The sequence below is a fragment of the Bufo gargarizans genome, chromosome 3 (genome assembly GCF_014858855.1).
Source record: "Bufo gargarizans isolate SCDJY-AF-19 chromosome 3, ASM1485885v1, whole genome shotgun sequence".
In the NCBI taxonomy this organism is placed as follows: domain Eukaryota; kingdom Metazoa; phylum Chordata; class Amphibia; order Anura; family Bufonidae; genus Bufo; species Bufo gargarizans.
Window position 1 is genome coordinate 454023665 of NC_058082.1, and position 144179 is coordinate 454167843.

Sequence of the window (144179 nt, forward strand, 5' to 3'; positions counted from 1 at the left end):
AAGGTGTACAGGAAACAAGACAACACCAAATGAATATATGACTCACTGGATCCAAAACTAAGGAACAAAAAGGGAGACCCCTGCATCAGACCTGGCACTCTCCCTGACTGCTCAGCCTATGCGAAAATCCCAATGGTAGATGATCGCATATCCTCTTACCTCGACTGTATAACACCTGAACACCCTATAATAGTGAGGGGACACGACCACCGGCTCCCTACACTAGACACGGAGGGAGTCAGGGTCACCTGGGATCCAGCAAACAGAAAATCACAAATGAATGTACAACACTTATCTTGTAAAAGACTGGGAAATAGGATCAGCATTCACACACACTCCAGGAAGTTGTATAAACCGCACACTAATGCATTATGGGGATGAATTTAAAGGGATGCAATCAGTCCAACTACATGACAGCTCAGAGAGGCTAACGAGATGAGGAACTGAAAACCAAAACAAAGTAAGTTCAAGGAGGAGGTTCTGAAAGGCATCTGTCAGAGCTTCTCAGATGTCTGGTGGTGACAGTAGGTGACAAAACAATCAGTTATAATCAAGCAAAAAGTCACCTTGTGGTGTTGGTGGTAATTCACACCATGCGGCAATTCTGCCTCAAAGAGTCCTTGACCATAGCAGCACCAACCTGTTTTCACGCCAAACAGGTAGCAAACCTTCATCCAGACACAAGGCTCCCAGATCCCAACACAGAGACCTGGCTTCTGTGCCCAGCTGCCTATTTAAGGACAGCCAGGTGCTGCCAAAACTCAGACTGGCACTTAAAATCCGGTCCAGTATTTGACCTCACCTGGCTGTAAATCAGCTCAGCAGCACATGCTGGGAGGAAAATACCTGTTTTCCCAGACGAAACCACTCACTATGTCACTATATATATATATATATATATATATGTGTGTTTACAGCAACAATACCCACAGTGTGGCAGCAATCTACCTGTGTTAACTTGAAATTGAGTGTCGCACCTCAATAGTCCATTTACGTATTTTCAGTAGCTGCTTTCAATTTAATTAAGCAGCATATATATGTGACTACTGCAGCAATAGCCATGGTGTGGCAGCAATCCACCAGTGTGTGTTAAGTTGAAGTTGGACATCATACCTCAATTGTCCATTTACATATTTTCAGTTTCCACACGGTCACAATTAATTTTTTTTTTGTTAGGGGGTGCTTTCAATTTAATTAAGCAGCATATATAAATGATCACTGCAGCAATACCCACGGTATGGCAGCAATATACCTGTGTGTTTTAAGTTGAAATTGAGCATCACACCTCAATCGTCCGTTTACGCATTTTCAGTTTCCACACAGTCACAATTTATTTATTTTTTGCCATTGCTAAATGTAATTAAACCAGCATCTACCGGTGTGTATTAATGAAAAACTGAGCGTCAAGCCTCAGTTATCCATTTATGTATTTTCAAGTTTCCACACAGTTGGAATTTAAATGTGTTTTGGGACTCATTCAATTTAATCAAACCAGCATATAAGTGATCAATAAAAATACATATGCCAGCATTGGTATCTGTGAGGGATAACAAATTTAGGCCTAAATTAGTTTCCCTTTATTTCTGTATACACAAACACGTTTCCAATCAAAATATTTTTTATTGGTAACTGATTATATTCAAACTAGCAGCATGATTACTAAACCAATAGACAGGGTAGCACTCAAAAATATTTGGGAGTGATAAAGAATTTAGTCCCTAATACATTTCCCTATATCACACGTTTTTAATCAAAAAAATTTTTGGGGGGGAGGATGTTGATTAGGGCTCATTCAGACGGCCGTATGCTGTCCGCAAAAATACTGAATGCTATCCGTTTTTTTGCGGATCCGCAAAAAAACGGATCCGCAAAAAAAAGGATAGCATTCAGTATTTTTGCTGACCCATAGACTTCAATAGGGCCATGTCCTGATTTTCACGGACAAGTATAGGACATGTTTCATTTATTTCGCGGAACCTTGGAATAGAAAAGGGCCCCATAGAAGTGAATAGGTCAGCATCTAATCCGCAAAAAAACGGATCTGCATTTTTGCGGATAACATACGGCCGTCTGAATGAGCCCTTATAGTCAAACTAGCAGCATATATACATGATTACTACACCAATAGACAGGGTAGAACACAAAACTATCTGGGAGTGATAAATTCAAGCCCAAATCCGTTTCCCTATTTCACACTTTTTCTATCTAATTTTCTTTTGGGGGGGGGGGGGTAGGGGGTGGTTGATTAGAGATGTTTATTGGAGATTAGAGATGAGAGGTTTTGAAAAATTCCATCTGGCAGCTTTGTCGAAGTTCAACAAGAAATTCGATTCGTTCTGAATTATTTTCTCACGAATCACGATAAATCAGGTATACCCAGGCCAATCTGTCTATAATCATATTCTTCATTCTTGGTGGGCTAATCTCAGTGTGAAGGCTTGGAAGTTAAACTGCAAGGAAAGTATAGGAGACTAAACTATAGGCTCTCTATAGGATCTTTACAAAACTCCAGACTACTCTGCCTTAGACTTTACTGATACTGAAAATAAGAAACTGCTGATGTCAGAGGCACACATCTACTCGAATGATGTCCTGTAGAGAAATTAACTTCTGCTTATACTTCCATTTATATTTAATTTAAAAGATGAGTGAAAAAAAGAAATGTTGCTTAGACAAAAGCAATTAACAGTAAATTGTACTCTACTTATTGTGTGTCTCCTTTGATAAATCTCCCTTCATTATTGCCCCTATCCAATTTTCTCTTGCTATGTGATGAATTTTCAAGAGATTTTCAGATAGGAAAGTAATATTTCTAATGTAACATAACAAAAATAAAGATGTAACCGGATGGTTTAACCCTTTAGTGACCACGCAATTTTTTTTAAAATCACATTCCATTAGTTAAAACAGTTTTTTTCATCAATGTACTTGTCTTATTTTTTGCAGGATAAGTTATAGTTTTTAATGCACCATTTTGTGAACATGTAATGACTGATTAACCCCTGGGTGTGACTTAAAGACAAATGATGTACATGTACTGCATGGTGATCGAGCGCGTGCAGCAGCTGCGCCCGTCCATTTTGCTGCAGGGGTCAGGCAGTCACTGATAGTTGGACCTGTATGTGCCAGCATCGGTGAAAGCACCAATGCCGGCGCATTAACCCTTGCACTGCCACGGTCAGCGCTGACCGTGGCACGTGTGGTATCCTGCCGGGGTGGCCATCGGGTCCTCACGCTGCTTTGACAGGGACCTGATGCAGGGAAGGCAGCCCGATGCCTTCCTTAGTCATAGTGGCTTCCTTCCTTGACAGCCTGTGAGCTCCAGCCCCCTGGATCTCACAGGCAGGAAGCTGTAAGTGTATTACACTGTGTAATACACTTACAGCCAATTCATTACAATACAAAAGTATTGTAATGCATTGTAAAGGGGATCAGACCCCCAAAAGTTGATGTCCCCGAGTGGCACAAAAAAAAAGTGAAAAAAAAAAAAACGTTTAAAGAAAAAAGTTTGACAAAAAAATTAAACGTTTCAAGTAAAAGAAAATGTCCTTTTCCAAAAATAAAGTAATTTAAAAAAAAATAAAATAGGTAAAAAAAGAAAAGTAGACATATTAGGTATCGCCGTGTCTGTATCGACCGACTATAAAAATATCACATGACCTAAACCCTCAGATGAACACCGTAAAAAAAAACTGTGCTATAAAAAAAACATTTTTATGTCACCTTACATCACTAAAAGTGCAACATTAAGCAATAAAAAAGGCGTATGCCCCCAAGAATAGCACCAATCTAATCGTCACCTCATTCCGCAAAAAATTAGCTCCTACCTAAGACAATCGCCCCCCAAAAAAACTATGGCTCTCAGACTATGGAGACATGTTTTTTGTTTCAAAAATGCTTTTATTGTGTTAAATGTAAAAATAAAATAAAAAAGTAGACATATTAGGTATTGCCGCTTCCGTAACAACCTGCTCTATAAAAATACCATATGACCTAACCTCTCAGATGAACATTGTAAAAAAATTAAATAAAAATGGTGTCAAAAAAGGCATTTTTTGTCACCTTACATCATAAAAAGTGTAAAAAATGATGCCAATCTCCCAATCTCCCAGAAAAAAAAAAACTATGGCTCTCAGAATATGGAGACACGGAAACATGATTTTTTTGGTTTCAAAAATGCTGTTATTGTGTAAAACGTAAATAAATAAATAAAGTTTAAAACATATTAGGTATCGCCGTGTCTGTAAGAACCTGCTGTATAAAAATATCACATGAACTAACCCCTCAGATGAAATAGAAATAAAAACGGTGAAAAAAAAGCAATTTTTTGTCACTTTACATCACAAAAAGAGTAATACCAAGTAATCAAAAAAATCATACGCACCCTAAAATCATACCAATCAAACCGTCATCTCATGCCTAAAAGAATGAGACACTGCCTAAGACAATCGCATAAAAAATATAAAAAGTATGGATCTCACAATATTGAGACACTAAAATGTTTTTTTTTGTTTCAAAAAGGCTGTTAAATAAATAAATAAAGTATACATATTAGGTATCTCCATGTCCATAAGAACCTGCTGTATAAAATATCACATGACCTAACCCCTCAGGTGAACACCATAAAAAAAGTGTGCCAAAAAAGCCATTTTTTTTCACCTTACATCACAAAAAGTGTAATACCAAGTGATCAAAAAGTCATATGCACCCTGAAATAGTACCAATCAAACAGTCATGTCATAACTAAAAAAATTTGCCCCTACATCAGACAGTCGCCAAAAAACAAACAAAAAGAAAAATATGGATTTTAAAATATGGAGACACTAAATAATATTTTTTTTTCAAAAATGCTTTATTATGTAAAACTGAAACAAGAACCAAGAAAAGTACTCATATTTGGTATTGTCGCGTCTGTAACAACCTGCTCTATAAAAATACCACATGATCTAACCTTTCAGATGAACATTGTAAATAACAAAAAATTTAAACTGTGCCAAAACTGCTATTTTTTGTTACCTTGCCTCACAAAAAGTGTAATATAGAGCAACCAAAAATCATATGTACTCTAAAATAGTACCAACAAAACTGCCAACTTATACCGTAGTTGCCAAAATGGGGTAATTTTTGGGGGAGTTTCTACTCTATGGGTGCATCAGGGGATCTTCAAATGTGACATGGCAACTTAAAATTATCCCAGTGAAATCTGCCTTCCAGAAACCATATGGCGTTCCTTTCCTTCTGCGCCCGGCCCGGTGGGGTGTTTCTGTTAACTACAGGATCAGGGTAATGAATATTGAGTTTTGTCTGTCTGTTAACCCTTGCTTTGTTACTGAAAAAAAAACAAATTTAAATGAAAAATCTGCCAAAAAAGTGAAATTCTGAAATTTCATTTACATTTTCCTTTAATTCTTGTGGAACACCTAAAGGGTTACTAAAGTTTGTAAAATCAGTTTTGAATACCTTGAGCGGTGGATTTTTCCAAAATGGGGTCACTTTTTTGGAGTTTCTACTCTAGGGGTGCATCAGGGGGTCTTCAAATGTGACATGGCAACTTAAAATTATCCCAGTAAAATCTGCCCTCTAAAAACCATATGGCGTTCCTTTCCTTCTGCGCCCTGCCGTGTGCCTGTTTAGCAGTTTATGACCACATATGGGGTGTTTCTGTAAACTACAGAATCAGAGTAATAAATACTGGGTATTGTTTGGTTAACTCTTGCTTTATTACTGGAAAATATGGATTAAAATGGAAAATCTTCCAAAAAAGTGAAATTCTGAAATTTCATCTACATTTTCCTTTAATTCTTGTGGATCACCTTAAAGGGTTACCAAAGTTTGTAAAATCAGTTTTGAATACCTTGAGGGGTGGATTTGCCAAAATGAGGTAACTTAGAGTACAGTGACTGCACCGGGCCCCTCCACGAGTTGCCGGCCTCCAGCCCCTCCTCCCTCCCCGCTGATACATCACAGCCGTCGATGTATCAGTGTTGGCAGAGTACAAATGTCAGCATTCACCCCATAAGACGCATTGGCATTTTCATCCCACTTTTGGGCGTCTTATGGGGTTAAAAATATGGTATTTTAGGAGGTATCACTATCTGTTTTAAAAGCAGAGAAATAGAAATTTAGAAAATTGCCAATTTTTCAAATTTTGGGGGAAATTTTGTATTTTTTTATAAAAAAATAAAAATATTTGGACTCAAATTTACCTATGTCATGAAGTACAATATGTGAAAAGAGAAAACAATCTCAGAATGGCCTGGATAAGTAAAAGCGTTTTAAAGTTATCACCACATAAAGTGACACATGTCAGATTTGCAAAAAATGGCCCGGTCCTTAAGGTGAAAAATGGCAGGGTCCTGAAGGGGTTAAAGCCAGCTGTTTAGTTAAAAACCCCGTTGTTTACGTCAGTAAAAAGGCGTATTAGTGGTCACTAAGGGGATAAATAGCAGCAGTACATTCAAGCATATAGAATTTCTCCAGCAGATTGAAAACTAAAGACCAGGTACGTACAAGGTTTCTCTTCCTTTCTTCTGTATTTAAAGGTTGCTTGCGATTTGTTTTTTTGTTTTTCCTAATTTATTTTTAAATAATATCTGCAATATGCAACTGTGCAGTGTTTTTATGCAGTAAGATGGACAGCTGTTAGTAATTCATTTTTAGTGCAAAGAATGAAGACATTGGAGAATGACAGCTTCCCCGTGTCTGTTTGCAGGAGTTTAGAAAACAGTGATACACTATGGGGATCATTTATCATGACCGTCGTTTTAGACGCAATCTGCGCCTGAAATATACCTAATATGGGCGTATTTCAGGATAATAAATGATCCCCTATATATATCTGTTTTCATATGAGTGTTTTTCAACACTATTACATCAGTTTTTTCTGGAATAGTGTCAGACGATTAACATATTCAAGATTTTATGAAAAACTCCTCTCTCCAGATCACATCTCACCACCTGTGCACTTGACCCAATCCCATCCCACCTCATCCCTAACTTCACCACAGTGTTTACCCCAGCCCTAACTCATGTCTTCAACCTATCACTAACTTCTGGTGTCTTTCCCTCTGGTTTTAAACATGCTAACATTACACCCATCCTCAGAAAGATTTCACTTGACCCATCTTCTTTGTCCAGTTATCGCCCCATATCACTTCTTCCTTATGCCTCAAAGCTACTTGAGCAACATGTCCATTATGAACTATCCTCTCATCTCTCCTCCTGCTCCCTTTTTGACCGGCTACAATGTGGCTTCCGACCACACCACTTAACTGAGACTGCCCTCACCAAAGTCACAAATGACCTACTAACAGCCAAAACCAAAAAACATTACTCTGTCCTCCTTCTCCTTGACCTGTCCTCTGCCTTTGACACTGTCGACCACTCCCTTCTGTTACAAATGCAGCTTGCCAGGGCTCCCTAAGGATGATGCGGGTGTGAGTGTACTAGTGATAAGGTGCCGAGGATAGTAGTACTCACAGTTTAGTTGTCCCTTGCGGCTGGCAGTGCAGTGGATGGGAAGACAGCACAAGATCTTCCGGGGCAATCTCTGTTGCAGGGAACACCAGCCAGATGGAAGTTGAGGTGCCCTTGATGGTGGTAATGTTTAGGATGCTTGTGGCGGCTGGGCCCCTGTGTCCGTGACGCCAGCACCGTTAGGTGCAAATGTTGAGAGTAGTAGTTAAGATGATATGGAATAAAGAGACTAGAATTTTAAATAAACTCCTGGTATTTTACTGAAGCTGATCCACAGGTTATCAATGTATGAAAAGTAATTTACATCAGAACAGCTTTTACAATGATTCCCATTAGTTCTCAGAAGTTGCATGGGGGAATAGTCCTTGATGATAATCAGTCTTTCTCTCTCTTAATGCTCCAAATTGGAGGCTAATGCTGTTTTTATTGTACTGTATAATCCTATACTTCAGTTTCCTTTTATAGGAATGCTATATTCAGACAAATGATCCTTTTGTCTTTAAGTATGGTGGGTAGCTGATAGCTTGAGATCTCTCCGCCTAATGCAAATGAGGCTGGAGTCACATACACGACAGTTACCTTCCTTTGTCAATACCTTCATTACCTCTGTGAGTTGTCTGGAGATACTTTGATCTTTTCCCTTCTATGGGCTGGTACATAGAATTAACTATGTAGGTTTTGTAACCCTCCAAGATGGAAGCTGAGGTGCAGGTTGTCCTCAAGCATCAAACACAGACCTTCTTCTTCCTGCACTGTGCACACACTGAGTGTAGGGCGGAGTTAGCCCTGGCAGGCTTGTTAGAACCTCCCCCTCCCTATGCAACTTTATGAGAACAGATTTCAAGCACAGTTTACATGAAACACAAATCACAACATTAAGCAGTGTGTTTCAGGACACTGCATCCCCCCCTTCTTAACGTAAGTCGCCCTCAAAGCACTCTTGCCACAATGATGCATCACCTGAAAAACACAAAAAGAGCATGCATGCATATACACAATACCATTAGCCCATTCTTGTGGTTTCTCTTTTCTTTGGCTGCAAGAGAATTGGGTTAGGCACATATATATCAGGAGCATCACAATATAAAATGACAAGGGCCGTAGTTTCTCTTGAAACTGGGGAACTGGGGTGATGACCTGGTACAGCGAACAGTAAAGACCAGGATAGTCCATAAAAATGAAACAAAAAGTAAACTACTCAGGAGGCTCCCAGGACATGAGTCCTTTCCATGGCATTAAGCAAGATGGTTGGAGAACATCACGGAGGGCTCTTGTGCGTCAAAGTCCATCTCCGGGCACATGACTTGAATGTTGCAAAACAAGGGCAAAAGAGTCCTTAGAGAGTCCCTTAGAGCAAGGCAAATAATCAAAGCAATGAGTCTCTTACTCTGGCTCTGTAGCTCCAAATTATTCAAGCATGTAGTCACAGTTGAACTAGAAGGGCTGGAAGTCTCCTCCTCGGCTTCTGTTGTAGGTACCCCCTAGTGGTCCGGTCGGATCTCCAAAGTAGCTGTGGCTCTATAGGTCTTGGTTCAAGGTCCCTTGGTACTTCTTAAGCTTCTCAGGATCCTTCACAAGGTACTTCTTCCATCTGAAGTAGGGCTGTATTAGTCTTGGCGGAAACAAGAAAGTTAAGTCCCGGCATAAGAAACCACTGTTTTGCAATAGACTGTGTTGGTTCCTCTGGATCAGGTGACTTTTCAGACACTTGCTCTGTGGAAGGAGTTTCTTCTTAGATTGGAGCTTCTTCCTTCAAACATGGTTGCGATGCACTATTTGTGGTGCTCTGTTCTCCTTGGTGATTTCGTAGATATCAGTCTCAGGATTGGGAATAGCTGTGATGACGTAGGGTTCTCTTTCCCATTTCTATCTAGTTTACTGGTGCAATGATTATTTTTCAGCCACACATGGTTACCAATTCTTAAAGGTTCTGCTTTTGTAGACTGATCATAGTCTTTCTGTTGCTTTTGGCGTACATTCGCCATGCGAATCTGAACAATCTTTTGGGCATTAGCTAGGCGTTTTTGATGTTTTCTGACCCAATCAGATCGTGGTAGAGGACTGATGGAATCTGGAACTTGTACATCCAAGGTGAGATCTGAGGGTAATCTTCCTTGACAGCTAAACATAAGGTAATATGGAATGTATCCCGTAGAACAATGGATGGTTTTGTTGTAAATATACATCAATTGAGGTAGTAGAGTTGGCCAATCAGTTCTTTTAGCAGGTGGTTCAGCTCTGAACATCTCAATCAAGGTTTGATTCATTTTCTCGCAAAGTCCGTTACCTTGAGGATGGTACGCTGTTGTTCTCATCTTCTGACAATTGTGAAGTGAACATAGTTCATGGAAGAGTTGGGATTCAAAGGCAGATCCTTGATCCATGAGAAGTTTTTCAGGGCATCCATAGGGCAACAGGAAATTCTTCCAGAAAATGTTTGTGGTAGTTTTGGCTGTCAAGTCTTTAACAGGTACAGCTACTACAAATGTGGAGTAGTGATCAATTATTGCCATGGTGTAGGTATATCCTGAGCGACATGGTTCTAGCTTTACGTGATCAATGACCACTATTTCTAGAGGTTGCTTATGATGGGATGTAATGGTGCTCTTTGGTCATGTCTTTCACTTCTTCCAATGGCACAAGTAGAACATTCTCGACACCAATTTTCAATATCTTCTCTCATTCCAACCCAATAAAATCTTTGGCGGATGGTAGCTTCTGTTTTTTGAAAATACAAATGGTACAGTGGCTCAGACATAAAAAGGCGCCATATAGGAAATAAAATGTATAAAATCATACAAATTACAAAGTGGAAGTCACTGTAGCTCGCCTCCCAATGTATCAATGGGATAGATGGATTAGTGACAGTCCGCAATATTATAGCCGACAAAGTTCAAAAGGGTTTACAACAGTCCACAATGGTAAAGACAACTCCAAATGTGGCCAGATGCCGCTGTTACTTCAACATAAGGTAATACTTATATGAATTGCTGCAGCCTACTGCCCAATGAGCAGATGTAAACTAAAAACCAAACAAGTGGAGTGTTATATCAAAAGATGTCATTTATTATAAAATATAAAAAATGGAGAACAACAGGATGTAATACAGTACACGGAGAAGCACAGGGTAAGTCAAATCAAAAGAACCACCATGAGGCTGCGCAAAGTAATGCACAGATAGGTACGATCAAAAGGTAAGGCTAAAGCTAAGGCTCTGGGAAACCAAAGAAGTATCACATATAATGGTCTCCCCAATAGGGGTATGGTACACAAAGCACCACAGACGAAATGTAGTAAACCCAAAGTCGTAGCTAGCATACACGGATTAATATAGGCGTCACAATCAGCCCAATAAGGTAATATAATAATGAAAGATCACTTGGCTGGGATCAAAATAATAAAACTGGTATACGCCTAAGTGCAAGGGACCCAGCGTGGACACATACAGGGGTACCCCACACACAATCTAAAACCGTGCTAAATACAGAACGTACCTGAGGACATGGTGGCAAATTGAATGACAAGCCCTGGGCGCGAGACCTCGACGCGCGTTTCACCTCGTCAGGAGGTACTATATGATGCATGAGCAGGGTATATATAGAACATGGTAGGGGTGGGGCGATGGACAGAAATTACCTGGATTCGGCACATCTGCGGACCACACAAACGGGCGCGGGAAGCTCCATGATACGCGGCGCCAACTCTCAGCGCATCCACGTCTGCGCACCGCGCATGCGCGGCGGCACTTGCAGACGTCACGGAGCGCGTCGAGATGGCGTCACCCAGCGCATGCGCACCCCGCGACCCCCGTGGAACGCAGGTGAACCGCAATCCGCGGCTCTGAAAGAAACTAGGGGATGGAATGTAATCGCACGATTGCCACAATGCTGCAGGCACACACCTGCTGTATCCCCACCGGGCCCCACGCTCACAGGAAATGATATATACGGAAAGGACCATCAATGGGCATATAATATGAATCAAAGGATAATAAATAGTGACATGATCATAAATGTAACAAATAATAATGTGACTTCCTGATATGCACATATAGTGACATATCAGATAGAAAAGTGACATGTAAGGGGTCCATATAAATAGAACCATAATAATGGCTAACTATAGCATAACCCTGTAACTCACACACAGTGATGAATAATAGAAAACATAACAATAGAACCGCAGTACCAGTATAGCGATCATACAGATGATCTAGTGGTGTGGTGAATAAAATCAAAAATCTTATCAATAAAAACATCACATATATAAGAAAGTGCTATCAGTAATATACATATAATCATTAGTATGCATAATCCAGAATATGTCCAGTCAGGTCATATGGGTCAATATTACCATCTAGGCCGTAATTCACCCATAGTTAGATACATTCTCCGTCTCCTTCTCAAATATGCATGATGATATAGTCTCTCAAATTACAAGACAAATTCATGTAGTCAAAGAGACAGAAGCGTAAAGAACATGTAAGCCTAAAAGATGGATGTGGTAAAACAATTCATACGAATAAAAGAAATCATCCCATTATATTACTAAAAAAAGAATAATATTGTATAAACAGCTGTATAATATAGACCCGCTGTGATAGTGGTAGAGGGTGGGGGCGAACAGGGTGGCACCCCGGGCAGCAAAAGGCAGCCTGCGGGGTCACCCCAGGAACACCCAACCGACCACCCAGCAAAGATAACAAGAGGATACACAAAAGTCCTGAAACGGAAAGGGGTGACCGGGGTGACACCACCGGCAGCAAAGGCCGCCGGCGGGGTCAGCCGAGACACCCCCAGCCGCCAAGGAAAAGAGCAACGAGAGAAGCAATGTGGCCGTGGCAATAGTGGAGTCGGAGCGACCGGGGCGGCACCGCAGACGCCAAAAGAGCCGTATGCGGGGTCGACCCGGGCCCCCACAACCCCACAAGGAAAGGAGGGCCACGGTGAAATTGGCCCCGCCCATGTGGCAACGGGCACATCAAATATCCAACAAGTCCTCCCCAAGAATATAGCAATGTCATAGCAAAGATCTCACTGGCTAAAATATGCCAGACAGATCTATACCCATGTATTCTCGGAGCACCATGTAGTGCCCCGCCGTATATATATATACTAGGAGTAATAAATATCATGTAAATGTGTTGCTAGGAGGTCTTGACGAACATCCTCTCTTGTGGCGGCCATGTCATCACCATAGGTAGCTCTGTCCATCGTCACCAATTCCACACAGAAATAATGGCATGATCTCAAAAAGAAAAAAATAATAACAATATTATAGAAAATACAATATAATAAAACAAAAGAAAAAATATATACCCTGCAATAAAATTCGCGCAATTTTCATAGAAAGGAAGAAAAACTATTGGATTCATTAAGGCCGTATGGAGTGACGGTATCAAGGTTGACAATCCACCTAGTCTCTCTACGAAGTAGAGCCACTTTAATATTACCGCCTCTAGACCCTAGATGGATTCTGTCAATACCCTTCACCGTCAGTCCCCCTGGATCGGACCCGTGAAACCTGCGGAAATGTCGTGGAACCGCCTGCAGTGACTCCCAATCTCTCTCAGGGATTTCCGCCGCTGCTCGAATCCTACACACATGTTCCAAAACCCGTGTCTTCAGGGCTCTCTTTGTCATACCAACATAAAAAAGATTACATGGGCATGTGATCAGATATATCACAGCCTCAGTGTTACAATTTATGTTGTGTATGATCTTAAAGTCTTTTCGGCCTGAGGAGTCACTGAAGGCGGTAGAACGAATCATATACCTGCAGGCGGCACACGATCCACAGGAGAAGGACCCCCACTTGGGACCTTTACTGCCAAAAATACCCCCCCTGGGTGTGGGGACATAGTGACTCTTTGTGAGGATGTCACGCAAATTGCGTGACCGCCTCCACGTAATCTGGGGATATGTGGGAAGGCATACCGCCAGATCACCATCTGTGTGAAGAACCGGCCAATGTCTCCTCAGAATGTTCTGAATATACCTCCATTTCGAATTGAAAGGGGTAATAAATCTCACACATGTGTCCCGGTTATCCCTTTTCTGAACTCTACTCACCAACAAGGAGTCTCTAGATGTTTTTTTGGCTCTTTCATAGCCCCGCTGTATGGTATTGTATTGATACCCTCTTTCGAGGAATCGTTGTGTCAGCACGCCGGCTTGTTGCTCGAACTGCTTATCACTGGAGCAGATCCTGCGAGTTCTTAGGAACTGCCCTGTAGGTATTGCCCGAATCATATTGGGATGGTGAGCAGAGGAGGCGTGGAGAAGGGCATTGACGGCAGTGGACTTCCTGAAAAGATCAGTGGACAAATGACCGTCAGATCCCTTAGTGATCATTATATCCAAGAATTCGACATTCGTAAGACTGTATTTCCAGGTAAGTCTGATATTGCGTGTGTTCTGGTTGAGGCAGGCCAAAAAGTTTTCCAAGGCTGGAATGGTATCTTGCCATAGGAAAAACACATCGTCTATATACCTAGACCATAGGAGTGCGGCATCATATCCAGGCGTTTCCTGGACGATCTCTCTCTCCCACAGCCCCAGGAACAAGTTGGCATATGCGGGGGCACACGATGCCCCCATAGCTGTCCCCTGGAGCTGTAGGAAGAGGCGGTCCTTAAATAAAAAATAGTTATGCGTGAGCATAAATTCTAACAATGTCAGAATAAACTCAATCATACCATTGTCATAATCTGACATGGTCAAAAAGGATCTGGATGCCCGCACTCCCTGGTCATGGTATATAGACGTGTATAACGACTCAATGTCGCATGTGACAAGGACCACATCTGGATCAACATGAATCCCATTTAGCCGTCTCAGCATGTCGGTGGTATCCTTAACAAAAGAAGGAAGGGTTTCTATGCTTTTCTGGAGAAAAAAATCAATAAACCTTCCCACATTGGTGCACAAGCTGCCGATCCCCGAAACGATTGGACGTCCGGGAGGATGGGTGCGGCTCTTGTGCACCTTAGGGAGCAAATATAGGGTGGATTTGACCGGGAAGTCAACTCTCAACCCTTCCATCATTTTAGTAGTAATAATGCCCTGCTCACAGGCTTCTGCAAGAATATCATCCAACTCATTCTTATAAAGTGTAGTGGGGTCCCTCTCAATTCTACGGTAGCATTCCTTATTATTGAGCTGCCTAAAAACCTCTCTTTCGTACATCTGCACAGGCCATATCACGACATTTCCCCCTTGTCAGCAGGTTTAATCACCACATCTCTCAATTCCTGTAGCTCCCGAAGTGCCTGTCTCTGTGAACGAGTCAGATTGTCTTTTCCAATATGTACATGGTCTATATTTAGATCTTGTTTAACTAATTTCACAAAGACATCCACCGCGGGGCACAATGTTTTAGGGGGGAATGTACGCGAGCGCCTGTGCAGATGTACGGGAGACCTACTGGGCACAGTAGCCATCTGATCCTCTAAAAGGGATTCCAGGTCATGGATCGCCTGCCTCTCAGCCGGCGACATCGAGACAGTCGCATCGTGACCACGACTAAAGTGCTTCTTAAATAGAAGCTTCCGAGCAAACAATTCCAGATCTTTAACTACCTCAAAGTAGTCAAATCTACCCACAGGGGAGAAGGATAGCCCCTTCTGCAGAACTTGCTGTTGTGTTAAAGTGAGACTAATGGTAGAAAGGTTAATTACCTTCAGTTCTGTACTCTCTTCCCTCGGCCATTCCCATTCCAGTGTTTCCGTTTGTATACTGGGGTACGTAGATTGTACCCTCCCCTTTCGGGATCCGGACCACGTGCCGCAGCCGGGCGTCCTTCTAAAAAAGGCACGCCACATTCTTCTTCAGATGTTGAAGACACCAGAGATTGGGAACGTGAACGGGATTCAGGTCTAGGGTTGGTACGTTGCCACCTAAATACTTTGTTCTGCTGGTAATCCCCCAGATCTCTCTGGAATTTTTTGGTTTTAATAGACTGAATCTCACGCTCCCACTTGGCAAGATCTTCCTCCAAATTTTTGTCAAATGATTCCAGTTCTTCCTTAGTCAGGAGTAGCTGGATACCGTCCTTATGGCCGTCAATATCCTTCTCCAGAGCCTCCAAAGCTCTACGATCTGCCCCAATGAGCAGCTCAATAAGGGTTTGAGAACATTTAGTGAGGGTTTCCTCCCATTTGGTGGTAAATGTGGGGTCCTCCCCCTCCAATGTGGGAAAAATTTGAACCCTAAGACCTCGTGGTATGATATTCCTATTTAGGTAATTTTCTAATGCGGCCTTGTTCCACCACAACTTGGTCCGTTTTTTCAGGGCCTCTCTGATCTTAAGCTTAAGTTCCTTGCTATCGCATTTCTCCGTGTCCTGTGCCGTAGTATCCCCAAATACTGTTCCCAACTGTGACAACCAATTTTTGTCACGTGCTCGGAAATCCATGTATGAGGAATTGCCTGAAAATATATATAAATACTATTAACCTACAAAAAGGCAGCTCTGTCAACTAAGACAGCTATAGTGACCACTTGTACCACATCCAGAGTAAACTAAAAACCAAACAAGTGGAGTGTTATATCAAAAGATGTCATTTATTATAAAATATAAAAAATGGAGAACAACAGGATGTAATACAGTACACGGAGAAGCACAGGGTAAGTCAAATCAAAAGAACCACCATGAGGCTGCGCAAAGTAATGCACAGATAGGTACGATCAAAAGGTAAGGCTAAAGCTAAGGCTCTGGGAAACCAAAGAAGTATCACATATAATGAAAGATCACTTGGCTGGGATCAAAATAATAAAACTGGTATACGCCTAAGTGCAAGGGACCCAGCGTGGACACTGATGTAGCCTGCAGATGTAGCCTGCTGTCCAATGTGTCCAGGCTCCGTTGTGAGTGTAGACAATATATATACAGTATATTGTATCTGGTTAGGGCATAAGCATAATATATATGCGTAGTACATACAGGTCCTTAAAAAAAAATTAGCATATTGTGATAAAGTTCATTATTCTCTGTAATGTACTGATAAACATTAGACTTTCATATATTTTAGATTCATTACACACAACTGAAGTAGTTCAAGCCTTTTATTGTTTTAATATTGATGATTTTGGCATACAGCTCATGAAAACCCAAAATTCCTATCTAAAAAAAATTGCATATTTCATCCGACCATTAAAAGAAAAGTGCTTTTAATACAAAAAAAGTCAACCTTCAAATAATTATATTCAGTTATGCACTCAATACTTGGTCGGGAATCCTTTTGTAGAAATGACTGCTTCAATGCGGCGTGGCATGGAGGCAATCAGCCTGTGGCACTGCTGAGGTGTTATGGAGGCCCAGGATGCTTCGATAGCAGCCTTAAGCTCATCCAGAGTGTTGGGTCTTGCGTCTCTCAACTTTCTCTTCCCAATATCCCACAGATTCTCTATGGGGTTCAGGTCAGGAGAGTTGGCAGCCCAATTGAGCACAGTAATACCATGGTCAGTAAACCATTTACCAGTGGTTTTGGCACTGTGAGCAGGTGCCAGGTCGTGCTGAAAAATGAAATCTTCATCTCCATAAAGCTTTTCAGCAGATGGAAGCATGAAGTGCTCCAAAATCTCCTGATAGCTAGCTGCATTGACCCTGCCCTTGATAAAACACAGTGGACCAACACCAGCAGCTGACATGGCACCCCAGACCATCACTGACTGTGGGTACTTGACACTGGACTTCAGGCATTTTGGCATTTCCCTCTCCCCAGTCTTCCTCCAGACTCTGGCACCTTGATTTCCGAATGACATGCAAAATTAGCTTTCATCCGAAAAAAGTACTTTGGACCACTGAGCATCAGTCCAGTGCTGCTTCTCTGTAGCCCAGGTCAGGTGCTTCTGCCGCTGTTTCTCGTTCAAAAGTCGCTTGACCTGGGGAATGCGGCACCTGTAGCCCATTTCCTGCACACGCCTGTACACGGTGGCTCTGGATGTTTCTACTCCAGACTCAGTCCACTGCTTCAGCAGGTCCCCCAAGGTCTGGAATCGGTCCTTCTCCACAATCTTCCTCAGGGTCCGGTCACCTCTTCTCGTTGTGCAGCGTTTTCTGCCACACTTTTTCCTTCCCACAGACTTCCCACTGAGGTGCCTTGATACAGCACTCTGGGAACAGCCTATTCGTTCAGAAATTTCTTTCTGTGTCTTACCCTCTTGCTTGAGGGTGTCAATGATGGCCTTCTGGACAGCAGTCAGGTCGGCAGTCTTACCCATGATTACGGTTTTGAGTAATGAACCAGGCTGGGAGTATTTAAAAGCCTCAGGAATCTTTTGCAGGTGTTTAGAGTTAATTAGTTGATTCAGATGATTAGGTTAAAAGCTCGTTTAGAGAACCTTTTCATGATATGCTAATTTTTTTAGATAGGAATTTGGGGTTTTCATGAGCTGTATGCCAAAATCATCAATATTAAAACAATAAAAGGCTTGAACTACTTCAGTTGTGTGTAATGAATCTAAAATATATGAAAGTCTAATGTTTATCAGTACATTACAGAAAATAATGAACTTTATCACAATATGCTAATTTTTTTAGAAGGACCTGTATGCGTAGATGTTCAGTACATTACCCCTCCAGACGGCGTGTAGTATAATTCAGTCCCTTTTGAAAGGATCGGGTCTGCATGCGGTCAAAACCCCGGGATAGATGTCTAGGACCTTCCGGCTTGTTCACGTGATCCCTGGTCACGTGATATGGGTTCATCCACGTGATCAAGTGAGAGGCGGTGTCGGAGGCTGTATCAGCATATGTACTACGCATATATATTATGCTTATGTCCTAACCAGATACAATATATATATATTGCCTACACTCACAACGGAGCCTGGACACATTGGACAGCAGGCTACATTGGCACATTGGGCAGTAGGCTGCAGCAATTCATATAAGTATTACCTTATGTTGAAGTAACAGCGGCATCTGGCCACATTTGGAGTTGGTTGTCTTTACCATTGTGGACTGTTGTAAATCTTTTTGAACTTTGTCGGCTCTAATATTGCGGACTGTCACTAATCCATCTATCCCATTGATACATTGGGAGGCGAGCTGCAGTGACTCCCACTTTGCTACCTCACACCGAGGTGATAGCGATATTTGTTATTGACCACCTGGAGTTTGCTGAATTTGCTGGTTCACGTCTGCAATATACAGTGATCTGTAATTTGTATGATTTTATACATTTTATTTCCTATATGGCGCCTTTTTATGTGTGATTTAATTTTGTCTTGATTCTTTATTTACCTATGTTATTTGATTAAATATAATTTTAATACTGTATTGATCACCCATCTGGTTCCAGATAGGCGAGTGCCCCCTACCTATATACTTATCATTTTTAGCTTCTGTTTTTTGTACACCAAAGTGTCCTGACCTGTCGTAGTACATTTCGAGGACAATTCTGGCATCTTGACGCAGCACTATAATTTGATACAGCGGATCATTGGTGATGGGATCTAGGGTTCTTCTCATTATTAGTCCCTTTTACATGAAGAGTTGCTTTCTGTGTCTCCATAGCTTGAGCAGCTTTAGATCTGCATTGTTTCTGCTGATTTTTTCTGGTGTTCTTCCACTAGTAAAGAAGTCTTGTAGCTCACCTAATACTCTGCTCCCTGCTTGCTATTTGTTCCATCTTTGTTTTTCCACTTGGAATTCTGGATTTCTCTGTTGTTGGAAGTTGAGGACTTCTTTACCTTGGCCTTTGATCGTGATAGGATCTTGTTGAGCAAAATGTTTATAGAAAGCTGGCATCTCTACTTCTTCCCAATTGTCTTCCTGTTAAGTAGGGTCTTCTGTGGTAGGCAGACGAGATAAGGCATCTGCATTTTCATTTGACTTGCCTGTTTTGTACTTGACCACAACGTAGTAGTTGGCAAGACGTGAGGGTCCGCCAGTGGGTTGTTATCAGTATAGGCCGCAAATGAGGTTGCTGTGAGGTAGTCTTTACATTTTTCAGTGACAGCCCACACAAGTGCGAGGAATTCCAGCTTGAAGGGAACTGTAGTTCTGGTCATTTTTCTAGGCACTTCTAAGAGATCTGCTAGCATAAGCAATTACTCTCTCTTTACCTTCTTGCAGTTGAGACAGGACAGCTCCCAGGCCTTTCTTACTGGCATCAGTGTAGAGATGGAATGGCTGTTGGTAATCTGGATAGCCTAAGACAGGTGGTTCGGTCAACTTTTTCTAAAGGAGTTGGAAAGCGATATCTCTGTCTTCATTCCACCCGATCGGTATCTGGGCTTTCTGATACTTCTTGGGATGTCCTCTCAGGAGTTCTTGTATCGGCTCAGCAATCTGGGCGAAGTGAGGAATAAAACGTCTGTAGTATCCTGCAAAACTAAGAAAACTTCTCATCTCTTTTAATGTGGTAGGAGTAGGCCAATTCCGGACTGAGGCTATCTTCTCTGGATCTGGCTTAACACCTTCAGAACTGACAATATGTTCCAGGTACTTGACTTCTGGTTCCAGTAGGTAGCACTTAGAGGGTTTGATCTTCAGTCCGTGCTTGATGAGAACTTGAAAAACTTCTGCAAGATGTTTTAAGTGGTCTTCATAGCATTTAGAGTAGATGATGACATCATCTAGGTATAGCAAGACAGTTTCAAAGTTCTTGTGGCCTAAACAGCGTTCCATTAGTCTTTGGAAAGTTCCAGGTGCATTGCAAAGTCCAAACGGCATATACAGGGAGTGCAGAATTATTAGGCAAGTTGTATTTTTGAGGATTAATTTTATTATTGAACAACAACCATGTTCTCAATGAACCCAAAAAACTCATTAATATCAAAGCTGAATATTTTTGGAAGTAGTTTTTAGTTTGTTTTTAGTTTTAGCTATTTTAGGGGGATATCTGTGTGTGCAGGTGACTATTACTGTGCATAATTATTAGGCAACTTAACAAAAAACTAATATATACCCATTTCAATTATTTATTTTTACCAGTGAAACCAATATAACATCTCAACATTCACAAATATACATTTCTGACATTCAAAAACAAAACAAAAACAAATCAGTGACCAATATAGCCACCTTTCCTTGCAAGGACACTCAAAAGCCTGCCATCCATGGATTCTGTCAGTGTTTTGATCTGTTCACCATCAACATTGCGTGCAGCAGCAACCACAGCCTCCCAGACACTGTTCAGAGAGGTGTACTGTTTTCCCTCCTTGTAAATCTCACATTTGATGATGGACCACAGGTTCTCAATGGGGTTCAGATCAGGTGAACAAGGAGGCCATGTCATTAGATTTTCTTCTTTTATACCCTTTCTTGCCAGCCACGCTGTGGAGTACTTTGACGCGTGTGATGGAGCATTGTCCTGCATGAAAATCATGTTTTTCTTGAAGGATGCAGACTTCTTCCTGTACCACTGCTTGAAGAAGGTGTCTTCCAGAAACTGGCAGTAGGACTGGGAGTTGAGCTTGACTCCATCCTCAACCCGAAAAGGCCCCACAAGCTCATCTTTGATGATACCAGCCCAAACCAGTACTCCACCTCCACCTTGCTGGCGTCTGAGTCAGACTGGAGCTCTCTGCCCTTTACCAATCCAGCCACGGGCCCATCCATCTGGCCCATCAAGACTCACTCTCATTTCATCAGTCCATAAAACCTTAGAAAAATCAGTCTTGAGATATTTCTTGGCCCAGTCTTGACGTTTCAGCTTGTGTGTCTTGTTCAGTGGTGGTCGTCTTTCAGCCTTTCTTACCTTGGCCATGTCTCTGAGTATTGCACACCTTGTGCTTTTGGGCACTCATGCCACCATAGAGGTGCAGCCCATGGACTATGGCTGTCTTTGATGATTTTTGAATCCTTCATCTCCTGGGTCATCATTTTTACAGATTGGTACATAGTTGGTGGTATGGGCCGGTACCTTTCTTTAATTGGAGGGTATGAACCAGTAGGGATCGTGTGCTTAATTACACTGACCTCTCCATAATTTGAAGGATGTTTACTGAAGGCTTGATGATATTCCTTGACGACTTTTAAGACTCCTTTAATTTGTTCCTCAGGCGTAGAAGCATCTCCCACATGGAGTTCTGTCCACCAAGATGTCTTTGGAGTATTCAGCTTTTCAGTAGATTGTTCAGTCATAGCTGCAGGTACACTGATGACATCTTGAAAAGTGGCTTGTAACAATTGAGCACCAGGGCAATGCTTGGTCAAAGTTATAAAGTTATTACTTAAGTTCAGGAGACAAATTGGCACTTTAGCTTGAGAACCAAGGCTGTCACTAGGCTTCTTGCTACTTGCACTAGAGGATTATCCTCCAGGTTGATGGGTTCTACCAGGGCTTGATAATCCTGACCTTGAACTCCAAGGGCAGCTCGGCAAACATAGGAGTGTTTCAGCGTTGGGTTTCAGGATTACTGGTTGGTTATCTTTGATACAGGCTCGGCAAATGTCTCCTTTCTCATTAGCAAATTTCTGTTATGCACTTAATACACGGATGGTCTGTTGTATCGCCTTTTTGGAGGCAAGTGAAGCGGTAGGCATAGACTTGTGCAAAGCTTCAAGCGTTTCAGTATAGCAGTTCCTAAGGACATTCATTCCTAGGACTACTGGAGGGTTGTTATCTTGCACAACAATAATACCTTGTTGGGATAGTGTGGTTCCTCCCACTTGAAGAGTTGGCTCCCAGTACCCATACACTGGCACAGATTTGCCATTGCTGGCTATAATGCTCAGCCAGGATTCTGGTGGCTATGTCAGATGGTTTTGGTCCCAGTAATCCTCAAAGGCAGTCTGTTGGATAGGTGTGACTTGGGAACCGGTGTCCAATAAGGCAACAAAGTGAACCCCATTGATACAGAGAACCACTTCTGGATAGGAGCCCACATAGCTGGGCATCCAGCTGGGATCTTCTGGCTCTACTGCTCTACCTCCCGAGGGGGTCGACCTTTTTAACTGCCAGCACATCATTTCTGTATGACCTGGCTTGTGACTGTGTCTACAAATGGGTCGCTTCGACTCGTTAAAGCATTCAGTGGGGCATTTACCAGAGTTTCTGGCATAAGTCTGTTTATAATCAGGAGGGAAATGTTTCCTTGGTGACGGTGTCTCATCCTGACCATTCTCATTTTTGGCATACTTTCTCCAGAATTTTGATTAGGAAGTTAACTTGTTCTGTCAAAGCAGCAAATGCATCAGGAACCGGGGCTTGGGTTCCTGACTAAAGGTTGACATTTTGGAGATATAGTTGGCTCATGCACAGACATTTCAACAGGCCTAGCAGGTTCTGGTTGTGGGTCTTTCCCCAGAATACTGATAGCTAGCTCTTTGAAGTCTAGGAAGGTAGAACTTAGGTGCTGTGCAGCTAACATTTTTAACTGTCATTTTAAGGTTTCTGTCCTAACACCTTCAATGAATTGTTCTTTCAGTGTTTTATCTTGATCCTCTGCTTCATGGGGGTCTACTTGTATAACATCTTGCAGGGCATGGGAAGGAATAATGCAAGTCACCCGTACATACTAAATGGTAAAACACTCGGTAACTCTGACATGGAAAAGGATCAGGGGCATAACTATAGGGGAAGCAGGGGAAGCGGCTGCTTTGGGGCCCTGACACCAGAAGGGGCCCATCCAGGAGGAGGAGGACTAAAAGATTTTGTCAGCGCCCCCTCAACAGTATTACACAATGAAATGATATACAGTGGCAGTATAGATAGTGTAGGAAACAGATGGAACAGCTGCCGGGCCTGGTCTGAGAGAGCGATCTTTACTAGCCACAGGAATGGGGGCGGCATGAAAGGAAGGGGTTGTGAAAAAATTACTGGGGGAGGGGGGCCCCATTCAAAAATATGCTGTGGGGCCCAGTAATTTCTAGTTACGCCACTGAAAAGGATCTAGTAATTTTAATAAACAGCAAACTAAGCTGCAAAAACCAGTGTCAGGCAGCTGCTGCCAAGGCCAATAAGATAATGGGTTGCATCAAAAGGGGCATAGATGCCCGTGATAAGAACATAGTCCTACCACTTTACAAATCGCTAGTAAGACCATACATGGAGTACTGTGTACAGTTCTGGGCTCATGTAAACAAGGCAGACATAGCAGAGCTGGAGAGGGTCCAGAGGAGGGCAACTAAAGTAATAACTGGAATGGGGCAACTACAGTACCCTGAAAGATTATCAAAATTAGGGTTAAACACTTTAGAAAAAAGACGACTGAGGGGAGATCTAATTAATATGTATAAATATATCAGGGGTCAGTACAGAGATCTCTCTCATCATCTATTTATCCCCAGGACTGTGACTGACGAGGGGACATCCTTTGCATCTGGAGGTAAGAAGGTTTGTACACAAACATAGAAAAGGATTCTTTACGGTAAGAGCAGTGAGACTATGGAACTCTCTGCCTGAGGAGGTGGTGATGGCGAGTACAATAAAGGAATTCAAGAGGGGCCTGGATGTATTTCTGGAGTGTAATAATATTACAGGCTATAGCTACTAGAGAGGGGTCGTTGATCCAGGGAGTTATCTGATTGCCTGATTGGAGTCGGGAAGGAATTTTTTATTCCCCTAAACTGGGGAAAATTGGCTTCTACCTCACAGTTTTTGTTTTTGTTTGCCTTCCTCTGGATCAACTTGCAGGATGACAGGCCGAACTGGATGGACAAATGTCTTTTTTAGGCCTTATGTACTATATTACTATGTTAGGGTTTCCTGTAAGGACAATGCAAAGTCTCTAAGTGACTCACCAGGCTGCTGTCTCTTGCTGAACAATCTCATCTTGAACTCTGACACAGTCCTGGATTAAAAAGTGGTGTAGCGTCGTCCAAATATCTGCTCCAGGGTTTTTCTCTCTGAGCTGGGCCAGGATTTCACTTCTCTGAGGGCAGCACCTTCCAATTGTGCAAGGAGGATTTCCATTTGTTGTTCTGCTGACACCGGGTAAACACAGCCAAAAAAAAATCTTTAAATTTGCCTTAAAGTATGAGCTTCCCCAGCATATCGTGGGGACCAGGGTGCCCAAAAGAAATAATGCATTGTTAAAGGCATAATGCTTGGAGCTGCAGCGGCTGGTGATGCATTAGGACCAGCTGCAACTACTGCCGGGGACCTTTTGAGGTCAGGCTGCACACTATTTCCTTGTTCACATTGCAGTGACAGGCCTCCAAAATAATGCAGGTTACATATAGTTTTACACACTTGTTGCGTTGCTATGGGCAACCGCTACTTTGTGGGTGTCTGGACCTTTAAGAGACGTTGTGATGCTTAATACAGAGGAGTATCGTGTTCTGTAAGGCAGATTATGCTCCCAAACAGTCCCGCTTAAGGTTAATTCTTCCCATCAGCACTCACTATTATATTTGTTCGGTGGAGAAGGGCTGTTGATCTCCCTACTTTTTTTTTCGTTTACCCACATGTAGTCTTGCGTCACTTCTCATGCGCAGCCCTCCCCCTAGGTCCGTTCTGCAAGGCAGGAGAGGCGGCGCTGGATTCATAAGTACTGGCAGCAGCGCTGGTATTGGTACAACGGGAAGAAGTTATTTTACATAAGAGGATTGGCTTCTCTTTTCCCGCCGCTAACAGGGCGTAGCTCACAGTAATGGTGCAGTACCACTAATAAAGCGACTGCAGGCGGCCATTTTAGGTTCAATGTATAAGTCCATCCACTGACAGCAAGCAATGGTAGTGACACAGAAATATGCGATTTTTCCACTTTTGACAATAGGACTTTGTAGCAATAAACTTGTATAGTATGTCCATGCAATTCCAAGCGATTTGAACAATTCTGCAGCCCAATAAAACGTGTATCAAGCAAAGTTTCTGAATAAAGCAAGTGGGGCTTATTCTCATAAGGTGACGGCAATATGGCACACAGTTATATTGCACGAATCCTGTTCTTTATATAGTTCGCATAAGGCGCAGAGGATTTTATATCCTGTTCGTAGTGACGCCAATTCATGCAGCGTGCCAGGGATCCCTAAGGATGATGCGGGCGTGAGCATACTAGTGAATGAGGTGCCGAGGATAGTAGTACTCACAGTTTAGTTGTCCCTTGGGGCCGGCGGTGCAGTGGATGGGAAGACAGCACAAGATCTTCCGGGGCAATCTCTGTTGCAGGGAACACCAGCCAGATGGAAGTTGAGGTGCCCTTGATGGTGGTGATGTTTAGGGTGCTTGTGGAAGTTGGGCCCCTGGTTCGTGACGCCAGCACCGTTAGGTGCAAATGTTGAGAGTAGTAGTTAAGATGATATGGAATAAAGAGACTAGAATTTTAAATAAACTCTTGGTGGTGGAAAGGGCTGATGACATACAAATCTACCTACTGATCCAGTATGATCTGTGATACATTTGTATTGTTTTCTACCTCTATTACATGTTTAATTAAGTGTATGTGAAATTAGCCACAAAAAACTATTACTTCATAGATTTTCTTTCTAAAAGGCTATTTAAGCTCAGTGTCATGTTTATACTGGCTATGTTTGTATTAAGGATTGAACTTTGATATTTTTGGGACGGTAGATAAACCCGAATATTTCTGGATTTATTTTGGATGAATCCACTAAAACGTATACCTTCCAACTTTTTGAACGGACAAAGAGGGTCACTTATGGTTGATTGTGTGAAAGATCCATTTTTCATGCATGTCTATAAACTTTAATAGTTTTCTCTTACAAAATAGCGCAAAAATAATCTGTTGCATCAAATAATGAAATAATATACAAGATGGACTCGAATACACAGAGAGGAACCAGACAAACACTTTCTGGATCAATATTGTGACTATAATGATGTAAATCTATACTTTAGATGAAAAAGAAGAAGATTTAATGAGCAGAGGGACAGAGGGACGAAAGTAGGGACTGTCAATCCAAAAGAGGGAAACTTGGGAGGCCTGAAAACTGTGCTATTTTAGTGCACATGTCAGCGGGAAAAAGCACTAGGGAGGAAGAAGAAGGGTTCTTACATGACCCTGTGAGAAAGTGGGGATGAGGGGCTCGCCCTGATTGGCTCCCAGGCTGACAGCAGAATGAACAGGACGCCATTCTGTGCTGGTCTGTGAAAGAGGGGTGTTACAGTGTCTACCAGGAAAACAATCAGGGGCAGTCAGAAATCAATCAAGCTTATTGTCTGGGACAGTGAAAGGAAAGTCTAGGATTCCAAAGAAGAATTCTGTGTGTTGTGTACAATAGAGAGAAGCAGGACAGCTGACAGACAGGGAGAGAGAAGATGGGACCTGTGGCTGTGTCTGCTATCAGAAGTGCAGGAGCACCTCAAAATAAACTACCTGCAACTAGAGATGGCCTTTCGGTTCGCTCGGCGGTCGTTTCACAGCGAAGTTTGCTCGTTCATGGTTCGCCGAACAGGCGAATATATGGTGATGTCCGCCGGCGCCATATTCTTTTGCATTGTGCTGAACTTTGACCCATGACACATCCATCAGGTGGGACAGGACAGCCAATTGAGACCTTTCAGCATATGGACACCCCCCCACCCTATAAATAAACCTGATCTAGCCGCCATTTTACATTTAGTCTTTTGCCAGTGTAGGGAGAGGTTACTGTGTGGAGCAGGGACAGACTGTTAGGGACACCAAACGCTAGCTAATAGGGCCACAAAAGTCCTTTAAAGGACTGGTATAGGTGTGCTATCGATAGGTGTGACATACTGAGGGGTGTAATATACTTATAATATACTTTCTAACATAGAAAGTATATTATAGAGCAATTGTATTGTGCAGCATTTGTATGTGGTTCTGCTGAGATACCGCAGCTATACAGAGGGACAAACACTATTGGAACAACTAATTGCAACTGGTGTGATATACCAGTTGCCCCCCAAAAAAACTGATTGAGGCAGGGGTGTGATATACCTATAATATACTTCCTATATAGTGCATTTGTATTGTGCAGCATTTGTGTGCGGTTCTGCTGAGATACCGCAGCTATACAGAGGGACAAAACATCTATTGGAACAACTAATGGTACAGAGGGACAAACACTATTGGAACAACTAATTGCAACTGGTAATATACTTCCTATATAGTGCATTTGTAATGTGCAGCATTTGTGTGCGGTTCTGCTGAGATACCGCAGCTATACAGAGGGACAAATGATATTGGAACAACTAATTGCAACTTTTGTGATATACCAGTTTCCCCCAAAAAAATCTGATTGAGGGAGGGGTGTGATATACCTATAATATAATTTCTATATACTGCATTTGAATTGTGCAGCAGTTGTGTGCGGTTCTGCTGAGATACCGCAGCTATACAGAGGGACAAACACAATTGAAATAACTGGTGCAACTGGTGTGATATATCTGTTGCCCAAAAAAATAAACTGATTAAAGGGTTCTATATACTTGCTTCCACAAATACTGCTCTTCTATAGGGACTTTGTCACAGGGTCATTTTGAAAATGACAGGCAGAAGAAGAGGCAGGCCATTCCACAGGGGTGGTAGGGGTCGAGCAGGTGCACCAGGCCGGAGCCTAAGTGGGAAGTTGCAGAAGGTGCGTGCGCTTACATCGAAGGATGCACCAGAGTTGGTTGAGTGGCTCACTCAGTCTTCTGCTTCTGCACCCTCCTCATCCTCTGTATCAGCACCCTCCTCACTCTCTGCTGTGTGCACCCCCAAAGACACCACCACCATCACCACCATAGCCCCTCCACTTGAGTCAGAGGAATTATTTTACCATTCATTCCCAGACCTTACCAATGCGCAGCCATTCTTGACATCGGAAGAGGAGGTAGCAACAGCCGCCACCCAGCGGTCTGACGACAGTACCCAGATCAGCCCAAGGAGGGTGGTCCCCGCTGTTGCTGCCTTCTCTGAGATCTCTAATGTCAGTGGTGGTGAATGTGACGATGATGACGTGTCGATGGACGTCACGTGGGTGTGCACAAGAGAGGAAGAGGAGGGGAGTTCAGAGGGAGAGACGGAGCAGCAGATAGGGAGGAGAAGTAGGCAGAACTCGTAGTGCACAGGAGGCCAAAAGCAGACTGCAAATGTATCTGGAGCAAGCCATCCACCATGCATGGTCACATCTGGTGCTCCCAGGACGCCGGCACATGGCTCCGCAGTGTGGGATTTTTTTAACATGTCAGCTGCTAACAATAGTGTTGCCATCTGCAGCCTGTGTTGTCAATGCATAAGTCGCGGTAAGCCCAACACTCACCTAGGGACGACCGCCTTAAGAAGGCACCTGGCCTCTCATCACCGAGCCCAGTGGGAGCAACGTCCACGTCCTGCCTCTTCTCCTTCTCCTCTCTCCTCCCATTTGTCCTCCACTCCACCTTCCACAGTGCTGTCGTCACGTTCATCTGGCAAAAGGCAGGCTTCCATGGGCAAAATGTTCACCGGCCCACGGAACTGCTAGCCCGCCAACTACTGCCATATAAACTGGTGGACTCGGAGGCCTTTAGAAAATCTGTGGCCATTGGCACACCGCAATGGAAGGACCCCGGAAGGAAATATTTCTCCCAGAAAAGCATCCTAGAGCTATATGGCCATGTTCAGCGGCAAGTGAATGTATCTCTGGTATACAGTGTCGGTGCCAAGATACATCTGACCACAGACACGTGGTCTAGCAAACACGGGCAGGGAAGTTACATAACTTTTACTGCCATGGGTGAACCTTCTGATGGGTGTCAAGCATGCAACCCGTGGTACCCGTGTGGATTTGGTGTTACCGCCACGGATTGCATGCAGGCCTGCCTCTTCTTCTTCTCCTCCTCCTACTCCATCCTCCGTCCCCTCCTCAGCTGACTCCTCCTTTTCCACTGCTACCGCCTCTTCTGCTGCACCCTCTCAGCTCCCCAGAACCTATTTGACGTGCCAGGTATGATGTTGCCATGCTGTGCTGCGGCTGTTGTGCCTGGAAGACAAAAGCCACACCGGTCCTGCATTGCTTTCAGCTCTGCGGTCACAGGCCGATCAGTGGCTAACCCCGCTCAATTTAACAGTTGGTAAAGTGGTGTGCGACAACAGTGCCAATCTGCTGAGCACGCTGAAACAGGGCAAAATGACACACATGCCGTGCATGGCACACGTCCTGAACTTAGTCGTGCAGCGAATCGTTGCCAAATACCTCAGGGTCCTGAAACGTCTTGAGGCAGGCCAGGAAAGTCTCTGGCCATTTTAGAAGATCTTACACAGCCATGGCTCACCTTGGTTATGTTCAGCGGCTACACCATTTGTCCGTCAGACGTCTGATTTGTGACTGCCCGACACGCTGGAACTTCACCTTGTATATGCTTGATAGGCTGCTTCAGCAAAAACATGTCGTTAATGACTACCTGTACAAACTCTGCGGCAGGACAGGTTCAGAGAGCTTGTTTTTTTTTCACCGCGCCAGTGGCTGCTCATGTGTGATTCATGCAGACTTCTGTGGCCATTTGATGAGATCACCAAACTGGTCAGTCGCAGCCAGGGCGCCATCAGTGACATTGTACCTTATGCCTTCTTTCTGGAGCGTGCATTGCATGTTCTCATTGATCAAGCCGTCGAGGAGCAGGAAGATGATGAAGTCGCAATGCTGAATGAATTCCCAGGGGGTACTACTCCATCTGAGACAAATCAGCAGGAGTCTGAAGAGGAGTCAGAGGAGGATAGTGCCTGGGAGGAGGAGGAGGAGGAGGAGGCGCAAGAAGAGCAGGCTTTAAACTTTTTGGGGATCCCTGGTGTTGTCCTTAGATGAGGGGAGGAGACCGAGTATGATATTCTCCTGGGCGAGGAGCCAGGCCGCTACACAGCTTTCAATTTAGTGCAAATGGGGGCCTTTATGCTCCAGTGTTTGAAGAGGGACTCCCGTATAAAAAAAGGACCAGTACTGACTGGCAATGTATTTTGACCCCCAGTACAAACACAAAATGGTGGACATGTTACCAGCATCACAGAGGGCTGTCAGAATGCAGCATTTCCAGGCCTTGCTTCAAGAGATGCTGCATTCTGCTGTTGCTGGTGCTGGCAGAGGAATTTCCACCCACAGAGAAACAGTTGCGAGTACCAATCCTACAGAGATCTGTTGGTTACTTCGGATATGAGATCATTTTTTTTTGTTGCAAACCATCGACAGCCGCCCTCCTGATCCAGCCTCAGGGAACGCCTAGACCATCAGGTGTCCGACTACATCGGGTTAACGGCCGATGTGGACGCTCTGAGAAGCGAGGAACCCCTTGACTACTGGGTGTGCAGGCTTGACCTGTGGCCAGAGCTGGCACAATTTGCCATGAAACTCTTGGCTTGCCCTTCATCCAGTGTCCTGTCCGAAAGGACATTCAGCGCAGCAGGGGGGATCATGACCAATAAGCGCACTAGCCTAGCTCACAACAGTGTGGACTACCTCACATTTATAAAAATAAATGAGGCATGGATCTCGGAGGAATTCAACACCTGTGTAGACCACGTTTAATTGAATTTCCTCATGCCAGCCCACACATATCCGCCACCACCCAGAACGAATAATGGTCCCTGTCTTATGAAAATACAGCGGCATAAAAGGCCTTTTCTGTCCGGTGAATGCCTAATGTTTGGGGCCTCGGAGGAGTTCAACACCTGTGACGACCACGTGTTATTGAATTTCAACTATTATCATTTGGGGTTTTTTTAAGAGGGGAATTTTGTTAGCCATGTTTTTTATTCAATTTTATATTTTTTGTTCTTTTAAACATGTATTTGACATGTTTTTTTACTGGCCTGCAGTAAAATTGATATCGAATGACCGTCTAATATACCTCCAGCCACATAATCACTTGATCTTTTATGTACGGTGAATTCATAATTTTTGGGGCCTGTAATCTAACTGGCCAACAGTAAAATTGTTATACGGTGACCGCCTAATGTACCTCTAGCCACATTATCAATAGTTTTTTCTGTATGGTGAATGAATAATTTTTGGGGCCTGTAGTCCACTGGCCTGCAGTAAAATTGATATCCATTGACCTACAGCCACATAATCACTTGTTCTTTTCTGTACATTGAATGAATAATTTTTGGGGCCTGTACTCCACTGGCCTGAAGTAAAAATGTTATCCAATGACCGTCTAATATACATCCAGCCACATAATCACTTGATGTTTTCTGTCCAGTGAATGCCTAATGTTTGGGGCCTGTACACCGTGGCCTAAAATAAAAAAATGTCTAGGCTCCAGCAGGCCACATTTTTGACAGTTTCCCTTTAAGACGCATAAAAATGGCCCCTGAGTAAAATATTTTTTGTGGGAATTTTTGCCATTCATTCCCCTCTGGTATGTCACTGTCCATGTTGTGGGACAATGTGTGCACTTCTTGTAAGTATTTGGTGGCTGAAATAATGACCTGAAGGTTTTTCAAGTTCGCCTGCTATTAAAGTAAATGGAGCCCGCCATGAACTTGCAGTACGTGAACATTTGACCGTGTTCGCAAATCGTCCCGGCCGATGTTCGTCCATCACTGCCTGCAACCAAATACTTTCATATTTTGTTTCCCCATTTTCACAGAAATCCTTTTATTGTGGGGCTGAAAATATAGTTAAGCAGTATACAGTGTATATATATATATATATATATATATATATATACACATACACGTGTTTACAGCAGCAATACCCAGCTGTAAATAAGCTCAGCAGCACATGCTGGGAGGAAAATACCTGTTTTCCCAGACGAAACCACTCACTATGTCACAATATATATATATATATATATATATATACGTGTTTACAGCAGCAATACCCACAGTGTGGCATAAATCTACCTGTGTTAACTTGAAATTGAGCGTCACGCCTCAAAAGTCCATTTACGTATTTTCAGTAGGTGCTTTCAATTTAATTAAGCAGCATATATACGTGACTACTGCAGCAATACCGATGATGTAGCAGCAATCCACCAGTGTGTGTTAAATTGAAGTTGGACATCATACCTAAATTACCCATTTACATATTTTCAGTTTCCACACGGTCACAATTTAAATATTTTTGTGGGGTGCTTTCAATCTAATTAAGCAGCATATATACATGATCACTGAAGTAATACCCACGGTGTGGCAGCAATCTACCTGTGTGTTTTAAGTTAAAATTGAGCATCACACCTCAATCTTCTGTTTAAGCATTTTCAGTTTCCACACGGTTGCAATAATTTTTTTTTTGTAATTGCTAAATGTAATTAAACCAGCATCTACCGGTGTGTATTAATGAAAAATTGAGCTTCAAGCCTCAGTGATCCATTTACAGATGTGTTCAAAATAATAGCAGTGTTCTTAAAAAGTTAATAAAGGTCAAAATCCTTCTAATAGCTTTTATTCCCATACACACAAATCTATTGGGAACACTACACATTCTATTCCAAATCAAAACATGAAGAAAAATATATCAAATTTGTGTTGTTCCTCTAAAAAAAATTGAAGAAAAGTGAAAAATAGCAGTGTTTGTATTCTTCTTTACAAACTCAAACATTCACTATATAAACTGAAAAATGTTTGAAGATTTTGCTTTCCTTTGAATCACTTAACTAATATTTAGCTGTATAACCACTGTTTCCGAGAACTGCTGTACATTTGTGTTGCATGGAGTCAACCAACTTCTGGCACCTGTGAACAGGTATTAAAGCCCCAGATGATTGGACTACATTCCACAGTTCTTCTCTATTTCTTGGTTTTGCCTCAGAGACTGCATTTTTTATGTCACCCCTCAAGCTTTCTGTTGGATTAAAGGGAACCAGTCACCAGGATTTTGTGTATAGAGCTGAGGGCATGGGTTGCTAGATGGCCGCTAGCACATCCGCAATATCCATTCCCCATAGCTCTGTGTGCTTTTATTGTGTAGAAAAAAACGATTTGATACATATGCAAATTAACCTGAGATGAGTCCTGTTCCTGACTCATCTAACATACAGGACTCATCTCAGGTCAATTTGCATATGTATCAAATCGTTTTTTTACACAATAAAAGCACACAGAGCTATGGGGACTGGGTATTGTGGATGTGCTAGCAGCCATCTAGCAACCCATGTCCTCAGCTCTATACACAAAATCCCGGTGACAGGTTCCCTTTAAGATACGGGGATTGGGCTAGCCACTCCATAACGTCAATCTTGTTGGTCTAGAACCAAGATGTTGCACGTTTACTGGTGTGTTTGGGGTCGTTGTCTTGTTGGAACGCCCATTTCAAGGGCATTTACTTTTCAGCATAAGGCAGCATCACCTCTTCAAGTATTCTGATGTATTCAAACTGATCCATGATCCCTGGTATGCAATAAATAGGCCCAATATCATCCCCCAAAACATCCCCATATCATGATGCTTGCGCCACCATGCTTCACTGTCTTCACAGTGTACTGTGACTTGAATTCAGTGTTTGGGGGTCATCTGACAAACTGTTTCCGGCCACTAGACCCATCTTACTTTCATCAGTCCACAAAATGTTGCGCCATTTCTCTTTAGGCCAGTCAATGTGCTCTTTGGCAAATTGTAACCTCTTCAGCACATGTCTTGTTTTCAACAGTGGGACTTTGCGGGGGCTTCTTGCAGATAGCTTGGCTTCACATAGGCGTCTTCTAATTGTAACAGTACTCACAGGTATCTTTAGGCCTTCTTTGATCTTCCTGGAGCTGATTGTTGGCTGAGTCCTTGCCATTTTGGCTATTCTTCTATCCATTCGAATGGTAGTTTTTCACTTTCTACATCTTTCAGGTTTTGGTTGCCATTTTAAAGCATTTCCAATCATTTTAGCTGAGCAGCCTATAATTTCCTGCACTTTATTATATGTTTTCCCCTGGAACTACTCACTTTCCTCTGAATTTCAGAGAGAAATGCACTGTAACCAGCATGTACAACATTTTCTGCCTTCCTTCCTTAACCCTTTCATGACCAAGGGTCATTGATGCCCCAGTGTCCAGGTCAAAATTTACAAATCTGACATGCGTCACTTTATGTGGTAATAGCTTTGGAACACTTTTACTTATCCACGCCATTCTGAGATTGTTTTCTTGTGACACATTGTACTTTATGATAGTCATATATTTGAGTCAATATATTTCACCTTTATTTATGAAAAAATCCTAAATTTACCCAAAATTTGAAAAAATTCACAATTTTCCAAATTTCAATTTCTCTGCTTATAAAACAGAAAGTGATACCTAATAAAATATGTATTACTTAACATTCCCCATATGTCTACTTTATGTTGGCATCATTTTGGAAATATTTTTTTTTTTTAGGATGTTAGAAGGCTTAGAAGTTTAGAAGCAATTCTTACAATTTTTAAGAAAATTTCCAAAACCCACTTTTTAAGGACCAGTTCGGGTCTAAAGTCACTTTGTGGGGCTTACATAGTGGAAACCCCCATAAATGACTCCATTGTAGAAACTACACCCCTCAAGTTACTCAAAACTGATTTTACAAACTTTGTTAACCCTTTAGGCGTTCCACAAGAATTAAAGGAAAATGGAGATGAAATTTCAAAATTTCACTTTTTTGGCAGATTTTCCATTTTATAATTTTTTTTTCTTTAACACATTGAGGGTTAACAGCCAAACAAAACTCAATATTTATTACCCTGATTCCGCGGTTTACATAAACACCCCACATGTGGTCGTAAACTGCTGTACGGGCACACGGCAGGGCGCAGAAGGAAAGGAATGCCATACGGTTTTTGGAAGGCAGATTGTGCTGGATTGGTTTTCTGAACGCCATATGTTTTTTATTTTTCTGCCGATCGTCTTGTGCAGGGGCTCATTTTTTGCAGAAAGTGTTTAGTTTTTATTGGTATCATTTTTGGGTACATAGGATTTTTGTGACCCAAAAATTGGCTGTTTTGGAACAGTTTTCACTTATTTATTTTTACAGCGTTCATCTGAGGAGTTAGGTCATGTGATAGTTTTATAGAGAAGATCGTTACGGACGTGGCAATACCTAATATGTATACTTTTTCTTATTTATTTAAGTTTTACACAATAATAGCATTTCTGAAACCAAAAAAATGATGTTTTAGTGTCTCTATAGTCTGAGAGCCATAGCTTTTTTATTTTTTGGGCGATTGTCTTAAATAGGGTATCATTTTTTGCGGGACGAGGTGACGGTTTGAATGGTACTATTTTGGGGGTCATACACCTTTTTGATCGCTTGCTGTTGCACTTTTTGGTGACAAAAATTGCTTTTTTTACACAGTTTTTTTTTATGGTGTTTATCGGACGGGGTCTATCATGTGATATCTTTAAAGTGACGGTCGTTACGGACGCGGTGATACCTAATATGTGTAGTTTTTTTATTTTTCATTTTTTATAGGAAAAGGCAATTTATTTTTTTAATTTTACATTTTTATTTTTTTACTTTTATTTTTCTTTATTTCTTGAAGATCCAGTGGGGCTGTACTATACTTTGCAATGCTCTTGCATTGCAAAGTGTAATACAATCAGATGCCCTGTAGGTGGCAACAGCGGCCGCTTTTGCAAAACGTCCGGTTGCCAGGGCAACCATCGGGGCTGCCATCGCAGTGCAGCAGCCCCGATGGTGGAGAGAGGGAGCCCCCTCCCTCTATTAACCCCATGGATGCCGCTGCCGCGGCATCTATGGGGTTACAGGAGAGTGTCAGCATAGAGCTGACACTCTGATGATGGCGGCGGCTCAGGAATGGAGCCGCCACCATCAAACACAGCAGGGGGGCAGACCGAACAGGGGGCAGTGCTGGAAGGGAGGGGGAGGGTGTCACGGCCAGTTTTCCCTCTAAGCTGCGCGGGTGCGCGACCGCGCAGCAACTATTGTGCCCCCGCTCATGTCCGCTCAGCACCCGCTCACCCTGCCGCCGGCAAAATGCCTACACTAATGCCCACACTCAAGATGACGTTTTCAATACGACCTGTGACTGAGGCTCAGCGTGGCGCCGCCTACACATATTACCGCTCTACTGCTGCGGCTCCTCCTTTTTCTGACCGGAAGAGGAGAGGAGGACTGGACTGAGCACGCAGCAGCCAGGCGAGGTAACGTCAGCGGCGTCATCTTAGAGGCTAGAGTGGTTTTACTGTCAGGGTAACCCATTGGTAAAAGCTCAGCAAAGACATTATTTGAACTCATGGGTTTTCACAAGGGCATAATAGACTGCGCAGAAATGTATCCATCTGAGGCTCGGGGTCCAGGGGCCCCCTGGGAGTCTGGGACCCCACATACTGCAGCAATATAATACCATGGGATACCCCAGATCACACAGGGTTGTCAGACATTAACCCCTCACACTTCTTAGCTTTTCTTCTTACAGACTCTTGTTATTTGGTTTAGCTGATACACTCGAACATGTCCACAGCTGTGGCTGCGTTACATTTACAGGAGGTTACAATTGTTTCATCCTTTTGGTTCCTGGTGCTGCCCTCCGCTATGATGCCCTCACCTAAAGGACCCTCATCTACAGTGCCATCGCCTATAGCACCCCATATACAGTGCCATCACCTGTAGCATTCCCATCTACCATGTAATTTAATCTTGCCAAGAACAACAGCGTGATGGAGCTATACATTACCGTGCTAAAATGAATAGCACTATAGATGACTACAGTATACATTATAAGCCCTGTACCATGCTGTACAATATACAGTATAATCCATACACCATAGTGTACAGTATACAGTATAATCCCTGCCCCATGCCGTATGATATACAGTATAGTTCATATACCAGTGGGCTTATGCCTTTTGATCAAAACGTACCCTAATGCCTCTTGTACAGCATGAAGTATGGGGGGCTGTACACTTTAATATTGCACTGAGAAGCGAGTTTAATTAGCTCTAAGCATAGCATTGTGGATGTGCGATCCAGTTCTGTTTCTCCCCTTGGTATGCACCATGCTGTACAATATGCATTATAATCCATACACCATGCTGTATAATATACGGTATAACACCTACACTGTGGGGTTATTGTGTATATTGTACGGCATAGTGTATGGATTATACTGTATATTGTACAGCATGGTGCAGGGATTATATTGTATATTGTACAGCATGGTGCATACCAAGGGGAGAAACAGAACTGGATCGCACATCCACAATGCTATGCTTAGAGCTAATTAAACTCGCTTCTCAGTGCAATATTAAAGTGTACAGACCCCCATACTTCATGCTGTACAAGAGGCATTAGGGTACGTTTTGATCAAAAGGCATAAGCCCACTGGTATATGAACTATACTGTATATCATACGGCATGGGGAAGGGATTATACTGTATACTGTACACTATGGTGTATGGATTATAATATATATTACACAGCATGGTGTATTAACTATACTATATATTGTACGGCATGGTGCAGGGATTATAATGTATTCTGTATCGCATGGTGCAGGAATTATACTGTATATTACATAGCATGGTGCAGGGGTTACACCGTATTGTACGGGATGGCACAGGGGTTACACTGTATGCTCTTTGATGTGACAATTATCCTAGGTTTTCCTATCGCCCACCTTCGATGGCGCTGTGCCCAGCTCTGAGCTGACCCCGCTCAGCAGCTGCCAAGGCTTAGAGGGAACACTGGTCATGGCCAGCAGGAGGAATGGAGGGGGCGGACTCAAAGAGGGGCACTGTTGACACAAGATGGGGCACAGATGGAGGGGGCACAGTTGGGGGGGCTGCACAGATCGGGGAGGCTGCATGGATCGGGGGGGGGGGGGGGGGGCACGAGGACACTGTGATTTCAGGCTCTGATCTGCAGAGCTCAGATCAGAGCCTGAAACCGGCATTTTTTCACTGCCGGGATCCGATTGGTTAGTCTGCACAGACTAACCAATCGGATCGATTGCCGGCAAGGGGCCACTCTGATTGGTCCCTTGCCGGCATTACTGCATTGTATGCTGTCCGTGACAGCATACAGGGCAGGGGTAGAAGCTTTAATCCACACGCTTTGCATCGCTTAGATTAAAGAGCTGCCAGAATGTTTATATACGTGGTAGCTGCACGGGGTATGTGCAGCTATCACGTATATATACGGATTGCGGTCAGTTTGTTTCAAAATTGTTTCAAAATTAAACATTAAAATAATAGTTAAAAAAAGTGAGAAACACTGCACAACCAAGAATAATGAGAAAAATAAATAAAATACAAATCCCTATTGAAAGAATAAAGAACTAACCAGTTAGTGTCTGTGAAGGTTCTCATTTATCCAGGTCATGGTATATCTGTAAAGAATAAATCAAGGCAACTGGACTTACTCGTTCTAAACACAAGATGGACAACATTGTGTACGCAGTCCAGTGCAATAAGGAATGCTCAGAACTGTATATCGGCGAAACAAAACAACAACTACATCAGCGTATGGCTCAGCATAGAAGAGCCAAAACCTCTGGTCAAGATTCCGCCGTGTACTTACATCTAAAAGAAACAGGTCACACCCTTGAAGACAGTCAAGTACGTGTTTTGGATAAGGAGGCCGATTGGTACAAACGAGGTGTGAAGGAGGACATCTACGCAAAAATGGAGAAGCCAAGCTTGAATAGAGGCGGGGGTGGGGGGTGGGGTTAGACATCTATTGTCTGCCACATACAATGCTGTCTTGACCACCTTTTTCTGGGAGGTCATTATCACCCACTGACTCCAATTAGGATAATGACATCAACACCTTTGACCCCATGCTAGGTGTAATGACCTCTGACCCCATGCTGGGTATAATTACCAGATGTTGATTCAGTTACATATTTATTCCCAGACAATTCTTGTACAGTCACTCAGAATTAAGAAAGCTTTCGTTGGAAGAACGAGTGAAACATTTTCAAGAAATCTACAGTAAGTCCAGTTGCCTTGATTTATTCTTTACAGATATAACCAGTTAGTGTTCAGGATGGCACATTCCTTAAAGGGGTTGTCCAGGACCAACACCCAGTGGTACTAAGCTGGGCCACGTGCCACTTGGGGACACATCATCGCTGAGTCCAGTCAGTGGCTGCAGCAGCAAATCAACCATGCAAAAGTAGACAGATAGGGACTGAAAGTCCAGTGAAGACAACCTGAAAGCCACTGAGCCAGAACCGAGCAGCCTAGAATAGTATAGACTTCTTCACAGGTACCGCTGGGTGAGGGCGGGGAATAAAAAAATCTTTTAAGCCCGCCACCTCCTATATTTTGAACTGCATAAAAAATGCTGTTTTATGGCTTTTTTTTTTCAATGTGTGATACTTATCACAGCAACAATATACTTCTTCATAAGGGTCTAACTAAAACCACAGAATCTAGAATATACCTTTTATTACATATCATTAATAGTCAAGCTTCTGTATCAAACCCCATAAGTATAGCAGTCCAATGGTCTTTTACTCACCATTGAAGAGCACGACAGAGATGAACAGATATGCAGTGATGGCTGACCTCTGGCACTCCAGCTGTGGTGAAACTACAACTCCCAGCATGTTCCATTCATTTCTATGGAGTTCTGAGAACAGCCATGCAAGTATGCATCTTGGAGGTTGCAGTTTTACCACAGCTGGAGTTCCGGAGGTTAGCCATGCACACGACCGTATGTATTTTGCGGTCCGCAAAACATGGATCCACAAAAAAAAGCGGATGACATCCATGTGGCATCTGTATTGCATCCGTTTTTTTGCGGATCCATTGAAACAATGCCTGTCCTTGTCTGCAAAATGGGCAAGAATAGGACATGTTCTTTTTTTGCGGAACGGACATGCGGACATACAGAAGTGGAATGCATACAGAGAATTTCCTTCTTCTTTTTTTTTTTTGCAGACCCATTTAAGTGAATAGTTCCGCATATGGACCTGTAAAAAAACGGAACGGAAACGGAAAAAAAATACATTTCGTGTGCATGAGCCCTAATAGGGAGTAGTGAGATCATTCAAGCCTATATTAAACTATATATTAAAGTTTTTATATATAATATATTTTTTGTTTGTTTATATATACAGTATATATATATATATATATATATATATATATATATATACACTGTAATATATAGAGAAAGAGAGAAAGAAGGAGAGAAAAAATATATATATATACAGTGGATATAAAAAGTCTACACACCCCTATTAAAATGTCAGGTTTCTGTGTGTGATGTAAAAAAATGAGACACTTTTTCCACCTTTAATGTGACCTATAAACTGTACAACTCAATTGAAAAACAAACTGAAATCTTTTAGGTAGAGGGAAGAAAAAATATAAATATAAAATAATATGGTTGCATAAGTGTGCACACCCTTAAACTAATACTTTGTTGAAGCACCTTTTGATTTTATTACAGCACTCAGTCTTTTTGGGTATGAGTCTATCAGCATGGCACATTTTTACTTGGCAAGATTTGCCCACTCTTCTTTGCAAAAACACTCCAAATCTGTCAGATTGCGAGGGCATCTCCTGTGCACGGCCCTCTTCAGATCCCCCTACAGATTTTCAATGGGATTCAGGTCTGGGCTCTGGCTGGGCCATTCCAAAACTTTAATCTTCTGGTGAAGCCATTCCTTTGTTGATTTGGATGTATGCTTTGGGTTGTTGTCATGCTGAAAGATGACGTTCCTCTTCATGTTCAGCTTTCTAGCAGAAGCCTGAAGGCTTTGTGCCAATATTGACTGGTATTTGGAACTGTTCATAATTCCCTCTAGCTTAACTAAGGCCCCAGTTCCAGCTGAAGAAAAACAGCCCCTTGGCATGATGCTGCCACCACCATGCTTCACTGTGGGTATGGTGTTCTTTTGGTGATGTGCAGTGTTGTTTTTGCGCCAAACATATTTTTTGGAATTATGGCCAAAAAGTTCAACCTTGGTTTCATCAGACCATAACACCTTTTCCCACATGCTTTTGGGAGACTTCAGATGTGTTTTTGCGAAATGTAGCCTGGCTTGGATGTTTTTCTTTGTAAGAAAAGGCTTTCATCTTGCCACTCTACCCCATTGCCCAGACATACAGTATGAAGAATACAGGAGATTGTTGTCACATGTACCACACAGCCAGTACTTGCCAGATATTCCTGCAGCTCCTTTAATGTTGCTGTAGGCCTCTTGGCATCCTCCCAGACCAGTTTTCTTCTCGTCTTTTCATCAATTTTGGAGGCACGTCCAGTTCTTGGCAATGTCACTGTTGTGCCATATTTTCTCCACTTGATGATGTCTTCACTGTGTTCCATGGTATATCTAATGCCTTGTAAATTCTTTTGTACCCTTCTCCTGACTGATACCTTTTAACAATGAGATCCCTCTGATGCTTTGGAAGCTCTCTATGGACCATGGCTTTTGCTGTGGGATGCGACTAAGAAAATTTCAGGAAAGACCAACTAGAGCAGCTGAACTTTATTTGGGGTTAATCAGAGGCACTTTAAATGATGGCAGGTGTATGCTGACTCCTATTTAACATGATTTTGAATGTGATTGCTTAATTCTGAACACGGCTACATCCCCAGTTATAAGAGGGTGTGCACACTTATACAACCACATTATTTTGTGTTTTCTTCCCTCCACCTAAAAGATTTCAGTTTGTTTTTCAAATGAGTGGTACAGTTTATAGGTCACATTAAAAGTTCTAAAATGATTTATCTTTGTCTAATTTTTTTACAGCACAGAAACCTGACATTATAACAGGGGTGTGTAGACTTTTTATATCCACTGTATATAGTATCTTCGGAAGTACCATAATTTTAGTGACAGTCTCCCTACCCACAATGCCTCATGCTTTAGAGCTGCAGATCTGATTCCACCTCCTTGAGAAATGGTATATAAGTGGAAGTGTATAATGATGAGACAGGAAATAGCAAGATTATGCTCAATCCCTTAGGTGACCAGGTCAAAGTATACTGATTTGCAAAGTGGAAATAGTGTCAGCATCCAGGTTGATCCACAATACTTGTGATTTTGTAATATTAAGTTCATAATAAGACACCTTACTAAACAGATCTAATACTCTCAACGCTGATGGGAGAGAGAAGACAGGGCTCCCCAGCCTTAGCAACATGTCATCGGCAAAGAGTCCTGTCTTGTGTGTAGAGAGGGATACCCAAGAAACGCACCATCCCTGCCAAATGCTCCTTTATTAACATAAACAATAAGGGAGATAAGGGACATCCCTGTCGGGTCACATTAATAATAGTATATCTCCTAGAAATATAACCTAAGGTTAAACTACAAGCTTAAGGAAAAATTATAAAGACATGATCAAGGTATGTGCCACTCCCGTGATTCCGAACTTAGATACTACTTCAGCTAAATAACCCCAATAGACCCTATTAAACACCTTCTCTGCATCCAATGAAAAAAGCAGAGAAGGTGTCCAAGTCTGCACTAAATGCCCCAATATATCTAAAAGTCTGAGGGTCCCATCTAGAGACATCTTCCCCTTGATAAAGCCCACTTGGTCCTGATGGTCCCTAAAAAATAATCTAATACGCAAATAGGTGTGATGGGCATGGGAAAACACGTGTAGTCCCTCTCCATAACATGTTGCAACCTCCAGACATCTAGGTAACCTTCCCTTTGCGTTAGGTTATACAAAAAAGTCAGAGAGTCGGGAGCAACATTAGCTGTGAAATCAAGAGAAGGCTACATAACCTTATTGAAATCCCCTACTCAGAGAACAGATTCCTTCATAGGCCTGGGTTACACCGCGACTTTGCGATGCCGACGGAATGCCTGCCAGTTAGTATGCATGCTGCGGTTTGTGTCCAGACGATTCCCGGCATTGTCTGCTGGAACAGCCCAATGGGATTTACACTGGAGGTGTGAAACTAGCCTAAATCTTTCAAAGCATCCTCCATTAAAACAGCGGAAGGACGTTGTAGTTCCACAACACCTGGTGTGGCACTATGTGGGAGTTCCACTGCCATGGAATGTCCTGCTGGGGTCTGCCCAGGATCATTATAAGTTGTGTGGTACATACCTCTAGGAGAGTAAACAATCAAAGAACAAGCTGAAGAGCCGGAGAAAGTCAGTGAGCCACCATGCTGCAGGCCTTCTGGTACGCTCTGTTGAGTCCTTGTGGTGGGAAAATATTCAGTAAGGCGAGCTGAAGACTCCCTCATCTTTGTTTTCCCCATCTCCTCATCCACTGCCGAACCGAATAGCTCTTTCAAATGATTAATTATTTTGGTAATGAGTCGCTGTGTGCTGCTTTAGGGCCCAGGAGCAATAGAGCTGACAGAGATGTGTCAGCTCTCTTCATTAGCTCCTTTCACTTCACTAGGAACAGACTGACCTACACTATGCTGACTCAATCCTCTCTAGCGGAGAGGAAAACAGCTCCATCTAGTGGTTGATGGATACAGCCTGTTATCTCAAATCAGCCATTACAGAAATACACAGCAATTTGCATACATGACAAGACAAATGTACTTTTGCACTTTGCATATAATGCGACTGTTGGATCAGGAAGCTGCATTCATATGGCTGTGTCACCACTGCAGCCAGTCATTGGTTGCAGGCATCAAACTAGATGTTGAAACAAAGGGACCAGAACACAGGGGCAGGGGAGTGAAGGAGCCGGAACTCAGCTGCAGAAAGCAGGTAAGTATGCTTCCCTCCGCAGGTCTGGCCAGGTGTGTGATCTGCCTGAAAAGCTCTCAAAGATGAAAAGCCCCTTTAGTACATCATGTCTAAGAGTATTGATTGCTGTCATTCTTCAGTCTCACTCTTGTGCACTGTACACTAGGATATATGTGTTTTTTATAGGCCACCATCTATTTCCTGTCAGTATTTATTCACTTTTTGTATGCACTGATGTTATTATAGTATAACATTTATAGACTATACATGTCTTATATTATTGTATTCTATATGTGTTTGTAGGGTGTTTATGCAGTATGACTAGGTACATTATAACTGGTTTTATCTAGTCAATTTATATTGTGGCTGTTGCACATTTACCCTATCGTTCCCTTTGATGGGAAGGTATGTTTCTCTTGTCTGGACATATAACATTTTGCTCTCTCTGATAAAATGTTGTCTTTGGCTCTGTCAAACATTTTTTTATGTTATTACGGCCAATAAACTCTAACCTTGTCTGTTCCAGAAGTCTTGGTGTTTATCTAGGTGTTATGGGTAAACTATACTGTTTCATTGATGTTCTCTCTGGACTGCAGGTTGTATTCACATTGCATGTTTTATCAGTTTAATGTTAAAATCACGGCAAAATGTTACCACATCCTGTGAATACATTGCAAAAGAAAAGTTTCATTCTGACATACAGTATAGACCAAAAGTTTGGACACACCTTCTCATTCAAAGAGTTTTCTTTATTTTCATGACTATGAAAATTGTAGATTCACACTGAAGGCATCAAAACTATGAATTAACACATGTGGAATTATATACATAACAAAAAAGTGTGAAACAACTGAAAATATGTCATATTCTAGGTTCTTCAAAGTAGCCACCTTTTGCTTTGATTACTGCTTTGCACACTCTTGGCATTCTCTTGATGAGCTTCAAGAGGTAGTCACCTGAAATGGTTTTCACTTCACAGGTGTGCCCTGTCAGGTTTAATAAGTGGGATTTCTTGCCTTATAAATGGGGTTGGGACCATCAGTTGCATTGTGGAGAAGTCAGGTGGATACACAGCTGATAGTCCTACTGAATAGACTGTTAGAATTTTTATTATGGCAACAAAAAACCATCAAGCGCTACAAAGAAACTGGCTCACATGCGGACCGCCCCAGGAAAGGAAGACCAAGAGTCACCTCTGCTGCGGAGGATAAGTTCATCCGAGTCACCAGCCTCAGAAATCGCAGGTTAACAGCAGCTCAGATTAGAGACCAGGTCAATGCCACACAGAGTTCTAGCAGCAGACACATCTCTAGAACAACTGTTAAGAGGAGACTGTGTGAATCAGGCCTTCATGGTAGAATATCTGCTAGGAAACCACTGCTAAGGACAGGCAACAAGCAGAAGAGACTTGTTTGGGCTAAAAAACACAAGGAATGGACATTAGACCAGTGGAAATCTGTGCTTTGGTCTGATGAGTCCAAATTTGAGATATTTGGTTTCAACCACCGTGTCTTTGTGCGATACAGAAAAAGTGAACAGATGGACTCTAAATGCCTGGTTCCCACCGTGAAGCATGGAGGAGGAGGTGTGATGGTGTGGGGGTGCTTTGCTGGTGACACTGTTGGGGATTTATTCAAAATTGAAGGCATACTAAACCAGCATGGCTACCACAGCATCTTGCAGCGGCATGCTATTCCATCCGGTTTGCGTTTAGTTGGACCATCATTTATTTTTCTATAGGACAATCACCCCAAACACACCTCCAGGCTGTAAGGGCTATTTGACCATGGAGGAGAGTGATGGGGTGCTGCGCCAGATGACCTGGCCTCAACAGTCACCGGACCTGAACCCAATCGAGATGGTTTGGGGTGAGCTGGACCGCAGAGTGAAGGCAAAAGGGACAACAAGTGCTAAGCATCTCTGGGAACTCCATCTCTGGGAAGACCATTTCAGGTGACTACCTCTTGAAGCTCATCAAGAGAATGCCAAGAGTGTGCAAAGCAGTAATCAAAGCAAAAGGTGGCTACTTTGAAGAACCTAGACTATGACATATTTTCAGTTGTTTCACACTTTTTTTGTTATGTATATAATTCCACATGTGTTAATTCATAGTTTTGATGCCTTCAGTGTGAATCTACAATTTTCATAGTCATGAAAATAAAGAAAACTCTTTGAATGAGAAGGTGGTCTGTACCACTTTTGGTCTGTACTGTATATGCCGTGCAAGCTAAGCACACACCATTTTTATGGTATTTTTTGGCTGTGGTTTCTGATAAAATCTAGCTTTTTTTTCTTACAAAAAAGCATATTTACAAACGACAGGCATATGACAGAAAGCTGTTCATATTCTTTATGTCTAAAAAATATTTTACCTTTTTTATAGGATGGCAGCCATTTTGTTGGTATCTCTTCTGTTTTGCATTGCCTTTGGGCATGCTTTCTCTCTGTGTATGCTGACTGAATATATCATGTATGTTGAGAAGGAGGAGTGTGCTTACTGTATTGCCGTCAACACCACCATATGCTCTGGATACTGCAAGACAATGGTATGTGTGCATAATAATTTTATGTCTAAAGCCTGTTAAAAGAATCTAAATATAATTTCTAATCGGGTGTCTAATGCTTATTGAGATTATAATGTGATAGAACCCACAAAACCCCATATATAATAAAAAATAATTTATCTTGAATTTAGTTCTGCAGGGGCATACACAGGATTTTCTCAAGGTGGTTGGAGGGGAGACTGGTAATATAATTATAAAACAATGAAAATGCCATATACATTAGATAGAAGTTGGTTGATTGTTGAACAGCAGATGAACAATAATCTGGTGAACGATCACTTCGCAGATACAGTCATACACATTGTGGTCCATATTGGCCTTTATTACTGGGGGGGGAAAAACTTGAACATTTTTATTTTATTTTTTTAATCACCATATTCTGAGCCCTATAACTTTTTCTAGTTGTGTACAGAGCTATGTGAGGGCTCATTTTTTTGTGGGGAGAGCTGTACTTTTCAGGGATACTATTTTAAAGTGTGTTTGACTTCTTGATCACTTTTTGACAAAAAAAATTGTCAATTGGCCATTTTGAATTTTTTACTCCATTCTCCGTCCAGGATAAATATTGCTATATTTTATTAGTACAGGCGGTTTTGCACAAAGCGATGCCCATGATGTCTATTTTTGTATCTGTTTATGTATTTTTGGGAAAAGTGGAGTGATTTAAAGTTTAATATATTTTTTTTTTAAGTCACCCTGGGTGACTATAACTGGCAGTCATTAGGGCTCTTTCACACGAGCTGATGCCGTGTGGGTAATCTGCTGCGTGAAAGAGAGCAAAGCCCCGTTCCGGACAGCAGAGACACGGAGCATTAACATGATTAATAATGCTCTGTGTCTCTGCTGTCCAGGACGGGGCTTGACTCTCTTTCACGCAGTGGATTCCACGCACAGGATCCGCTCATGTGAAAGAGCCCTTAGATTGCCCGTTAAGTTCTGCTGGCCAGTATTGGTATATTCCAGTATTAGCTATCGGAGCCTTCTTGAGGCTCCGAGCTAATACTGGGTTATAACAGGTTCCTCGATCTTAGCTCCTGCGTTTGCACCGCCTGGTCACATCTGACCTTATGACTGATCGCCTACATCTGCCTCGGGTCTCTCCTGTTTGAAAAAGTGGAAACCCGGTGGCTATGGCGCCTGCTGCACCCACCAACTTTAAAGTGGCAACTTCCTCCGTACATGTACGGTGGAGGTCGCCAAGGGGTTAAAGGACATCTGTTAGCAGATTCCTACTTTTTTTTAATCAGATCATTTTTATTAGTTTTCAATATATATTACAAAGAATATAGCCATCATACGTTAAAGTTACATCAAGGAGTAGTTCTCAACAATTCAATGTACATGTACATCTACAAACATATTATGACATGTAATAATGCCCCCTTCAACATGAACTCCTATCCCATCTACCCTCCCACCCATTCCGGTATCGGCTGCATCTTTACCCCGTGACATTATTCAATCGCACAAACTCCAACCATGGTTCCTACAGCTTCACATATTTGAGGAGACATCCTCTTTTCTGGAAGACAGCTTTTTAGTATCCTAGCATATTATTAACCTTACACTTAAATTCCCTAAGTGTCGGAGGATCAGCCTGTATCCAATGTTGAGCTATCAACTTCCTAGCCACATATAGCAAGTGACCTATTGCTACTTTAAGCATATTTTCTGTACCCAACTCTGACATCCCAAAATGGACGTAGTATACGTACTGTGAAGGCTTTCTTTATGACATCAATTACCTCATCCTAGAATACACTCAATGTCAGACATTGCCATAGCATGCGTATCAGATCCGCAGATTCCATAGAGCATCTAGGACATTAAGCATCTGATCTGAACCCATCCGGTGTAAGAAAACCGGTGTCTTGTACACTCTATAGATAATAAACAATTGCGATAAACGTCCCGCTTTCACTCAAACAGGACAGAGGTACCGCTTCTAGTATGTCAGACCATTGATCCTTTGAAATCGCACCCACATCCTGTTCCCATTTATGCATCCTGGTCAGTGGATGTGACTCTAGGTGTTTGTCAAGCAACAACCGATATAACATAGATATCAACCCTCTCCTCTCCCCTCCTGAAACTATAAAATGTAACGCTGTATCCCTCTGTGACATCATAGTACCATTCTTGATCATAGTGTTGTAAGCGTGTCGCATTTGCAGGTATTGATAGAAACAACCTCTAGGAATACCATCAACTTCCTGAAAACTAGTAAAGGCTCTAAACACTCCGATCTCCAGGAGATGTCCCATTCTTGACACTCCTCTCTCCTTCCAGTCGTCTAACCCTGTCAGAGAACTGAATTCAGTCAGAACTGGGTTGCGTCATATTAGGGCATATTCTGTAATCCCAGTAACCCCTCTTAGGTGCTTGATATTTTGCCAAACTAAATATATTGTACGCACTGTGGGAATTTTTGATCTCCTGATCTCATATCTAACCTCTCCAATAACATCATAAAATCCTGTCCCTTGAGGTGATACCTAAGAATCTGACTAGTTATATCCATGGCCCCCAACTCTATCCATCCCTTAAAGTGCTGACTTTGGGCCGCCAGATAGTATACCCATAGATTGGGAACTGCTAGGCCTCCCTCTATTTTAAAATACTGCAAGGTCTCGAGTTTTATTCTAGGTTGTCCTTTACGCCATATCAAGTCCCTAAATATAGAGTTAATCTTGTTAAACCTGTCCCTTGGCAGCCAGACAGGGGCATTGTGAAGAATATATAAAAGCTGCGGCATTAAAACCATCTTCAGAAGGTTCGTCCTACCCACCACTGATAAGTATAGTTTACACCAGGCTTTAATTTTATTGCGAAAATTAGTTAGTAGTGGAGTAATATAGATCATCAGCATCTGATCGGCGAGGGTCCGACACTCGGGTCCTCCGCTGATCAGCTGTTTGGGAAGGCAGTGGCGCTGGCAGTAGTGCCGCAGCCTTCTCACTGTTTACCGCAGGCCCAGTGACGTCACGACTAGTATCAACTGGCCTGGGCGCTGCTAAGCTCTGTTCACTTGAATGGAGCTTCCGCCCAGGCCAGTTAATACTAGTTGTGACGTCACTGGGCCTGCGGTAAAAAGTGAGTAGGCTGCGGCGCTCCTGCAGTGCTGCTGCCTTCTCAAACAGCTGATAGGCGGGGGTCCCAGGTGTTGGACCTCCGCCGATCAGTTTAAACAAACTGCAGAACCCCTTTAAAGTATTCCTGTATCACAGCTTTCACATCCACTATTTCTCCCATGAGTGTCAGCCAAAAGGCGTTAAGTCGCCATACTCTAGGCCCCGGCCTGGCGCCCCCAGACAAGTCCAACTCAACACTCAGTGGTGAGTGATCTGACAGTGTTCTAGGTAAGTAGTCAGACCTGCATACTAGTAGGTACATAAGTGAATTTGCCAATCCCAAAACTATTCTAGAGAGAGACGTATAAGTGGACGAGCAACAGGAATATTGGAATATTGTTTCTCCCCTAGATGGGATTCCCTTCATACATCCCTTATCAATCTACCAAATGGGGGTTCCGTGCAATCACATTTCCTGATGTCACCCTACATCTGTCCATTTCTTCATTTATTACTCTATTAAAGTCTCCAACAATCAAGCCCGAAATATCGGGATATTCCGCCATAAATTCCAACACCATCCTCAAAGGTACTGGTGTATATGGCGGAGGTGTATAAATCGCCACTAACACCATTCTAACTCCATTTATCTCACAATAAATGCATACAAACCTTCCCTCTGAATCCACAAGTTTTCTCAGACATTCAAACCAAATAATTTTATTAACCAGTACACTAACTCCCCTGGAATATGCGGAGAAGACTGAGTGTACAGAATAGCCAACCCAAGATTTCTGAAGTAATTGCACTTTTGATTTTGTCATATGTGTTTCCTGTAAACAACAAATAGCAGGCTGGTGTCTCAATAAGTACTGAAAAATACTGTGCCGTTTGGTGACCTCCACCATTCCCTGCACATTACAACTAAGCATTTTTATCAGGGACGCCATTACAAATCTTTAGTTCACGTTAGGCTACTTTCACACTTGCGGCAGGACGGATCCGACATGCTGTTCACCATGTCGGATCCGTCCTGCGGCTATTTCGCCGTGCCGCCGGACCGCCGCTCCGTCCCCATTGACTATAATGGGGACGGGGCGGAGCTCCGGCGCAGCATGGCGAAAGACTGCCGGACTAAAATTACTGCATGTCAGGCTTTTTAGTCCGGCGGCTTTCGCTGTGCACCACCGTGCTGTACCGGAGCTCCGCCCCCGTCCCCATTATAGTCAATAGGGACGGATCGGCGGTCCAGCGGCACGGCGAAATAGCCGCAGGATTGATCCGACATGGTGAACAGCCTGTCGGATCCGTCCTGCCGCAAGTGTGAAAGTAGCCTAAATGTCTGACAAGTGTCCCCCTGATCCTACCTCTGTAATATTCCGGAATGTACCCTAATACAATCAGATTTACCAATAATATTCTCATAACATAGGGCTAACAAAAAAGGCCTAGCCCAACATTTTCTGCAACATACTCCAGTCCAGCTCAGTTGCTAGCAAAAGACCAGCACCAGAGTGCAGATGAATACGTATAGTGCCATTGTGACACCCGATTAAATACGGCTCAGGGATGAGTAGTACAGTTCCACTCTCCTCCCGGACTCGTGTTGCATAGATAACATACAGGCATCCTATCCTATATAAAATAGTGCAATACCATATAACATAACAGTGCATTTTACTGCAATTTCCTCACTATAAAAACTCTTAATAATTATACTGCAAAGTCAAAGTCCACTCTCTAAGGGCTCATGCACACGTATGTATTTTGTGGTCTGCAAAAAAACAGATCTGCAAAAACTACGGATGACATCCGTGTGCATTCCGTATTTTGCGGAACAAAACAGTTGGCCGTTCATAGAACAGTACTATCCTTGTCCGTAATGCGGACAATAATAGGACATGTTCTATTTTTTTGCAGAACGGAAATATGGACATACGGAAACGGAATGTACACGGAGTAACTTCAGTTTTTTTTACGGACCCATTAAAGTTAATGGTTCTGCATACAGTCCGCAAAAAAACAAAACGGACACGGAAAGAAAATTTGTTCGTGTGCATGAGCCCTAACCTAAAGACACATTTCCCCTGAGATACTTAGCGTCAGAGGTAGCGGTATTCCTGTTCCTGTTCAGTTTTAGATATCGCTTGCTAATACACCTTTTGTGATGTAATGTGATAAAAAAATGTCTTTTTGACACAGTTTTTTTTTTTACGCTGTTCACCTGAGGGGTTAGGTCATGTGATACTTTTATACAGCCAGTTGATACGGATGTGGCAATACCTAATATGTCAACTTTTTTTATTTTCCCTATTTTTTACCTTTTTTTTTACTTTAATTTTTGAAAAGGTTTTATTTTTTACTTGAAACTTTAATTTTTTATTATAATAAAACACTTTTTCACTTTATTTTTATTTTTATATTTGTCCCACTGTGGGACCACCTTTTCAGGATTTGATCCCTGTTTCAATTCAGTACAATACATTATGTATTGTACTGAATTGTCAGCGTCTTACACGCGCAGTGCGGGGGGCCGATGGAATCAGAGGGAGCCATCTCCCTCTGTAAACCCTGCATGTGCCACGGTCGGCGCTGACCGCGGCACGTGAAAAGGGTTACTCCACCGGCATCACCGCATACAGTGATGCCGACGGATGCAGTAGGGGCCTGGCCATCAGTGACAGCAGGGCCCGTGCTGCATGGACCACATTCCCCTATGTACATGTATGTGATATTGCGTGAAGGGGTTAAGCACCATCCTGTCTTCCACAAAGTCCAGTCTCAGTAGCCAAGAGTCTGGTCAACAAAATCCTCACCATGATCCTCCTTCCTCCCACCATGGAGAGTCTTGGCAAACAAGTGATCCCACACTCGGATATTCCATTCCTTGATTTGGGCCTCTCGCCAAGCATGCTTGAAGAGGGGCATGAGGAGATCTTGTGCACTGATTACCAAACTCTTGAGCATCCAAAGTCAGAAGAAGATGATGGTGGGGAACGGCAATTAGTGTTTAATGAGGTGGATGATGATGATGATGAGACACAGTTGCCAATAAGTGAGGTTCTTGTTAGGTCAACATGTCAGGAGAATGACCAGAGTAAGGAAGTGGAAGAGGAGGTGGTGGACGATGAAATCACTGACCCAACCTGGGAAGGTGGCAAGCCGAGCGAGGACAGCAGTACAGAGGGGGAGGGATCCGCAGCACCGCAACAGGCTGGAAGAGGCAGTAGGGTGGCAAAAGGGAGAAGGCGGGCCACACCAAACAGGCCTGAAACTGTTCCCCAGAGCACCCCCTTGTACATTCCGCATGTGTTCCAGTTTTTTTACGGACCCATTGACTTGAATGGAGCCACAGAACGTGATTTGTGGGCATTAATAGGATATGTTTTATCTTTGAACGGAATGGAAAAACGGAAACGGAATGCATACGGAGTACATTCAGTTTTTTTTGCGGAACCATTGCAATTAATGGTTCTGTATACAGACAGAATACAGAACTAAAAAAACGGCCCGTATATGGAGCGCAAAAAACGTTTGTGTGAGGACTTGTTCACACAAACGTTTTTTGGGTTCCGTATACAGGCCGTTTTTTTAGTTCCGTATACGGTCTGTATACAGAACGATTCATTTCAATGGTTCCACAAAAAAAACGGAACAAATATGGAATGCACTCCATGTGTCTTCCATATCCGTTCCGTTTTTGCGGAACCATCTATTGAAAATTTTATGCCCAGCCAAATTTTTTCTATGTAATTGCTGAATACTGTATATGCTATATAGAAAAACGGAACAGAACTGGAAACAATACTGAAACAAAAAACAGATCCGTTAAAAACAGCCCGCAAAATGCTGAAAAAGCCATATGGTCGTGTGAACGAGCCCCAAACAAGCCCTTAGGCCTCTTTCACACAGGCGTCATGGATTTGGGCCGGATAAGATGCGGGTGCGTCTCTGGAAAATGCACAATTTTTCCACACGAGTGCAAAACATTTGAATGCATTTTGCACGTGCATGAGAAAAATCAGCATGTTTGGTACCCATTCGGTTAGGTGTTGTGTAGATTTTATTATTTTCCCTTATAACATGGTTATAAGGGGAAAAAAATAAAGCATTTTTAATATAGAATGCTTAGTAAAATAGGGCTGGAGGGGTTAAAAAAATCTAAAATAATTTAACTCACCTTAATCCACTTTTTTTCGCAGCCTGGCTTCTCTTCTTTCTTCTTCTTTGCTGTGCAGGAGGAAAAGGACCTGTGGTGATGTCACTGCACTCATCACATGGTCCGTCACATGACCCCCAAAAAATAAAAAAATAACTCACCTTAATCCACTTAAACCATTTAAGTGAATTAAGGTGAGTTAAAAAATGTTTAATTTTTTTTAACCCCTCCAGCTCTATTTTACTAAGCATTCTATAATTAAGAATGCTATTATTTTCCCTTATAACCATGTTATAAGGGAAAATAATAATGATCGGCTCTGCATCCCAATTATCTTGTAGCAACCATGCATTAAAATCTCACTGCATCCGCACTTGCTTGCGGATGCTTGCGATTTTCACGCAGCGCCATTCACTTCTATGGGGCCTGCATTGTGTGAAAAATGCACAAAATAGAGCATGCTGTGATTTTCATGCAACGCACAAGTGATGCGTGAAAATCACCGCTCATGTGCACAGCCCCATAGAAATGAATGGGTCCAGATTCAGTGCGGGTGCAATGCGATCACCTCACGCATTAAACCCGCGCATAATTCTCACCTGTGTGAAAAAGGCCTTAGGCTTTTGGACACTGAGGCTTTCCGCAGCCTGATGGCGGCAGCCGTCCCTCGTTACTCAGTCCCCAGCTGCAACTATTTTCCCGTGGTGCCGTCCCAGCCTTACACCAGCATGTGTCCCGTAACATCACCTGTGCCCTGACCAACGCAGTTATTAGGAAGGTCTACTTAACGACTGAAACATGGACAAGTGCTATTGGCTAGGAACGCTATATTTCCTTGACGGCACACTGGGTGAACGTTGTGGAGGCCAGGAGCGAGTCGGACCCTGGGATTGCCCAACTGCTACCGACGCCAAGGATTGCGGGCCCTACTTCCATTAGGATTTCTACCACCAGCTACATTGGTGGCTGTAGTAAGGAGAGCGGAGCACGCTGCCTGAGGACCTTGGGCAACATGACAGGGCTGCTGGAGAGGTAAGGAGTGTGGACTCATGTGACTGGTCACTGGTGACCCTGCTCCCCCCTCCTACTATCACCCAACTAGTGACCATGCCCCAACCTCCTCGTCACCCCACTAGTGAATGCGCCCCCCTCCTCCGGTCACCTCACTAGTGACCCTGCTTCCCCCTCCTCCTGTCACCCCACTAGTGACCCTGCTTCCCCCTCCTCCTGTCATCCCACTAGTGATCCTGCTCTAGCCTCCTCCTGTCACCTCACTAGTGACCCTACTTCCCCCTCCTCCTCTCACCCCACTAGTGACCCTGCTCCCCCTACTCCTGTCACCTCACTAGTTACCCTGCTTCCTCCTCCTGTCACCCCACTAGTGACCCTGCTCCCCCCTCCTCCTGTCACTCCACAAGGAAGAAGCCGGGATCCTGTCTTTTTACTGGACATAAAAGTTCTGCATACAAGGCTTTTTTGTCTGGTCTTTCGACAGAATCTGCAACAGAGGCTCCAAACGCAGCCTCCAACGCAGATTTAAAGGCCTACATATTATGTATTTTAGTAATGCTCACACGTGCCACCTCATTGTTTGCACTTCCTTCTGGCAAAGCTACCTGGTTCTGGCCCGCAAAATTTATACCATGTCTAGTGTGGCCCTCAGACGAAAAATGGTTGGGCACCACTGTTTTAGAAGGTCAGCTCAGCAGCAGACCCTGACCCCTAATGTTTTAGCTGGTCAGATCTGCAGCAGGCCCTCGCCCCTATTGTTTTAGAGGGTCAGCTCAGCAGCAGACCCTGACCCCTAATGTTTTAGATGGTTAGCTCAGCAGCAGACCCTCACCCCTAATGTTTTAGATGGTCAGATCAGCAGCAGGCACTCGCCCCTAATTTTTTAGAGGGTCACCAGCAGGCCCTAGCTCCTAATGTTTTTGAGGGTCACCAGCAGGCCATCAACCATAATTTTTCAAGGGTGTGTATGATGCCCTCCTTTATGTGTAATAAAGGGTGTATTGGAGTGCTGGTTCCTTGTAATTTTTGGCAGCCCTTTCACTTAGTGCATAGGCTTTATGAGTGTAGGAGTCCCACTACCTGAACAATTGTACCACAATGTGAATGAGGCCCTCCTTTATGTGACATGCAGGTTGTATCGGAGTGCCTCTTCCTTGTAATTTTTGGCAGCACTTGCACTTTATATACAAGTAAATATACAGGAAAGAATATTTTCTAACAATTTTTCCTCTAAAATCGATTTTATCTTCGGTTTTGTGCGTATTATTGTCAGTCTGTAAAAGTGGCGTAGTACTCGAATAACATCGTTCCCAGCAGCGACCTGGGAGTCCAAGATGCATCCAGCCATCCTCCCCATGCTGTTCCCGAACCATTTCAATGGTATTTCCATCAATTTCTGACTTTTTTTCCTGTGAATCAGACACCTTCCACTCTTCAGAGCAATGCTCTGGTTCTCCCATTGACTTCCATTGTGCTCTGGTGCTCTGTAGAGCACCCGAGCATCTCAAAGTGTTCTACCTGAGCACCAGAGCACTTTGGTGCTCGATCAACACTACTGGTGACCCATGGTCTGTGGATCAGCGTCCCTTTCTCAGCATCTTCTTCTGGTCACTCATGCAGACTGGCATTAGTTTTCCCCTCCAAGCACTGGTTCCTAACTGCAGAACACAAGGGGCTCTGACTGCTCTCCTTATAAACTGTTTCTAGCTAGACTTGAACCTAGTGGGAGGGGTGGAGTTGAGAAGCTCAGCGCAAACAGATACATAATAACACTTTCCACCTCTCATAGACTTACATTATAGCTTCAATGATACTCATTGGCAATGACAGAGCAGTATTTCCAGACATAACAAAAAAGTTAAACTAGACATTCAAAAGGTCAGTCTGTCTGGTTTTGGTGGTAAACAATGTTTTTAGTTTTTTTTTTCTTCAAAACATGCTCTTCTTTAAAACAAAGCTTTAAAATTCCAGTCTGTTACCAGGATTTACCACAGCGATTCCTGAAGGTGAAGTGGGAACAATTCACAGTTCAGTCAATGCGTTATATGGGACCGCGCGTTCCCTATCCAATTAGGAGAAAGCCTCTTCAAGCTCATATCATCCAATTTCATACACATAGACAAAACATCAGGTCCCACCAATATACCTGTGGGATATCAGAAAAGGCCCTGATAGTGAAGCACTGTAATCCAATGCTACTGACACTCGTATGATTATACTCACGAGCGCAAATGAACATGCAGGCACATCAAACAAAAGAGACTTTGCTTTCCTTCCTGTCCTCTCTTTTATCCAGTGTAGCTGTATAAAATATTAAAATTGCTCCAATAGTGAAGCACCGCTTTAAAACTAGTTTAAAAATGGATTTATTGTACTCGCAAGCATAAAAGGGTTACAGGCAATATATTAAAACCGATCCTGCCCGAGCCGGGTTTCGCTCCAAAAGCTTCAACAGGGGCGTCTTCAACAATTTTTCCCACAAGTCTCGAAATACCCTAATACCCCTCCCCCATTGGACTTATAACAAACTTTTAAAATTAATTGCTAAAACTCAATAACCAGCAAAGTATCATCTCCCCATCCACAGATCAAATACATAACCTTACTAATTTCATTACTAATTCCTATTGTAATATATTCCCTCATCTCCATGGACCCTCCATTCATAAATCTCCTCCGGCCACTCTATTCCTTTTAGTTGAACAAATCATCGATGTTCTCATCTGCTTGTGCTCTCTACTTCTATTCCTACACGGAGCACAAAAACCGCACTAGGAAAAAAGGTCCTGTCCTTTCTTCCTATTACTTATCAGGATAGCACTGTGCACTAGATGATTTTTAAGGTTCGGCGCTTTTTAAAAAATAAAATCAGGGTGGTTTGGTATTTCCTTCTCTATAACTGGATCATTTTTCAACATTGTCCAATTTTTTCTAATAGCATTCTTTATTAATCCTGCATGTGCCGTATACTGGGTGAGAAATGCAAACTTAAAATCCTTACTCTTTTTAACCCCGTCCCTCATCTCCCTTCTTGCACCTTCTTCTACCTCTTGAATATAGGCAGAGAATTCCTCTTTTGTATATCCTTTCTCCATAAACCTTTCTTGAATCACCAAGCTCTGTTTGTTAAATGTCGCCCCCAGTTTAGCTAATTTTTTTTTATGACAGCCTGGGAGAGAGAAGATTAACCTCCTTTTAGGTAAGAAAACGCAACTTGGCAAACTAAAAGTATGGCCGAAATTCATAGATGATTGTCTTTTAGTGTGGGAAGGAGAAAGACGAGGCTTGGAACAGTTCATTGCTCAGCTTAATGATAACGACTGGAATTTGAATTTTACTAACAACATCAGTGACAGGGAGGTGAACTTTCTGGATCTTACGATTTTTGTGGAGGAGGGCAAATTTAAGACCAAAACATATTTAAAAAAAACGGAGGTAAATGGATATATAGATACCAGCAGTTGCCACTATGTCCCTTGGCTTAAAAATATTCCCAGGGGCCAGATCGAGAGGATTCGCTGTAACTGCACTGATGCTGCTACATTTAAGGAACAGAGCTTGGTGATTCAAGAAAGGTTTATGGAGAAAGGATATACAAAAGAGGAATTATCTGCCTGTAGTCGAGAGGTAGAAGAAGGTGAAAGAAGGGAGATGAGGGACGGGGGTAAAAAGAGTAAGGTTTGCGTTTCTTACCCAGTATACGGCACATGCAGGATTAATAAAGAATGCTATTAGAAAAAATTGGACAGTGTTGAAAAATGATCCGGTTATCGGGAAGTAAATACCAAACCAACCTGACTTTATTTTAAAAAAAGAACAGAATCTTAAAAATCATCTAGTGCACAGTGCTATCCCGATAAGTAATGGGAAGAAAGGACAGGACCTTTTTTCCTGGTGCGGTTTTTGTGCTCCGTGTAGAAATAGAAGTAGAGAGAACAAGCAGATGAGAACATTGATGATTCATTCAACTAAAAGGAATAAAGATTTTTAAAATCAAAGGGCAAATTACGTGTGAGAGTTCAGGTGTCGTCTACATGCTGGAGTGCCCATGTGGCCTCCAGTATGTAGGACGCACTATGAGAAAACTGAAAGTCGGCATACAGGAACATAGAAGGAATATTAGAAAAGGTCTGGAGACCCATGGGGTCTCTATGCATTTTAAAAATGTCCATCAGAAGAATCCCAGAGGACTCATCTTTGCAGGAGTAGAGTTAGTAAGAGGTGACTGGCAGGGAGGAGATGCAATTAAAAAGATAGAATGGCGAGCAGTGAAGTGGATATACGAGTTTGATCCAATTCAACGCAGGGACTTAATGTGGAATTGGATATGAAGCCATGCCTGGTGAAGTAGCGGGGATGTGTATAAGGAGTATTAGAAGTGGGGTGTGTCGCCGATGACCAATCAGGGATGGTGGGTGTGTACCATGTGAGGTGCTGCACATTGGAGGAGTGACTGGAAATTTATGAATGAATGAATCAATGGAGATGAGGGAATATATTCCAATAGGAATTAGTAATGACATTAGTAAGATTGTGTATTTGATCTATGGATGGGCAGATGATACTTTGCTGGTTATTGAGTTTTATCAATTAATTTTAAAAGTTTGTTATAAGCTCAATGGTGGAGGGGTATGAGGGTATTTAGAGACTTGTGGGAAAAATTGTTGAAGACGCCCCTGATGAAGCTTTTGGAGCGAAACCCGGGTCGGGCAGGATAGTTGGATTGGTTTTAATGTACATATAAAATGCAGCTAAACAGTATTAGACAGTGCACGTTAACCCTTTAAAGTGAAATAAAGGAGGGGATACAGGGGCAAATGTCCAGACTTCAAAGTACCCCTTGCTCCAGGGCGCTACAGACACAACAGGAGGCATTATAACTACAGGGGGTCATTATAATGCCCCCCCCCCCCGTAGTTATAACTACTAGGGCACTAAAGCGGGCATTATAATTACTGATAGCTCTACAGGGGGACATCATAACTACTGGTGGCACTACAGTGGGGGATTACAACTACTGAGGGCACTGGGGGGGTCATAACTATTAGAGGCACTGCAGAGAGGCAAGTATATGTACTTGGAAGACTACTAGGATACATTATAACGACTGGAGACACTATAGGGAGGCATTATACTTACTGGAGGCACTATGGGGGCATTATGGGGGCATTATAACTAGAGGGGAACTATAGGAGGGTCTTGTAACTAATAGGAGCATTACAGGGGCCTTATGACTACTGGTGGCTCTATTGGAGGACCTTATTACTATGGGGGGATTATTACTAATAGGCACAATTAGTAGTCTCCCCTGCAGCAATGGGAGGAAGAGACTTGCTGCTACTATGTTGACACCTCCCTGTCAGTTTTGAAGTTAACTGTCAGAAGGCAGACAAAAATGGTGTTGGGAGAGCCAACCCTTCTGGATAGGGAGAGGGAAAACAGATAGGGGCTTGAACCAGAATGAAAAGGAGAAAACTAGAGTGCACCAAAAGAGCAGGGATGAAGAAACGTGCACTAGGAAAGCAAAAAAGGCAGAGGAAAGAGTGGCATAGAGTTCTATAGGGTGGCAAGCAGATGAGCTGCTGATAGATCAACAACAAGAGTTGGAGGCATTGAGATTCAGCAAAGTGTGAATAAGAATGCCTGTGCTCACCATAATACAAAATATATCAGTATAGTATATTAAAATGCCAAGTGCATAGGTGGCAACATCCAAAACATACAACCACACTGCTACCAGAAGTACCACATGAAATGCTCAGGGGTTGGGGACTAGTACATAAAAACCAACGACCCTGGGTATATACATAAAAATGATCATGTGGCTTCCTCCTCCAGTAACTGGTTGTCAGTGATGGTTGATTTAATGAGTTCCAGTATATAATAGAAAATGTTTGCTTAATGTAACTTTCCTAGCAGCTAAGAATCTCGTTTTCCACAGGATCCAAATGTGAAAGGAAGACAGCTGAAGACCCTATCAAATCAGAATGTTTGCACCTACCATAACTATATCCACAAGACGGTCTCTGTTCCTGGCTGCCCTGTGCATGTAAATTCACTGTATACTTACCCTATAGCCCTGAGTTGCAAGTGTGAAAAATGTAACACCGAGTATATTGACTGTGTACAAGACAGGATCGATTCTAATTATTGCACCAAACCAAGAGAGCCAAAATATCTTCTCTACAATTTTCTGCAGTAATATAAATCATTCCCTACCCTTAAAAAGTGGACCTAAACTTTTCAATAAACTTTGTTAAAACCTATTTTAAATGTGCTAACATGATTTTTTTTTATATGCCTTTTTTTTTAGCTTTCCTTGTGAAGTTCCATACACTTGTACATCGCTGACATGTTAGCAGCGTATGGATTCCTTTGTGGGGCTGCAGTGAGCGATGTATAGGCAGAAGCACACATCAGCTATGCTCGCTAAGGCAACGTTCACAGTAGCGTTCTGAAATCCGGCAGAGGAGCAGCCTGCTGGAGTCCAGCCTATCTACCACCAGACCCCGTTGACTTTAATAAGATCTGGCTGATTTCTGGCATAAATGCCATCTTTCGGCTAACAAATCCTGCATGTACGACTTTTTGTCTGGCAGAAAGTCAATGGCTATCTGGAGGCGAGGGTGGTACTCTCCAGCTACGCCGCATACGGTGAAATCTGACAGCCTGTTCCTCTGCTGGATCAGGGTACCAGATTTCTGAACGCATATTTGAACCTACCCTAAAAGCTCTGCATAGCATATTACTGATGTGCTATGCCAGGCTATAGCAGAGTGAATGTAGGCAGGAACAACGATGTGCTATGCAAAGCTCCTGTCTGCACTTGTTCCGATCTGCTAAAGCCTGTATCAATGCATTATGGAAGGCTTTAGCAGAGAAGCGCAAGCAAAGGCAGGAGCTCGCAGTCCATTAAAGCCTGGCACAGCACATTGGTGATGTGCTATGCAAAGCTTTTAGCGAGCAGTGCTCCTGCCTGTACATCACTCAGCACGGATCTACAGAGTAATCTGCATATCTCTGACATGTCAGCAATGTATGAGTGTACTGTACAGTGCTCTAGGCACCTGAACTTCAGCTGCCTATTTCTCAAGGAAAACAAAAAATACATTTTAATAAAGTATATTACAAAAATTCTTGTTCTCATTTAGAATTGGTTTTAATAAAGTTTATTTGAAAGTTTCCTCTGTTTCTTCTCTCCTTATGGTAGAAAAGTAGACATTTGTTTAGAATCGAAACATATACTTGTATCTTTGTATTTGCCACCTGTTTTTCAGGGAAAGTGCCCGTGCACGTAGTGGTTTGTGCCTTGCAGTCAAAAACCATCATCAAACTAAATAACAGATTGGCGCAACTCAATATACACATCGGTACTAAAAATGCCACACTTAAAATTTTAAGCACTTAAATTTTTTTTTTAAGATATCTAAACATATATATGTATATAGGTCATCATACACTTTGAGAAAATATATGAAAGACAGACACAAGACAATTAAAATCCTAAGCAGTAACAGAGTAAGTGCAGGCCTTGGTAAGCTGCCACCCCCAATCAACCCACTTAGGTTCTGGGCCAATAACGAGCACTGAATCCACTCCCGCTACTGGCTCAAATACCGCCTCAAAAATTGCCATAAAAACTGTGGCTTTGTTTCAGAAAAGCATTAGCTCTATCACAATTTCCATAGCACGTGGGATGACCAAAATAAAAACAATCCCTGCAGAAAAGGAGAAAAAAAGTATGCAACCTTAAGGGGGTTATCCGACTCTTTGTGACTGATGCCACTTGAATGGAGCTAAGCTGGGTCTAGGCCACGTGACCGATGGTCGTGAGGGTAAGCAGCGAGAAGGCCACAGACCTCACAGGAGCACCGGGGCTTTCTCAAACAACTGATCAGTGGGGTTCCCAGTTGTCGGACGCCCACCGATGATACTGATGACCTATCCAGAGGATAGGTCAGGAGTTACAAATTCGGATAACCTCTTTAGACACAGTTAATGTACAGAGTATAGTCACCTGTATATTAGAGAGAACATGGTTTTCATGCATCTCACCTATACGTTATGTACTGCAAAACTGCTACAATTTGCACAAAAATTAAGTTTGTGGCACACAGATCTTGGCTGCACAGCACACAACCACCATTTCTATGGACCTAGAGAGGACCTGTCCGCTTTTTTGACATGTCTGTTTTAGAAAATACATCTGTTCCCCATGACACAATAATTCTGGAGCATCTTTACTTGTCATTTTGCATTGGGATGCTCCTGTAATTCCTCCTGATAATGTAGGACAACATTGACAACTGGGTGATGCCATCCCTCTGGTCATTTCGGCTTTATACAATAATATTATTTAAAGATGCGTCTTAAGGAAATAACACCCAGTTGTCTATTAAGTCATACATTTCCAAGAGAAACAAAGGAATACCACAACGCAGAATGAGAATGCAAGTATATATCAGTACAGACATGGCAGCTCCTCTTCTATATAGTCACTTGTTCTGTAACGCTTTAATGCACAATATTTGAAATATGTACTATGAAATGTGCACCATGGTTCAGCCTTTGTGTGTAATCACTTCTCTTCAAACTTTTTTAACCCCTCCTTATAAAAATATTTTAAACCGCAAACTCAAATTCTCAATTTTCTTTTCAAGTTAATGCACAAAAATGTGCACGTAATATGGACTGTATACACATACCCCTGAAGGTTTGATCATTGGGAAAGAACTTCAAGTGTTTGCACAGTGTAGCTGAAAATCTCATAGTTCAGGAAATTTTAAATACAATGAATGCAAGCCTCGCTAGTGCCACCTTCTGGAAGTAGCTCACTTTGGGTCAATATTTCACTTTTTAACAAGGCTTGGGCAGTGACCAGAAAAAATAGCCAAGCCAAAAGAAGGAAATGTGCATAACGGATGCAACAGGATCCGTTTTCTTACAGGCAGGATCCTGTTTTCTTTTTTCAGTTCTTCTGACAGATCAGAAGAACGGAAAAAGAAGCAGTGATGTGAAATCAGCCTTAGCAGCAATGCCCCATGGGAAAATAATATGCAAAGAGAAAGAAAATCATCTCGTTATTGCCACCATTTTTAACAAGCCTTGGAACATTACAAGGAAAAACAGGTCAAATATCCATCAGCCTTTTCGGAAGGGACGTTGCCCTTCTTCAATATAGAGTAGGATACTGGTTGGATGAGTGAGAAGCTTTGGACGCAGTTTAGGGGAGGTACTCGCCCTCAATGTCTATTCTTCCTTATGTTCCAAGGCTTGTCATTGACTCATAGGAAGGTGGCACTAGATAGACAGTTCTCTTTCTCTGGGTAATACCTCTCTGCATACTATTTTTCCTTTAAGTCTCCATACACAGCTGGTCTATTTAAAGAGAGTTAGTACCTCTCTGTGGCATACCTTCAATGGAGGTAGACCACGCAACTGCTAGGGGCCTGGAGCTGAACTCCTTTCTCCTTTTGTAAAAGCATTACATTTTCAAGCAGCCACCAAAAGGGGGAGCTCAGTGCAGATTGCAGTTTCTAATTCAGTCAATTGTAAATAAATAAATTCCTGTGCACTGAGCTCCCCCTAGTGGTGGTTACAGGCAGCCAGCTTTGTAACAGATGGTAAGCAGGATATTTATCAGTGTACTTGTGCCAGCTGTGAATACAATGTTCAGAATGAGCGCCATATTTATGAAGCACCTGTTCCACTTTTTCTGACATAGAAGTCAGATAAAATGGGTGAGATCAGGTGTAACTTTATGACTTTTTTTTTTTTTTTAATATAAGATTTTGTCTACCTAATAAAAAAAGAAAAAGTGTTCCTGAGAAATCTGGGGCGGCGTGCTTTGCATTCCACATTGCATAGGAGTAACATGGCGGACATGTACTAAGAAACTCGGTGTGGCAGGGGACCTATAGTAAGTTTTGCTATGGGACCCTATGAGATCTGTGGATGCCCCTGGTACCTCCCCTAAGCTAAATACAATGAAAAAAATTGTTGCTTAATTTTATAATAATGCCACGGTGCATTTTAGGCTACTTTCACACTAGCATTTTCAATTCCGCTATTGAGATCCGTCATAGCAGTGGTGCCCAACCATTTTTCAGAGGGCCGCACTAGACATAGTATACATTTTGCGGGCCAGAACCAGGTAGCTTTCCCAGAAAGAAATGCAAACACTATGAGGGGGGGGGGCACGTGTGCGAACTACTAAAATACATAATATGTAGGCCTTTAAATCTGCTTTGGAGTCTCTGTTGCAGATTCTGTCGAAAGACCAGACAAAAAAGCCTTGTATGCAGAACTTTTGGGTCCAGTAAAAAGACGGGATCCCGAACGGAAACTGAACGGATCCCATCATAGTTGGTGGAGTCCGTTCAGCTTCTTCCCTGTGGGGTGACAGGAGGAGAGGGGAGCAGGGTCACTAGTGAGGTGAGAGGAGTAGGGTCACTAGTGGGGTGAAAGGAGGAGGGGGAGCAGGGTCACTAGTGAGGTGACAGGAGGAGGGGGAAGCAGGGTCACTAGTGAGGTGACAGGAGGAGGGGGAAGCAGGGTCACTAGTGAGGTGACAGGAGGAGGGGGAAGCAGGGTCACTAGTGGGGTGACAGGAGGAGGGGGAAGCAGGGTCACTAGTGGGGTGACAGGAGGAGGGGGAAGCAGGGTCACTAGTGGGGAGACAGGAGGAGGGGGGGCAGGGTCACTAGTGAGGTGACAGGAGGAGGGGGAAGCAGGGTCACTAGTGGGGAGACAGGAGGAGGGGGGGCAGGGTCACTAGTGAGGTGACAGGAGGAGGGGGAAGCAGGGTCACTAGTGGGGAGACAGGAGGAGGGGGGGCAGGGTCACTAGTGGGGAGACAGGAGTAGGGTCACTAGTAGGGTGACAGGAGGAGGGGGGAGCAGGGTCACTAGTGAGGTGACAGGAGGAGGGGGGAGCAGGGTCACTAGTGGGGTGACAGGAGGAGGGGGGAGCAGGGTCACCAGGGACCAGTCACATGAGTCCACGCTCCTTACCTCTCCAGCAGCCCTGTCATGTTGCCCAAGGTCCTCAGGCAGCGTGCTCCGCTCTCCTTACTACAGCCACCACAGGAGCTGGCCCCTCCTCCTTCCAAATCCCGCCGGCTTCCCCTACCTGACCCAATTTGTATTGCTCTGGCGTGCCCATACCAACCAATAACAAAGCTCCTTGCTATAAAGAGCTTTGTTATTGGTTATTTTAGGCACAGGCGGCATGCACCAAAATGCATTCCGTACCGTTTGGTTGCACTCCTATCGCAGACAGAATAACGCCTTTTTTCTGTCCGCGATGCGGTGCAAGACGTATACGTCCAGACACACAATGTAAGTCAATGGGGGCGGATCTGTTTTCTCTGACGCAATAGAAAACGGATCCGTCTCCCATTGACTTTCAATGGTGTTCATGACGGATCGGTCATGGCTATAGAAGACATAATACAACCGCATCCGTTCATGACGGATGCATGTGGTTGTATTATTGTAACGGAAGAGTTTTTGGTGATCCATGACGGATCTACAAAAAATGCTAGTGTGAAAGTAGCCTTAGAAAAAATACCATGAAAGTAAAATCTTCAGTGTGTGAACAGCAGCAACTCAGACAAGAATCCTGTTCCCACATTCATACAGAAATTAAATAAAAAAAAGTTTGTCCTTGGGTTACTTTCCCTTTAATAAATCTGCCTTACACCCACTGCATTCTTACTTACAAGAAATTGCCTGAAAACTCTGCTACCCTGTGCATAAATTCATGGGCGTTTCTGTACAGTATTACAATATTAATTGGTTCTAGCACAACCATTGTATGTTGAAACCATTGTAAGTTGAGTAATTGGTTCCAAAGCCCAAAAATGTCATCCAAGATAAGAGAAAATGAAGATTTAACAAAGTAAGCATATAATTAAGACAAATAAAACAAAGTCCTTACATATAACAGTCAGGAATAGCTGCTAACTAGCAACTAAGGCTACTTTCACACTCGCGTTCGGTGCGGATCCGTCATGGATCTGCACAGACGGATCAGTTGAGATAATACAACCGGCTGCATCCGTTCGGAACGGATCCGTTTGTATTATCTTTCACATAGCCAAGATGGATCCGTCTTGAACACCATTGAAAGTCAATGGAGGACATATCTGTTTTCTAACGGATCAGTTTGGCTCAGTTTCGTCAAGCAGCGTTTTGTTATCCGCCTCCAAAAGCGGAATGGCGATGGAACGGAGGGAAACTGATGCAATCTGAGCGGATCCTTCTCCGTTTAGAATGTAAACTGATCCGTTTTGGACCGCTTGTGAGAGCCCTGAACGGATCTCACAAACGGAAACCAAAACGTCAGTGTGAAAGTAGCGCAATACAACTATTTTACCAGAGAAGTGACCTTGATTGGTTGGATCTGGGTCTGAGGCATTGTATGTTGAGTCTAGTTTAAACGTACAATGGGTCAGAAAAGACCATTGTATGTTAAAATACTGTGTCCTGAGGCCATTGTATCTTGAGGGATCACTGTAGTCTCCCTTAGGTACCCATTTAATGGGTTTCCAAACAAAATGTTTACTACTTATCTCTATCTCACTGACACAGTGGAGGTAATTTACTAACACATGTTTGGTGTAAAAAGAAAAAAGTTGCAAGGCGACCAGATTTTGTTTCGCAGGTGTTCTAATGCAGTCCTTGCCACTGGGGAGTGGCAGGGTATAGGCCATAGGCCCCAGCAAATTCGCTAGCATTTACACCTGGAAACGGGCATAATTTATGTCAGGGACTGGAGCAGATTTCACTCCAAGCGCCTCATCAGAAATGATGTGCATCCTCCGGAAGCACGATGGGTGTCAAAGACTGATGTAAATACTGACCAGAATACGTGCGAAAGTGGCCACAGGGAAGGGGTTATTGTGCAGGTGTTGATTTGAGCTAGGTTCACACCACATTTTTACATCCTGATGAGGAGTACTTTTCTCCGACCCCCATAGATCAAATGCTTATCCCCTATTCACATTAGTTAATATCATGGCACAGCCCCTTTATTAGGCTGCTTTCACACTAGCGTTCGCTGGTCCGCTCGTGAGCTCCGTTTGAAGGGGCTCACGAGCGGACCCGAACGCAGCCGTCCAGCCCTGATGCAGTCTGAATGGAGGCGGATCCGCTCAGACTGCATCAGTCTGGCGGCGTTCAGCCTCCGCTCCGCTCGCCTCCGCACGGACAGGCGGACAGCTGAACGCTGCTTGCAGCGTTCGGGTGTCCGCCTGGCCGTGCGGATCCGTCCAGACTTTCAATGTAAGTCAATGGGGACGGATCCGTTTGAAGATGCCACAATGTGGCTCAATCTTCAAGCGGATCCGTCCCCCATTGACTTTACATTGAAAGTCTGGACGGATCCGTACTAGGCTATTTTCACACTTAGCTGTTCTATGCTAAAAATAATGCAGACGGATCCGTTCTGAACGGAGCCTCCGTCTGCATTATTATGAGCGGATCCGTTCAGAACGGATCCGCCCGAACGCTAGTGTGAAAGTAGCCTTAACATGGCACATCCTCTGGCGGTCCATGCAGCAGAGCATCAAATCTTTGCCAGCTATGAACTGAAGTAGACTGGAACTGTAGTTTACGTTTGTTTCTTCCATACATTTTTGTGAATCTGTTGGGCCGTGGGATGCCATGTCCCTCACACTTTTCAAACAGGTAAAAAGTTGCCAATTAATGCACAAATATAGCATGGCATAAAAACAGTAATGAACCTACCTCAATGGGTTTTGAGCAAAAACATTCACAAAGATTTGCCATCAAAATGTGACTTTATTTGGTCACTTGTTACAGAGCAAACAAAAAAAACGAAAACACACATTTTCATAAAATAAGCAATCATTTCAGTCATTTTTGAAGAAAATGTAATCTTCAGGATTGCAGACTGCAGCAACCCCTAGCTACTCCTCTGTATATACAAATTAGCCATGCAAAGCAATAACATATGGAGGAATATCTACATGAACGCTCCTGGCTTGTATCATTACATAATGTGACCACGTCTTCTGTCGGCAGTCTGTGATAGAAGTCCCATCATAAGAAGATCCATCTATCAAATTCAATATTATCTGGATGTGATAAACATTTTGGATCAGCAACAACTGATGAAGCCCAACCTCCAGCTCTCTAGAGGACGCAGGAGCATTATTATATGCATAAATAACTTCTTCATTTCTCTACTCAAAACTTAAGAATAAGGGTACTTTCACACTTGCGGCAGAGTGATCCGGCAAGCAGTTCCGGCGATGGAACTGTAAATCTGCATGCAAACGGAAAGCATTTGTAGACGATCCGGATCAGTCTTACAAATGCATTGCAAGAACGGATCCGCCTCTCTGTTAGTCATCAGGAGAAACTGATCAGTTATACATTTTTTTTTACATTTTTACCGGTCTGCGAATGCGCAGACCGGAAGGACGGATTCGGCATTGCAGTATTTTGAATGCCGGATCCGGCACTAATACATTCCTATGGAAAAAAATACCGGCATACAGGCAAGTGTTCAGTTTTTTGGGCCGGAGATAAAACCGTAGAATGCTGCGGTATTATCTCCGTGCTGAAAAGTCAAAAAGACTGAGCTGAAGACATCCTGAACGGATTGCTCTCCATTCAGAATGCATTAGGATAAAACTGATCAATTCTTTTCCGGTATTGAGCCCCTAGGACGGAACTCTATGCCGGAAAAGAAAAACGCAAGTGTGAAAGTACCCTAATTTGCAGGGACGTTCAAGATTTTGTTAAATGTTCCACTGATGCATGTATACTGTACACTGCCTTTATGCTCTAGAGCAGGCATGCTCAACCTGCGGCCCTCCAGCTGTTGCAAAACTACAACTCCCAGCATGGCCGAACAGCCTACAGCCATCAGCAGGGCATTGTGGGAGTTGTAGTGTCACAACAGCCGGAGGGCCGCAGGTAGAGCATGCCTGCTCTAGAGTGTTGGCATGAATATAGGGTAGTTATGAATGGAATCTCTATGTCTTCCCAATATAAACTATTATGCAGGAGCTTAGGAGCCCTTCGTGTAATGAGGGATTTCCCAGAATCAGAATACTGATGGCTTAATCCTGAAGATGACCTTGATCCTCATTAATAATAGATCAGTGGGAGTATGACTTTCAGTAAACCAGCCAATCAGATGCTTGATGCTGCTGTCTCTCCGCTGTTTACGTGGGGCTGTCTCCTCGCATGTTGTCTACTTAGTAGCGGCAGTGCAGGGTACTGCAGCTTTGTCCCATTCAAGTGAGAGTTGGAGCCCACCGATCTGATATTGCTGGTCTATCCTGAGTATAGGGCAATGTCCTAATACCAGAAACCCCTTCACCCATGTCACTTCTTTATTAACTATTTTGCTTACAATAATGAGAAGGATTCACAGTATATGTGACATAATACAGATCCCCAGAAGTGTACCAAATGTCTGCAAACTAGAAAGCATTGCAAATTTGACTAACTTGGTAACCCCCAGGTGAATCAGCATTCCATGGGCTACCTCAACCAGGCAACATTGTAGACAAGTAGCAGGAACTTAGACATTTTTTTTCTTACATATTTCATGCTTGGGTAATACAGTACTCTATTAAAAAGACTATCCACACCCCGTCCATACAGATTTTTTTTTGGTTTTTAAAAGACAACAAACACATGATTTTAAAACATGTTCACCAACACCAGCTTAGTTGTGCAAAACACAGAAAAGTATTAGTGCAAACTTCCTACTATCATATCAGATGAACCTGCCGTGGTCTACATCCCCAAGATAATGGTGGCAGACGTGCTGCAACACATTTAAAGTGAGGTATTAGTCGCCCCCATATAAATCAGTGCTATATGGAATCCATGGGGGAGATTTACCAAAATTGTGTAAAGGAAAACTGGCTTAGTTGCCCATAGCAACCAGATTATACCTTCTGAAAACTGAAAATCTGATTGGTTGCTCTGGGCAACTGAGACAGCTTTCCTTTACACCAGTTTCGATAAATCTCTCGCCATATTTAGCACTATAATGGGATTGAATGCAGTCATATGATCGCCTTTGTGAAAGACTTTCTGGTTTTCACACGAATGGATTTGATGACCATTTTAGCACCCAATACACAACTCTAGTATGAAGTTGTAAATTACCCAAATTCAAAATACAATTATATTGTGAAAAACAAACAAAAAGGAAGTGCTCAAAAATATATAATATAAAAAGTATATCTATATAAAAAAGGAACACTGACAATTAGGAGCATTCATAAATGCTAAACAAAAACCACAGCAGTTAAAGGGTTTGGTTCAGGATTTTGACAAAGATGGCCTAGCCTGAGGAGAAGCCATCAAAGCAGATCAGCTGGGGTCTGACACCGCACACTCTTGCTTGTTGTGCTGGGATTCAGAGCTGGAACCGCACAGCTCTGTCCATTGTGTAGTTAATAGGGTTGGCAAGTGACCTATTACTTCCACTGAACTGAATGGGACAAGTGCTGCACTTACCAGCAACATCCACTGCACAACCGACAGAGCTGTGTATTTCCAGGCACTGGAGCTAATCGGCAGGGGGATGGGAAACCCTCACCAATCTGAGTATAAGCCCTTAGTATCAAAATCCTTGACAGCCTTCTTAAAGTGGTTCTCTGAGAGTAATGACTTTTTAGCACGTGCCCACAGCCTGCCTCTCTACCTGCTCCCCGTTGCTTCCCATTTTCCGGTTCCCGCATGGTTGAAATCTGGCACTGCATGGTCACATGCAGTACACCAGCCAATGACTGGCTTCAGCAGTGACGTGCTGCTTCTGGCCAGCAAATTAATCTAGCATTTTTATGGCTGATTTAATACTGTGTTTGAGGCAATATTTTATCATACTCTCGTAGTTCATTTGCACAGACATGAAAATTATAATAAAATTCATAATCATAATATAGCAGCCCCCTATAGGAAAGGCATTAAAGGGTCTGTCATCAAAACTCCAGGCACCTCGGTAAGCAGCTGTGGGGTGGGGAACCTTCCCTGGCCAGACATTTCCCATGCAACAGACACTACAGAGGAAATACAGTACTAAATGAGGTCTATTCAGATTAATGACCATCCATGAAACCCATGAACAGTCCAAGTTGTACAAGAGCCACTCATAATGCAGCTCTCTATTCTGCGGAATCACATGTGGAGAACCCCCTTCCTTGCTATGATGTCCAGGGCATATGGACAGCAGGATTGTCTTCTTAACCATAAAGGGGTTCCTGCTCTCCAGTTATACTGGGAATGGCTTTCAATTAACCATGGTTGTGCCCAAGACACCTTTATGACTAAGGGGAAAGGCCAATTTAAAATGTAATTTGTAAAAAGGTCATATACAGTTGTGTGTGATGTCCTAATAGAGGCCCCCCGGCCGCCCTGGTGTCAGTGAAGTAAACATACTCACCTCTCATCTTCCGCATCCATGGACTCCAAGGTAGCAGTGACCGCTACCTTTGCCTGCTCTTAGATAACTTCTATTCTGCGCAGGTGCTGAACGGCAAATGGTCACGGCCTGCGCAGAATAGAAGCTACCACTGAGCAGCCAGAGAAAGAAGGAGTATGTTTACTTCACTGATGTCAGGGCAGCCGGGGGCCTCCATTAGGACAACATACATTGCTTGGATGGAGCATACAAGACTGTATATGGCATTTTGACCAATTACAAATTGGCCAACCAACCAATAAGAATTAAACCACAGCAGGCGACTAGATAAGTGAATCATGTCGAATGGTGATCTATTGTTGCACAACAGGAGAATTGATCCGGCCATTTTCTTAAAATTGCCAAAAACAAATGCCAATGTGTCATCGTGGCTGGTGAACTACAATCGGATTTGCAAAATTTAATAGTGACTGAATATATGTTCAAGTGCTGTGAACCAGGAACACTGCCAATACACAGAAATATATACAAAGCATTTTACAATATTAACTGTAACACTTTTTCTGTAGCTGCACAGAAGATTATTCAAGTTTAGATGTTAAAAGGGCTCTCCCCAGGAATTAAGAAAATGAAAATACTTAAATATATTACTTTATAATAAATATATTTCCAAACACCTTTAATTAATTCATTTTTTTTATTTATTATGGCTCGTTTTGTCAGGGGAGCAATCATCAGGCGAAACTAAATGTCTGCTGTCCTACCAGTACACACAGAACCTGTCCTAATCACACATGAGGACAAGTTACTTTACAACACTGCCTCATCCTCCTCTCCGCTTTACTGGTCAGGGATTATGATCCTGAATACAGATAAGAACTTTAGCTGAATCTCTGGGGAATATAGTTCATGAGGAGACATGAAGTACAGAGAGGATGGACAGGACAGGCTGTGGTAATGGAGACTACATACAAGTGCTGCTGCTCATTATCCACACATCACCCCCCTCTCATGTCTCCTCATCTCCATTCCCACAGAGATTCACCTGTATTCAGGATCATAATTCAGGAGAGGAGGATGAGGCAGCACTATGGCTCATTGCGGTGAAGTATCTTGTCCTCCTGAGTAATTAGGACAGGTTTTGTGTGTACTGATAGGACGGCGGCCATTTTATTTCTCCTAATGATTGCTCCCTAGACAAAATAAGTCATTCTAAGTAATGAAAGGTATTTGTGAATATATTTATAATAAAATAATATTTAAGTATTTTAATTTTTTTAATTCCTGGAGAACCCCTTTAAGAATGTGCACCAGACATTCAACAAAAGGATATTGGCCCCAGTGAACCATTGTTTTATTCACTTCCACAGACTGCTTTTGTTTCAAGTACACTCATCCAGACCCATAACTTCCAGAAAATACTACACATGCAAGTCTTGAAGACCAAGAATTCCATGGTTCAGTTATCTGAACATAAAAACCCTCTGCGACTTGCAATATAAATCTTATTCCCTCTGTTAACATACCAGAGTGACCCTCTGACGTGAAAATCGGGAATGCACAGTGAACTAACAACTCCCTAGGTACCTATATACCCCTGATGTGTCACTGCGGCAAACAAGTGCTATTTCACGTAAGCAAGTAAAAGGCATATAAACAATTGGGGGTGGAGGACAAAAGTGCTAAACAAAGGATGGGAGCAGGGGTAACAATGAAAATCAGTTAGGTGCCAATAGTTTCTTCTGGCTTTGTAGAAAAAAAAAACTGTTCAATTTATCCCAAAGTGGAGGTAAAGACACAATCTGTGTGTGGTCATTTTTCTTCAAGTCCCATGGAATGCTTGAATTATTCTGATGCTAAGCTGCGAAACTGAGCAAACTCCACAACTGCTTCTCCCACACCAAGGGCGTAAACTACCTGAGCTATACCAAAAAGGGGTGCAATAACTAATGCTCGACATACTGATCCCTTTAGAAAGGCAGATGGGCCCTCTTTTTTCCAGATTTTCCTGTAAAGTGAGAAAACACACAAGATTACACAACCGCAGGTGTAAGTTGAAGAGTCTGCATATTTAAAAAGTAACACTAAACTTCTTTGTCTGTCAAGTAACCTTGCTAAATCAGTTTTTTTTTAGGAAAGCTGGATGACAACCAGTATGGCAGACATTACAACTCCTACAGATTCTAAAGAAGTTCTCATAGTGCGCTTATGTAGCAATTAAGAGACGGCTGAGAGGATCAGTCGTAATGGTTGTAAAAATACCTTCCATATAACATAAGCAAAATGGTATCCTTCTGGCAAACGTTAGCGTAGAAAATGTTTTTTTTACCTTCGCTGCACTGAAATGTGTATTTGAATAGGCTTTTCAATACAGGGGAACCTACCAATTTTTTTTTTTATTTTACCAGATTATGCCTGCAATAAAATCACCTATCCAGTGGGTAGACGGTAACTGCTAGATAAGTGGTGGTCCACCATTTCAATAAGGCAATGGTTGAGCATACCTGCTGCTGCTCCATTCAAAGTTTGAGGGGCTGATGGAGATAATCAAGTACAAAATCTTCATCATTCTCATAGACTTTGAGAGGTAGAATGCAAGCTCAATCACCGCTCCATGTAAGTAGGGGATGAGGGAACCCGCCTATCTAGCGGTCAGAGTCTATCTAGTGGAGACACTTATTTATTACCAGAATATCCTTTTAATGGACATTACATGATATGGTGTAGGGGTGCACCTTAAAAAATGGTCATGTAGCCCTAGCCACAGACGCACATGTGACTTGGGTTAAAATGTATTTCTCAAACTTTTAATACAATAGTGAAAAGCAACAAGTCTACATTTATATTGAACTGGGACTTCCACTGCTATTTAATAAGTTTGAACTTACTGCCCTTTTTTTTTTTTCAATATAAAACTACACATATGCCCCCCCCCCCCCCCCCAAAGAAAAAAATATATATATTTCTTACGTGGCACAATCTATTATTCCACTGTAAGCTTCTTCATTGGCTCCTTTGTTCAATGACTGAAGACGAGTCTTTATCACTGAAGAGGTAAAAAAAAAAAAAAAAGACAAAAATCAAGACATAACTTAACAGCTAGAAACAAGTACCAGCATCATATATAGTCTGTGTGTAAATATACGTGCGTGCACACACAATTTAATAGCCTTGCAGATGCACTAGCGTTAAAAATAGATGATGTACATGAGACGTGTGAAAGATACCCACCATCACAAGGATTGACAGCCACAGCTGCTGTGCAGCCAGCAGCACAGCCTGCAAAGAACGAGTGAAGAAATGGCGCCTTCCCATCTGCGGAGGACATTCCCAGTTTATTAAGGTTGGAGAACAATGGAAAATAGATGACTGAAAATGGAACATCCCTGTAAGAAAATGGAAGAAAAATAAAATAAAATCAATGATCCGAGTGCTCACAATTCTTAGGGCCAGTTCACACAACTGCTTAAAAAAAATGTACGTGTGTCTTTTCACGCGAGTCTATTTTTTAACTAATGGGTCTACACTTCAATACAAGCTGCATTTTCAGCTTGAGCATTTTTATGTGGATCTGCACCAAAAAACGTGCGGAAAATGGAGTTTAAGAGGACCTTTCACCACTCCTGACATGTCTGTTTTAATAGCTTCATGCATTCCCCATTTAACAACAATTCTGGAGCATCTATTCTTATGTCTCTATGTTGCACCATTCCTGTATTACTTCTACTAGAAGTTATGAATGAATTGGTAGAAGTCAGCAGTAAGGGTACAGAGGGCTGGTAACCAGTTGGGGGTGTGCACCTGCGCAGTCGGAAAACAGCAGCACTGATTGGATGCGAGTCTGTGCAGATACACACCCCCCAACTTGTTACCACCCCTCTGTACCCTTACGGCAGACTGCTAGCAATTCATTCATAACTTCTAGTAGAAATAATAGCAGAATGGCACAATACAGAGCCATAAAAATAGATGTCCCAGAATTCTTATTACATGCATGAAGCTATTAAAACAGACATGTCAGGTTCTCTTTAAAAAAAACAAAAACAAAAAAAAAACATGGAGCTGTTTTCCCTGCTTCCTATTCATTTTGATGGGAGATTCAGTGCCGATTCTTCCCCAAGATAGAGGATGCAGCTTCTTTTATCCACATGGAGTGCTGCTTCCCATTGAAATGAATGGGGGCTGGTTTGAGGTGTTTTTTTGGAGCCGATTTTGAGGTGCAAATGCTCCCAAATCGGCGCAAAAACTCAGTGGCCCTTAGGCTGTCACATTTTAATCTAGAGACAAAATAGCGTTCACAAAACTACAGAGTGTATGCAGCTTGGTATCTCAGCAATGCACACCACACAGTTAATTATACCTTAGGCTGAGTTCACATCAGCGTTCAGCCGCTCCGTTCTCCTGTTCCGTTATAGGAGCAGGAGAATGGAAAGGACGGATTCGGCACATAACTGAGCCGAACTGAGCCTAAGGACCCCATAGACTATAATGAGGTCCATTAGGTTTCCGCTCAGAAGAGGATTTTGAAGCGGAGACCAAAGTTGTGCATGCAGGACTTTTGTCTCAGATTCAAAAATCTTCCTCTGAGCAGAAACGGACCCCTTTATAGTCTATGGGGTCCTTAGGCTCAGTTACGTGCCGAATCCGTCCTTTCCGTTCTCCTGCTCCTATAACGGAGCAGGAGAACGGAAAGGCTGAACGCTGATGTGAACTCAGCCTTAGCTGTAAAACAAACACAATATTGTTTTCCTATTATAAATCCATACCTCAGTAACGTAGCCCCCAGTCCTTTATAAAGTCCTTTTACACCCTCGGTTCTCAGAAGTTCAGAAGCAATCTGAGTAGCAGACAACTTCTGTGTCACCAACGCTGGCCCAATATTATAAGCCCTGGAGAGCACAGGGATGGTATTCAAATGCTTTGCACTCTGAGAAAGGCTTTGTACCCCAATAGAGGCTTTCTGACAAGACGCTGAAAAACAAAAGCCATACCAAATTAGTACACATGATTTTGCTACAAGGAAAAGAGGTTGGCAAATGCCCTAGACAAAGATGATAAAAGGGAGTATGTCACCTCAGTTAAGGACTGTTATCTGCAGTACTACATGATTGCTATCTTTTTTTATTTTCCCAATGTCCCCCGTGCCCCCACTGTGCACTGGCAAAGCTGCAGGGGGCACTGTGGGAAAAAAACTAACAAAAAACAGCAATCTGAACTCTCTACCTGCAGTACTATTCATACAGTACTGTACTCCTTTTAAAGGGTTTGTCCCGCAAAAAATATTTTACAGTTTTCAAACCAGCACCTGGATCTAAAATATTTAGCATAGCCACTGGGTTATTAAATAAAATGTACGTGTATAGTGCCACCTGCTGTTTTTTTTTTCCCCTTTGTCCTGCTCACTGAGATGGCCGCACATGCTCAGTTTCATCCTTTAACTGTTTTGTGAGTTGCGATAGGGAAAGCTGAGACAAACCCCCTGAGCTACAGCAAAAAAGACACTCCCCTTAAAAAGCACCTGTCACCACGAAATGCAGTGCAATCTGCAGGCAGATGAAGCTGAGCAGATCGATGTGAAGTTTTGTGGGTAAAGATTTGGTAAGGCTACAAGCACACAACCGTATGTGTTTTTTGGCGGATGTGTTGCAACATTGCCTAATATCCTAAAATGGACAAGTTCGCATCCTATCCGCAAAAAAAACAAAAAAAAAAAACGGAACAGACGCTGAAACAAACAATGTACGTGTGCATGTAGTCTAAAACATATAATATGCATTCATTAAAATCTCAGCTATTTTGATTCCATTGTTCACAGGGGAGAAGTTATCTGACGGATAGCTCTCTGTATATACACTTAGGGTACATTCACACGACCGTGTATAATCCTTTCCGTTTTGCAGTCCGCAAATAATGGATCTGTGTGTCTGCATTTTGCGGACGATTGACTTCCGTCTGTGTTCTGTTTTTTTACGGTCCGCAAAAAACTGAAGAAAAAAAAAAGAATCATTAAGGCCTTCAATAATACAGAAACAGATCCGCAAAAAAATTGATGACATACGGAAACCATTCTGTATGTCATCCGCAATTTGCGGATCCATTGACTTGAATGGGGCTGCATACCGATCTGTGCGGACAATAGTAGCATAAGCTAGGGATCGACCGATTATCGGTTTTACCAATATTATCGGCCGATATTCAGGATTTTGACCGTTATCGGCATCTATGCCGATATTCCGATAACGTATGGGGAACATACGCTCTCTGTGTTCCCTCAGCAGCACAGGGGAGAAGGAAGCAGTGTCTCCCTCCCCCTGTGCTGCTGCTGCCATCAATGAGAGGAGGGAGGACAAGAGGAGGGGGAGGGGCTGTGGCCACTGCGCCACCAATGAAGATAAATCTCTCATTCATTCATATACAGGAGGCGAGAGCTGGCTGCAGAATCACATAGCCGGCTCCCGACCTCTATGAGCTGTAGCAGCGATCTGCGGTAGTTAACCCCTCAGGTGCCGCGGATCGCAGCTACCGCTCAGAGGTTGGGAGCCGGCTATGTGATTCTGCAGCCAGCTCCCGCCTCCTGTATAAGAATAAATGAGAGATTTATCTTCATTGGTGGCGCACCCAAGCCCCCAGTATTAATCAATGATGGTGCAGTGCGCCCCCCACCCCTGTATTAAAAACATTGGTGGCACAGTGCGCCCCCCCCACCCAAACCCCCCCCAGTATTAATCATTGGTGGCAGTGGCCACAGGGTCCCCTCCTCCTCCGATTAGAGCCCCAGCAGTGTAAGCCGATCGGTTACCATGGCAGCCAGGACACTATTGAAGCCCTGGCTGCCATAGTCAGCTCCATGCTGCTGTGTGCACAAAGCCAGAGCAGCAGGGACAGTGTGAGCTCCTATTCAACCTGATCGAGCTCTATCAGGGTGAATAGGACAAGGGTTCTAGCCCCTAAGGGGGCTAAAAGTTAGTAAAAAAAAAAAAAAAAAAAAAAACATTACACGTTAACAATAAACATTCACTTTCAGCAGATTTGTGTAGGATTTTTCTTTTTCAAAAATGAAAATTCACAGAATATCGGTATAAATTATCAGCTATCGGCCTGAAAGTTCACAAATTATCGGTATCTGTCCTAAAAAAAAATCAATATCGGTCGATCCCTATTATAAGCTTTATATTTTTGCGGACTATAAATGCAGAAACACGGATGCGGACAACATACTAAACATTGTCCGCACATTTTATAGGAATGAATGGATCCACATCTATTCTGCAAAATGCAGAACGGATGCGGATAAAATTATACGGTCATGTGAATGTACCCTTAGGGCTCATGCACATGAACTTATTTTCTTTCCGTGTCTGTTCTGCTTTTTTTGCGGACCGTATGCTGAACCATACACTTCAATGGGTTCGCAAAAAAATAAATAAGTTACTCCTGCATTCCGTTTTCTTATGTCCCTATTTCCGTTCCTCAAAGAAATTGAACATGTCCTATTATTGTCCGCATTACGGACAAGGACAGTACTGTTCTATGAAGGGCCAGCTGTTCTGTTCTGCAAAATACGGAATGCACACGGATGTCATCCATTTTTTGTGGATCAGTTTTTTGCGGACCGCAAAATACTTACGGTCGTCTGCATGACCCCTTACACAGAGCATCGGTCACTGATAACACCTCAGCTGCGTACAACTGAAGTCAGAAATAGCGAAAATTTGAATGCACATGTTTTATTGATTATTTTCCCACAAAACTATCAGTCGGCTCAGCTCCTCCTGCGCTATAATAATATGGTGCCGGTTGCATTGTATTTTGTGGTGACAAGTTCTCTTTAAAAAGGAACGCTAGACCTTTAAATGAATGATAAATGTAAACCAAAAATGTTGTTGCCCTCATTGCAATCTGCAGCATTTTCTGCATGAACCCAACACAAACAGTCCTGTAGAAATCTTGTAGAGAACGTGGGGTCTATCCTCTGCTGGTTTCTTCCATCTTTGGTGGCAGACTGAGTAGGCAGGGGTTGGGACATCATTTTCCTATTGCAGGCAGGGAGGCTCCTGCTCCAACCGTCTTAGGGCATGTTCAGATGGAGGATTTTGGACATGGATTTCAGCGTAGATTTAGTACCAAGAACCGGACCAAACATGCGCTGAAACTCCAATTGCTCTCAATGGGCCGTGCTGCAGTGCATGCAGCAGAGGATTTTTGAGTAAGGCTTTCAAGACCGCGCCAAGAACAAACAGGTCCAATCTTGGTGCAGTTACCACACTGAGCCATTGCAAAGCCACAGTGGGAGCCTGCTGGTGGTTTGGTTCTATTCAATGGAGCAAAACCTACAGGGAGTCCATGTGAAAACCCACATCACAGCAAATCACAGGTAGTTCTAGCATTGTCATGTTAAAGGGATTTAAAGATACCTAGTCTTCCAGCATCCTGCAGCTGTATCTTCAGCATTTCCATAGGAGTGGTTATAATAACCTGACAGGTCCCGGCTCCACATCCTGCCAGCATTTCTTTCACCAGTGTGAGTTTCTTGCTAAAAAAAAATAAAAATAAATTATAAATAAAATGTACCATCTTCAAAAGCTAAGTCCATGCAAAGTGTGATTTTATCAAAGCTCTAAGGAATCAGATAAAGTATCTGCAGTGAAGCTATTTTTATACCAAATACCAAGAAGAACCCGTCCAAAGACATTAAACAGATGGGGGCATCGTCCAATTTCCCAGAGTGGTAAAATCCTAGATTGCCATCAGAACTCAGGGTGGTGTCACCAACAGTTTTTTTAAGATTTTTTTTTTTTGCCTAGTCAGTAATGGATCCAGTAGGAAGGGGAAGAAGTTCTCCCTTTATATTTCCAATTCCTGTTTAATTCACTTTTGTCTCAAAGTACAGTCACAAAAACCGTTGATCTTATTTTTTTCAACTGCATGAACCCAACTTAATAAAAAAAAAAAAAAAAATGCACACACATCCAGTCAAACAGTGTTGAAAGAAAACCTCCTGACATTCCTGTTTTAATAGCTTCATGCATCCCCCATGTAGCAACAATTTGTGCCATTCCTTTAGTATTTCTACTAGAAGTTATGAATGAATTGCTAGCAGTCTGCAGTAAGGGTACAGAGGGGTGGTAACCAGTAGTGGGGGGTGTCCCTGCAGAGTCTGACTCTATCCAGTCAGTGCTGCCATTGTAGACTGTGCAGGGACACCCCCCAATTGGTTACCACCCCTCTGTACCCTTACCCGTACTGCAGACTGCTAGCAATTGATTCATAGCTTCTAGTAAAAATACTAGAAGACTCCACTCATTGTGTAAACAGCATGTCAGCTCCCAATAATGTAAAGGCTATGGACAGTTCTGTGGCAATTTTTTTTTAATGATTGCATTTACTAATTTTGGTCTAAAGATCTTTTTTTCAGTTGGTCTTTATTAAAAATTAACCGTTTTTGAGATACAGGGGAGAAAAATCAGTCTGTTTGCAGAGTATCACTTCTGAGTCCTGTCAACTTAAAAGCTCACGTGAAGCCTTGATTCTGATCTCACCTAATAAACAAACACTCACTTAAGCCATATTCTTACTAGCTTGATAAGAGTTTAGCTAGAATGAATGTTGATGAGGTCAGGAGATCAGAGGTAAGGCTTCACCAATTTTAACCCCTGCATTTCAAAAACTGATTTTTAATAAAGACCAATAGAAAAAAAAATGATTTTTAGCCCAAAATAAGTAAAATGCAATAAAAAAATGCCCTGTAGGTGTTCATAGCCTTTGAATGGATTAGGAGTTTACAAGCAGAAACCGGATGTCTGGAAAAGGCAGCCACAATGGATCAGCAGGGGGATAAGTGTCACCGGGTGAAGGAGGGGATTTAAAAAAAAAAAAAAAAAAAAACACCATCATGGACAATGAACAGTTCATACTGAAATTTCAGTGCAATCGGTACAAGTGTGACTATAGAAATAGCTGTCAATCACTAAGTAAAACCACCCACTGGAGTCCTAAGCCAAGAATGAGAGGAGATTGAAAATTAATAAATGACTAGAACTTTATATACGGCTATACTGGAACTTTTCTAATGAAAATATATATCAATCTGCTCTGCTGCTCCTGCTCTATAATATGCGGCTTGCCAAGTGGTCTGAATTTTTAATGTGACAGGTTTAAAAGTTATTGCCCAGCCCCTCTCTCTCACCAATCTAGCATTGGGTGTCAGACGATTGCCTCAGCGATGCAGCAGCATCTCTTCACATCCAATGTCACACTGGACGGGAATGTATGCCTGGTGGGATACTTTGTGCATATTTGAGAGTAACCCATGGAGAACACTCCTGGGGAACCCCTAGCCACGCTTCAAAGAACTAAGGAAACCCTGTTTTAGGGCTCATTCAGACTGCCGTATGTTTTTTGCTGTCCGCATCCGTGTGCATTTTTTGCGGGCAATTCTCATTCAGTGGGGCCACGTCCTGATTTTCACTGACAAGTATAGGACATGTTTTATTTGTTTTGAGGGGGCGTGGAACTGAAGAAAAGAGGTGGACAACACACACGGTGTGCTGTCCACATCTTTTAAAGCACCCGTAGAAGTGAATAGGTCTGCATCTAATCCGCAAAATTGCGGATCAGATGCGGAAAGCAACATTTGGCTATCTAAATGAGCCCTTAGTGTGAGACATACTTTGATAGAAAAGAAAAAAAAACATTTGTTGCCAATTACGTACCCATCGCGGGAGAAGTGATGCCTGAAAAAGTCATTGGCAGCTAATTTAATGGCCTTCTCTGGAGTTACTAGAGTCAAATTTACTCCAGCACCTATAAAATAAAAGAGCCTTGTTACAAAGAGTCATGGTGAGCGCTTGTCATTGAGAGCCAGAATTAACGAACACTACAAGTAAAACAATATCTGAATCGCTATACATTTAGCTTGTCAAATAAGGCTGTGTCTAATAATGTCTTGCTGTAAAAATATGAATTATGTTAATTTACATCAAATGTACTTAAAATGTATGTGCCATGTGTGAAAGTGCCCATGTGTGAAGTATAATCTGATATATGCAGATCTGTGTGTGCTAGACATAAGCCTATTCTATGTGTCTCCAGAACTCCTGGTCATTTGTAATGGCACAGAGGGAGTCTGCCCTCAGTGAGGCCATGTGTTATGCAGCTACGCTAACATGTTGAGAGGTTAAGTGAGTTATGATTTCTGCAAGCTATTCAGGTGCAAAGAACGGAACAAGAAAGGACCTATTCAACAAGTGATTTTAAAAAGGCGACAGAGGGGGGAAAAAAAAAAGCAAGAGGATGGACAACATTAGTGAGAATCCAAGAAGGCAGAATGGGTCGTGCAAAGCCACTTGTCGTGGAAGAGAACTTCTGTCAAGACAGTTCATGAAAATCTGGGTATGGGGTGGTATTTAAAGCTCATGCTGATGACAATACTTCAGTTTCAGTCTAGGGTGGACGATCACAAAACTGGAAAGTAAAGTGCACTTGTCATGAGACGCAAATATACAAGGTCTCTGAAAAAGTGAAAAAAGCAAAAAACAAGAATCTTCTGACATGTTCAGCGGCACTATAAAAGTGTTGTAACGCTACATGTATGGCATCCCAAAAGGGAAAGAGGTTACTTTATCCCGAGAATTGGAGTCAGGATTTGGGTAAAACCAATCTCTGACTGCTGCCCAATTTTCACTAATTAAAGGAAATGTAAAACGATTTGTACCAGGATCAAGGAAAATTATCAGAAGGACTCATTTAGGAGAATTTACTCCTCCTACCTGACATTCAATGAACTGTCCTGAGAAGTAAGGATGAAAGTTAACATACACAAGGGGAAAGGAAACAAGAAGCCTAACTGATACAAAAAGGGCAAAAAATAAAATAAAAAATCCACTAGAATAAAAATATATAAAATAAAGAAAGAAAACAAAGTATATAAACAAAAAGTATTTTCCTAATTACAATTGAAGTACATTTAATGATCCATCGTGGCTTCGCCACATCGGCTAGCCCTCAAAATCCACGGCGATACGTCTGCAATATGAAAAACACAGATGCAACAAACAACATTCTACATACAGCAGTCTGGCATATTACAACTGGACTAGTGAAATACCCACTCTGCAGTCTATCAAGATGTCTGAACAGTACAGAGCTTTGATATCTAAGCTACTGTTTCTGTACATTAAGTAACATTTGCTATAACTCCCAGCATCTATACAGTGTAATGATGATCCTTATATTGAAAAGCATATAATATAGCAACAAATAAACAGGAATATTTTATTAGGCAGCACACTGACTTAAATTTGAATATCAGCCAGCTTCTCTCAAGGCCACAAACATCAACAGAAAACGGGATGCAATATAAAATGCAATGCTCTGTAGCGGGCTTATGTCAGTATACTACATCTCACGACAGAGATTGCACCAGTACTTGGAATATACAGTGCCCAGTTTCTGCTGTGCCCTATCCACTGCATTTTACTAGTTCCTTTAGGCAAGCCTACAAGATTAGTGACATACCTCTATACATTCCAAAGTATCCCTCTGAACGTATAGTCTTCCCTAAACAGTCCCACCTGAAATAAAAGTACATGGAAAAGGGTTTAACAACAATCCAAACATATATGAAGTTTACATGGTTTGTTCAGTTTAGTTTCAGCTTTATACGATCTTTACTCACATGCTTTTGTATATTTGCTGACCATTTCTCTGGTTTTGGAGCCGTGTCTTGGTCAAATCAATTGGAAAAACGCAAGTGACGCCAATAATTCCAGCAATCCCACCATTAATGAGCTTAGCGGGCAAACTAAAAATAAAGATGCATATATACGAGTTACTACTGTGCCCTTTAGACATGTTACTATGCTATGTATTCTTGTAGACCAGGTATTGCCAACCTGCGGCTCTCCAGCTGTTGTAAAACTACAACTCCCACCATGCCCTGCTGTAGGCAGATAGCTGTAGGTAGTCTAGGCATGCTGGGAGTTGTAGTTTTGCAACAGCTAGAGAGCCTCAGGTTGGCCATCCCTATTGTAGACTCTTCCTGGCACCTTACATAGTACTGAGAAAATAAAAAAGTGTGGAATTTATCAAGAGCATCATGCTAGGACTATGAAACAGGTAGATACAAGCACCGCCAGAAAGACGGCATATTACAGCTCCTTGTCTCAGGATACACATAGAAACCAAGCTGCTGGACCTGTCTTTCCCCTTTACATCATGCAGGTCTGGCGCCCTGTAGAAATGATACTGTCACAGGACCTGATCTCTATGGACAGACTCTCCACACATGTCATGTCAATCAATGCTAGTTATTACTTTAATTTTCACTGTGCAGTGATTGTGAGGGGTGAAAGAGTGATTAGGCCCCATTCACACAACCGTATTTTTTGCTCTGCATCCATGTGCAGTCCGCATCTGTTTGTCCATTCCGCAGTCCCGCAAAAAAAAGGTAGAACATGTCCTATTCTTGTCCGTTTTGCAGACAAGAATAGGTCTTGTTAGAACAGGTCCGCAAAAAACAGATGCAACATGGATGTCACACGGCAGTCATCCATATTTTTTGCGGACCGGTCGTGTGAATGCACCCTTAATGTGATCACTTGTTCCACCTCTCCTCTCATACACTTTATGTCAGCAGAAGGACATGTGCCGCCGGCAAACAATCACTTGTGTGTCCGTCATTTCCTCACAAGGTGCATTTACACTGGGCAATTATTGGGAACGTAGCGATCATTTGTCCCAGTAGCTGCTCGTGTAAAAATTATTCTATTAAAACAGCATAGGATCTTGGCTCAACTCACATAAGCCACACACTCGAATCTACTCGTGTTATTGTTGTAAAATTTGCTGTCTCCACAAAAATAGTTCCAAAATATAAGTAAAATTGTTTAATATGAAATAAGCAATTTTTTAACAGTCAATAAAAATAAAAAATAACATTACCTAATCTGCTTCTCGGCCATTTTCAAGTATTTGCTTCTGGAAGATCTGTTTGGTCACAGGAGTAACAGGCTCTCTACGGCACGGAAGCCCAACTGAGCTCTGCAAAGAGAGAGGACCGATGAAAACCCCTCAGCTGCGGACCTATAAATACACCACTGGCATCCGCTCCGCGAGAAAGATCAATGAACGCAGATGACTCATTTACAGCTCACCGGCATGCGACAGGGTAAATAAAGTATCCCGCATCACCCGGCTTAACAGATAAAGAGGTCACATGTTTTCCGTTAAAGGGGCGTGAAACACTTGTGAGCCCCATTGTGGACAGCTTGATGCTAATGTCTGCAAAGCGCTGTAGAATATAGTAGTGCTATCTAAGAGAGTATAATAAATACAAATAAAAACACAAATATGCTAGAATAAGGGAAGGGAACTGCCGACTTGGTCACAGTAAAAAAAAAATGTCATGTCAAAGCATCTGGTGGGCAAGTGGCCTAAAAGCTCACATTTGTGACCCATCTGGTCATCAGCTTTTTGAGAAGGCCCTTGCGCTACTGTTAGTGCCATGGTCTTCACACTGCTTACCTCAGGCCAGTAACGCTACAACCATCGGTCACGTGGCCTAGGTGCAGCTTAGCCCTATTCAAGTAAATGGGGTCATAGGTCACCAGTTACAAACAGTCGGATAACCCCTTCAAGGTTAGGTCTACATGGAATCTTTGTGATCTTAAAAGGGTTGTCTCATCTCAACATGTATAGCATATCACTAGGATATGCCACCAACGTCCCTACCTTTGGGACCAGCTCCCATCTCCAGAACGGGGCAGCCGAAGGGCAAGAAAGCGTACATTTCTACCGGCTACCGTTGCGATTGCATTATCTTGTGCATCACAAGGCTGTCACCATCATTACTTGTGATTTAGCAGTGCGAACTTGTGAGACAATTTTCCCAGAATCAACATGTCTTATCTATCTGCAGGCTAGGTGATAAGTGGCTGACTGTTGGGATCATGACTGCTGGATCCCCATGATAGCGAGGATGGGGCTTCTGCATTCTTCCTCTCCACACAGCCACAGCAAGAAGGGTGTGAATGGAGTGGTGGTCACACATGTGCTGCTACTCCATTTAATGCCTTCATTGTTGATGGAAGGAGTGATGTACAGTGCTCAGCGGTTTCTTAGTAGGCAACTAGTAGGTGGGGTTGATTCTGCTGATTTAAATTATACTGTTCGAAGAGAATTACTTTCATACTTGACGGTTTCAATCTGACAGTTGCCCATATCTCCTCTACTTGTTCGGATTAAAGCCACCTTGTATCTTACTAGCCTAAAGGGGTTGTCCAACTTCCAGTTCCAATTTTTTTAAACAAATCTCCACCCAGCAAGACCTGTCAGGGGAAACATAGTTACCTGCTCCGCAGTGCTGGGCTCCAGCTGTGCGTCCACCGTTCTCTTCAGTGCGTTTTGGGCCCCACATGTCACGTGCAGGGACTAAAGAACAGTGAAGACAGGACCCAGCATCGGGGAGCAGGTAACAGTCTCTTGACAGGTCCCGCTGGTTGGTTGAGTGGATATAAAAAAAATAATACCATCTGTACTGTATGTGTATCGCTAATGTGATTATGTTGGTTAAATCAGATAGAACGGTTCGCATGTCTCTATCCTAATACCATATCAATGGATGGGATTTCAGTCAAATCCACTCTGAATAGGAAGTAGTGAAAAGTGCATGCAAGCCCGAAAAATCCACAAAAACAATGGAGTACAACAATTCAAGCAACCAGAATGTTATACGCAGGCTTTTCTAGTAAACTTTGTTGGTGCCAATTAGAAGTTAGACAGGGAATTTGACCAGCTTGATGTCTGTGTTGCAAAAATCTAATCACGCCAGCAGGAGGTTAACAGGTTGAAGGAAATGAATGACAAAAGGAAAAAAATAAAAATATAATTTATAATAATAATATAATATATATATATATATATATATATATAATATATATATATATATTTGTCCCACTGTTTGTTTCAGGATCATGGAGAATGTGCCGATGACTGACAAACAGTCTTGTAGAAATCCTGCAAAGAACAAAGTGGTTGTGTGACCTGCTCCACCTTCAGATGGAAACTTCTGTAGAGGCAGGATTTAGCCAAGGGACTGGGATTAACAGTCTTTCCATCCTACTGCCGAGAGGGCCCAGCAGGGAGGCTCCTGCTCCAGCCATTTGTCTTACAGTAAGACAAAGGACTATGCGCAGGAGGGGAGGGGAACAGAGATTTTTTTCATATATATTTCTCAGTTTTAACTGTAATATAAGACATAAGAGTACTAAGGGGAAGGAGGATATGATGGGTGGAAGTGCTGCGATATTTTATTTTTATTTTTGTGAACTTTCTGTTAACCCATAGGATACCAGCGCCGTACATGTACGGCGCTTGAAACTGGGACAGAAATCCCAGTGCCGTACAACCACGGCTCTCTGATCGGCTGCAGGGGTCCGGCAGTCACAAATAGCCAAACCCCTGCTGTATGCGCCGGCATCGGTGAAAACACGTGCATTGACATTGGCGCATTGACAGCGGCATGTGTGGTATTCTGCTGGGGACGGGGACCCGATGGCAGGGAAGGCAGCCCAATGCCTTCCTTAGGCATTGTGGCTGCCTTCCATCCAGGAAGCTGTAAATGAGCAATACACTTACAGCCAATACATTACAATACTGAAGTAGTGTAATGTATTGTAAAGGGGATCAGAACCCCAAAAGTTGAAGTCCCAGTGTGGGGCAAAAAATAAAGTGAAAAAAGAAAATAAGTGAAATTTTACCACCATTTTCCTTTAATTCTTGTGGAACACCTCTAGGGTAAACAAAGTTTGTAACATCCGTTTTGAATAATTTGAGGGGTGTAGTTTCTAAAATGGGGTCATTTATGGGTGGTTTCTATTACGTAAGCCCCTCAAAATCACTTTATAACTGAATTAGTGCTTATAAAAATGGTTCTGGAAATTTTGTTGAATATTTGAAAAATAGCTTCTAAACTCCTTCTAACGTCCTAAAAATAAAATGACATTTACAAAATTATGCCAACATAAAGCGGACATATGGGGAATGTTGACTGATGACCATTTTATAAGGTATGAGGTGACCCCTGAGGAAGCCGGATTGCTCCAGCGATACATGTTGGGCGTTTCTCATGATTCCAGGTCCACTGCACCAGCGGTTGATGTAGGTTTGGCCCTTGATATCTGACCTTATCATGGTCCGTTTTCATTGATAGTGGTCTTACCTTACTTTACATTTGCTTCATGTTTTGTATTGGAGTTTTATATGCTGGTTTATATTGCATGTGCCTATTTTGTGGCTACCCAGTGGACCTGTGTGTGTCGGTTACATATATTATATTGCATACCGCACTTTGTATACAATTTTTAATGTGTGTCTGTTGGTGTGTCCAATAAACTTTATATACATTTTTAATATTGACTCCTTGACGGATGTGCATTTATGGGGTGGGTCTTGTGACTCTCTCTTGGGTCAGGTGATCTGTTATACATTTTATGAGGTATTACTATCTGTTTTAAAATTGTGAATTTTTCCAAATTTTGTTTATAAATAAAAGGTGAAATATAGCGACTCAAATTTTCCACAGTCATAAAAAGTCTCAGAATGGCTTGGATAAGTGAAAGCGTTCCAAAGTTATTACCACATAAAATGATACGTCAGATTTGCAAAAACAGGATTTAAGGTAAAGTGTCTCGGTACTGAAAGGGTTAAAAACAGTATTTTTGTAAATAAGTTGTGCAACTTGATAAACTGATCGCCCTTGGTTTTGAAATGTAACCATGTGAAATCTGTCTCTCACATGAGGATCTGTCTCAGAAATCCCAGGCTAACACTCGGATTTCTGCCACAGACCTGCATGTAGATTAGCCCAACTCAATGGGCTTAGAGCACACAATCTGCAAAAAGAAAGAGCGCTCATTCTGCTCGTGGATGCTTTTTTGGCACTTTGAACAAAAATCTGCATGGCTCCTTTCCCCCCCGTTTACCTGCATTTGATGCAGAATGCTTACAGATTTGAGAAGGGTTTAAGCACAGGATCCGAAGATGGAGAGATTAATATCTAAGGCCCCTTCCAGACAAAGAAAGCTGCTTCTCTGCAGCAAATCTCTTACGTACATAAGTGTACATGGACATTAAATCTACTCATTCACAGCTTATGTTCTTGGAAAAGTGACATCACTCTGTCAAGAAGCCATTGAGAAACCAAGTGACAGCACTCACGTAGACCGTGACTCAGCTTCTGACAATTCATGGGTCACGGGACTGCATGGGTGACAGCACCCATGTAGTCCGTGACTCAGCATCTGACAATTCATGCTTTAGTCCGCCAGTTAAGAAGCTGCTGAAGGAGATACAGAATGGTTTCTCTTTCGTGTAAAATCATATGCATACAAAGACCTTAAAGACCTGTCAACCGACCAACCCACCGCCACCCCAAACTAATGCACACATTCCACCATCCACACATTTCTGGAAATGAAAACAGCAAAAACCCAAGACATGAGCAGAGAACATAGAAGAAAGCGGTGGGAGGACTACACATCATACCTACACTAGACACAGGGCTACTTCTCACCAGTAGATGTTTAGATGTTCAGGTTTTAGGAGTCTTCAGCCCAAGCCTAGAAGAAAGGGATAATGATTAATATTTTGTACATATCAGTAACATCAAAGCATAAGCATTAAAGGGGTTGTCCGAGTTATGAAAATAAAAATAATATAGCACTGAAAATCTGATGGGCAGCAATATATAACTAAGCTAAGCAAGTTTTATGCAAAAAAATAAATAAAATAAAAAAAATAACAAAAATTATATATATTTCCTCATTTCCCTGGTTCTCTTCTGGCTCTTTGTTTACATGCAATAAAAACAATCTCTGCCCCTCCCCCTGCTCTGCAAAGGGAGTGGCTACATGTCTGCCTGCTGGGAGACTCAGCAGCATGTTGTATGTGTAGGACTACAAGTCCCAGCTGTATTATGACACTGCTAAGGGAGTGGATACAAGAGCTGCCCTGAGTGCTGGGAGACTCAGCAGCATGTTGTATGTGTAGGACTACAAGTACCAGCTGTACAATGACACTGCTAAGGGAGTGGATACAAGAGCTGCCCCGAGTGACATGTCTGCCTGCTGGGAGACTCAGCAGCATGTTGTATGTGTAGGACTACAAGTCCCAGCTGTATTATGACACTGCTAAGGGAGTGGATACAAGAGCTGTCCTGAGTGCTGGGAGACTCAGCAGCATGTTGTATGTGTAGGACTACAAGTACCAGCTGTACAATGACACTGCTAAGGGAGTGGATACAAGAGCTGCCCTGAGTGCTGGGAGAATCAACAGCAACTTATAAGTGTAGAACTACAATTCCCACTTGTATAATAACACTGCTAATACACACAGGATCTACCCCTACCTTCTTGTGCAATGCTCTCTCTAGTCTGTCAGATCCTGTGCCCAGAATTGTCACTGCTGCAGCTAGCCAGTATGTGCAGCTGAAGGGGTTAAGAATCCTAGGAGAGAGAGCAGAGGCAGTGAAGTGAATGGGGGGCGTGGCCAGCACAGTGATGTCTCATTTTGTAAACACCTTTATGAGAGCAGGGAGAGAAGCCGACATCACAGGTCATGTGACCCTCAGTGAAATCTGAGAAACCAGGCACTGCAGCTAAAGTGACTTAACTGGAAAGCTGTTACATTTGCCCAGTTAGAAACATATAAAGAACAAAAAAATAACTCAGATAACCCCTTTAATTTGGTTCTGTTCACATCTGCCTTATAGTTTCCTTTCCCACTGCAAACCATGAGGCAGAGATGGATCAGTCAAACAACGGAGCTTGCTTTCTTTCCAGTTGAGAACCACAGAACGAGCAACAGAGGCTGTGAAAATTACAGTATTCTGGGTAATAGCTGACATTACTTTCCTTTAGGCTGGGTTCACACGTTTCAGGCACAATGTAGCCGAGGGGTGCCCAGGAGGCGACTGATCTCTATGTCAAAGCAGTTTTAAACGTCAGTGACTCAGTGTCTACACGGCCAATTGCTTAAGGCAAACATCCCTAGTGCGTGTTGAAGGGCTTGTGCAGGCATACTCTGCCTCTTTATATGACACGCTGTGCGGGTCAGTCCCCAAGGTAACCATTAGATGCATTGTGGGTATCATGTGAAGGTCCTATTCTAATTTGTGGAACCAGCACAGCCTTAACCCCTTACTGACCAAGCCTGTTTGGGCCTTTATGACCAAGCATTTTTCTTCCTTTTTTCATGGTCTCGTTCCAAGAGCTATAACTTTTTTATTTTTTCATCTATATAGCTTTATGAGGGCTTGTTTTTTACGGGACAAATTGTAGTTTTTAATGGCACCATTTTGGGGTACACATAACTTTCTGATTAACTTTTATTAACTCTTTCTGGGAGGGAGATGGGAAAAAATAGCAATACTGCCACTGTGTTTTTACATTATAAATTTTTCGGTACAAATAGCATAATATCTTTATTCTCTGGGTCAGTATGATTACAGTGATACAAAATACTTATAATTTTTTTTACGTTTTACTACTTTTTTTTTTCCAATAAAACCCCTTTTATTAACCAAAAAAATGATTTTGCATTGCCACTTCACAACTTTTTTTTTTCTTTTTCTATGGAGTTGTGTGAGGGCTTGATTTTTGAGGGACAACTTGTATTTTTCATTGGTATCATTTTGGAGTAAATGGCGCTTTTTTATCGCTTGTTATTAAGTTTTTTCCAGTGGAAACTAAGAATAAATGAGAAATTCTGTCTTTTTTTTTTTTACGGCGTTCACCATAGGGGATAATTTATGTCATATTTATGTAGTCCGGGTCGTTACGGCAATACCAAACATATGGGGGATATTTTCTTTTTGCAATTTTTTTCATTAAAAAGCGTATTTTCAATGGAAAAAAAAGCATATTTTTTTATTTTATGGAATTTTTATTTATTTAATAAATGTGTATTTTATTTCTATTTTTTTTTTTACTACTTAAAAGTCCCAGAAGGGGACTATAATATACAATATTTTGATTGCTTTTAAAATGTAATGCATTATCTCTATAAAGCATTACATTTCAATAGCAATGCATTTCAAACATTGACCAGCAGGCTGCGCCAGAGAGGCACAGCCTGCTGGAGATAACGGAAGACAGGCTCGGGGCCCTGAACGGAAGCAAGGTAAGCTTCCCAACACATCAGCACCCCGCGATCGCATTTTCGGGGTGCTGATGGGAGACAGAGGGAGTCCGCTCCCTCTGTCACCACTTTACATGCAGCGGGCGCCATTGCGCCCAGCATGTAAAGGGTTAAACAGCCCGGATCGGCACTTCTGCCGGTCCGGGCTATTAGAGCAGGGCCCCGGCCTGTGAGAGCCGGGTCCGCGCTCCCCGCTGCACGGGGGAGCCGTGCAGCGCTTAGACCGGGCCGCCGTAAAAACGCGGCGGCCCAGCCTAAGGCCCCTCAGTGACCGCCGTAAAAACACGTATGGGTGGTCACTAAGGGGTTAAATGTAGCCTAGAGCTATTACAGTGCATTGTCCATTGCACAGCAGAAAAGGAAGGTTCAAGGGCTGCGGCCATCATCAACAGCAATACAAAGAGGTGGCCTGGCCAGAAGAAGCCGAAGACTAGCCACTGAATGACCACAGGAATAATCTTCTTGCGGATCCACCTCTGGTAAATACGTGTTGGAATAAATCCAACGTGTATGAACATACCCCCTTTTTTTTCAGCACTTGCAACTTTAAAATGCATACTATTTTTTTTTCTGTTTAGTTATGTAAATTATTTTTGTGCCTTTTTTCCAGTCTTAGGCTACATGCACACGAACTTATGTGTTTTGCGGATGCGTTTTTTTGTGTGGATCAATTTTAATATTGCCCATCCTTGTCTGCAAACTAGAAAAAAATAGGACATGCACCATTTTTTTTTGCGGAGCAACGGAACGGACATACTGATGCGGACACGGAAACAAAATACGGTCGTGTGCATGAGGCCTTACATGGGACTTTATTTTTGTTAATTTCACTATGTTTCTCTTGTTTTCTTACAACCATAAAAATGTAAGGTGAAAAATAGTTATTCAGAGATATATATATATATATTTTTTTTTTTTTTATTTTTTTTTTATTATGTCCCCTTTCCATAACGGTTGTTTTGATATATGGGGTGTATGGATTAGGGTACTTTCACACTTGCGTTTTTCTTTTCCGGCATAGAGTTCCGTCACAGGGGCTCTATACCGGAAAAGAACTGATCAGGCATATCCCTATGCATTCTGAATGGAGAGTAATCCGTTCAGTTTGCATCAGGATGTCTTCAGTTCAGTCGTTTTGACTGATCAGGCAAAAGAGAAAACCGTAGCATGCTACGGTTTTATCTCCGGCGAAAAAAACGGAAGACTTGCCTGAATGCCGGATCCGGCATTTTTTTCCATAGGAATGTATTGGTGCCGGATCCTGCATTCAAAATACCGGATCCGTCCTTCCGGTCTGCGCATGCGCAGACCTTTAAAAATGAAAAAAAAAAAAAAAAACGGATCCGTTTTGCCTGATGACACCGGAAAAACGGATCCGGTATTGCAATGCATTTTTCTGACTGATCAGGCATTTTTCAGACTGATCAGGATCCTGATCAGTCAGAAAAATGCCTGATCAGTCAGAAAAAATGACATCCGTTTGCATACAGTTTGCCTGATCAGGCAGTCAGTTCAGGCAACGGAACTGCCTGCCGGAATCAAACAACGCAAGTGTGAAAGTACCCTTATACGTCCTGGGAGAACTTGCGGTTCGGCAGGCAGCGGCGGTTATTACATTTTTTTTATTTTATCTTTTTATACATTTTGTGCCTCTCATCAGGTCAAACAAGACCTCGAAGGGAACATTTAAAGGGGTTCTCTCAATACAGCAAATAGCATTTATTATGTAGACAAAGTTAATACAAGGCACTTACTAATGTATTGTGATTGTCCATATTGCCTCCTTTCCTGGATGGATTAATTTTTCCATAACATTATACACTGCTCTTATCTAGGGGCTATGACCACCTTGCAATCCATCAGCCGTGGTCGTTCTTGCACACTATAGGAAAAAGCAATAGCCAATAAGCGTTCCTATGTTCCTGGCCAGAGAGGCAGATGCTTTTTCCTTTTATTGCTGATCTCTCCTGTAACTGGGGCTGACATAGTAGCCTCATTTACAGGGGGGGATACAACCCCCCAGAGGTCTGTACAGCACTGATAAGCTCTCACATCCCGTAATCACATGACCGCTGGGACTGGCGCACTGCCACTTACTCTCTGAGCGATGGGGAAGGCAGCCCTTTCTATACTGCCAGTGGGCTCCCCACTCCCGCACAATTAGCGTGTAGCTGTGATCTCTGCACGGACATTTTACAGACATATGCAGATTTAGGCCTCATGCACATGACCGTTTTTTTTTAAGGTCCGCAAAAACGGGGTGCATAGGTCCGTGACCGGTTTTTCGTCCGTGGGTCTTCCTTGTTTATTGGAGGAATCACGGACATGAAAAATGAAAAAAAAATCTAAGTCAAGTTTGCCATTGAAATGATAGGAAAAAACGGACACGGATCACGGACGCGGATGACAATCTTGTGTGCATCCGTGAGTGGGGTTACCTACAGGATAGGGTACAACTATTAGGGTCCCGCCACACATTTAGGTTTCTGTGTGCAGTTTTGGAAGCCAAAAGCAGGAGTGAATAAAAAAAAAAAAAAAAAGGAAAAGTCATATCTGCCCTGTATACTGTCTCTTTTTATGATCCACTCCTGCTCTTGGCGTCCAAAACTGCACGGAAAAACCTGCCGTACCCTTAGGCTACCTGCACACGGTGCGAATTATGTATGTTTTTTCCAGGTGGAGTTTTGGGAGGAAAATCGGCAGCGTAATACAGTACCAGCAAATCTCATGTACACTATGCTTATTTCTTCCGTGCGGAAACTGTCCTACCATGTGGATTTTATAATCTGCAACTGTCAGTTGTTTGAGGGATCTTTGCAATGCAAAGGCAAAACGACATCAGAAACCGCACATGACACACGTGTAATTTGTGTGGAAACGCATAGAAAGCCACACAGAAATCAGTGCGCATTTTCTGTTTGTAAACCTGCACCCGTGTTACCCTTAGACTGGTAGGGGAAGACCGATGGGACCTCAACTGATCCGAACAGGGACCCCATACCGCTAAATGACTAATCGAGCATGCACTGTGCCCCTCCGCTGGGGATAGCAGAGGATGGTGATCGGCTTATTTCCAGCCATCCTAACGATAATAAATGAAGCATCACAGCACATGCTCAGTAAGCTATGCCATCCATTTTTGGGGACGGGATTCCCGTTCTTGTGATCAGTGTCAGTAGGACCCCTCCCATCACATGATCTGTGTAAAGGCTCATGCTTTTGTCCATGTCCGTTCTTTTTTTATGCAGCCCGTATGAGGAACAATTCACTTGAATGGGGCCGTAAAAAGAGCGGAAATGACTCTGTCCGTATGTCCCCTCCCCACCCCCAAAAAAAACATGTCCCATCATTGTCTGCATTACAGACAAGGATAGGACTGCTCTATTATGGGCCGGCCGTTCCATCAGTGTTTTGCGGATCGGCAACTGGCAGACCGCAAAACAACAGCGGTCATGTACATGAGCCCTTAGGTGACAACTAAGGATGAGCAAATGTCAAGTTTTGAAGTTCAAATTCAGGTTTGGGCATTTGCTGACTTGCGTTATGGATTCCGTTACCACGAACCATAACACAATTCCATGACGGAATAGTCCTCTCCTGCATAACGGAAAACAGGACAGATCCGTTATGCTAGCCATAGACTTCTATTATGATGGAATGCATAACAGGATGCTTCTAAACACATTCTGTCGTGGAATTGCGTTATGGTCTGTGGTAACGGAATCCATAACGCAATTCAGCAAATGCCTAAACCTCAAAACTTGACGTTCGACTAGTGCTGAGCGAGCTTGTGTTTTCAAGTTCGGCGTACAAGGTTATCTAAGAATTCTGTTACGGATTCCGCTACCACGGACCATAAGGAATTCTTAGATAACCCGAACCTTGTGCGCCGAACTTGAAACCACAAGTTCGCTCATCCCTACTAGTGACAACTTATTCTAACCACTAAATACCCCTTTAACCAACAAACTAATGCCTGCAAGATGCTAATAAAAATCCAAACTTCTCATATATCATAAGAGATCAAAGGGACAGTTAGCCTCTGGGAGGCCTGAAGTGGCTGATAACAGGGAATACTAAGGGTACTTTCACACTAGCGTTATTCTTTTCCGGCATAGAGTTCTGTCAAAAGGGCTCAATACCGGAAAGAACTGATCAGCCATATCCCAATGCATTCTGAATGGCTAGAAATCCGTTCAGTATGCCTTCCGTTGAGTAACTGTTCGCCCGTTTTGGCCGGACACAATACCGCAGCATGCTGCGGTATTACGTCCATCCAAAATGCCTGATCAGTCGCCGGAATTAATTCCCATTGACTTGCATTAGTGCCGATCCAGCATTGCAAAACAAAACTGAAGAACGGATCCGTCCATCCGCATGACAAGCGGAGAGACCGATCCATTTTTTTGCAATGCATTTGTAGACGGATCGGCACCTGGATCCGTCTACAAATGCTGTCAGTTGTCACACTGATCGGCGGATCCGTCAGGCAGCTCTGACGACGGAACTGCCTGCCGGATCACAGTAACGCTAGTGGGAAAGTACCCTAACTACAAAGCTATACCTGACATGCCTTTATCATACCTCTCAACATTTTGGACCGTCAAAGAGGGACACTTTTGGTTTATTATGTGAAAGGTCCACTTTTCCTGCATATTGCTATCCTTCTGTAGCTTTTTTTTTTTTATTATTTTTTTACACAATAACACAAAATCATCTGAATATAAAGATTTCTAAAATCAAAATTACATCAAATAAGGAAATATGTGAGGCGGGCATTCATATATAGATAGGAACCAGGGAAACACCTTCTGGGTGAATATTCTAAATGTAATAATGCAAAGCTAGACCTCAGATCAAAAAAGAGGGACATTAAGGAGCAAAAAGGGACTTGGGTCAAAAAGAGGGACACTTGGGAGGTCTGCTTTATGGTTACTGTCCCTTTAAGAAGTGTCAGAATTAACCCCTTAGGTGTCCATGACAAGCAGAATTATAAGAAGCCGGTAAGGTCCTGCATTTAGCTCATGTAATATAATAGGAATGGGCTTAGGAAGAGTCTGCATTACACATACTGTAAGTCCAGCGCCAGGAATACTCACCCGCAGCGGTCACGTGTGTGAGAGGCACAGCGGTCAGGAGGATAATGTCTGGACCTGAAGCTCCGCGCTGCTCGGTGACCTAAAGGGAAAAAAGAGTGGCTATAGACTGTTCCAGAACTCCACGCCGCCGGAGGCGGGGTCAAGAACACACGACCAATCAGCTTCCTTATAACCTTGAAGCTGAAGGGCCTAGGATCCAATCAACAAACCGGTAACACCGGTTGTAGCCACGCCCCTTAGGGTACGGAATTCAAATCATGTCACACAGGCAGCGGCGCTCGGAAGGGGGGAGATAAGAAGTCGTCTGGTTACAGTGGAAATTTCCATACGGGAGGGGAGTGAGGGGGTGCGGCTGTCAGGGCTGTAGTCACCCGCGGTCACTGGTGTATGGAAACTAGGGGTATTTTCCACACAAACATGAAACTGGCCGAGTGTGGTAAAAAATGAGATATTTTGGTAGCGTTACAACAGTGCACATCTTGTGTTCGGGTCGCCATTTTGAACTGCTATCAAGCAAATATTTAATACAAGGAACTTGCTAATGTATTGTTATCCAAATTGCCTCCTTTGCTAGCTTGGGTTATTTTTTCCATCACATTATACACTTCTCGTTTCCATGGTTGTGACTAGGGATGAGCGAATCGACTTCGGATGAAACATCCAAAGTCGATTTGCATAAAACTGTTCTAATACTGTACGGAGCAAGAGCTCCGTACAGTATTAGAATGTATTGGCTCCGATGAGCCAAATTTATTACTTCGCAAGAACTCGCATAATAATTTCAGAAATCAATTTCTACTGTAAAAAAACTATTTCCCGAATTACAATCGGGTTCGGTTCTAAGGTACCACTTGGAACCAAACCTGAGTTCGGAAATGTTTTTTTACAGTATAAATCAATTTCTAAAGTTATTATGCAAAGTCTCGTGAGACTTCGCAAAGTAATAACTTCGGCTCATCGGAGCCAATACATTCTAATACTGTATGGAGCTCCTGCTCCGTACAGTATTGAAACAAAGTTTTAAGCAAATCGACTTAGGATGTTTCATCCAAAGTCGATTCGCTCATCCCTAGTTGTGACTGCCCTGCAATCCAGCAGCAAGTGGCCGTTCTTGCACACTATAGGAAGAAGCACCAGCTTATGTAAGCTGCCAAGGTCCTTCTACCAGAGAGGCCAGTGCTTTTTACTATAGTGTGCAAGCATGACCACCACTGATTGCTAACAAAGTGGTTGGAAACATGCAGTGTATAATGTGATGGAATAATGAATCCAGCCAGCAAAGGAGGCAATATGGATAATCAGCTAGTGCCTTGTATTAACCTTCTCTCCATGATAAATGCCAGTTGCTGAAGTGAGACAACCTCTTTAACTTTCTCTATATAATAAATGCTATTTGCTTAAAGGGGTTCTCCGGGAATTAAGAAAAGGAAAATACTTAAATATTACTTTATAATAAATATATTTCCAAATACCTTTTATTATTTATTATGGCTCGTTTTGTCGGGGGAGCAATCATCAGGGGAAACAAAATGGCTGCTGTCCTACCAGTACACACAGAACCTGTCCTAATCACACATGAGGACAAGTTACTTCACAACACTGAGGCAAAGCGCTGCCTCATCTTCCACTCTGCTCTACTTGTGCAGCGTGCCATGGCCCCCTAAGGATTATTTCGGGCGTGAACATACTAGTGAATGAGGTGCCGAGAATAGTAGTACTCATGGTTTAGTTGTCCCTTGGGCCAGCAGTGCAGTGGATGGGAAGATAGCACGAGATCTTCTGGGGCACTCTCTGTTGCAGGGAACACCAGCCAGATGTTGGTTGAGGTGCCCTTGATGGTGGTGATGTTTAGGGTGCTTGTGGTTGGGCCTCTGGTTCGTGATGCCAGCACCGTTAGGTGCAAATGTTGAGAGTAGTAGTTAAGATTATATGAAATGAAATAAACTCCTGGTATTTTACTGAAGCTGATCCCCAGGTTATCAATGTATGAAAAGTCATTTACATCAGGCAGCTTTTACAATGATTCCCATTAGTTCTCAGAAGTTGCACGGGGAATAGTTCTTTATGACAATCAGTCTCTCTCTCTTTTAATGCTCCAACTTGGAGGTTAATGCTGTTTTTATTGCACTGTATAATCCTATACTTCAGTTTCCTTTTATAGGAATGCTATATTCGGACAAATGATCCTTTTGTCTTTAAGTATGGTGGGTAGCTGATAGCTTGAGATCTCTCCACCTAATGCAAAAGAGGCTGGAGTCATATACACGACGGTTACCTTCCTTTGTCAATATCTTCATTACATCTCTGAGTTGTCTGGAGATACTGTGATATTTTCCCTTCTATAGGCTGGTACCTAGAATTAACTATGGGGGTTTTGTAACCCTCCAAGATGTAAGCTAAGGTTCAGGTTGTCCTCAGGCATCACATGCACTGACCTTCCTGCTTTCAGAACACACACAGTGTAGGGCGAAGTTAGCCCTGGGAGGCTTGTTAGAACCTCCCACTCCCTATGCAACTTTATAAGAAACATCTTTACAAGGACAGTTTACATGAAACACAATCACAACATTAAGCAGTGTGTTTCCGAACACTGCATCCCCCCTTCTTTAATGTAAGTCGCCCTCGACGCACTCTTGCCACGATGATGCATCACCTGAAAAACACAAAAAGAGCATGCATGCATATACCCAATACCATTAACCCCTTCCTGTGGTTTCTCTTCTTTGACTGTAAGAGAATTGGATTAGGCATATCTATATCAGGAGCATCACAATATAAAACGAGTGACGGGCCGTAGTTTCTCTTGTAACTGGGGTACTGGGGGCGCTGACCTGGTACAGTGAACAGTAAAGACCAGGATAGTCCATAAGGTAAAACAAAAATGGAAACTTCTCAGGAGGCTCACAGGGCATGAGTTCATTCCCTGGGCATGAAGCATAATGGTTGTAGAACATCACGGAGGGCTCTAGTGCGTCAAAGTCCATCTTCGGGCACATGACTTGAACGTTGAAAAACAAGGGCAACAGAGTCCATTAGAGCAAGGCAAATAAAGCAATGAGTCTCTAACTCTGGCTCTTTAGCTCCAAATGATTCAAGCATGTAATCACAGTTGAACTGGAAGGGCTGGAAGTCTCCTCCTTGGAGTACCTTGTAGGTACTCCTTATAACGGGCAGGCGGCTGACCTTTAGTGGTCCAGTCGGATCTCCGAAGTAGCTGTGGCTCTATAGGCCTTGGTTCAAGGTCACTTGGTACTTCTTGAGCTTCTGAGGATCCTTCACAAGGTACTTCTTCTGGCTGAAGTGGGGCTGTATTAGTCTTGGCGGGAACAAGAAAGCTAAGTCCCGGCATAAGAAACCACTGTAGGGGATCTGATTCCAATAATAGTTTTGCAATAGACTGTTGGTTCCTCTGGATCAGATGACTTTTCAGACACTTGCTCTGTGGATGGAGTTTTTTCTTGGATTGGAGCTTCTTCCTTCAAACAGCTTGAGAAGGTTGTGATGCACTATTTGTGGTGCTCTGTTCTCCTTGCTGATTTCGTAGATATTAGTCTCAGCATTGGGAATAGCTGTGATGACGTAGGGTTCTCTTTCCCATTTACTATCTAGTTTACTGGTGTGATGATTATTTTTCAGCCACACATGGTTACCAATTCTTAAAGGATCTGCTTTCTGTTGCTTTTGGCGTACATTCGCCATTCGAATCTGAACAACCTCTTTGGTATCAGCTAGGCATTTTTGATGTTCACTGACCCAATCAGTTTGTGGTAGTGGATTGATGGAATCTGGAACTTGTACATCCAAGGTGAGATCTGAGGGTAATCTTCCTTGACGGCCAAACTTTAGGTAATATGGAGTGTATCCCGTAGAACAATGGATGGTGTTGTAAATATACATCAGTTGAGGTAGTAGAGTTGGCCAGTTATTTTAGCAGGTGGTTCAGCTCTCAACATCTCAAACAAGGTTTGGTTCATTTTTTCGCAAAGTCCGTTACCTTGAGGGTGGAACACTGTTGTTCTCATCTTCTGACAATTGTGAAGTGAACATAGTTCATGGAAGAGTTGGGATTCAAAGACAGATCCTTGATCTGTGAGAATTTTTTCAGGGCATCCATAGGGCAACAGGAAATTCTCCCAGAAAACGTTTGTGGTTGTTTTGGCTGTCAAGTCTTTAACAGGTACAGCTACTACAAATTCGGTGTAGTGATCAATTATTGTCATGGCGTAGGTATATCCTGAGCGACTTGGTTCTAGCTTTACGTGATCAATGGCCACTATTTCTAGAGGTGTTTTGCATACGATGGGATGTAATGGTGCTCTTTGGTCATGTCTTTCACTTCTTCCAATGGCACAAGTAGAACATTCTCGATACCAATTTTCAATATCTTCTCTCATCCCAACCCAATAAAATCTTCGGCGGATGGTGGCTTCTGTTTTTTGTACACCAAAGTGTCCTGACCTGTCGTGGTAGATTTCGAGGACAATTCTGGCATCTCGGCGCGGCACTATAATTTGATACAGCCGATCATTGGTGATGGGATCTAGGGTTCTTCTCATTATTTGTCCCTTTTGCATGAAGAGTTGCTTTCTGTATCTCCATAGCTTGAGCAGCTCTAGACTTGCATTTTTTCTGCAGATTCTTTTTGGTGTTCTTCCACTAGTAAAGAAGTCTTGTAGCTCACCTAATGCTCTGCTCTCTGCTTGCAATTTGATCCATCTTTGTTTCTCCACTTGGGGTTCTGGATTTCTCTGCTGTTGGAAGTTGAGGACTTCTTTACCTTGGCCTTTGATGGTGATAGCATCTTGTTGAGCAAAATGTTTATAGAAAGCCTGCATCTCTACTTCTTCCCAAATGTCTTCCTGTTCAGTAGGGTCTTCTGTGGCAGGCAGACAAGATAAGGCGTCTGCATTTTCATTTGACTTGCCTGTTCTGTACTTGACCACGAAGTTGTAGTTGGCAAGACGTGAGGCCCATCTTTGTTATAAGGCTCCTAACTTGGTTGTGTTGAAGTGAGCAAGTGGGTTGTTATCAGTATAGGCCACAAATGATGTTGCTGCGAGGTAGTCTTTACATTTTTCAGTGACAGCCCACACAAGTGCAACGAATTCCAGCTTGAAGGAATAGTAGTTCTGGTAATTTTTCTCAGCACCTCTAAGAGATCTGTTAGCATAAGCAATTACTCCCTCTTTACCTTCTTGCAGTTGAGACAGGACAGCTCCCAGGACTTTCTTACTGGCATCAGTGTAGAGATGGAATGGCTGTTGGAAATCTGGATAGCCTAAGACAGGTGGTTCGGTCAACTTTTTCTTCAGGAGTTGGAAAGCAATATCTCTGTCTTCATTCTACTCGATCGGTATCTGGGCTTTCTGATACTTCTTGGGATGTCCTCTCAGGAGTTCTTGTATCGGCTCAGCAATCTGGGCGAAGTGAGGGATAAAACGTCTGTAGTATCCTGCAAAACTAAGAAAACTTCTCACCTCTTTTATTGTGATAGGAGTAGGCCAATTCCAGACTGCGGCTATCTTCTCTGGATCTGGCTTAACACCTTCAGAACTGACAATATGTCCCAGGTACTTGACTTCTGGTTTTAGTAGGTAGTACTTAGAGGGTTTGATCTTGAGTCCGTGCTTGATGAGGACTTGAAAAACTTCTGCAAGATGTTTTAAGTGGTCTTCATAGGATTTAGAGTAGATGATGACATCATCTAGGTATGACAAGACAGTTTTAAAGTTCTTGTGGCCTAAACAGCGTTCCATTCATCTTTGGAAAGTTCCAGGTGCATTGCAAAGTCCAACGGTATATAGTTAAATTAAAATAGGTCCATAGGGGTAGTAAATGCTGTTCACAATCTTTAGGAGCCATGGGTACCTGTCAGTATCCACTGGTTAAATCCAGAGTAGAAAAGTAAGCTGAGGATCCTAATGCTGTCAAGAACTCCTCGATTCTTGGTAAAGGATAGGCATCCTTGTGGGTAAATTGATTAATCTTCCTGTAGTCCACACAAAACCTAATATTACTATCTTTCTTTTGGACAAGGACTAGAGGTGCAGCCCATGGACTATGGCTGTCTTTGTTGATTTTTAAATCCTTAATCTTCTGGATCATCTTTTTGACAGATTGGTACATAGTACCTAGTTAATTGGAGGGTGTGAACCGGTAGGGATGGTGTGCTTAATTACACTGACCTCTCCATAATCTGAAGGATGTTTACTGAAGGCTTGATGATATTCCTTGACCACTTTTAAGACTCCTTCAATTTGTTCCTCAGGTGTAGAAGCATCTCCCACATGGATTTCTGTCCACCAAGATGTCATTGGAGTATTCAGCTTTTCAGTAGTTCAGTTGTAGCTGCAGGTACACTGATAACATCTTGAAAAGTGACTTGTAATAATTGAGCAACAGGGGAATGCTTGGTCAAAGTTATACTGTTACTACCTAAGTTCAGGAGACGAATCGGCACTTCACCTTGAGAAACAGTCACTAGGCTTCTTGCAGCTTGGACTAGAGGATGGCCCTCCAGGTTGATGGGTTCTAACAGGGCTTGATAATCCTGAGCTTGGACTCCAAGGGCAGCTCGGCACCATAGGAGTGTTTCAGCATTGGGTTTCAGGATTTCTGCTTGGTTATCTTTAATACAGCTGAATGTAATAAACAGATGGCTCACTGTGGATAATCACAGCGGGGTGCTCAGGTCAAAAAGAACCATCCCTTATTCTTGATAATAATATAGAAAATTGGACCGGAAGTCCAAACAAACTTATTAAACCACAATGTACCTAGGTACTATACATCTAATATATAAAATGCAATATATAAAATATATTGAATATAATAAATAGAATATATATATAAAAAATTGAATATATAATAAATCGAATATATAAAATATAAGATAGAACATCAATAAAACATTCTGAATCGATTGTTGCTTTGGTTTCCTATGAAGACTTGTCTGTATAGGTAAGAGTCCCAGTAGCAAATGTCTAATATCAATCTGTATACGTAGGACCTTTAACCACTTCAACCCCTCTAGCTGAAACCCCCTTCATGACCAGGCCACTTTTTACACTTCTGCACTACACTACTTTCACCGTTTATCGCTCGGTCATGCAACTTACCACCCAAATGAATTTTACCTCCTTTTCTTCTCACTAATAGAGCTTTCATTTGGTGGTATTTTATTGCTGCTGACATATTTACTTTTTTTGTTATTAATCAAAATGTAACGATTTTTTTTTAAAAAAATGAAATTTTTCACTTTCAGCTGTAAAATTTTGCAAAAAAAAAAACGACATCCATATATAAATTTTTCGCCAAATTTATTGTTCTACATGTCTTTGATAAAAAAAAATGTTTGGGCAAAAAAAAATGGTTTGGGTAAAAGTTATAGCGTTTACACACTATGGTACAAAAATGTGAATTTCCGCTTTTTGAAACAGCTCTGACTTTCTGAGCACCTGTCATGTTTCCTGAGGTTCTACAATGCCCAAACAGTAGAAAAACCCCACAAATGACCCCATTTCGGAAAGTAGACACCCTAAGGTATTCGCTGATGGGCATAGTGAGTTCATAGAACTTTTTATTTTTTGTCACAAGTTAGCGGAAAATGATGATTTTTTATTTTTATTTTTTCCTTACAAAGTCTCATATTCCACTAACTTGCGACAAAAAATTAAAAATTCTAGGAACTCGCCATGCCCCTCACGGAATACCTTGGGGTGTCTTCTTTCCAAAATGGGGTCACTTGTGGCGTAGTTATACTGCCCTGGCAATTTAGGGGCCCATATGTGTGAGAAGTACTTTGCAATCAAAATCTGTAAAAAATGACTGGTGAAATCCGAAAGGTGCACTTTGGAATGTGGGTCCCTTTGCCCACCTAGGCTGCAAAAAAGTGTCACATATCTGGTATCGCCGTACTCAGGAGAAGTTGGGGAATGTGTTTTGGGGTAAACGTCACGCTTGTCTCTCCATTTCACCGCGAGCAGTTCTTCGTTACACAGTGCGGCCCTCTGCCCCCTTACAAGACGGGTGGTAACAAGCCGTTGGGGGAAGCCCGCGCTACTAGTTCGCGCGGTGCCACAGGCGCCAATCCGTTCTAGAAACAAATGCCTAAAGAGGGCCACACTTGTGTAAAAATTGTCCACATAAAGATGGTACCCCTTGCCGAATAAGGGTGACACCAAGTCCCAGACTGTCTTCCCACTGCTCCCCAGGTAGTCAGGGCAACCGACCGGCTCCAGGGTCTGATCTTTTCCCTCATATATCCGAAATTTGTGGGTATAGCCTGTGGCCCTTTCACAGAGCTTATACAATTTGACCCCATACCGGGCGCGCTTGCTTGGGATGTATTGTTTGAAGCCAAGGCGCCCGGTAAAATGTATCAGGGACTCGTCTACGCAGATGTTTTGCTCAGGGGTATACAAATCTGCAAATTTCAGGTTGAAATGGTCTATGAGGGGCCGAATTTTGTGGAGCCGGTGAAAAGCAGGGTGGCCTCTGGGACGGGAGGTGCTGTTATCACTAAGGTGCAGGAAACGCAGGATGGTCTCAAATCGTGTCCTGGACATAGCAGCAGAGAACATGGGCATGTGATGAATTGGGTTCGTGGACCAATATGACCGCAATTCATGCTTTTTAGTTAGACCCATGTTGAGGAGGAGGCCCAGAAAAGTTTTAATTTCGGAAACTTGGACTGGTTTCCACCGGAAAGACTGGGCATAAGAGCTTCCCGGGTTGGCGGATATAAATTGTGTGGCATACCGATTTGTTTCGGCCACGACTAAGTCCAAGAGCTCCCAGGGCCGAACCGATCTGAGCTGTCTCAACCCGAACTCCAGACTGGGCAGTGAAAGGGAAAACTACAGGTGCGGCTGAAGTTGGGGACTGCCAATCAGGGTTTGCCAGCACCTCAGGGATTCTAGGGGCTCTACGGGCACGTCTTTGCGGTGGCTGCGACGGGGTCACTACTGCTCGTGCCACTGTACCAGCTTCAACTGCCCTTCTGGTGCTCGCCACTTCACCAGGTTGTATGGCAGTGCTGGTACTAGGTCCAGGAAGGGCTGGGCTGCTGGTGTATGCCTCACCACGTAATCCGACAGCACCAGCCCCACTCTTCTGCTCTTGAAGCGCATCCTGCGCAACCTGCGGTCTAGCGACACGGGGCCGGGTACGCCTGGTGCTATCAGGGACCTCAGCCTCCTCATCCGAACTTTGGGTCAGAGAGCCACTGCTTTCTACAGGTTCGTATTCTGACCCGCTAGATTCGTCAGATGAGGGTTCCCATTCCTCATCCGACTGGGTCAGAAGCCTGTAGGCCTCTTCAGAAGAATACCCCCTGTTTGACATTTGGGCAACTAAATTTAGGGGTATTCCCTGAGACTACCCAAGAAAAAAAAGCAAGTCTGTCTTACAAAGGGGAGGCTAGCGAAGTACCAGAGGCCGCTGCGGTTGATAAAAAATATCAATATATATAATAAAGTGGGAGGAGCTGGCGAGTGACGTCACGTGCGTGCCTGCTACGCTCTGCAGCAACGGCCAGCCGCTGCCGCCAGTTTAGTCTAGGTTTATGAATTGATGAGTACAGTAGTGACTTGACTGTGAGGAGGAGTCAGTGACTTAAGTACTGTTCACTTGAGTCGAGACTGTGAGACTACTTCACTAGTCCTACTTGAGTAGATTAGAAGACAGAGACAGACTAGTACCGGCAGTATTAGTAAGTAGTGATGAGTATTATATTATGTGTGTAAAAAATGTAATAATTCAAAAGGGTCAGCGTCAGTGAAATTAAAAGCCTTAGGGTAGGCTACTTTCACACTGTGACTAGCGTTAGTGTGATCCGGCAGGCAGTTCCGTCGTCGGAGCTGCCTGCCGGATCCGACGATCAGTGTGACAACTGACAGCATTTGTAGACGGATCCAGGTGCGGATCCGTCTACAAATGCATTATAGAAACATAGAAACATAGAATGTGTCGGCAGATAAGAACCATTTGGCCCATCTAGTCTGCCCAATATATCTGAATCCTATGAATAGCCCCGGCCCTATCTTATATGAAGGATGGCCTTATGCCTATCCCATGCATGCTTAAACTCCTTCACTGTATTTGCAGCTACCACTTCTGCAGGAAGGCTATTCCATGCATCCACTACCCTCTCAGTAAAGTAATACTTCCTTATATTACTTTTAAACCTTTGCCCCTCTAATTTAAAACTGTGTCCTCTTGTGGTAGTTTTTCTTCTTTTAAATATGCTCTCCTCCTTTACCGAGTTGATTCCCTTTATGTATTTAAAAGTTTCTATCATATCCCCTCGGTCTCTTCTTTCTTCCAAGCTATACATATTAAGGTCTTTTAACCTTTCCTGGTAAGTTTTATCCTGCAATCCATGGACCAGTTTAGTAGCTCTTCTCTGAACTCTCTCTAGAGTATCTATATCCTTCTGGAGATATGGCCTCCAGTACTGCGCACAATACTCCAAGTGAGGTCTCACCAGTGTTCTGTACAGCGGCATAAGCACTTCACTCTTTCTACTGCTTATACCTCTCCCTATACATCCAAGCATTCTGCTTGCATTTCGTGCTGCTTTATTACATTGTCTTCCCACCTTTAAGTCTTCTGAAATAATTACTCCTAAATCCCTTTCCTCAGATACTGAGGTCAGGACTGTGTCGAATATTCTATATTCTGCCCTTGGGTTTTTACGCCCCAGGTGCATTATCTTGCTTGTGAAGGAGTGTGTGTATATATAGAGACACACTCATTAGCTGGCCTAATTCATTAGCTGCAAGTTCTACCTTCAAGTACTACATTAAGTACAGTGAAGAGATATTGCAGGAGACTGAAGAGATATTGCAGGAGACTGAAGAGATATTGCAGGAGACTGAAGAGATATTGCAGGAGACTGAAGAGATATTGCAGGAGATAGTCAGGAGGTAGGCTGGAAGGTGGAAACAATACAAAAAAAGGTAAGATTTGTTTGATTTAAATTGACAAATTTTTATTCTTTTTTCATTTTTTTTCTCCTCTTTAAAATGGCAGACTTGGTTCAGTGCAGGAATTGTTGTGCATTTATTTCATGTTCCACTCTTTGGAGATTCGGATGCTGTCAGATCTGTAGACAGTTCTCCTTACTGCAGCAGGAAATTGCATTTTTAAAATCTGAGATATTTAAATTATCTGTTAAACAAACTCCAGCTAGGACTGCTGCAATGCCACTGCCACAGAGGACCCCCAGAAATGGCAGATGGGTTACTGTAGGTTCTGGAAGACTTGGAGTGGTGGATAGAAGACATGTCCCACAGTCGGTGATTCTCCAAAATTCATTTGCAGCACTCTCAGAATGTAAGGACAACATGGTTATGGACTCAAGCGTAGAGGGTGAGAAACCATCGACTCCTATGACTAATGTAGGCAAGACTGCAGCCAAGGACAAAAAAGATAAAGTGAAGTCTCAAAGGAAGCAGCTGTTGCTGGGTGATTCAATCATAAGAAGTGTGGAGCTTAAAGAAAATGGTTTTGTGAGATGTCTCCCTGGGGCTACTGCTAGAAGAGATAGAAGACGTATTATTAATATTGTTAAGCAAGCAAAGCAGGAAGGGGACGTGGATGTTCTTGTCCATCTAGGGACAAATGACCTGGCTTGCAATGAAGTGTCAGAGGTGAAAAAATCTTTTATCACACTTGGTAATGACGTACAGGATTTTGCATCCACAATTTCATTTTCTGAAGTTCTGCCTGTACATAATGTTCAGAATGATAGGCAGAGGCGCATAAAGGAGTTTAACATATGGCTTGGTAAATGGTGTCAAGAGCAAGGATTTGGCTTTGTTTCTCATAATAGCTCTACTTGGAACAGAAAGGAACTGTACAAAAAAGATGGTTTGCATCTTTCTCTCAAAGGAACAAATGTACTTAGTGAACAACTCCAAGAATTTGCGAAAGAGTATTTAAACTAGGAAGGGGGGGGCAAAAGAGTGAAAATAAAAGAGTCCAATTGCCCCCCGAAACAATGCCAGAACAGGTCAGATGCACAGAGGTTAAGAAATGATAAGCTCAGAGTCCTCTCTACAAATGCTCGCAGTTTAGGTAAAAAAATCAATGAACTTGGGTCAATAATGGCATCTGAGAATGTAGATTTAGTGGCTGTTACGGAGACATGGTTTAATGAAAGAAATGACTGGGACATAACCATACCAGGGTACTCTTTATACAGAAGAGACAGAGAAGGCAAGAAAGGAGGAGGAGTGGCCCTGTATGTGAAAGATAGCATTAAATCTAACCTAATACAAGTTGGTGAGGCCAACATAGAGTCAGTTTGGGTTACGTTGCAGTTTGCTAATCATGCAGTAACTCGTGTAGGTGTGATATATAGACCACCTGATCAAGTTAAAGAACTAGATGATCTACTAGTTGAAGAAATAGCTAAAATGACAATGAAAGGAGAAGTTATCATTATGGGAGATTTCAATCTTCCAGATATAAACTGGAAAACCAAAATAGCAAGTTCTACCAGGAGTACAGATATTCTAAATTCCCTACTGGGGTTATCCCTACAACAAATGGTTGAGGAGCCAACCCGGAGGGAGGCCATTTTGGATTTGATATTCACAAATGGGGATTCGGTATATGATGTCATTGTAGGCGAAACCTTGGGATCTAGTGATCACCAGTCAGTGTGGTTTAATATAAGAACTGTGAAAGAGTCCCACCACACAAAAAGAAAAGTTTTAGATTTTAGAAAAACAGACTTTTCAAAAATGAAATTAGTCATAAATGAGTCCTTATCAGACTGGAACGGATTACATGGAGTCCAGGAGAAATGGGACTACTTAAAAGGTGCATTATTGAAGGCAACAGAAAATTCAATTAGACTTGTCAGTAAAAGCAAAAAAAGGAAGAGACCACTGTGGTACTCGGCAGAAGTGGCCCAAATCATTAAAAATAAAAAGCTAGCATTTTGTAATTATAAAAAAACCCAGAGCAATGAAGATAAGGAAATCTACAAGATTAGGCAGAAAGAGGCCAAGCAAGTTATAAGAACTTCTAAAGCGCAGGCAGAAGAAAAACTAGCTCAGTCTATGAAAAAAGGGGATAAGACATTCTTCAGATATATAAATGAAAAAAGGAAATTAAAACAAGGAATAACTAAATTAAAAACAAAGGACGGAAGGTATGTAGAAGAGAATAAAGGGCTAGCCGACTGCCTTAATGAATACTTCTGTTCAGTTTTTACAAAAGAAAAAGAAGGAGAAGGACCTCCACTAGAAAGGATGACTAATAAATCGTTTGATGCATGTGTCTTTACAGAGGAAGATGTTCTAAGTTTGCTGTCTAAAGTGAAGACAAATAAATCACAGGGGCCTGATGAGATACACCCAAAATTATTAAAAGAGCTTAGTGGTGAGCTGGCAAAACCGTTAACAGATTTATTTAACCAATCATTAGTAACAGGAGTCATCCCGGAAGATTGGAAATTGGCAAATGTCGTGCCCATTCACAAGAAAGGTAGTAGGGAGGAATCGAGCAACTATAGACCAGTGAGTCTGACATCAATAGTAGGCAAATTAATGGAAACCCTATTAAAGGATAGGATTGTGGAACATCTAAAATCCCATGGATTGCAAGATGAAAAACAGCATGGGTTTACTTCAGGGAGATCATGTCAAACAAATCTTATAGATTTTTTTGACTGGGTGACTAAAATAATAGACGGTGGAGGTGCAGTAGACATCCCATATCTAGATTTTAGTAAGGCTTTTGACACTGTCCCACATAGAAGACTTATCAATAAACTGCAGTCATTGAGCATGGACTCCCATATTGTTGAGTGGATTAGGCAGTGGCTGAGTGACAGGCAACAGAGGGTTGTAGTCAATGGAGAACATTCAAAACAAGGTCATGTTACCAGTGGGGTTCCACAGGGATCTGTACTGGGACCAATTTTGTTTAATATCTTCATAAGTGATATTGCAAAAGGCCTCGATGGTAAGGTTTGTCTTTTTGCTGATGACACAAAGATATGTAACAGGGTTGATGTTCCTGGAGGGAAACGCCAAATGGAAAAGGACTTAGGAAAACTAGAAGAATGGTCAGAACTCTGGCAACTGAAATTTAATGTGGATAAGTGCAAGATAATGCACCTGGGGCGTAAAAACCCAGCAACAAATGTAGCACCTCAATGAGCTAGGCTCATTAGCAAATGCACAATAGCAAACACCTGAATAAATTCCTTACCTCTTCTCAAGCAATGGTTAGCAAAAGAACACACAGATGAGCCAGTTGCAAACTCCAAGCCAATCTCTTGCAATATCTCTTCAGTCTCCTGCAATATCTCTTCACTGTACTTAATGTAGTACTTGAAGGTAGAACTTGCAGCTAATGAATTTGTCATGCGGATGGACAGATCCGTCTTGCAGTCTTTTTGGCCGGACATAATACCGCAGCATGCTTCTGTATTATGTCCGGTCAAAACGCCTGACAGTGACGGAACAGACGGCATACTGATGCAAACTGAACGGATTTCTATCCATTCAGAATGCATGGGGATATGCCTGATCAGTTCTTTTCCAGCATAAAGCCCTTTTGACTGAACTCTATGCCGGAAAAGAATAATGCTAGTGTGAAAGTACCCTTACCCTTCAGACAGAGGACACTCAGGACAGTGGGTGTGTGTGACAAATAGCGCTGACCATGCCCCCGGCCCGGACAGGAGGAGATGGCACAGAACAGGTTGATAATGTAACCTCCCTAGTTAGTTAGAATAAGGGTCCATTCACACGTCCATGTGTGTTTTAGGTATCCGTGGATCCGCAATACACGGACATCGGCGATGTGCGTGACGCATTTTGCGGACCGCACATTGCTGGCACTTAATAGAAAATGCCTATTCTTGTCCGCAATTGCGGACAAGAATAGGACATGTTCTATTTTTTCGGGATCGGAATTGCAGACCAGGAAGTGTGGATCTGCAATTCCGGATCCAGGCAGCACATCGTGCTGCCCCATAGAAATGAATGGGTCCGCAATTCCATTCCGCAAAATGAGGAACAAAATTGCGAACGTGTGAATGGCCCCTAAAGGGGTTCTGCACTTTGTTTAAACTGATGATCTATCCTCTGGAAACAGTCTGTTCTGTAAGCAACACATTATTTTCTGTCCGCCCCCACAAAACAATCTGAAAGTGCCCCTCCCGAGACCAGGCTCTGGATCCGCCATTGTATGGGGGTCTACCTGTATAACAGCCCTCATGGTTTCCTGTAATGGCAATGCAAAGTCTCTAAGTGACTGACCAGGCTGCTGTCTCTTGCTGAAGAATTTCATCTTGATCTCTGACACAGTCCTGGGTTCAAAAGTGGTGTAGAGTTGTCCAAATATCTGCTCCAGGGTTTTTCTCTCTGAGCTGGGCCAAGATTTCACTTCTCTGAGGGCAGCACCTTCCAATTGTGCAAGCAGGATTTCCATTTGCTGTTCTGTTGACACAGGGTACAATCTAAACACAGCCAACATTTTTTCTTTAAATTCCCTTAAAGTATGAGCTTCCCCAGCATATCGTGGGAATCAAGGTGCTCCAAAGAAATAAGGCATTGTTAAAAGCATCATGCTTGGTGCTGCAGCTGCTGGTGATGCACTAGGACCAGCTGCGGCTACTGCCGGGAACCTGTTGAGGTCAGGCTGCACACTATCTCCTTGTTCAGACATGGCAGTGGATAGGGCTGATCTTGTTGACTAGGTGGGTGCCTCTTTCTTCTCTAACATCCACCAGTTCTATGATGTCGTCATGGAGGAGTGGAAGAGGATCCAGTGAAAACCTGTGAAGCTCTAGTGAACTCCATGCCCAAGTCAGTTAAGGCAGTGCTGGAAAATAATGGTGGCCACACAAAATATTGACACTTTGGGCACAGTTTGGCCATTTTCACTTAGGGGTGTACTCACTTTTGTTGCCAGCGGTTTAGACATTAAGGCTGTGTGTTGAATTATTTTGAGATGCTGTATCTATATATATATATATATATATATATATATATATATATATATAATATATATATACAGGGAGTGCAGAATTATTAGGCAAGTTGTATTTTTGAGGATTAATTTTATTATTGAACAACAACCATGTTCTCAATGAACCCAAAAAACTCATTAATATCAAAGCTGAATATTTCTAGAAGTAGTTTTTAGTTTGTTTTTAGTTTTAGCTATTTTAGGGGATATCTGTGTGTGCATGTGACTATTACTGTACATAATTATTAGGCAACTTAACAAAAAACAAATATATACCCATTTCAATTCTTTATTTTTACCAGTGAAACCAATATAACATCTCAACATTCACAAATATACATTTCTGACATTCAAAAACAAATCAGTGACCAATATAGCCACCTTTCTTTGCAAGGACACTCAAAAGCCTGCCATCCATGGATTCTGTCAGTGTTTTGATCTGTTCACAATCAACATTGCGTGCAGCAGCAACCACAGCCTCCCAGACACTGTTCAGAGAGGTGTACTGTTTTCCCTCCTTGTAAATCTCACATTTGATGATGGACCACAGGTTCTCAATGGGGTTCAGATCAGGTGAACAAGGAGGCCATGTCATTAGATTTTCTTCTTTTATACCCTTTCTTGCCAGCCACGCTGTGGAGTACTTGGACGCGTGTGATGGAGCATTGTCCTGCATGAAAATCATGTTTTTCTTTAAGGATGCAGACTTCTTCCCGTACCACTGCTTGAAGAAGGTGTCTTCCAGAAACTTGCAGTAGGACTGGGAGTTGAGCTTGACTCCATCCTCAACCCGAAAAGGCCCCACAAGCTCATCTTTGATGATACCAGCCCAAACCAGTACTCCACCTCCATCTTGCTGGCGTCTGAGTCGGACTGGAGCTCTCTGCCCTTTACCAATCCAGCCACGGGCCCATCCATCTGGCCCATCAAGACTCACTCTCATTTCATCAGTCCATAAAACCTTAGAAAAATCAGTCTTGAGATATTTCTTGGCCCAGTCTTGACGTTTCAGCTTGTGTGTCTTGTTCAGTGGTGGTCGTCTTTCAGCCTTTCTTACCTTGGCCATGTCTCTGAGTATTGCACACCTTGTGCTTTTGGGCACTCCAGTGATGTTGCAGCTCTGAAATATGGCCAAACTGGTGGCAAGTGGCATCTTGGCAGCTGCACGCTTGACTTTTCTCAGTTCATGGGCAGTTATTTTGCTCCTTGGTTTTTCCACGCGCTTCTTGCGACCCTGTTGACTATTTTGAATGAAACGCTTGATTGTTCGATGATCATGCTTCAGAAGCTTTGCAATTTTAAGAGTGCTGCATCCCTCTGCAAGATATCTCACTATTTTTGACTTTTCTGAGCCTTTCAAGTCCTTCTTTTGACCCATTTTGCCAAAGGAAAGGAAGTTGCCTAATAATTATGCACACCTGATATAGGGTGTTGATGTCATTAGACCACACCCCTTCTCATTACAGAGATGCACATCACCTAATATGCTTAATTGGTAGTAGGCTTTCGAGCCTATACAGCTTGGAGTAAGACAACATGCATAAAGAGGATGATGTGGTCAAAATACTCATTTGCCTAATAATTCTGCACTCCCTGTGTATATATATATATATATATATATATATATATACAGTACAGACCAAAAGTTTGGACACACCTTCTCATTCAAAGAGTTTTCTTTATTTTCATGACTATGAAAATTGTAGATTCACTCAGAAGGCATCAAAACTATGAATTAACACATTGGAATTATATACATAACAAAAAAGTGTGAAACAACTGAAAATATGTCATATTCTAGGTTCTTTAAAGTAGCCACCTTTTGCTTTGATTACTGCTTTGCACACTCTTGGCATTCTCTTGATGAGCTTCAAGAGGTAGTCACCTGAAATGGTCTTCCAACAGTCTTGAAGGAGTTCCCAGAGATGTTTAGCGCTTGTTGGCCCTTTTGCCTTCACTCTGCGGTCCAGCTCACCCCAAACCATCTCGATTGGGTTCAGGTCCGGTGACTGTGGAGGCCAGGTCATCTGGCGCAGCACCCCATCACTCTCCTTCATGGTCAAATAGCCCTTACACAGCCTGGAGGTGTGTTTGGGGTCATTGTCCTGTTGTCCTGTTGAAAAATAAATGATGGTCCAACTAAATGCAAACCAGATGGAATAGCATGCCGTTGCAAGATGCTGTGATAGCCATGCTGGTTTAGTATGCTTTCCATTTTCAATAAATCCCCAACAGTGTCACCAGCAAAGCACCCCACACCATCACACCTCCTCCTCCATGCTTCACGGTTGGAACCAGGCATGTAGAGTCCATCCATTCACCTTTTCTGCGTCGAACAAAGACACAGTGGTTGGAACCAAAGATCTCAAATTTGGCTCGTCAGACCAAAGCACAGATTTTCCCTGGTCTAATGTCTGCTTGTTGCCTGTCCTTAGCAGTGGTTTCCTAGCAGATATTTTACCATGAAGGCCTGATTCACACAGTCTCCTCTTAACAGTTGTTCTAGAGATGTGTCTGCTGCTAGAACTCTGTGTGGCATTGACCTGGTCTCTAATCTGAGCTGCTGTTAACCTGCGATTTCTGAGGCTGGTGACTCGGATGAACTTATCCTCCGCAGCAGAGGTGACTCTTGGTCTTCCTTTCCTGGGGCAGTCCGCATGTGAGCCAGTTTCTTTGTAGCGCTTGATGGTTTTTGTGATTGCACTTAGGGACACTTTCAAAGTTTTCCCAATTTTTCGGACCTTCATTTCTTAAAGTAATGATGGCCACTCGATTTTCTTTACTTAGCTTCTTTTTTTCTTGCCATAATACAAATTCTAACAGTCTATTCAGTAGGACTATCAGCTGTGTATCCACCTGACTTCTCCACAACGCAACTGATGGTCCCAACCCCATTTATAAGGCAAGAAATCCCACTTATTAAACCTGACAGGGCACACCTGTGAAGTGAAAACCATATTAGATGACTACCTCTTGAAGCTCATCAAGAGAATGCCAAGAGTGTGCAAAGCAGTAATCAAAGCAAAAGGTGGCTACTTTGAAGAACCTAGAATATGACATATTTTCAGTTGTTTCACACTTTTTTGTTATGTATATAATTCCACATGTGTAAATTCATAGTTTTGATGCCTTCAGTGTGAATCTACAATTTTCATAATCATGAAAATAAAGAAAACTCTTTGAATGAGAAGGTGTGTCCAAACTTTTGGTCTGTACTGTATATATACAGTTGCAAGAAAAGTATGTGAACCCTTTGGAATGATATGGATTTCTGCACAAATTGGTCCTAAAATGTAATCTGATCTTCATCTAAGTCACAATAGACAATCACAGTCTGCTTAAACTAATAACACACAAAGAATTAAATGTTACCATGTTTTTATTGAACACACCACGTAAACATTCACAGTGCAGGTGGAAAAAGTATGTGAACCCCTAGACTAATGACATCTCAAAGAGCTAATTGGAGTGAGGTGTCAGCCAACTGGAGCCCAATCAATGAGATGAGATTGGAGGTGTTGGTTACAGCCCTGCACTATAAAAAAACACACACCAGTTCTGGGTTAGCTTTTCACAAGAAGCATTGCCAGATGTGAATGATGTCTCGCACAAAAGAGCTCTCAGAAGACCTATGATTAAGAATTGTTGACTTTCATAAAGCTGGAAAGGGTTATAAAAGTATCTCCAAAAGCCTTGCTGTTCATCAGTCCACGGTAAGACAAATTGTCTATAAATGAAGAAAGTTCAGCACTGCTGCTACTCTCCCTAGGAGTGGTCATCCTGTAAAGATGACTGCAAGAGCACAGCGCAGACTGCTCAATGAGGTGAAGAAGAATCCTAGAGTGTCAGCTAAAGATTTACAAAAGTCTCTGGCATATGCTAACATCCCTGTTATCTATGATACGTAAAACACTAAACAAGAATGGATTTCATGGGAGGATACCACAGAGGAAGCCACTGCTGTTCAAAAAAAACATTGCTGCACGTTTACAGTTTGCACAAGAGCACCTGGATGTTCCACAGCAGTACTGGCAAAATATTCTGTGGACAGCTGAAACCAAAGTTGAGATGTTTGGAAGAAACACACAACACTATGTGTGGAGAAAAAGAGGCACAGCACACCAACATCAAAACCTCATCCCAACTGTGAAGTATGGTTGTGGGGGCATCATGGTTTGGGGCTGCTTTGCTGCGTCAGGGCCTGAACGGATTGCTATCATCAAAGGAAAAATGAATTCCCAAGTTTATCAAGACATTTTGCAGGAGAACTTAAGGCCATCTGTCCACCAGTTGAAGCTCAACAGAAGATGGGTGTTGCAACAGGACAACGACCCAAAGCATAGACGTAAATCAACAACAGAATGGCTTAAACAGAAGAAAATACGCCTTCTGGAGTGGCCCAGTCCTGACCTCAACCCGATTGAGATTCTGTGGCATGACCTCAAGAAAGCGATTTACACCAGACATACCAAGAATATTGCTGAACTGAAACAGTTCTGTAAAGAGGAATGGTCAAGAATTACTCCTGACTGTTGTGCATGTCTGATCTGCAACTACAGAAAACGTTTGGTTGAAGTTATTGCTGCCAAAGGAGGTTCAACCAGTTATTAAATCCAAGGGTTCACATACTTTTTCCACTTGCACTGTGAATGTTTACATGGTGTGTTCAATAAAAACATGGTAACATTTAATTCTTTGTGTGTTATTAGTTTAAGCAGACTGTGATTGTCTATTGTTGTGACTTAGATGAAGATCAGATCACATTTTATGACCAATTTGTGCAGAAATCCATATCATTCCAAAGGGTTCAAATACTTTTTCTTGCAACTGTATACATATAGTTAGCAGCCAGCAGAAAAAGTACTAGAGGGTGGATATGTTAGTCTCAGTAGTTCAACTCCCATCATGGTTCTGGAGTATGAAGATGATGGGAGTAAGGGTGGGTTCACATCTGCGTTCTTGATTCCGTTAAGGCTTTCTATTATAAAATCGTTATAACGGAAAATAACAATCCATAAGATGGAAGTCAAAACGGAAGCCTTTAGATGCATTCCGTTTTGATCCGGCTTAATAGAAGTCTATGGGGAATCATAACGGATCCGTCTGGGTCCCCTTATTCAAGACGGAAAACAAAGGACAAGACTTTTATCTCCTTTCTGCATAACGGAAACCAGACGGATCCGTTATGCTTCCCCATAGACTTCTATTAAGACGGAAAACAAAACGGAATGCCTTTTAAAGGCTTCCGTTTTACATTCCGTCATAATACAAGTCTATGGGCAGCATAACGGATCCGTTCTTCCGTCTTATGGATTCCGTTATTTTCCATTATAACCATTTTATAATGGAAAGCCATAACGGAATCCAGAACGCAGATGTGAACCCACCCTAACTTGGCACTTGGTTTTGGTTCCCTTGCGGGCAGATACGGTGGGGCGTCCGCATGGGTGCCGGAGGGGAGGGCCGCGGGGATCTCTGAGGCAGAATTGCCGGGCTGATATCAATACGTCGCGGCCGGTCCTGCCTCCGGTGTCTCCTGCGGGTTCCGTTCCGGCGTCCATGCTGGCACAATCCCGTGCCGAGTCTGTTGGATGTCCGCATGCACGCCCGAGGGGTTATTCGCAAAGGAATGCGCGGCCGAGGGTGCGTGCATCTTATGCGCTACGTCGACCACTGGTAGGTAAAGCATCTGTGCACAAATTCAAAGTTGATTAGGGATTTGCTGCACAGGTGCTAATGAGTAGGATCATCGCATGACCTATGAGATTCTGACAAGCAGCACTCTGTGATTGGCCAGCAGGTGTTTAAAAGGTGATCTCCCTGGCTGATCAGTGCTCACTGTTGTTTCTACAACCTAGGAGTATACTGGTTCAGATTCACTAAGTTTGTTCCATGCATGAACTCTGTGTGTCTCCATTTAGTGAATGCCTCTGCAAACTTTGTCTCTGCTCTACAGTTGCACCGTGTGTGGCCTCGGATCGCACCTTGGATACTTCACCGTCTTATCCTTAGGTATTTGGTTTCACAGACTATTCTGTATGAACTTTAGCCTGGTCTGGCTTTTCTCTGATGTTTTCCCACAGAGGTTATTATTTGGACAACGTTATTTCTGTATGATTTCTGGCTTGGACTTTACTGCTGTGTTTTCAATAAATCCACGTTTGTTCAGATCTTTGCCTGGTTGCTTGGGGTTCTGCAGCATTACAGAACAGTGAGCCTGCAAGTCTGATGAGTAGATTAGTATGTCATCTAAAATCATTGATGAACTCCTGGAAGACTGCAGGAGCATTACAGAGACCGAAAGGCATCACAAGATATTCATAATGCCCGCCTCTAGTATTAAATGCGGTCTTCCATTCGTCACCCTTACGAATACGTACTAAGTTGTACGCACCGCTCAAATCGAGTTTGGTAAAAATCTGGGCCCCTGCCACCTGAGCAAACAAATCTTCAATAAGTGGAAGGGGGTACCGATTCTTCACCGTAATTCGATTGAGGACGCGAAAATCAATGCAGGGTCTCAATCCGCCGTCTTTCTTCTCCACAAAAAAGAATCCTGCCCCTGCGGGAGAAGTGGACGGTCGAATGAAACCCTTATCAAGATTCTCCTTTATATATTCTCGCTGGGCCTTAATTTCAGGCCCAGTGAGATTATACAGATGCCCTCTGGTTGGCATGGTACCTGGCAACAAATCAATAGGACAATCATATGGCCTATGAGGAGGTAACACATCAGCCCCTTGTGGGCTAAACACGCCTTGGAAGTGATGATAGCGTTTGGGTAACGCACTCAGCATTTCCATGGATGCAAGTGGCAACACCGGGAAAATGCATCTGGTGAAGCAGTCAGAACTCCACAAATTTGGCCGGAACACCAGTCCACAACTGGATTATGAAGTCTCAACCAGGGAAGGCCCAAAATCACAGGAGTGGATGGCATGTCCAGGGTTAAAAGGTTTAAGACTTCCCGGTGACCAGCCTCTACCTTTACCTGCAACCCAGGTGTCATCCACAACGACCGGCCTTCTTGAAGGGGAGACCCATCCACAGAGGTGACGGAAATGGCTTCTCCCGGTTTGAACACTGGGATCTGTAGTCGTTGGACCAGGGAAGATAGGATGGTTATTCCCTTGGCACTCAATAGAAATAGGTACGAGAAGACGACTTATTTTAAGAGGAGGCAGCAGAGTACCTAGTGGATTCTCCTCAATCTCTAATAGGCTTTGTCGTTTCCTGACAATAGTAAAGGACATTTCTTTAGTCGGTGCCCAACTCCTCCACAATATAAGCAAAGACCCTCATTCTGGCGACGAGCCCTCTCCGTAGGGGTAAGACGCGAAGACCCCAGTTCCATGGGTTCCTCAGCCGGTTTACTGGGTCGTGGAGATGGGGTGGAAGAAACTGAATGAGAAGCCCACTCCAGACGACGTTCTCGAATGCGACGATCAGCGTCGATTGCTTGTTGGATTGCCACATCTAGAGATGATGGAGATGGTAGAGATAATAGTAGATCTCTGACAGGGTCGGAGAGTCCCAACCGGAACCGGTAGCGAAGAGCAGCATCCCCCCCAGTTGGTAAAGGTGGCCCAGCGACGGAACTCTGCAGCAAATTCTTCCTCTGTGCGTCGTCCTTGTTGGAGGTGTTCCAGTTGAGTCTCAGCAGTTTGAGTGCGATCTGGGTCGTCATACAAAACCCCCATAGCATGAAAGAAGGCCTCTACTGAGTCAAATGCGGGATCCCCTGTCTAGAGGTTAAAGGCCCAGCATTGCGGGTCCTTCCTCAATAGAGACATCACTATGCCGATCCTTTGTTTGGTATTACCCGATGATACAGGGCACAGTTCAAAGTATAAGCAGCAGGAGTCACGGAGAAACTCCTGCCTATTACCTGAAAAAACCTCAGGTAGGGGTATCTTGGGTTCCACTGGGCGTTCTGCTGAAGTCGGGTCAGGCAAACCCTGGCCTCCCTGGAGGAGGATTTTAAGCTCGTCCCCGACTTTTGCCAGTTGTGCATGGATCTTATTAATATTCACAGCAGAGATGTTTATCCTGTGTTGGACCAAGAGGTTCGCTGCTCCGGTCAATTCCACTAGCTGCTGTTGGAGACGATCCATAATAACTGGAAGTTGTGGCTCACTGTTCTGTAATGCTGCAGAACCCCAAGCAACCAGGCAAAGATCTGAACAAACGTGGATTTATTGAAAACACAGCAGTAAAGTCCAAGCCAGAAATCATACAGAAATAACGTAGTTCAAATAATAACCTCTGTGGGAAAACGTCAGAGAAAAGCCACACCAGGCTAAAGTTCATACAGAATAGTCTGTGAAACCAAATACCTAAGGATGAGACGGTGAAGTATCCAAGGTCCGATCTGAGGCCATACACGGTGCAACTGTAGAGCAGAGACGAGGTTTCCAGAGGCATTCACTAAATGGAGACACACAGAGTTCATGCATGGAACAAACTTAGTGAATCTGAACCAGCATACTCCCAGGTTGCAGAGACAACAGTGAGCACTGATCAGCCAGGAAGATCACCTTTTAAACACCTGCTGGCCAATCACAGAGTGCTGCTTGTCAGAACCTCATAGGTCATGCAATGATCCTACTCATTAGCACCTGTGCAGCAAATCCCTAATCAATTTGTGCACAGATCCTTTACCTGCCAGTGGCCGACGTAGCGCATAAGATGCACACACACACGGCCGCACATTCCTTTGCGAATAACCCCTCGGGCGTGCACACGGCGCCCAACAGACTCGGCACGGGCACGGCATTGTGCCAGCATGGACTCCGGAACGGAACCCGCAGGACACCAGAGGCAAGACCGGCCGCGACGTATTGCCATCAGCCTGGCAATTCTGCCTCAGAGATCCTCGCGGCCCTCCCCTCCGGCGCCCATGCGGACGCCCCACCGTACCTGCCCGCAAGGGAACCAAAACCACAGCGTCCCTTACAGGCACAGATCCAGTTTTACCCTCTCTGGGAGTTCACCTTTTTTGACTGGGAGTCCAGGTGGGTCTTCTGGGTAATTAAAAGGAGGCCAGCTAACAGTGTGATGGTGATCAGTGGAAAACTGGCGTTTTGAGTCTGCTGGCCTCTCTAACTGGAAAACAGTTGCCAGAAAACTGTACAGCTACTGGATGAGCTATAGAAATGCTGAAGAAAGTGTATTGATTGTTTTGTTGTCTCAAGGACTTTATTTTGTTGCTGAAAAACGCTGCTGTTTAACCCATTCCTGACATATGATGTACTAGTATGTCTTAGCGGGAAGTAATGAACGAGTGAGCACAGGATCTGTGTGCACCCGATCAATGTAGGCTGTGACTGATAGCCGTGAGATCCTGCCCCCAGGCTGGGTCTCACAGGCACACTGTCAGTGCGAAACTGACAATTTCAATGTAGGGCAATACAGCATGCATTGTACTACATTGAAACAGGGATCAGACCCTGAAATGTTGAAGTCCCTGTACTGGGACAAACAGAGAGGGCATGGAGGAAAAATCCGATAGAAGAATCACAGCTAAAATATAAGACCCAACTGACGATTTACCACAAAGCAATCTTTAAGGCCAAACAAGATCATTTTGCTAGCGAGATCGAAAACGCTGCTCAAAAGCCTAAAAAGATCTTTCAGATCATTTTCGATCTGGCTAACCCCGATGGCCTCAAAACCACCATCCCCGAATCCCAAGACCTCTGCAACGACATCTCGAAATTTTTTAAACAAAAAGATCCACGATATCCAAAACGACATCCTGCTAGCTCAACAGGCAACTGTCCCCCCCATAGAGAACAACGTGACAAACCCTACTCACACCTTCACCCTATGCCCATTAAAACTTGAAGACCTAACATAAAGCATAAAAAACATGTCCAAAGCAACTTATCCCCTCTCCAATATCCAAACTAAATCTCTTATTGAATGCACGACCACCATTGCCCCGTTAATTCTAACAATTATAAATGACTCCTTTCTCAGTGGCAACGTCCCTGAGACTCTCAAGTTAGGAATCATAACTCCCCTCCTCAAGAAACCAGGAGCAGACATAAATATAATGGCCAACTTCAGACCGATTACCAACATCCACCTAATAGCTAAAATCATGGAGACAGCAGTGGCAAGCCAACTCCAGCTGCACGTAGAAAAGCATCGACTTCTAGATGAACACCAGTCGGGCTTTAGGCCAACACATAGCACGGAATCAGCCCTGGTCAGCTTATGGGATGAATCCCTAGGGGTTGCAGACGAGGGAGGGGGGACCTGGTTGGTCCTCATAGACATGTCGGCAGCTTTTGACACTATCAGTCATCCCATCCTCCTAAATAGATTAAAAGCTGACATCGGAGTAGATAGCCACGGACTTGCCTGGTTTGACTCCTTTCTGAAAAACAGAACTCAGAGAGTCAAACTGGGCTCATTCTTTTCCCCAGTCGAGAAGGTGGAGTGGGGAGTCCCTCAGGGATCTCCCCTCTCGCCATTACTCTTTAACATATATGTCCGACCTCTGCTCGCTATTCTGAAGGAGTATAACATCAGCTATGAGTCTTATGCGGACGATACACAGATCCTTTTGAGAGTATCGAAATCCGCTGATGACTACAAGCTCACGCAAGAAGGACTAAATAAGGCCAGGAACTGGCTAGCACATAACCACCTCAAACTCAACCCGACCAAGACTGAGCTTATTGCACTACATAAAACACCTGAGGCTGCCGCCCCGTCTATCTTTGGGGAAAACGTTGCCATCGCCACACAAGGAAAGAGTCTGGGGATAATCTTGGATCAAGAAATGAGCCTCCGTCCCCAGATTAAAGAAGTAATTCTAAAAAAAGCCCTACCGTTTCTCCCCAACACATGCAGACAGGTCGTGGTGGGAGCTCTAGTCAACTCCCACCTGGACTATGGTAATGCAATGTATGCGGGGCTGCCAGAGAAAGATCTGGGAGCTCTGCAACACTGTCAAAACAGAGCCATCCGGCTCATCAAGAAACTAGACTGGACAGATTCTGTCACAAAAGCACGCAGGGAACTCCACTGGCTCCCAGTGAAAGAGAGAGTGCAGTTTAAGTTGTGCTGCTTAACACACAAAGCTCTCTACAAAACAGGTCCCATCTACCTGCAAAAAAAGATAACACGTCACCATCCTCCTAGAGAACTGAGATCCACCTGAGCCTCCCTTCTGTCGGTGCCAAGAACCCTCCTCAAGACAAGGGGGGACAGACGTTTCTCAGTATTGGCCCCCAAGATCTGGAACTCCCTCCCAGAACACATTAGAACAACATCAAATTACCTGGAATTTAGGAAGTTGGTTAAGACCTGGCTTTTTGTGTAGGATGACGTAGGGGCCCACCAATATAGCCATCGACAAGCGCTTCGATCGGATTGAGTTCCTCTAGAGCGCTATACAAGGACTTAGTAACATAACATAACATATATATATTTTTTTTTTTAAGTAAAAAAAAATAAAGTATCTTCATTAAGTGATTTTTAATACTTTTTTTTTTTTTATTAATTAAAAAAAGACATATTAGATATCACTGCGTCCGTAAAGACCAGCTCTATAAAAATATCACCGGATCTCCCCCCTTTGGTGAATGTCATAAAAACAAAACTGTACCAAAACAGCAATTTTTGGTCACCTTGGCCCAAAAAAGTGTAATATTGAACGATCAAAAAATCATATGTACCCAAAAAAGGTACAAATAAAAACAACTCTTCCTGCAAAAATGAGCTCCTACACAGGACAGTTGGCAGGAAAAAAAATAAAGATGCTTTCAAAATATGTAGACACAAAAACATGATTTTTTTTTTCAAAAGCCCTGAAGACCTAGAAGCCATTTTACAGCATTTTACAGTGAAGTGTCATCTTAGTGAGTGAAGGTATTCAGCTTTGTTTAAAGGCTTGGGCACCTAAAGGCAACCAGTTATGAGCTTCATAGAGCCTTTGAAGTTTATCTGATAATTGCTGCCTGGCTGTCCCTTTTAAAGAGAAAAAAATGAGAATATGGAGTCAAAGATATGTTTGTATTCAACATTTTTATTTGCCTAATGTTGCAATCATCAAATCACGTTCACAAAGTGCTATGAAAAGCATAAAACCCAGCAGCAAAAACTTTTACAATTAGTTCAGCATTGGTGGACATGGCAGCTTAATATATAGAAACAGCTAAACATATAGAAACAGCTAGAGCGGTATATTGAATCTATGTGCCGGTTGAAGGAACACCTACTGTACATACAACTGAAGAACTAACCTCCCTCAGTGCAGCACTGCTGAGAGAAACTGATAAGTGCTACCCCTTTGTGATCTTGGTGGCCACCTACTGCTTATATTGGCCCCATGAGCAAGCATGTGTATGTTAGTGATCTCATCATGCAGATTTAAATAATACAGATTTAAATAAATTAAAAATTGATGTAAATGTATATTTATGTTTCAAAGTATTTTATTCAGAATAAATGTAATTGCACATATCACGTAAAATTCATACAATGGTGCGTGAAACAGATGCCACACGATGAACATGACCTATATGTATAGCAGGATTCAATACATCCGAATGGATTGTGGTGATAAGTATGCAATAGCAATAAAAAATAAAAGAAAAAATACAACATAAAAAGCCAAATTAAATAACATAAAATAAACCAACATACGACCAATTTGATGTTATGAAATATTTAGATGCACATAACTTCCCTACAATGTAAATGCATCGTGACACGTGTTCTAAGGATTGGGTTCAATAATGAGTCAAGCTATGCTGTGAAGCTGTAGAATATGAGGAGGACATCCAGGGTCCCCACAATTTTTCAAAGGCTTCGTATGTGTCTTGACGAATTGCGTTCAGTCTCTCGTATAATAATAGTTTGTTGATTCTATCAATTACTGCTTGGAAGCTAAGGTCTGCTGACCGCCACTTATATGCAATGTGAATCCTGGCTGCTAATAACATATATTGGGATAACTTAAATTTGGAGTAAGACATTCTAGAGAGTTTATCGCCTAAAAGGCATAAGGTAGGTATCCTGGGAAGGGCACAGCCTAGCACAGAGGAGGTCAAGTCACAAATCTTACTCCAGAATCTCTGTACCACTGGGCAAGACCACCAAATGTGAAAGACCATGCCATTCACCCCGCATCCCCTAAAACAAAGAGGAGAAACCTCAGGGTAGATACGGTGAAGTCTAGAGGGGACTAAATATGTCCTGTGGAGAACCTTGATAGAGGTTTCCGCTAATGTAACTTGCCAAGAGGTCTTATTTAAAGTCTGTGAGCATTGACGCCATTTTGTAATTGAAAGGTCTTCCTGGATATCCCCCTCCCACTCCAACATATATGGTAGTTTAAATCCCTCTGGCAGGGTATTAAGAAAACCATACATCCTAGATAACAACCCTTGTTTATATAGTGAGTAAGTGACAGATCTTTCAAAAGGTGTAAATTCCACATTTGTGTCGTTAATCTTCAGGGATTGGAGACACGAAAAAATCTGTAATGCATTAAATGACTCACATTCTGGTAGGTTGTATTTGTTCTTAAAGTCAGTTATGGACATAAGCTTCCCCCTAGCTAGGAATTTATAAAGGGTAGTGAAATTATTGGAAATCCACCATCTAAAAGTTTCCAGCCTGAGGCCAGGTTGAAATGCTGGGTTCCCAAATAGGTGAAATAGTGGTGAATATTTAGATTGAAGGCCTGCCTTGAATCTAACAGATCTCCAAAGGATCAGAGAGTGATGTGACAACGGTGAGGCTGTACGAATAGCTGAAGGCAGGGGTATATTATTCCAGAGGAGGGATCTCCAAGTCCAGGGTGCACACAGGGTTTGTTCCAAAGAGACCCATAAGGGGAAGGAATCTGGCTTTAAGTGTGTCAAGAACAATTGAGCTAAACCCGCTGATTTGTAATATTTGACAAAATCAGGAACAGAGAGACCTCCCTGGGATTTGTGTCTACACATTGTGGACCTGGAGATCCTAGCCCTCTTTCCTGCCCAGATAAATTTCATGGTGTCTGCTTGCAAATTTCGGAGGTCCCTAATGGGGATCCGAACTGGGAGGGTTCTGAATAGGTATAGGATGCGGGGTAGTACTACCATCCTAACAATATGTATTCTCCCTACCCATGATACTGGTAGTTTGCTCCATGTTTTGTAATCCTCCCTGGTTCTACGGTATAGTGGTATATAGTTTAGTTTGTAGACTGAAGACAGCTTTTTAGCTATTTGTGTTCCTAGATATTGGATGTGATTGGTTTGTTGGGTAAAAGGAAAGTTTTGGGCGATTGAAGTTTGAAGGGACAATGGGGAATTACACAGCAAAAGCTCTGATTTTTTTTAGTTGATTTTGAGCCCTGAAGCTGAGGAGAAGGTATTTAATAGCTTTAAGAGGTTCGGGAGTGAGATGAGGGGATTAGTCAGGGATAATAGGAGGTCGTCGTTGAATAAGCTCAATTTATATTCAGTGTTTCCTACTTTAATACCTGATAAATTGGGGTTGTTCCTGATAGCGATCGCGAGGGGTTCCATGGCCAAGGCAAATAATGCAGGGGAGAGTGGACAGCCCTGTCTAGTGCCTCTAGAAATATGAATTGGTGAGGGATGAGTTGTTGGGAGTTTAAGGTAAGCCACTGGGGCCGAGTAAATTGCCTGAATCGCTTTAACAAAGGGACCCGTAATGCCCATATTATGCAACACTTTATATAAGTAATCCCAGCTAATAGAGTCAAAGGCCTTTTCTATATCCAATACCAGAATGGCCAGAGGGGTCTTTTTAGTGTTGGCTATCTGTATTACGTTCAGAACCTTTCTGATGTTATCTGGAGCCTCTCTGTCTGGTATAAAACCTACCTGGTCTTTATGGATAAGTCCAGGGAGGAGTGTATTAAGGCGTCTAGCTAGTATAGACGTAAAAAGTTTAGTATCTAAATTTAGCAGGGAAATCGGTCTATAGTTAGGTAAATGTATATTTAATGCTATAGTATGTGCAATTGACTAATTGCCTTTTATTGAACGGCTGATTTCAAAATTTTAAATATGGTTTTCAATATTGTTTGTTAATAGTTTTTTACATTTTGGAAAAGAGGTAAAGTAAAGTTATCAAAACTATGAAATACTATAAATGTAATTATGTAGTGACAAAAAAAATGCAAAGCTACTGAAAACTAGCTAATATTTTGCATTTTCCAAAGTCTGAGAGCATGCCCAGAAGAATTCAGGCAGTGTTAAAAGCCAAGGGTGGATTTACATAATAATAAAAATATGAAATATAATCATATGCTAAATAGTTGCAAGTCCTATTTATGTATGAGATGGCCAAGATGATTGTCTATAAAATGATAGTAGTCTCACATTCAAAGCTGTAGTGAATGGTGAGATATGAAAGTCAAAGTTCAAAACATTGTTACCCTTAATTGTCCTACAGATAAGCGCTGTGAAAGAATCATGTAGTGTGCCATAAATCCCTGGGACAAATTCAGTGTCCTAAACTTGTATTCCCAAATTTTTCTGGATCTTTAAGAATTTGAAATTGCCTTTTCAATGCTCAATCACATTTGTTTAAAGGATACTGTGGATGACCTAAAAAAGCATAAATATTAATATAATTTTTGCACATTTTCTCAGCAGTGAAAATGCCCTTAGGGACAGTGTATTATAGATTACCTTGGATTACTTCCCTAGGGTATCAACATGTCGGTTCAGATGCTAACATGACAAGATAATTAATTCTGAACGTTTAATATGAAATGCAGAGGGGCTGATGCAATATTTTCAGTTTTGCAAACGTTTCTCTAACAGCTCAACCAGGAGCGTTGCTAGGGTCTCAAAAGATCTAGTGCCCAAGCCCCAATGCATATGGCCCAATTCTCTAAGTCGACCAACCGCCCCCCCCCCCTCTCCCGCAAACACTAGCACTGGAGACATTTTACTGTACTTGCTATACAGCAGCACATACCTCTCACATCTAGTGCCTCCCAGGTGATGTATCGTCTGATATAGATCTTCTCTGTCATCATCTTCTCCATTCAGTCCGGACAACTTCTCTCAGCCGCTCCGTCTCTGCAGAGTATAACACACAGACATCTTACCTTCCTTGCTTTTCTGTACTCCCAAATACTATCCTGAAGGAAAAGTAGTGCCATACCGATAATCTTCCCCATAGTAATAGTGCTCCTCATAGTCCGACCAATAGTAATTCCCTTCTAGAATACCCTCATTAGTAATACTGTCCCCTACAGTGCCCCCAACAGTGATAGTGCTCCCCAAGAGTGTGCCCATTAGTAGAAGAGCCCTCCAGTATTAATAATGCCCTTACAGAGCCTCCAGTATAAATAAGGCCCCCTATTGTTCCCCCAGTGGTAATAAAGCTCTCTGCAGACCCCTCAGTAGTAATAAGACCCCGATTGTGCTCTTAGTAGAAATAATGCGGATCTATAAGTCCCTCCAATAGAGCCCCCAGTAGTAATAAGAATGCTTAATGTCACCTGGATTTAAAATGCCCCCAGTGCCCCCAGTATTTATAATGCCCCCTACTGTTATAATGCTCACCCTGAAGTACCCCAGTATTTATATCGCCCCCTACTGTTATAATGCCCCCAGTATTTATATTGTCCCCTACTGTTATAATGCTCGCCCTTAAGTGTCTCCAGTATTTACATTCCTCAGTTTAGTGCCCTCAAAAATTATAATTCCTCAGCCCCTCCACCATACAGTCCCATGTAAATAACATTATTTTCCTCCCTCCGCCATAGAGTCCCACGTAAATACCATCACACCATCCCCCCAGCCCCCTCCAAAATACAGTCCCATGTAAATAACATCACCTCCTCCCCGACCGCCTTCAACATACAGTCCCGTGTAAAGAACATCACCCCCTCCCCAGCCACCTTTAACATATAGTCCCATGTAAAGAACATCACCCCCTCCCTAGCCACCATCAACATACAGTCTCATCACCCCCTTAATATTCTGTCCCATGTAAATAACATCACTCCGCCAGACACCTTCAACATACAGTCGGATGTAAATAAAATCACCCCCTCCCTAGCCACCTCCAACATGCAGTCCCATGTAAATAACATTAGCCCTCAACATTCAGTCCCATGTAAATAATATCACTCCCTCCCACAGCTGCCTTCAACATATAGTCCCATGTAAATAACATCGCCGTGCCCCAGCAACCTCCAACATGCATTCCTATGTAAATAACATCACCCCTCAACTATCAGTCCCATGTAAATAACATCACTCCACCCCACTGTCCCATGTAAATAACTTCACTCCCTTCAGCCCTAACATACAGTTCCAGTTAAATAACTGCAACTCCCAGCATTGCTCTGCCTTTACCTTCACTTACCTCTCCTAATATAGCAGACCTCACCACAGCTTCTTCCCAGGAATTCTCTTCACTGCTGAGCCGTCCTCTCCTGCACTGGTCACATGATGGTGACATCATTGCAGGTCCTTTTCAGCTACTGTATTAAGAAATGATCACATGGACTGTGATGTCATCACAGGTCCTTCAGCTCTTGCAGGGCATTAGATTCAATTGTATTGCCGTCCTGAAGATGGCAATACAGTTGTATCTATCTGGATGGCGCCAACCCCTGGAGGAGGCACAGCATGGGTAACCGTTCAATGTTCTTTTGATTGTGAATGAACATGTTTTTTGCACTTTCACTGTATTGTCAATCATATGTATACAGATGGACTGATTTATGGACGTAGTATCCGCTGTGTTTATCCTCCAGATGATGTCGCTTTTTCCCTGCACCTATGCTTTTTTTAATCATGTTTGTGAAATATTTGTAATCATGTAATAAAATGACATTAATTTATTAGCGGTCTGGTAATTATTTGTAGGTTTTATATTATGGTGTTTTACCATAGGCTTATGCTGGTTATTTACTCTTCGAGTGGTATAAGAATCCCTGGTTGGGGCATATATTGGGTTTAAGACAATACAAGTTTATGACCCTTCTTACTACATTAGTCATCTAAAGAATGTTTATATGTTTCTAGAAAATCTACCTTACCTTCAGTTAATACAGTCATGTTTAATAATATATGCTATGTTTAATTAAAGATGAATTGAGACTGGAATATTGAAATTTTTACTCAGGTAACCATTCATTTTACTAGTATTGTAGATGTCCTCTATTTAAAATGAGAATTGTGGCAAAAAATGACAATCTTGCTTCTGACCAAAGTAGAGTTGCCCAACGCGCCTCAAAAATTGCCTACCAAAATTAGAAATAGAAATTTATTTCTGGCACAGATTCCCAGGCTGGTCATGATAATAATCAACCTTGGACCTGAGCGTACAGGTAGCTGCAGGAGTAGTCTGCAAGAAGACCATGGTGATCTTTAGATGAATGCAAATAACTTTAGGGAGTAGGGTGGGTACTTTCACTCTAGTATAGGCATGAGTAAAAAAAAGTTAAAGAAATACTAAAAAAGAATCCATGCAAAGAAATACATAGATGCACATAAATTCTGAATAGTACATTGTATGCTGCATTACAGGAGTACACGGAGGCCTATACCTTCTAAATGTACATGGTCATTTTGTGACATGCCTAATTATTAGAAATTCTGGGACACTAGGTGCCAGGCTATTGAAATTTCACTGTATATAATCAATAAAGAAGGCTTTAAAGGGCTTCTGTCACCCCACTAAAGTCATTTTTTTTGGGCTAGTTAAATTCCTTATAGTGCAAATATAGGAAAATATAATGGTGTTACTTACTTTCCTTCAGCCGTTTCTTATAAAAACGAAGTTTTATAATATGTAAATTAGGTCTCTACCAGCAAGTAGGGCGTCTACTGGCTGGTAGACGCCGCAAAAAAACGCCCCCTCGTCGTGTTGATTGACAGGGCCAGCCGCGATCTCCTCCTCCGTCCAGCCCTGTCAGCATTTCAAAAATCGCGCGCCTGTGTTCATTCGGCGCAGGCACTCTGAGATGAGGCTCGCCTCCTCAGAACTCCCTCAGTGCGCCTGCGCCGATGACATCACTGAAAAAAAAGACGTCATCGCCACTATAAGGAATTTAACTATCCCCCCCAAAAAAATGACTGGGGTGACAGAAGCCCTTTAAGAGTTTTCTGATTTTATGAAAATAAGGAGCAATCTTTGTATAATGGTAAGCCTGTAACTTTAAAATCACTGCCTATGGAAAACATTTTAAAATTAAACAAAAAAATGCTTTATTGTATGGTTGATATAGGCAAAAGAATGAATATTGCAACATAGATGTATTCCCTGACTGTACTGATGCAAAAGGTTTCATTGGTCACCGTGCTCATAAATGTATTGCCTGTTCTGATAAAGTCACAGGCAATGCATTTTCCATATCAAAAATAACGACCGAATAGCCAGCAAGCCAGGTGGATGGTGAGGAGTCTGGAAGAAGCTATGGACCAACCCGTCCTTCAAATTTTGGCCACTACGGTAAGTAATTGATGAAACTTCCACCAAATGACCCACATCAGGGTCAGATCGAATGATCCCCCAATATCTGGACAGAAACTAGTTTATCTCTTTATGGGTGGCGGTAGAGGTGGTGGTAGAGTACAGTCAGGGGATATATCTACGTTGCAATAGTCATTCTTTTGCCTATATCACCCATACAATCGGGGTGTGACCTTTCTCCTTTTAATAATTGTGTATTAAGGATGAGTGAAACAGCGCCATATTAGTGCACATGTTGGTAGGAAAACGCACTAAGGAGGAAGAAGAAAGGTTTTCACATGACCCTGAGAGGAAGGGAGGAGCGGCTTGCCCTGACTGGCTCATCCAGGCAGTCTGTCAGCCTGGGAGCCATCAGTGCTGCAGCAGACAGGGAAGTGCCCTGCAGAACGTCATTCTGTGTTGGCCTGTGTATAAGGGTGGATGGGTCTTGCAGTGTCTTCCATAAAAACAATCTTAGGGATAGTCAAAAGTCACAATCAAGCTTCTATTCTACTGCCAGGGACATTGAAGGGAAAGCCTAGAATTAGAAAGAAGAAGAATTGTGTAAGATAGGGACAGGCAGGATAAGCTGTCAGCCAGGGAGTGAGAAATGAGGCTGGGTATGCCTCCTAGCAGAACTGTAGCTGCTGCAGACCTCAAAAGCAGCTACCTGCAAGTACCCTTATTTTGGGTTGAATTTTCTGAATCTGCATATTTTAATGATCAAAAGTGTCACTCAAACATCATTTACTATTGCTGTCATTGTATTCAAGAGCTTGGGGAGGGAGCAGGTGGGAGGGGAAAAGAAAAAAACAAAAAGAGATAGCAAGTTTTCCTAAAAATCCTAGGAGACTGGAGGGTGTTATATATGATTTTTCAGGGCAATTGGAGACACTTTGGTTTGGCCTGAATTGGTTCAGGTCTGAACCAAACTTTTTGAAAAGTTCGGCGAACCTGAATTTGGAAAATCTCAACTGGTTCGCTCATCTCTACTGTGTACTAATAAAGCTTTTTTTGTTTTCATTTTAAAATGTTTTCATAGACAACGATTTTTGACGAGATTGATACTCATACCTTGTATTTTTCATTGTCCGTGACTTTTAAGCCTGGAAACTTTACAATATTCTCCATATGTCAACTCATGGAGATCTCTGCTGCCCATGAATGGAAACATCATTGTTTACACCTAAAGGCAGAAAACCTGTTTAAACCACATACTTCTCCCAGATAATGGTTTGCTACAAAGTACTTCATCTAGGAAAATCTGTGTGAGAGTCCGTCTATTTACTGCCAGCAAAGAGAGCTTGACAAAGGTGAAAAAAACACAGAAAGCTACAGATGTTTTATCATGCAATAATTCCCAGCAATTGCTTTTTACCTGGAGTTTATCTGTGAAGAATTGTCTGCCTAGGGCTACAGGATCGCTGAAATCCAACACCTTTTGGAAGTGGCTCCCTATGAGTTAAAGGGGTTATCCGAAGTCTAAAAGATCCCCCCCAATGCCCGGGGGAAGGGGGGGAGCAGCCATTAGCAGGCAACAACGGTGACCAGCCTCCTTAGCAGCTAGATATTTTGCTTGGCTATTTTCCATTATCATGTCCCAAGGCTTGTTTAAAATTTGGACTTTGACTCATAGGGAGCCACTTCAAAAGGTGGCACTTTTGAGACAGTTCTCTTTGCCTGGGAGATATATATTATTTTCCCATGAAGCATTGCCACTAAGTCTCCATACATAGCTGGTCTAATTAAGGAGAGCCAGTACCCTGCCTAATCTAAACTAGTGATAAAATTTAAGCAAACCATTCTGTTGGAGAGTTCAAAAATCGATGCATTCTGGATGTGTAGATATGATTAAAATTAGCTTTAGACATGTTCTAACTTGCAAAAATATGTGTTGCTGTTGATGACTAGCTACTTAAAGGTGTTATCCCATGACTAATTTAAAAAAAATTAAAATCAGACATTATGTAGTACATGACGATCTCTTTCTAACAAAGCTAGAACCAGCCCTGTACCTCACATGGCTCTAGAGATCTCCACATTCATTGCTCTTCTAGATTTATATCAAGCTGACAGCTCAAGGGTAGTGTCCATTCTTCTGCAGCTCAGGGGGTGTGTCCATGCTCTGCCTTTCACAATTCAGGAGGAAGTTGAAGGATGAAACTGAGCATGTGCGGCCTTCTCAGTGAGCAGGACAAAGAAATAAAATTTAAAAAAAAGCAGGTGGCGCTATACAGATACATTTAATTGAAAAACTCAGTGGCTATGCCACATTTTTTTTTTATTACATATGATTACAAAAGAATTCAGATCCAGTTCAGATGCTGGTTTGAAAACTGTAGAATATTTTTAATGGAACAATCCTTTTAAAGAGACTCAAGATATTTTAAAAAATGTGAGAGCAGAGGGTCACTTTTTAAATGTCCACCTACTGTCAGACCACTGCTCCCACCCCGTTATGATCTGAGCTGGTCCTGAGTGGAGGCATGCCAGTCATCGTTTACATAACTGCTCCAGCCAGTTAATGGCCTCGACAGTCATTCATGCATTTGTGACTGCTGTGGCCAGTGTATGGCTGCAGCGGTCATATGGATAATTAACTGTACTTGCAGGCCTAGTGGAGGCAGCACAGCAATACTGGACATGTAATAGGTGGATTTTTTTTTTCTTTATTTCAGAAAGTTCCTCATCTGCCACTACCATTTTTTTTAAATCTAAATAAGCAACACTAAAGTCCTACTAACAGATCTTATTATAAGTAAATGGGGGTGTCCTTCCTGAGACAAATATGGCAGACCATTGTGCATGTTATAGCATTAAAAGCAAAAGTCACAATACAGAGGTCAACAGAGCCTGAGGTGTAAATACTGTACATGTAGTCTTTACAACATAAGGAGAAAGGTATTTACATCCATATTAAAAGAAGGTTAATAATCTAAGAAGGATTATATCTGCATTGGCCTTACTTTGTTTTTGTTTTATTTTTTTACATTTTCAGTTAAGTAATCCAATGAAACAGCAGGAATATTCCAGATACATCAATGTCATATTGTAACTCCAGTTGATCTGGAGGATCAGTCGCCTGTCATCTGCTCTTGTCTCTGGGTTAAGCAGTCTCTAGGACAGCATTTGTCACTCAGGCATCTCATTGCGGTGACCTCATGAGCTATATTGTTTCGTTACAACAGAATGATCTCTTAATTCTTCTGATGATCACATTGAAGTGGATGAAATCCAGACTCCAAGGGTAGAAATTTAATCTGTGGGAATTTTCCACAGTTCATTAGTGGAGCCATGTTAAACATTACATAGATCTGAAAGAAGCTTTTTAGCAATTGTGGAGCAGCACTACTGTATTGTCTTTATGGTCTTTATGTTGTTCAACTATATATTTCAGATTTTTGTACTGGCACTGATTTCTGGAAATTGTGCAAGAATCAAAGAAAGTTGAGTCTCTGTTTCATCTTCTGCCTATACAAAGCTTGAATGAATTATTTTCTGATATATAAAATAAATTGATCAATGTTGTTTACTGCCAGGAATGGGACAAGGTCTCTTGTTCCCCCAACCTTGGTCCCTCCATCCAAACAATGTGCAGGGTCTGCTGGCCACCATTGTTCCCTTTAAGCTGCAGAGCTGCTCGTCCGCTCACCCCTGCAGCCACGTCCTGGACTTCACCAAACTGCCTGTTCTGAGTTCTAGGGCAGCTCACCCCAGCAATGCAGACAATTTTTGCTGAGTGCACTGCTGGGGTGGGCGGCCCCAGAACGCAGAACAGGGATGGTATTTCCTAGTGGGTTAAAGGACCTTCCTGATGTCATCGCCCATGTGACCAGTATGGGAGTAGCCGGAGGAACAGAGAGCTGTGTTTCTGTGCTTACAGAGAGGAGCCCGAATAGAATGTGGTGAGGCCTAGCTGTGTTTGTGTGTCTGTCCGTGTGTTTGTTGGTCCCTGGGAGGTAGCTGATGGCATGGGGGAACTGATGGCACTCGGGGAGGCTGATGGCATGGGGGAGGCTGATGGCACTGGGGGAGCTGATGGCACAGGGGGAGCTGATGGCACTGGGGGGGTGATAACATAGGGAAACTGATGGCACTGGGGGAACTGATGGCACTGGGGGGAGCTGATGGCATTGGGGAACTGATGGCATGGGGGAACTGATGGCACTAGCTGATGGCACAGGAGAGAGCTGTTGGCACTGGACGAGGCTAATGGCACTGGGGGGAGTTACTGTGTTATTTGTGTTTTTACATAGAGGGAATACTGCTGGGCTGGCCATCCTACCATACCGCACAGTGATGACCAACTCTCTGGACAGATTTCATGAACCATGACATTTAAATAATTATTCTAGAGAATTGCCGTATATAGGCAGTTTTATGTCACCTTTGTAGTCATACAGCGCTTTAGCTATACTAAGGTAAAACATTTGCTATACTAAGGTTTAGCAGTCTTCCACATTACAGAGAATTATATTTTATCATAGTGGCTTTTCCTCTAGCTACTTCCCCCTGGTTTAGCTTGATTAACAAGTCTTTTGACCAATTGATTAAACTAAGCAGGGAGGGAGTAGCTGGAGAGGAAAAGCTTAGCAGACACTTCTACCCATTTTCAGATCTTCTTAATATTATTCTGTCTCCATAGTTCTTTAAAATGTGGGAGCTTGTCTCTGCTTCATGCTGTCTAGTTTAGGCAGCATAAATCTACGGACAGGTTTCCCCACTGATTAGTCTGGTGGCTTTGTGGCTGCAGAGAGGAACTGTTTTATAATGCAGGTAGATTCACATTCTTAAAGGGGTTCTCCGGTAATTAAGAAAATGAAAATACTTAAATATTAGTTTATTATAAATATATTCCCAAATACCTTTCATTAGTTATAATGGCTCGTTTTGTCTGGGGAGCAATCATTAGGAGAAATAAAATGGCAGCCTTCCTATTAGTACACACAAAACCTGTCCTAATCACACAGGAAGAGTAGTTACTTCACAACACTCAGCTAAAGAGCTGCCTCATCCTTTCTCTGCTCTGCTTGTCAGTGAATATGGTCCTGAATACATATGATAAGATCTTTAGCTGAATCTCTGTAGGAATAGAGTCCACGAGGAGACATTAGGTACAGAGAGGATGGACAGACTGTGGTAATGGAGACTGCATACAAGTGCTGCTGCTCATTATACACACCCTCCGTTCTGTACTTCATGTCTCCTTATGACCTCCATTCCCACAGAGATTCAGCTGAAGATCATATTAAACTGTATTCAGGACCATAATCCCTGGCAAGAAAAGCACAGAGGAGGATGAGGCAGCTCTTTAGCTCAGTGTTGTGAAGTAACTTGTCCTCCTGTGTGATTAGGACAGGTTTTGTGTGTACTAATAGAATGGCTGCCATTTAATTTCTCCTAATGATTGCTCCCCAGACAAAATGAGCCATTATAACTAATGAAAGGTATTTGGAAATATATTTATTGTAACAGCAGCTGCTGTACGCCGCTTTTCCCCCACTTACCACCGTGGACCTGGGCGCCGTGCTCAGCGGTGATACTTCCCTCCACCGCTGCAGTCCTGAGCTCTGTCGCTGTACGTGCTTTGGTGCTGAGGATTCCGCTCCACAGGTTCCACTTAGTCCTGGCCACAGCATGCTTGCTGCTGGTTTCTGGTTACACTGCCGTAGGGGACGATGCACATCACTCCCTGGGCTCCATGAGTTGGGTCATGTGACCTCACTGATCAACGCAGGCTCTCCTGCAGGTTGTACAGTGGCTCAGCCCCCTTCCAAGATGCCTCAGTGTCAAGGTCCTTGTGTTTGCTAAGTTCCTGATACTCACGTGTGCTCCTGATTTATACTTCGTTCCTGGATTCCGCTACTTGTCTGTTTCCTGCCTGCTTGCCTTGATTCTCCTGTTGCCGATCCAGATTGCCTGACCTGTACATATGACGCCTGCCCTGACCTTTTGCCTGTCTGACTACGCCTCTGCCTCATCCTTCGGTCCTGCACTGTTGCTCTTGGTAACGACAATGCCTGCCTGACTACGCTTGTATTTATGGTACCTACTCAGGTATCTACTGGTCCTCATGGACCAGCTGCCTCGTGTGCCTACCCTTCTCAAGAAGTAGCGACCTGGTGTTCCTCTTGGGAAAGTCTATCACCACCATCAGGGGTACTGTGAAGTATCGAGGGGAACACTTAGACAATGCCCTTAGAGGAGGTGGGACATGTGGCCCAGTGGGTTCACACCAGCTGGTTTGTGACAGTACACTGAGGCCATGGACCCCGCTGGTCACTCTAAGCCTGTTGTTCAGGAATTACTATGTGAAGTGAGGCGCCAGAGTAAACGTCAGGATGTCTTGATGCAGTTCATGCAAAATGTTGTTGCTCTTCTGGACCCTATATCTTCTCCAGCTACTGCAGGGTCGTCAGTCATGGCTACTCCTGCCATTTCCACACAGAGGAATTTGGATTTGTGTGCTGCCAGGGTACAACTCCCGCTGCCATCACACTATGGTGGAGATCCAAAAACCTGTTGTGGATTCATGAACCAGTGCCTGATCCACTTTGAGTTGCATGGGCAGAAGTTTCCCACTGAGCGGTCCAAAGTTGCCTTCATTGTGTCCCTGCTGTCTGATGAGGCCCTTGCTTTGGCAAATCCTATTGGGAACTTGGAGGACCAGAGACCAGTAATCTGCAGAATTTCCTGGCTACCTTCCGGCTGGTCTTTCAAGAGCCCAGCCGCATGTCCTCCACTGCATCAGCTCTGCTGCGTCAACGACAGGGTTCCTCGTCTGTGGTTCAGTACGCCATCCAGTTTTGTACCCTGGCTGCTGAACTTGCTTGGAACAATGAGGCTCAACTGGCGGTGTTTTGGGAGGGTCTTCCTGACCGGATTAAGGATGAAGCAGCTGGTCGCGACCATCCGTCTACTCTGAATGACCTGATCACCTTGGCCACGAGGATAGATATGCGTTTCAGAGAACATTCTAAGGAGGTCGCAAGCACTAGAAGACCACCTCATTTGGCTCCATCCTTCCCGAGGTCGGTTCTTCCTCTAGAGTCCACCCCATCTGAAGAGCCCATGCAAATAGAGCACCTTCTATTGTCTGACCTGGAACATTTACGCCGAAAAGCAGAGAACCTGTGTCTGTGTTGGGGAGATCAGTAGTAGTGACTAGGAAGGTCTAATATGGTTCACTGGATAGTGGACCAAACTAGACTAGTCAAAAAAGTTTGACTTCCATGAGAAGCGCCAAATCCCAGAGTGTTCCAGAAAAGAATCCAAATAACCAACAGGGTGATCTAGGAAGTGTTAGCTAGCGGATGATGAATGTGAGGTGACCACCATATGAGAGGTGGCCCAAGAAAAAAGGGGTAATTGGTAATCCATCAGTACCAGCTTCCTACCATCTGTCAGTGGCTTCCGTAAATGGATTACCACACCCAGAGCCAGTGCTTTCTGTCACTATGCCCCTTAAGCTGCAAATTGGGGTTCTGCCTGTCTGAGATGATCTTCTTTTATGTGCTGCCAGCCTCCATGAATCCGGTTATCCTTGGCCTCCCCTGGTTGCGCCAGCACACTCCAGTAGTGCACTGGCACTCCAGTCAAATTCTGCATTGGGGGATGATCCTGTCACTCCACCTGCTTATCAGAGTTCCGACCTGCTTCCTCGCCTACTGTACCTGTAGATCTGCCTGGACTCCCGCAGCAATATGCCAGTTTTGCAGATGTCTTTAGTAAGAAAGAGGCCAAGACCCTACCTCCTCAACGTCTGTATAATTGTCCGATCGACCTTCTGCCTGGTGCCACTCCTCCTCGTGGTCGAGTCTACCCACTCTCACTTTCAGAGACCCAAGTGATGTCTGAGTACATCAAGGAGAATCTCAAGAGGGGGTTTATCTGGAAATCTACTTCTCCAGCCGGTGCCGGGTTCTTCTTTGTGCAGGAAAAATATGGATTATTATGGCCTTGTATCGACTAACGAGGTCTGAATAAGGTCACTGTCAAGAACCGATACCATCTTCCGCTAATCTCCAAACTCTTTGACAGGATTCGGGGGGCTAAGGTCTTCTCTAAACTCGATCTGCGCAGCCCATACAATCCTGTCCGCATCCGAAAGGGCGATGAATGGAAGACTGCTTTCAACACTCATGATGGACACTACAAGTATCTCGTCATGCCTTTCGGCCTGTGCAATGCTCCCGCAGTATTCCAGGAGTTGGTAAACGATATCTACCGGGATCTGCCTATCTGCGTGATCGTTTACCTGTAACGGTCACGTACACACACACACACACAGGGGGGAGGAAAGTGACCACTGCGCTCCACCCTCACCCCTGGCCCTGCCTACTTGCCTTGCAAGTCCTAATGACAGGGGACAACTGGATGGCAATCCCTAGCTTGGAATAAGTGCTGGGAGGACAGACCAGACAAACAACAGAACGTGAACGGACCGAGTCAATACCAGGAGAGCAACAAAGTACAAATGGAGCAAGCAGAGAATAGTCAGGAGAAGCCAGGGTCATAAATACCAGGAGAGTCGAGAAGTACCAAAGGAGTCAGCAGAGGATCATCAGGAGGAAGCCGGGGTCAGAATTCCAGGAGAGCAGCATAGTACATAAGGAGCAGGCAGAGGATCGTCATGAAATAGCAGAAGGTAAGTACGCCAGGTAATGCAAATTCACAGCAGGAACCTAGATAACAGGCAACTTGTGGCCAGCAGGCTGCCTGTTTAAATACTGAGTAACAGGGGTCATGTGATGTGGCCAGCGTCACATGACTCGCCCTGCTGCAAAAGGCTGAGCACCCAGTGCTCAGGCTTCATCTGGTTGCTGGGGAAACCGAGGACGCCGGCCGCGCTGAGGAGACGTGCGCGGCCGGGTCTGTCCTGCCCCCTATCACCTAGGGGACGAGGACACTGCATGCGTCCTCGCTCCTGTACAGAGGCGGGGCACCGTCTGTGCTGCGGATCGCTTCCTCGGCGCCCCATGACAATACCCCTCTCCTTATGCGGGGCCACCGGACCCAAGACTTCAGGCGATAGCTTCCCAGGATGGTCTGCATGGAATTTTCTAACCAGTCTAGGGGCATGAACCTCCCTATCTGGTACCCAAGACCTTTCCTCGGGTCCATAGCCCTTCCAGTGGACCAGGTACTGCAAAGAATTACGCACTCTCCTGACATCCACGATCTTAGACACCACTTACTCCACAGAATTATTAACAAGGACCGGCGGAGGCGCGGCTCGTGATGGTATAACAGGTTCAAAATATTTTTCAAGTAGAGATTTGTGAAACACATCAGGAATGTGGAACGATTTGGGCAGTTTCAACCTAAACAATACCGGGTTAATCACTTCCGTAATTCTATACGGCCCTATAAAACGAGGAGCAAATTTTCTAGAAGCTACTTTGAGCGAGAGATTCTTGGAAGACAACCACACCTTATCCCAAACCTGAAAGTTCACCCCCTTAGAATGTCTCCTATTGGCCTTGATTTTCTGAGTATTCTGAGCCTTTGAACCCGAGCCCAAACTGTGCACAGTTCAGAGGAGAGCCTATCCGCCTCGGGGTTAGAGGAGGAGACGGATGACCCAGAATGAAAACGAGGATGGAAACCATAGTTACAAAAGAACAGGGAGACACCAGCAGAAGAATTAACACGGTTATTCAGAGCAAATACATCCAACGGAAGGTAATTAACCCATAATTGCTGGTCATCAGCAACATATGACCTAAGGAATTGTTCCACAGACTGATTGAGGTGTTCAGTCTGCCCATTACTGTCAGGGTGGTAGGCGAACTAAAAAGATAATGAAATCTGGCATTTCTGACAGAAAGCCCTCCAAAACTTGGACACAAACTGCACACCCCTGTCGGATACAATATTCTCTGGAATACCATGTAAGCGTACATTCTGTTTCACAAATATAGACGCCAGGGTTTTCTCATTTGGGAGTTTAGACAGGGGAATAAAATGGACCATCTTGCTAAACCTATCGACCGCTACCCAAACCACAGTCTTACCCTCTGCAGGCAGCAGGTCAGTGATAAAGTCCATTGAGATATGGGACCAGGGTCTACTGGGAATGGGTAGGGGTCGTAGGTCACCAGCAGGGCGAGTCCTAGGGGATTAGACCTAGCACAAACCTCCACAGGCCAACACAAAGGACTTGACATCCCTAGCTAGAGTGGGCCATCAATATGATCTAGAAACCAGCTCCTTAGTGCCCAGAATACCAGGATGTCCACAAAAGGCAGAATCATGACACTCACCCAACAGTCGGAGATGAAACTGTACGGGAACAAACAACTTATCTGTTGGAGTGGGTGCCGGGGCCAGATGTTGTTCAGCTTTAATGAGAGCCGTG

General features: G+C 42.9%; 2 protein-coding genes across 9 annotated transcripts; one reads left to right on the forward strand and one right to left on the reverse strand.

Annotated features, from left to right (window-relative positions):
- The first annotated feature begins 43857 nt into the window (after positions 1-43857).
- On the forward strand, positions 43858-60861 carry LOC122933231 (thyrotropin subunit beta-like). Its single transcript, XM_044288092.1, has 3 exons — positions 43858-43875; positions 46238-46400; positions 60601-60861. Exons 2-3 carry the CDS (start codon positions 46239-46241, stop codon positions 60859-60861), a joined length of 423 nt encoding a protein of 140 aa, XP_044144027.1. The 5' UTR covers positions 43858-43875; position 46238.
- A 12188-nt stretch (positions 60862-73049) lies between these two features.
- On the reverse strand, positions 73050-98477 carry LOC122930305 (mitochondrial glutamate carrier 1-like). 8 transcript variants are annotated; one of them, XM_044283571.1, is made up of 11 exons: positions 98369-98477; positions 90646-90691; positions 86016-86114; positions 84751-84876; positions 84591-84646; positions 82787-82877; positions 80489-80607; positions 76841-77045; positions 75306-75460; positions 75045-75120; positions 73050-74082 (listed from the first exon to the last, which is right to left on the reverse strand). In XM_044283571.1, exons 3-11 carry the CDS (start codon positions 86033-86035, stop codon positions 73920-73922), a joined length of 1011 nt encoding a protein of 336 aa, XP_044139506.1. In that variant the 5' UTR covers positions 86036-86114; positions 90646-90691; positions 98369-98477; the 3' UTR covers positions 73050-73919. The 8 variants fall into 8 exon arrangements, with proteins under 8 accessions (XP_044139506.1, XP_044139504.1, XP_044139505.1 ...); XM_044283569.1 differs by having other exon boundaries at positions 90622-90691; positions 98369-98473; XM_044283570.1 differs by having other exon boundaries at positions 90618-90691; positions 98369-98473.
- Between the last annotated feature and the right edge of the window lie 45702 nt (positions 98478-144179).

Coding starts and splice junctions, on each gene's coding strand:
- LOC122933231 (XM_044288092.1), top strand. CDS start 46,239: ATGGCAGCCATTTTGTTGGTATCTCTTCTGTTTTGCATTGCCTTTGGG. Junction 46,401..60,600: donor CTGGATACTGCAAGACAATG/GTATGTGTGCAT, acceptor CGTTTTCCACAG/GATCCAAATGTGAAAGGAAG.
- LOC122930305 (XM_044283571.1), bottom strand. CDS start 86,035: ATGGCCGAGAAGCAGATTAG. Junction 82,878..84,590: donor ATACTTTGGAATGTATAGAG/GTATGTCACTAA, acceptor TTTATTTTATAG/GTGCTGGAGTAAATTTGACT. Junction 74,083..75,044: donor GGAATAATAGATTGTGCCAC/GTAAGAAATATA, acceptor CTCACTTTACAG/GAAAATCTGGAAAAAAGAGG.